This window comes from Coturnix japonica, chromosome 2, assembly GCF_054131305.1.
Source record: "Coturnix japonica strain WE chromosome 2, WE-NBRP24, whole genome shotgun sequence".
Taxonomy (NCBI): Eukaryota; Metazoa; Chordata; class Aves; order Galliformes; family Phasianidae; genus Coturnix; species Coturnix japonica.
This window is the reverse complement of record NC_140664.1, coordinates 53127130-53271308: the sequence shown is the minus strand read 5'-3', so window position 1 is coordinate 53271308 and position 144179 is coordinate 53127130.

Here is a 144179-nt window from a genome sequence, read left to right as displayed (position 1 = left end):
GACATAACTTGATCCATTAACTTTCCCTTCACCTGTTGAACTGCTGAAGGAGAAGGGGCACAGATTTAGGGGGAGCTGGGATTACTTTGGTCTAAATACAGAAAGGTTGAGCCAGTTGCTGGGTTGTATTGCAGATGTACTGCCATGATGCAAATGCTCACACACATTTCTCTCCAAATGTGCTCTAGATACAGGGAGTTTAATTTAAATTATTCCATAGTTCCTGGTTTGTGGATTTAACAAAGGAGGCGACAGTGGTCTTTCCTGTGCTGGTGGTGTGACAGACCATGGACATGAGCACTGTTAACTGCAGATGTATTCCAGAAATGTGCCTGAATCTGAGACAGATTCAACTCACATCCCCCTTGTTTGTGGCTGAATGTGAGCAAATTAGAGAATTGCCATCCACAGGCAAGGAATAAACAGTGGGTTCTTTGGGCTTTTTTCCTTTCCCCACAAAGAGTGACAACAGCAACAGAAGCCTAAAGAGGAGAGACAGTGACATCATCTGCAGAAAGGTTGTGCCTTTTTCTGTCTGAAAGGCTTCTTGATTTCCAGCTGAAGCTCAGGTATATAAGAAACTAAATTTGAATGCATGTAAGTGGAAATATTCACAGATGTGCAGGGGAAAGGACAAGTTATGCTTTTTTCTGTCTATTTGAGCATTTGTAGAGACCAAATATCTTCTGGCCTAGCTTCAAAAAGCTGAGATGTTAGTAAAATAATTTTGGAATTCTCAGTCTCAGTGGGGAATGACAGTGGAAATTAAAACAGTGATGAGGGAGGGAGTTCTGGTGAGTTGGCTTTCAACCAAATGACCTCTGGATAGATCAGCTGGGAGCCAGGAATGCATGAGATTACCAAGAACTGGGTAGATTTATAGTTCTCTGTTTGGTCTCTTTGTAAGTTTTCACATGTAGTCACATGTCCATCATGTGATGGACAATGGCAAGGAGAAATGGTGGGAAAAAAACAAAACCAAAACAAATTCAGAACTCCAAATATTTATTACAACTCCATAAACAAGTATAACAAGAAGGAGTTATATAAAGATTCCCATCATCTGTTTATTTCACTTTAACAATAAACACCCTTACTAAGAAGAAATTTTGCGTAGACCCCAGAATCTAATTCTCTTGGGAGAAGCTATTTGAACACTGGAAATATAACCCCAGTTGAATTCTGCATGTAAAAGTAACACAAGAACCTCTCGGTCATGGCACTGTGTGTTCAGGCTGCACACATTGTTCCCTACACAATCTTCCTCTGAGCTGCATGGAGAAAACATTCCTACATGGGATGCACCAGCTAAACACATCCATAGGTTGTCCCAAAGCTCTCCAGGATATTGTAACTCTTGTAGTTTATCCCCGAACTTTGAATAGGTATTTCTATTTTCACATCATCTGGAGGATGAGGAACATCTGAGCATTCATGGTTTACATTATCCAGATCAAATACTAATATTATGGTGTATTAAATGCCAAGGACATTAAAATGCAAAAGAAAGCATATGACAAAATCTTAATTTATGAAGCTCCCTAAACTTTGCAGCTTCCTCAATTGGTTCATCATGGACTGACTGTTACATCTGAGAGTAACTCAAAATGGTGATGAGTATGGCAAGCTTAGAAAAAAAAGCATGTCCTTAGGAAATGTAAACCTTGGTAAGTAACAGAGCAGTTTTCCTTTGGGTTGCAAAAAATAACACGACCCCAAAATTCCAAAACAGGAAAAGAAGTACAAGGCAGAGGTTCTGATAGCACTTTGGTTTTAAAATAAATGCGACCATTTGCTTCTCATCCATATGCACCATATACATTGTATGGACATTCACTGCCACTACCACTATTGTGCATCATTATTCTATGTTAAGTAGTCGAGCAGGGCTTGCTTCTGTACGAGGTGAAAATAAATAAATAAATAATCTTATAATCCAGGACAGTATCATCTGTAACAGCATAATGATGATGTTTGCAGTGTACAATTTACTATTGTCTTTACATAGTGTCCTATTTTCCTTTATGTTAAACCAATGAATTACATTCTCCTAGTAATTTATTCACTTGTCAATATGGAATGCTAAGGAGCACTGATGTTTGCCTTAAACCTATAGTAGAACTTAAAGGGCAAGTATTCAAAATTCACCCGCGGGATTTAGATCTTGTACAACCTTACAAGTGCTTTGTAAGTGCTATCATTTTGTTGGTCTGATTCTAACTTTACATTCCTCACATTTCTCTCTTCAGCAGGTTTGAGCGTGTGCACCACCTAAGCTATGAGTTTCTGAATGCAACAACTGCTTCAGTGGCACTTTACATGTGCAAGATAAACACATTTGCTGAATTTTCAGAAGGGATTTGTAAACAGAAGTGTTATCATCCATGGCTCAGAAAAAAGTTATCCAAAAGCTGCCACTGATTTTTAACAGTATAGATATCCAAGTGTCCTTTTTGTGGTGTGGAGATGCTGCCTTTTTAAAAGACCTTAAAAGTTCAAAAGGGCAGTGTGCTTTGAAAACACCACTATGTGGGTACCGGGTGGCCTGATGATGTGGGCAATGTGAGATGCTCTTTTCACACATTCCTGAAGAATTCTGGCTAAAGTGAAGGGAACCACTCATTTCTAAGGAATCAGGAAGAAAATAAATGAAAAGGTGAGAGGATAGTGAAGGGCATCCTACGGTAGAATGCAGCCATAAATCTTCTTCGCAAATATAAAGATCATCTTAGAACTCATTAAATAATCCAGAGCCATAGAGAAAATTAACTTCTGTATTTTCAGTCTGATAAGCAGTGTACAACAACACACTATATTTTTATCTAGCAAGAAGGAGTCCGTCAAATACAAATGTAACGTGTACAGCGATCCTTCATTCCAGCTCCACACAGATGGTTATCCCTATAACAAATAAATAGGCAGGCTCAGAATCAAGAAAGGATAAGAAAAATGATAAGCAAAAGAAAAAAAGAAAAAAGGCCCAGCACAGATGATCTTGTGAGACACTACTTGATCCAACTCTCCTTAAGACCTCATATCTCAAAATCACAGTGGGATAGCAGAGCCTGGGAGCACTTACTGGGGAATACAAAAATGGATAAGCGCAACTCAAACTACCTGTTAAACGCACAGTCATACAGAATTCTGTCAGGCAGGCTCAGGGCAGCTTGGCGCTGTTAGCTCTGCAATATGCTCTGTTTCCTCTGGAGCCTTCCAGCTCAGTCTCTTCCCTTGCAAACTTGGGCACTCTTGAGCACTTTTTACCAAACTAAGTAAAAAAAGACATAAAGATGTCTTTACTTATTATGGTAATGGCCGTGCTCAAGAATTAAACTAACTGAAGAAGAACGGCTCTCCCAGTTCCATAAAACTGGAGATCTGAGTCTTTATCTTCATTGCCCATGAAACATGTCTGTGAAGTAGCTTCATGCTCTGCTCTGCTCAAATCTGTCAGTGTTGACTCATCTGGACTGCAGATATAGCACAGAGAGCTCCAAGATTAAAGCCTACATCCTGTACATACATGCATCTCCATTTTTCCTCCTGTGCTTTTACATACCTCTATATTTTTCCTCTGTTATCACAGGAGTTCTTATGGTGCTTATCACCACAGTCTTCAGCATTTCCTAAAGCTAGTGCATGAATGCTGTAAGGGAGGAAAAATGAGATGAAGACATTAACATCTTTTGAGATTGTGTTGAGGGAATCAGACAGATGTAAAGGAGTGCAGCATGAGATCTCTGTTCTTGTACCTCAGGTCCATAAGCTCACAGATCAAATCAATTTTCTCCTTGAGTATAGGATGCATACTCAGATGGGTAACAGCAGGGAGAGGGAGGGGATTGTCCCCCTCTACTCTGCTCTCATGAGGCCCCATCTGAAGTACTGTGTCCAGGCTTGGGGGCCCCAGCACAGGAAGGATACCAAGCTGCTGGAATAAGTCAAAAGGAAGGTTGGGGCATCTCTCCATTGAAGATGGATTGAGGAAGCTGGGCTTATTCAGTTTGGAGATGACTCTGGGGAGACCTTCTAATACTTAAAGAGAGCTTACAAATTGGTGGAGGACTGACTTTTTACATGGTCTGATAGTGATAGGTCAAGGAGGAATGGGGGGAGATTTGGTTAGATGATAGGAAGAAAATTTGTACTCAAAAGGCAGTGAGGCCCTGGCACAGCTGTCCAGAGAAGCTGTGGTGCCCCATCCCTGGATGCACCCAAGGCAAAGCTGAATGGGGCTCTAGGCAGCTGAGCTGGTGAAGGGCAACTCTGCCCACAGCAGAGGATTTGATCTGGGTGGACTTCAAGGCTCCCTCCAACCTAAGCCATTCTATGATGCTATGATTCTGTGTTTCTATGTATGAGGCTAATGTTGAAATATTGCTATCCCCCATAGATGATCACTGTAGGGTGTAAGGGAGGTGTATGGTTAAAGCATTTCCCAGGATCCTGGAAAAGCAGGTCCTGTCCTCTGTTGCTAACTTGTGGGGTGCCCTCATTTAACTTATTTAAAGATAGTTTCTAAGGCGTGCCTGGAAATGTGGTAAGTGACAGAGAAAGGTATTCATCCGGGAATGCTTAGAATAAGTCAGCTGGAGTCAGGATTATTAAATTCTGCTGTCAGAGGCTCACAATGCATAACTTGCACTTATTTGAGTAAAGCGCTTCGTTGTGGCCTCTGTTTATATTCTGGTAGTCAGAACCCACAAGACCTTTATCAGGCAAGTTTCATAGCATTTAAAAAGTAAATTAGTGATAAATATATCAACACTTAATAACATTGAGGTAATATCTTCACCCTGCTGCAAAGAATGTGTGGAGAGTTCAATCTATGGATTTACAAATAATTTATTCGGTTATTATTTTAACTAGTTTTGCTGTATGAGTGAATTAAACAGCTGGCAGCTTGCCGGTGTATTCATTGCTCTGCTCCTTTCTCTCCATCACTGATGCAGCAATGTTTGCTCTTGCCCTGGCTGCAAGCATGGCATCCTTTTTTTGCTTCATAAGCTTCCTCTCCCAACCCAACAGGGAAGGGAGATGCTGGAGAGCGAGGTGATCTTTCAGGGCAACTCAAAGACGTGCTTTCTTCTATGATTTACTAAGTGTTCTCAGAAATATTGTTTCATTTCATAACATCTCCAGGTTTTTTGGCAATCATCTTTCCTCATACAGTAGAGCAGGTTTCTGAATGAGGCTGATGAGATTTGTAATATACCCTGTGTTAATTTAGACAGCAGGTTAGTCCCCCCAACAAAACCGTGGCCCATATACAAGTCAAATCTGCTTTTTTCCTTGGGCAATGATTTATTTCCCTCTTAAATTGGCTGGACCAGTTAGTTTTTTATTTTTATTAAGTCACACTATTCTTAAATGAAACTATTGATTTAAAGTCAGCTTAGTGAGGATTTAATTTGTTTTCAGGGGATTAGAGCAGGTAACATGGGATAATTTTACAATAAAGTGGAATAGAAGCATTCCTTCACATTACCCTCACCTTTTTTTCTTGCCAGGCTGTACAGACATTACAAATTTTCAAGTGAATTGTGGAAATACATTCATAAATCAGGCCTAATTCCTCTGCCTGCTTAAGGGCTATTCTAAAGAATATTTTCCTTTGACCTTGTCCATGTTTGTCCTTCCATGGGCAGATGCATCCAGTAATTCCACAGAAACACAGACTTACACCAAGTACTTTTTCTGTCCATGGTAGGAATTGTAAATGGGGGTATTTGTTGAGAAATACAAGACCAGGCATGTCTTTTAATACAGGGGGTACAGAATGCTTTTTGGAGAGTTTTAAAATAGCACTCTATTGCTCACAAACACAGGAACATCTTAAGTTATTTTTGGCATGCCTCTATAGCATATATAGTGACCTATTTTTTATTATTTTTTATTTTTTTTATCATTATTTTTTAATATAGTATGTTCTTTTTAATCTGTGCTCCATGTAGCTCTACAATACCTCTTCCCCTCTTTGTCATTCTATCTTTCAACCAAATCTAACACAACTGCAACCATTTCAGGGCTTTCATTTGATAATCTGCAGCCCACTTATGCAGTTATTGCACGCAGTGACTTGAGTAGGGGCAGTCTCCACAGTCCCAGCTACAGTTAGTCCCAAATCATGCATCCCCCTTCTGATTATTTCCTCTTTCTGATTGGCTCGCTTGTTTTCATTTGCTATCCTGTACTTATGTCATCACATTTTTGCTAGGAAATACAAGAAAGCTGTATTGCAGGATGTGAGATACATTCTTCTCCAGTGCTACCAAGTGGAGTAGGTAAAAAGGCTCAGATTTTGTCCTTGTACACTTACTGAGCAGAAACATTCCTACTCTAACCTGGCTTTTCGGAAGAAATCTAGTTTTGGTTCCCGTAGATTCCTTAAGATGTAGAGACAGATAGATTTAGATGGACTTATCTCAAATGTCTGTTACAGCAAAAAAGCAGGGGAAGAACATGTGAAGACAAGATGGTTAGAGAGGGCAAGAGCCTTCCCTTCTCCAAGGTCAGACAGGTCCAGGATGGAAAACACCTGCCCTACCTGTTTTTTCTAGGTCTCGCAGAGCTTGTTTTAGAAGGGAGATCTCTTCACCTTTCCCATCCTTTTCTACGTGACACCATGTCCTCCTGCAAGTGAAGGCTGCTTTTGCTCCATTCCTTATTACTGCAACTATCCTTAGGACTGCCTGCCTTTAGAGGGTATTTTTCTGTCTGCTACTTAACAGTTGGCTTTTGATTAGACTTGCTGTTGTAGGTGTTGCTGATAAAATTTCAGCAGGCGCACATGGGCCAAGTTCTAGGTATATTTTAAACCAGATGCAGCTCACAAGCTTTTTTTTTTTTTTTTTTTTTTTTTTTCCCTGCTATACAAATGTGAGATCATAAGTAGTAGAGAAAGAAGAAGGAGCTGTTTCTTGGAAGACAGAGAAAAACCCAGCACATATTCTCCAATGCCCTGCTTATAAGTCCTGTGCTTTATTATTATTATTTATTTAATGGGCAAGAAAAAAAATAAAGCTTTGCACACACCATGCTCCACAATTTTATGAGATCCACATCTGGAATCCAGAGCATCTCAGGAATCAATCTATCAGTCCCTAGTCAAATGTAATAGTGCACCTGGGGTGAAATTCTGGCTCCATTAAAGTCAGCTGGAATGCTGCCATTGCAATGCAAAGAGTGATGGCTGATGTAGGCTACTCCATATTAACTCTTGGGCAGAGTGAGATGGTCCATAAGTCGCCAATATTTCCAGTTTTGGCTTAAAAGTCAGGGGAAAAACCTCAATCTCATGTCTCTATACACAGTGAGGAAAAGTAAGAGTTATAATGAGGTCATAGTGATTGTGCTGTTACTAGAATAAATGGTCCAAGTGCTTATGAACTTTCTTCTTTGGTGGAGGCCTTTAGGATTAAACAGAAATATTGTTTGTTTTACCTCAGGATCACCATATACATTTGTGTGCGCGCATGTCTGTGTATGTGAGCCATCTAAAATCCTGATATTTCCCTGTGCTTTTTCAAAATCTTCCAGTAGAAATGCATTTCCCACTGTAAATAGTATATTCACATTACCTACCCATCAGTCAAATTAACTCATTTCTGAAATTCAATTAAAAGGGTCTCATTGCCATAAATCGAAAAGGATATTTTATTGTTACTTTGTAAATTGGAAGAATGAAAATTAAAATAGGGGCTCTGATGGAAAGAAATGGGTACTAAATCATGATGATATTTTGCAGTTTATCTGCTCATTGCCATTTATTCCAGCTATTTTAGAATGGAAAGACAAAGAAGTGACTCGTGCACTCTATGTTAGTTTTATTTATTTTTTTTTGCTACTCCAAGTACTTCTCTAAATCTTTTTTTTATGATTGTTTATCGAAGTTTCTCCCAAATGTTTCATCAAATGCTATTCCTGTTCTTTTATTCCATATGTTAACAGCTTCCTGCATATAAAAGACAGTTTGCTTGAATTCTTTTGGCTCTTGACCTGTTCTTACCCTTGGCTGAGATGCCCTGTAATTTTGGGATTCTTTTATTTTTTTTAATTTTTGCTGAGCATCAATTGAATCATCCTATTGTCAGATAAAATGAATAGAAAGGCCACATATGTGTCATTTAACTTGTGAACTTGGCTAAAGATACAATAGATTTCATGAAATGGGTGTGAGGTGGGGGACAACCAGAGGTTGAAATTAAAGTTTCCATGCTCTGACTACTGATAAAAATTGAAAGAAATAAGCGTGCTAAGAGGCATTTATTTTCCTTCACAGTGACTTCTACTAAAAAATAAAAATATCCATGCTCTGAGGGAAATACAAAACCCAATCTATTACACATCTTTCAGATTTAGCAGGAGTTTTACTAAGGGGGAAAGAAAAAATAAAAGGAAGATCCATTTCAGTTATGTGTGTCACTTCAGTAAAGAGATTATGAAGGGCCAAATCATTCTGTCTGGTTTCAAACCCCATGCAAGCTCCATAATGTTGCAAGTTTTACTTCAACTGAACTGCTATTGTATTTTCCCTAGAAACATCTGAGGAAGAAGAAAAAAGACTCAATGAAAATGCAGAGTAAAAAGAAAGCAATGCATTGGCAGAGTGAAAAATCACATATACCAAGAAAATGTTGTGCAAGGAGAAGAGATGAGGGCAAGATATCCCTAATAAAGATATTAATACAGCATACACGTCATATAGAATGTATATAGAAGAAGGACTTTGGCCTGCTAAGTAGATGTGAACCAAAATACTATATATGATTAACATTTCATTTGAGTTGCGTGCAAATATTTGCAAGCATGCACATAAGCATAATATCTCTATACAGTGAGAATGTGGTTTTAAATTAAACCTGGGAGAAAGAAAGATCCATGTAGCCTGGTTTCTTCAGTAAAATCTAGTGCAGATCCACATAATAACCCCTCCTATAAAATGTGGTTATCTCTAGTTATAATGCCCCTTGCAAGCAGAAGTGCTGGGGAGTCAGGCAGACCCCTCAAGACCTCTTTTCTAGGCTCTATGTATAACATGAATTGCTGTTGACTTCAGTGGAAGCTGTGCCTAATCAAGGGCTCCAGAGGAGTGTGGCTTGGGTTGCGCCAAGTGCTGAGCGCTGCAGCTGGGATCCACATTTCCCTTCCCTTCAGAGGTCCCCCCACCAGGGGAGGATTTTGCTTCCTTTGCTCTGAGGACTAAGCACAACAAAAGGTGTTTTCTGTACAGCGAGGTACACAGCACAATTTTGCCTTCTTTCTAGCTGATGTACTAATGTGTAACTGTAGGGTTTAATTTTGCTTTACATTAATCAAAGAACAATAAAGGCCATAAAAACCCCACTAAGAAGCATTTCAAGTTAAGATCCAAAGCTAAATGCCAGGGGATTTTGCCTATTGTCTTGTTTAGTCCCCGTATAAAGAGAGCGAGATAGCACGAGAGAGAAAGAAAAATTGAGCCCATGTTTTTTTGCATAGAGATGGAGAAAACATGTAATAAATTAGGGGGAGGGAGGAGTGAAATAAAGGCCAGAGGTAAACGACGTTTAATTGTCTGAGCTGCTCTTCCTCTTGTGGTTCCTGCCAGCTGCTGCTGCTATTGCTACCTTCCTGTTTTAAGATGAAAGCAATGATGGTAGACACGTGCAGACACACAAAAGAACCTATTTGGACTGGTGTGTCAGCTCATCTTTATCAAATGTTGCACAGGTATATTTTGTTGCCATGCTTCATTACCCCAGAATGGCGTGCCTGAAATGTTTGTCTCTTCTATAAACCCAATAGCTTTCCCAGCGAGTCACATTTGACAGAGCAATAGACAGGTATTAGCTTGCTGGCATCCGTTTGTAAAGCCCAGGCAATTATATATATATATATATATATAATCCATCCACATATATATATACACGTACAGGGGAATACATACGTGCATATCTACATATACGTGTATATATATACACAAAGAACATGAGAGCTAGATGCATTATTCATATTTAGAGAGCAAATAGATGTGTATATATACATATATATACAATGCAGAAGGAATACACAGCACAAAAACACATGCATACTCAGAAAGAGAGCAAACTAAAATAAAACTTGTATAAAATTAAACAAGAAAAAAACGATTTTTAGTATGTGCCCTAATTAAATAAAGAAACTTCAGTTGGGAGTATGATGCTGAAAAAGATAGGTGGACATTCTGTTACAAATATTTTATTTATAGGGTATTTCACAGGGGAAAAAAACAACAAAATATGAGACACATTGCTTTAGTTGGGAACTGAAATTAACAGTATCCTTGTTCAAGAGAAGGACGGAATGAGAGTTAAAGGAAGAATAAAATGAGGAATTTTGGTTCGGGTTGGGGGAAAAGGTATTTCTTGGAGGAAAAAGCTGTGAGAGGAAGAATCAGCCTGAGAATGATGAGCATTAGGGGCCTTCTGCACATACAGGCAGCCAGGAAGGATTCGCAGGCTTGTCTGCAAAGGGAGAAGAAGCTTTTATAGCAGCTCAGCCGCCAATGATAGTCTGAAACAAGTGCATGTGCAAATGCTTGGTGTATTAATTAAATACATCAGGTTATTCACTTGTAACGCACTGATCGTAGTTCCATCTTTCAGTGGAGGATGAAGCTGAGGTTCTACTTGCTTCCCTGGCTCTGTGTTGACGATGTGCACACAGCAGGATGCTCGTGTCACTAGAGCAGAGGAGAGAGGACGAACTACGCTATCAAACACTCTTTCAGGTGGCAAGCAAGCTGCAGACACGGGAATCGAGAGGCTGGTGTCGCTTCCCTGCCATCCAGAGAGAGGGCTAATGGCAGGGGGTGGAGGAGCCCGGGTGCCTCAGAGCTGTAACCAGCGTGGTAACAGCACTGAAATGACTTGATGGATACTATTTTCATTATTATTGCTTTAATGCACCACTGTAGACACACCGTTCTGTACTGTAAAAAGTAACACAAGCAAAACCTAGGTCTTATATATGCAATTACATCCACTGCAGCTCAAAAAGAAGACAATTAGCGGAGTGCATTCCCCAGAAAGCCATTCAGTGAGGTCAGAGGTCAGGAGTAACATTTCCTTTCCCCTCTCTCCTCCTAGAGAACCAGGCATTAGCAACATCAAATCATCTGCAGAGCACTCTAACTAAAAGGAGAACATTATGGGTAAGTAATAGGCAATGTAATTGCCTAAACAGTTTAGACAGAAAGACTGTGGACCTGGTGATTCTAAAATGTAGCAGCGGTTGGCTATTTTGTGTTGTTGCAAATATTTCAGTAAGTTCTGTTGTTTGCTGGTGTCTAATGCTAAGAAAAATGTTATATGTGGAATGCTGCTTGAGTTTGCTGCCAAAACTAAAATACAAATGTGTATATATATACATATTATATATATTAGTACAGTTATAATGAGTGCTTGCTAACCAAAAGTTGAGGATCTAAAATGATCTCGAGTCCTAGATTTGAAATGAATCTCTCTCTCCCTCCACCCCCAGCCCCCCCCTTTTTTTGAACATTGCAAGCATTTGTGAAGCACACTTCTTGCCTACTTCAGTATGCCCTAGTAACACTCAGCTTGAACTGGAAGCAGCCTAGACAGCACATGAGCTGCTGTCCTTGCTGTAGGAGTGGAAATGAGGCCAGAAATACTAGCACTCCTGTAACACTGCTACATTTCCAAGCCATTAGAGCAGACAGACGTGGTTTAGATGGGGTTTGGCTCGGCATTTTCCAAGCAGTTGGAATCTGTGATTCTTTCCTCTTCTGCAAGTGCTGTGCCTCGATTGTCCTCCAGAAGCACAGTGGATGAGGCAGAACCTGTTACTAATGACTGCTGAATGGATGCTGCCTCTCTGTTCTTCACCTGCTCCCCTGGAACCTACTTGTGTGAGGTGGGAGACCCATCCCTAGCCAGAGTTGGTACAGGAGACTCTTAACAGCTGGCTGTAGATCTTCCCTTTAGGATAGCATCCAGAGAAAGGACATGGTAGCACTCGTGCAGCGTTGGCATCAAACCCATCACTTGCTGTGCTTGGAAGTCCACTCCCTCATTTGTTTCTCTTGTCCATTTTCATGGCAAGCTTTCCAGGATGCATAGCCAAATGCAGCTAGCTTTTTCAAAGCACCAAGGCTTCAGATCTGAGACATCACCACCCTTTTCATAATCACTAATAATCTCATACTGCTGAGAAACTCGATCCCTCTTCATGTGGGGAAATGTTATATCAGGAACCACTTCTCATCAGCCCTACAGGTGTTGCAATTTCCACTGCAGATAGTCTGCAGCCCTTTAAGAATTCTGTAGTGCGTCAATTCATCTTCAAATAACCTACACACAGTCAGAAGTAGAAGGGTTGTTGGAACAGGAGAGAGGAGATTATGGGTAGAGGGGTGGAGGAAGCTGCTGAGAACAGAAAAGAGTGAGGCCATGAGGAGCATTGTGGTGGGTAGGACCTTTGGATTCAGTTGTAGTATCCACTGTGCTTTTAGCCGATATCATGGGGGTTTTCTTCTATGAAAGTCCTCAAGATATGCAAGTGATCAGTTCTTTGTCTGAAGTTTTTAAGAGTGAACAGTAACTAAAGCACTGGAATCAAAGACAAGGGAAAAAGAAATCTGCAGTGCCCAGTGTATAATCCAGAATAAAACTGGTGGGATGAGTTTTATTTTACATTACCTAAATATTTCATTCCCTTTAATAATCCCTCTTGTGGCCAGATTTTCAGAAAGGCTGATGGAAATTTCTTCAAGCCCCTTACTAAGCACAGATAGTGGTACATGCCAACACTCTGTGTTGGGTAACTCTTCAGCCCTGTGTCTGGCCTCCATCCATGTGTGTATGTTGATAAGTAGTATTTTATGAAAGAATTATTTGCTTAAGATATTATTTTGGCTTGGACATCTGCACATGGATTGAAAACTGGCAGAGCAAAACAAAGTAATTCTAAAATGTATATGACCATATAAAGCTGGTGTGAGGGAACCTGTTGGGACAGTCATGGTGAAATCAGATTGGAAGAATAAGAGTTGACCTGCTAGTTGGAAGAAAGAGGCCTATTGATAACATAACTGTGGAATGTTACTGTGTTAAAAATGGTTATTTTTAACTCAGTCTATATATTTAAATTTGAAGGCTTGAAAGTCTTTATAATTATTTAGCAGTCTTTTCGGTCACTCTAGTTTTGCTTCGACATTTTTTCTTGTTTAGTTCTTTTCCTTCCTTTCTTTCCTTTCTTCCTTTCCTTCCTTCTTTTCCCCCCTCTCTTCCTCTCTTTCTTTCTCACTTATTTTCTCTTTTCCTTCCTTTCTTTTTGTAATGCAATGTGAGCGAGCTCCAAGAAGATGAAGTACCAGAGAGAGGGCAGAAAATAGTGTCTGTTATTTCATGTAGCCTAAGAAAGAAGCAACACCTTGGAGGTGAATGATAGATATTATTATAAAAGAGTTGTAGCTCAGGGCAGGTGAGTGGTGTGTTAATGAGGAGCCACCTCCCGCTTTCTGACAGATGACTGTCATTGTTCAAATGCTGCCATCAGATTGATTAATAACTGGGTCGTCCTGCCCTGCAGTTGGATTAGACTGTCTTCATTCTTCTGCTGATTTCTCTAATCTGCTGACCTGAAGATGACCCAATAGAGGTGGAGCTGAGATTAGCATTTCATTTCTTGTGAAACAACAAGAAAAAATTCAGAAGGGAAAGGGAAAAAAAAGCTAACTAAAAATTCAAAGACTGCTTCTGCCCCCTATGCAACCCCCAAACCTGTTCAGAATGTGTGAGAGTAAAAGTCTTGGTCTTATGAATAGGCAGTTTTTGTATTTGAGACATTTATATTTTTAATAAAGATTTAAATCGGTCATGTTCATTCCTGCAGTGTCAGCTTAACCTATATGGAAAGATGTATAGGATCTCTTCAGAACACACAAAGGAATGTAAAGACCTGTATACTGAGGGGCAGGGGAATGAGCTGTTATAACATAAAAATGCTTGCTTTGCCTTAATGTCTCTTAATGTTCACTAAATTCACTATTAAAAGACCAAATAGTAAACAGCATGCTTTGACAAGTGAAATACAGGCATATTATCCCAAATGACTGTTATTATGTGGAAAGAATGGCAATTCTCCTTCAAGATTTGTGTAATTTTCTCTCTTTTTTTGATTTAAACTCTTCTGAAAGCAATGGCATGGTGAGTTTACCTTTCTCCCTGTCATATGTTGGCAAGGTGTGATGGTTCTCATCTGCTTTGGGAGCACGGAGCACAATATAATAGTCAACCTGAGCCAGAGGGATCCTCGTAACTAATTAGGATTCAATTTTCAGACTTTTTGGAACATTGCTTTGGCCACAAGTTACATGAAAATATCCTTCAAATAGCTTGTGAAATTGGCTCAATTCTGGAACTCTTTTAAAATTACTGATCTGTCTATTACATGGACCAGCTCCACAATTTAGGACTTTTTATTATTATTATTATTATTTAAATGCAACATTTATAACATTTTACAAGAGTACTCTTTATTCCCCTCATCTTTCTGGAGGACAAAGTTCCCTCTACTTTCTCATTACTTACAAAAGCAACCAAATCTTTCTGTGCTGGAAATCCAGAATAGAAAAGAAAGCTCTTATGGGATTTAGCTTATCAAGTGCATAGACCTAAAAGAGGTCCCATTTGATCATGCGTACTCCATTCATGTCTGTGTAATTTGTGGAGTACTTCTAGCTTAGTTAAAGCATTAGACCACTTCCAAATTAGTTTTATTGTTTCTACAGAGGACCTTCCTTTTTAAATTGTGGCTTATGTTTTCAGACATAAGCAATGAGAAGCCAAAGCCAATAATAATCAACTGCAAGATCAGCTTCAAATATCCAAACTACAGTTCTGAATCATGATTGGTGTTTTAAACACACTCAGTCTTGAAGCATGCAAGATTGCTTTATGCTCACAAAATGCATAACTAGATGTTAGCACAAAACAAAAGCTGGGAGAAATGGAAATAAGAGGTTTATTGAAAGAAAAAAGTAGCCAGCTGCTCTTTTTTTTTAATACTTAATATTTGTAGCACTGTAGTTCAAGCCATTTATTCATCATGGAGTCATTTTTGAATGGTTATCTCTGTCTGCAGAGTGTTAGTTAAAACAGGAAAAGAAACTTTGATATAGGTCAGTCTATAATAATTGAAGTTTTTTGAACACAGAAGATTCCTAATAGAAATAATAGATCAGTTTACCCAAAGCTGTATGTCTGTAAAGCATTCATTGTGTTCTGTGTAATGTATAGAAAGTTGTGCATTATTCAATGCTGTGAGACCATCTGATGTCTCTACATGCAGACTTGGTAAACTGACATTACTTTTCAAGGAGTTTCAACTTGAAAATGTTAGAACTGCTCATTAAAAATCAAGTGGATGAAGAATGGTGAATTATAGAATACTTAGGGTTGAAAAGACTACTGAGATCATCTAGTCCAACCATCAGCCCATGCCTGTGGCTATGCTAGATCATGCACCACATCTACACATTTCTTGAACATCTCCAGGGATGGGGATTCCACCACCTCCCTTTGCTGCCTGTTCCAATGTCTCACCACTCTTAGTAAAGAGTAGGAGTTTTTCCTAATACCTGAACCACCCCTGGCACAAATTGAGGCCTTTCCCTCTTATCCTATCATTGTTGCATGGAAGAGGCCGACCCTCACCTCACTGCAACCAGAGCTTGGGTAGATGTTGCTGTCTTCTTGTGCAAAACAATGTGCCATGAGTCACTTTCACTTTGAGTCAAAGAGTAATCAGGATGCTGTTTTGTTGTTATGAGAATAATATTTAGCATAGGCCTGCTATGGAAGTGGCTGCCTCTGGACTTCAGGCATTAGCACATTATCAGGAAGAACATTTGAAAGGGTGCCTTGGAGTTCCGTGAGTTATGGTGAGCTACTTCTAAGACCCTTGAAGTAACTGCTATGGAGATTCTCCATTTAGCTAAAGCATACTGTTAAATCAATTCTGCTACATAGACCTAAGTTTGAGTAACATTAAAGGTTTTCTTTAAACCCATAAGAGCCAGGAAATTCAGGGCTAAGGCTGACAATCCTGGCTGCAGCTCTGGTCTCAGCACATGACCAAACGAACAAACAAAAAAATCCCAAAAAACCAAAAACCATGAAAGCTGCAAAAGTATTCTAGATTTCAAACTCCACAACTCCACTGTGGCCTTTTTTCTTTACTACACTCTTCTCTCACTTTTCTTTACTCTCTTTCATTACAGCAAACACTTCTCAAATTCTCTGCTTTAGATACCTGAGATAATGGATATCTTTCTGTATGTAGAAATAGTGATATCACAGTAATGTAATCACTGTGAAATGGCAAATGTTGTCTTTTCAGCAATGCCTACTAACAGATCCTTAAGATTACTATCTCAGGACTTGTGTTGACAGTCAACTGGTGCTCTGCTGTATCTGAGGACTGCTTTTTAATGTTATCTCACTGAACTCCAGCTATGTAAGCTATAGTTCAGAAAGGAGGAGATCATACAGGATTTCCAGAAGACAACAGAAAGAAGTTTTCAGGAATAAAACTGTGTTGCACATGCAGGAGTAGAAAGTTGGTATGAGGTGAACAGCCTTGCCATTGGCTGCAGAGAATTCATGAAGAGGATTCAGAAAAATCCTGGATCCCACTCAAATGAATGGTAGAATCTAGTGGCTCAGGTTTTCACCTGCAGACTCCCAAGTTCATAAACAAGTTGGTTCCTCTCTGTTTATTTTAGTCCTGCTTGATGTAAAGATTTTATTCTTTTTGTTTTCAAAAAAATTTAGAAAATAAACTTAACACTTGATTTAACCTGCCCTCTCTTCCAACACGTCTTGTTAACTTGGCAGTGCAAGCACAAGCTAATATGATGGAAAGGGGGATGGCGTGTTGAACCTGAGCTGAACATTGGACTCTCTTGCAGTAACTAGCTAATTATTTGTTGCAGGTTTCATGAGGAAATTGATTTGGCATATTTAACGTTTTTTCCTTTATTTTATAGGTAATGGACTATTCCCATGGCTCTGTTATAAAATAGTACATGTATATATATATCTATCTTGCAGATTTACAACTCTGCTGTTTCACTAGGGATATACTTAATGTGGTATAAGTCTCTGGATATGACAATTAAATTCACATGACCCACAGACTACCTCACAAGCCAAAATTGCCCTTTACATATTACTAGAGAATAGTGATTACCCTCAAATCACTTATTAAATCTCCTTTTCCACTGAAATTTTGTCTTTTCAGGGCCTAAAAAAAATGTAAGGAAAAATCTTGTATTTGTAAGAGAAAACAGTAATTTCTCTGTGCCCATTATCTGTTCTTCATCTAGGTGTGATCTAAAGGCCTGTCACATTTCTTTTACTTCACAAACTTATCTTATGTTCATAACGATCTTATATGCAATAAGCAATTCTGGAAATGGATCTTTGATATCATGAGTAATATTACATTGAACTAGCAATTAATTATTGTGTTTGCCATGTGCACTGATATCTTTTGCCAGACAAATGTGAATCTTGGTTCCAGTGATGACAAAAATGATCTCCCTTTTTTTTTTGAACTGGTTATAGGGCATGAGTGAGCAAATGTATAGTTTGTAGTAGATGCAGTCTAAGCTCTCAATCTGCCATTGCCTTGTGGTTATGGTGAACTCAACTACTGGAAAAACTCAGTCTTACCTGGTCTCTCGTTTGTTACAACATTTCCTATTGTTTCCATAAGCTGGAAGTACTTTCTGCATTACACTTGAGATGCCCAGAGCCTTTAGAAGGAGAGACTGAGGCTTGGCTGAGTCAACTCAACATTTCATTTTTCTGAAGCAGATACATACACTTTGATCTAATTTACTGTGGGAAAGTCTTCAAAAGAGATGTCCCATGGCACTTTTGGTGGTAGCAAATTTCTGCACCTGGTTTTTGGCCAAGGTTACTATGTACTAGCTGTCCCCTTAACTGCCATTCTTTATTCCAGAACTGACTGAATTTCAGTGATGGGTGAAGTGATTCTGCTTTGACTTAGGATATTTTTGGAAGCAAAGCCTAAAATAAATGAAAGATATAATTAAACACACAGTACAGAATTTTATGTATGAGGGAAGGGGTAGACAACCAGTCTGCTTAAAGCTAACTTAAGAAGGAAATATAGTAAGCCATATTTTGTTTCTTCCTTTATGACTGGAACTACTTTTCAAATGAAAAAGGATATTTTTCTGAGACAGAGTGAAGTCTCTGCTCCTGTAGGTCTTAAAATTAGCAGGAAGATCTCTGTATCTCCTAGCACACAAAAACAATTGTTATCCTTATCTCAGGGCTAACTCTGATGGGCCTCAGCTTCCTAGAACATGCAGTCTGTGACTAAATGGAAGGCATCAGCCATGCTTCAAAGGCCAGCCTGGCACTGGCTAACAAGGTCTGTTAGATAAAGCATTAAATCCCACACAAAACTCCGGACTTTGATCTCATCTTTTACCTGCTGCTGAGATGAGTGTTTTTAGGTGTGTGTTGCAGGCCTCCACAGCCTTCACAAACGTCAATGGGCAAGACACTTTAGTATGAAAAAGAAAAGTTCTAATTGGATGAAACTACTGTCTTCTGTGAGCTTGTTTGGAGATTGAGCTGAATGTGATTTTTGACCCTTCTCATAGCTAATGGGGAGTAGTGGCCTGGTGTACCAGCCCAGCACTCAGGAGAGCTCCCAGCCATTCTCAAAACTACTACCTGTGTTACACACTGGGTAAATCCCCCATGATGTATGCCTCAGCTGCTGCTCAGAGAAAAGGGATGGAAAAGCATTTCCTTCATTTGTAGCAGTGAGTAAAACCACACAAAGTATGCTATGCCTCTAGGATCTGATGATGAGGGACAAACAAAACTGTATATAGAAGTTTTGATGGTAATGTGACTAAGATTAACCTCAGATCTTTTAACCTTAGTTTGTAATTGAGATCAACTACAGCTGCAACACCTGGGGCAGTTTCACTGGACTGCTTTGGCTTGGGGCCCTGCTCTGATGTGGAAACTTTTTCACTAGGCTGACCAGGGTCTCCCAAGCCCCAACATCATCCTGAATTTGTGCCACAGATGACAGGTTGGTGCTGCAGAGCTGGGCAGTGCCAGTAGGTTGCAGAAGAATCACAGAATCATAGAATCATAGTATAATAGAATTCTCTTTCCAGAGAAAGGCAACAAAACTGGTGAGGGGTCTGGAGCACAAGTCTTACAAAAAGTGGCTGAGGGAGCTGGGATTGTTTAGCCCAGAGAAGAGGAGGCTCAGGGGAGACCTCATCGTGGTTTACAAATTCCTGAAGGGAGGTTGTGATGAGGAAGAGTTCGGCCTCTTCTCCCAGGCAATAAAGAGGACCTGAGGAAATGGCCACAAGTTACACAAGGGAAGATTTAGATTTGATATAAGGAAAAACTTTCTCTCTCATGGAGTAGTCAGGCACTGGAATGGCCTGCCCAGGGAGGAGGTGGAGTCACTGTCCCTGGCAGTGTTCAAAGGGTGTTTGGATGAGGTTCTACAAGATAGATATGGTTCAGTAACTTAGTGGGTAGTAATGGTGATAGGAGGATGGTTAAACTAGACGACCTTGTAGATCCTTTCCAACCTTATTCTACGATTCTATGATTCTATGAACCTATTTGTTTTCTAGCATAAAAGGATTTGGGGTTGCCACTTGATTAACAGACTGGATTTGATCTGAAGCAATGCAGAACTGGGACACTGAAGACACCGGTCAGCCAGATGCTCCTAAAGAGAAACACCTGTTTTCAGGAGCTAGGAGGCTGATATTGCATGGACAAGTGGTAACATGGTCTGGTATCACATTGCCAGGCTGGGGACAGAAAAAGGAAAGAGGCTGGAAGGGCCCATGCTTCACATACTTTGCAATCCCTACCCACCATCTGGAAATCCATAAAATGTTCCCCAGCTTTTTTAAATGTTAGTGTACAGATGGCTCTCTTCTCCAGGCTGTCAGAGCTCCTCGGGACAGGACCTCTCTGGCATCAGGAAGTGCTCAGTTCATCCCCCGCATCTAGGCAGGAAGAAAGCAAGGCCAGAAGTCGTGCTGTAGGGCTGCAAGCCTACAGCAGTGTCACCACTAAGCAGGTTGATCCCTGCCTGGCTCTTCTCTGATGGGGTGCAGCACCTGGGCAGGGGACCCTGTCCTTTGGCACCCACAAAAGCCATTGATAACAGGCATCAGCAGCAGGATCTGTGCCTTTTGAGGCACCCAAATATGACATAGGGTTGTTGTGCAAGGATTAAACAGATATTTCAGCATTGGCATCAGCTACCAACAGGCTTTCAAGTAAAGAGATTTTTCCCACCTGCATGTTATAAAACCATAGCAAATGGAAACTGTAATCTCTCAACATTAAACAAATGAGGAAGCTGCATTCTGAAACTCATAAGTCACCACCAGGCTTTACCAAATAATAACAATTGCATTGCTGATGGCCCTGTCTTTTGCTGTTAGCATACTGAATGACAGCGAGCAGTGTGTGCTAGCGAGAGCACCTCATTTGCTCCAAGTACAGTGAGCATTCCTGTAAATCCACAGAGGCTCCTGGTAATCTTTTGCAGGTGGTCAGACTTTAAATATTAGAAAAAAAGTGAAGTAACATTAAAACAGGAAGATAAGCATTTCCTCTGTTTTTTTTCTATTCATTTACTGGAGAAATGTATCTTATTTGTGTCACCTATTAGCTGTTTTTGTGAAATCCTGATGGACTGATGAATCTTTTTTTTTTTAAGTTCTGATTTGCAGCTCCACAAAACCCTATCTCAAGCATAGAGAATAGACTGGAGAATCAAGATAACTACTTTCCCAACAAGGCCTGATAGCTTCTAGAAACAATGATAGTAAGATATAATCTGAATAAGTAGCAAGATTTTAAAATGTTGAATAGAGGTTATACAGATAAATACTATTTTTCCCTGCAAGCATGCACAAAGGAAAAGGCAGCCTATTGATAATTACGAGAAGATTGCAATCCAGTTAATGTGGCTTGTGGATCTCTACCTGATTCACATACAAAAGAAACACACAGGCATTGCATGTTCAGGAGGCCGTATTCAAATCTCACTTTAAGGGCTGTGACTTGGGTACAAAGAAATCTCTTCATCTCTGTCTTAGCTCTGCAGAAAACACTCTGCTTAACTAATCTTCTCAGCCCAGATGATCTGATACAAAAAAATACATGAGTGGAAAATGTGCATGGAAGTGACTGAATTTTTCCCTTCCAAGTGATGAAAATATAACCCTCAAAAACATACGTCTCACCTGCTTGAAATACTTCCACTGGAGAGAATCTTCAGGGTTTCTGTTTAGGTCAAATTTCCTTGTAATCATCAATCAACCATCATGGTAAATACCTTCTCTAACTACTAGTGAGCGTAGACATCCCCAAGAACAGAACTGGGTTGTGGGGAAGTGATCTAGGGTGGATTTTGCACTATCAACTTGCTGTACACTTAACCTTGATCAGATGTAGCTGATATACTCATCTCTTTCACCCAGCGATACACTCAACAGAACTCATTAGCCTAAGTTTATGGCAAGAGTTGGCTAAAAATAATTTCTGGGGTTACTAGACTAGAAAAGGGAAAGAGACAAGGTGGAAATTGATAGTGTATATAAAAAACAGAACAAAAAAATCCCAACACACTGGGGATAGTTTTCTACTGAAATATATATCTTGGAGCATACTTAAAATGGCAATTTCCCCCCCTTTAATTAATGATTTTACATGAAAAGTATATATATATTTTTATTGCAGTCTAATTATTAGAGAAAGGATAGAGAAGTTTATTGCTTGCTCTACTGATTTTTCCAGAGATTTGAATGATATTCTGGCGACATTAGACAGATGATCTCCTCTGAGATTTATCTGGGTCTTTGCATGCTGTTGCCAATCCCGTATATTATATTGTTGATTTCTAACAGTCTGGCAACCTACATATGAGAAGTCATTTCCTGAAAACCGTCAAGCACTAGGGGCCTGTTAAGATCATTCTTGTTTCTTTCTGCTATCGTGTGTCATCATTTGGTGTTATATAGGATGCTCTGAGAAGGCAAACCAGGGCTGAAGGTCAGGCCCTCACTAGTGAAGCAAAATTGTAACTGCCGCTTAGGTGTACACAGGAAATCAATATGGTGCTAAAGTGCTTTTGCTTAAGCAGGCCACTTAAGTTGCTTTCCCAGCCTTCCATGGCAAGTAACCTTCAATTAATTAATCTACTAAGCCATGAATATGACTCTCTGTCACTCTGATTGAGCTATATATTTGACAGTGCTGTTAAAATACATGTTTCATGGCATTCCTTGTCACCTCAAATGACGTAAGCCCAATATGGAAACCCTTGCTGTTGAACTGAGAAAGGAAAACAGGAAGGCGTGTTCCTTTCTTTTTTTTTTTTTACTAATTGTGTGTTTAGGATTGGCTTATTCAAAATGGTTCTTTCTTCACCCTTTGATTTTAGTCCTATTATTTACTTATTGGAAAATATAGGTTGTAAGGCTTTATCTTAAAAGCATGAGGTTGGACCATACATGATGTGAGTTTATTTCTTGGCCTTCCCATAGCCAAGTCCTTTTATCATTCTTTGTCTTTTTTCTCTCTATCACGTGAAGATACTGTCTTTCTCCCAGTTTTAGTCTGTACTGCTTGCCTGGAAATGTAATCCCTATGGGATATGAGTTGGTTTCCACCAGCAAAAAGAGGAGTCTGTTTTAGGGTAGATTTTGTGAGGCATTGTTCATCTGAGGAAGTCTTAAATGGAAAGAATAGAAAATGATTTTTCCAACTTTGTTACTTGGTCTAGGATAAGCACAAGCTCTGTTGCAAGGCAAGAACTGAAAAAAACACTTGAAAAGATATCTATCTACCTATGCATGCCCAAAACACAGATAAGAAAATCCAGCAAGACTGTTAATGCCTCTAAAGGATGCATAGGCTTGTGGTGGGGGGGCAGGGGGAAGGAATGAGTAGGGAAGATTATTTAATACTTTGAGCATATTAAATATAAAACAGTATGTTGAATACATTGAATATATGCCTCTGCTTTTCAGTAGATATAGTGAAAATTCTGAGATCAAGAAGAAGTAGTCACTTCCTGTTTTGATTAGTATATTAGACATAGTGAGGAAGCAAATGCAAATAGGAACGATCAGATGAACAATAAGGCAGCTTTGCTATTCCTTTGTCTTTCAAACCTGGGCCCTCAGCTGGAAGTAGACTTCCTCATTCTGCAGAATGAAGGAGATAACTTTCTTTTGGACATTTTATTTTGTCTCCCAGCCTAGTCTCTTACTGTTGCAGTACGAGCTTTATTGAGGCCAGGTTTTAAAATGTGTTTTTAAAACAATTCTTTTTATGATACCTCATAATTAAAGTTCAGTGAACAAGTCTAGTGATAACAGGGGAGTTCTGGTCTGTTTTATGAGGCAATACTCTAGTTCCTGAATGGATGAACCGGGGGACCTTTCTCTTTTATATGGGAATTGGGTAATTGCTGGAAAAAACAGAGTCATGCTCCTCTTGTTAGTGTACCGTAAGCTTTTCAAAATAAAGTAGCTGGGCTCTCTCTTAATAGTGACTTTCATGGAAATGCTGGTTCCCAATGTTGTGACCTGTGGGCCTCTGGAGTCACAACCTGGGTCCAGCTCCAGCCTCCACAGCTGGTTTATCTGGCTGCGTCTGCCCAGACCTCTGGATCTAAATGCTCAGGAGGTTGGAGGGATTAGAGATCCTTTGCAACTCAGATGCACTTCTAATTAGAAATGACATACCAAAAAATAGTTTCTAGGGAAGGAAATGGAAGCCTAAAAGCAAAATGAAATTAAAGGTCAATCTTCAACTTAGCAGGCTGATGCGGAACATGGATTTAATAATAAAAAAATCCACTCTGAGGAGGAAAGGAAAAAAAAAACAAAATTACTAGATGGGTAAAAGACAGAATGGCTTAATATGTAACAGCATCCTCTGAAATATAAGGCAGGGGGAGAGTGTGAGTGAGTTCAATAACTTTAAAGAAACACACAAATAGAGCTAACAGTTGAGAGGCACTAGAAGAGAGACTAGCTATACTTAGAGGCAACTACTGTGAGGTAAAACAGCAGTGAAAATAAAATATTATAGAGAATCAAATTTTGACAATGCAGTTTTTTAAAAGAACAAAGAAAGAAACCTACCCTACAGAATTTAATTTGAATCATTCTTGCTACCGTGTAGCTTTTAAGCAAACCCAGTACAATTTCATACTGTCAATTCCAGCTTAATCAGATAATTTATTAGTTTTTAAAAATATTTCTTGTTTCTTTCTGACATTTTGATAACACTGTTTTCCATACCTTTACTGCAGTTAGTTTGGAGAGCTTTTAGATACCAAACATTAAGCAGGCTTTAAGTAAGTCTGAAGTGAATGGAACATCTTTATTTTCCTTCCATTTTCCTTTAAGCACAATTCAGTCTTCCTTTAACAGCTGGTGCAGCAGCACTAATGAATTCTGAATTCTCTGCATTCGAGACAAAGCTGCCCAATATTTTGGATATCTCGGAGAGGGGAAATTCCTAGCTCTTGTGTTAAGCCACAGGCTTCAGCCTTGTGAACGTTTTTGCTGCGGCCTGTTAATCTTCCCTCCCCAATTTGCAGGCAGGGCTGATAGCCAGTGAGAAGTGACGAGTGCTTCTCATGGTAAGAAACAATACATGAAGACTTTCCAAATTAATTTAACATTTACCAGAAACGTTGCTGGCCACATCAATTTAAGAAATTCTGGCAAGCAGGAAATTATAGTGGATGTCGATGATGTTTCTTCTCTTTCCTTCTCCTGTTCTTGGCGCCCTCCTCCACAAGACCCCTGTGGTGAGATGGAGGCAGTGTTGTGTTGTTTCACAGTATCTAGTTGCAGTGTGTGATTGGGGAGAGCTGGGGGGAGGCCAGCCACACAAGGCTCCATGGCAAGCCACAAGTCATCTCCTGTTAAAACGCTGATACCAGTGTCACCCTTGGGCCCATGGTCTCATCTTGAGTTGAGAGACCATGGGGAAAAAAGCTATGGGGAAAGAGGCGGGAGATGGAATGGCCAAGAAATATATTATATACATATATATATATATATATATATATATATATATATAGTATATATATATATATATATATATACACACACACACACACACACACACACATATATACATATATGTGTATATATGTGTGTGTGTGTGTGTGTGTGTGTGTGTATATATGTATATATATATATATAAATAGTTCTATAATGCGATTCCGTGTGGATGGAGGCATTGATTCTTGTTTTCTGATCAAGCTAAACTAACTAAAGATTTTATAACTTAGGCAGTTTCATCCCCTTTTTCTCCCTGAAATATCCTCCAGGCTTTTTTAGTCAAATACATATCTTGAACTGTTGCACGCTGTTATGATTTGCCACAGTTTGCCAGATTTGTGCTTCCAAGCAAAGTGAACTTTCACTGAGAAGCAGTCGTGTAAGTGGCTGCCCACTGTGAAACAAAGAGGCTGCTGTACTTCTGGTCGCTAGGTCTAGGGGTGGAGGTAGCATGACGAGGCCCAAAAGTGACATGGGAATTGAGATCAGCTGATGCTTTAAAAGAAGGAGATATCCAAAGAAGAGGAGAGGCATGGGCTGGGCATAGAAGGTCCAAAGTGCAGGAACTGAAGGGATCAAGCTGGAAACACCCTGAGATTTCTGGGGCCAGTTTTCTAATGGATGTTCTCTCTGAACTGTAGTAAAGCAATCCTCCACTACCGTGTTAGGGGTAATAACATAAAAACCTCAGCCAATTGCATCAAATGCATTTAAGGCATTTTGAGGAAATACAGTGTAGAAATAATCAGGAAAATGGATAATAATCAGAAATTCATTTACTGTTTATATGTAGTACCTAACTTGCTGGTGTGCTTTGTCACATAGAAAATACAGCCCTCTAAATACCTGTGCTATTCCTAATCATCAGACCCTGAAAATATCAACAAATACATAGTCAGTCAGAAAAGACCCAATTTCCAGACCTTAACCCTTAATCTTATTTCCTCCCTTCTTCTCACTTTCCCTGCAATTCTTTTTTTCTGGTGATACTGTGGCTGCAGAGCTTTAACTAAACTAAGTCCATACTCTCTCAAGAGCTTTCCATTTAGCTCTTGGCACACTTTGGCCCATGAACGTTTCTTAACTCGGCAGTGGGAGCATTTCAGTAGTAAAAAGAGAAGACCTGAAGGCTTCAAATTTAATAAGAATGCACTTGCACATCTAGTTAAATTAGCCTTCAGTTAAACCACAGGATGTAACTTTCACTCTTATCATGGTCCCTAGCAATTGTTAAGGTTAGGAAAAAAAATCTAGTAAAAATTGAAGTGCTTCAGCATCAAGAATTTCAGTCTCTCTGAGTGACTGCAGTTTAGGGCTCCGAGCTGCAATTGAGTTACTGCAGTTTAACAGGCTACCATGCATCAGCTAAGCTGCAGAAACACTCCGTGTGTGTCCTCTTCGCCTTTGACAAATGTAAGGTGATTTGACTTAGCTTAATCTATTTTCATTGCAGGCTAAATTGAATTACCTCATATTTATGATGGGCTATAAGGGCACTCAAAGAGAGTTATCTAGGTTCAACTGATCTCTGGTAACTTGCTTAGCCATGGTCGCTTGGCTGTGGGTATAAACCCTGAGCCACCTTGTGCTCATAGGAGAAAGCTGACGTGAACTTCAGCAGACACAGATTTATAACTCCCGATGAAGTAGTTTGGGATGTGGTCAGCCATTGACGGAATGGCTAGAATTGGCTTTTAAAGGAATAGAGTTGTTGGCAGGACACCTTCTTAATGTGTTTTTGATCCTGGACCTCAGTTGTCTTCCCTGGTCATCGGAACCTGTATTAGTTTGCACTGCAGAGGCACAGAGGCTCATCTGCCTTCCCTTTCTTCCTCAGATTCTTTAGGCAGACATTTGGGATAGAGCTGGGCTGATAGCTTTAACTCCCTGTAGGTTTTCTGTGAGGCTGCATTGGTAGAGTCAATTAGTTTTAAATTTGGTTGTTCTGCCATAACCTAACTATTCTTAACTGAATTGTAAATTTAAATGTTAAGTGTTGCACTGAATGTTTAAATAATTCTAAAAGCACTTGGAGCATGGGATAAGTGCTGTAAAAATCTAAATAAATGAGTAAATTAGTTAACAGCATATGTGATAATGCAAACTACTACACGTGTGCAAAGAGGCAGAGCTGTGCTTGAAATGGTTGCCAGAGCTTAAATTTCCTTGCTACATGTGAAACCTTTTCACATTAGCAGGGCGCTTTATTTATTTATTTATTTTAAAGCATTTACCTACTGTATAACTGGAGAGGAAGATGAAGTTGGCAGTTTAGACTGTCAAACTGAGGTTTCAGCTCAGCAGCGAGGTTCAAAGAGATTAATCTGAACTCAGCTGTTTACGTTACTGATCTCGTACCAGCTGGGTTTGTGGCATTAAGACGTCAATAGTACAACAGAATTTAACTAACAGTTTCATCACTGACATCATCTTTGAAGGTACAGATGATTGCCTCCTTATGTACTGGGACATATTTCTTCAAGACAAGACTCTGTATGCTTTCATGTGGGAGGGAGAGGAAGGAGAGAGAAGAGGTGAGGGAGTCTTTAAGTGAAGTTAATTAGAAAATGTCCTTATACATATGTGGCTTATTTAAGCAGGCTACAGTGAAAAGGTGCCCACTGCCTCATGGCCAAAATAGATTTATTTTTTTCTTTTCCTCCAAGTCTTTCTCCATTCTTTCTGCTGGCACCAAAACAGATTAAAGTAATAATAAACTGCCCTACATGCAGTAGCAGTGTTATTTTTAATGGTTCAACCTTGAATAGAAGGCTCTTGGAAGGGAGGAAGTTGATACGGAGTTTCTTGAAACCACTCCCCCTCCCCCAACTCTCTACAATAATCATTAATCCAAGGTAGGTGGACTGTCTTTCAATGAGGCTCTTTTGGTAATGCCCTTGGTCCAATGTAGGCTCTATGTGATATTCGGAGTTGTTGAAGATGTCATTGACCTGGCAAGCTGACCACCAGTGTTCTTCTAAAAGGGCAAGAAACAAAAGGATAAGAATACTTGAAAAGAAACAAAAGTGCATCTGGATTAAGGATTTGAGAGACCACTGAAGTGAGGGGAAGATTTTATTAATAAAGCAGAGTTTCAGTCGGTTCTACATACAGAATCAGTCTCTTGTTGAACAGGCTTTGCTACCACACCCTGAAGCTGGAGGGAGTGTCGGGCATGCAGGTAGAGATGTAGATGACTGACTTTCAGGGAAAACAAGGAAGCCAATGTCCAAATGAGAAATGGCTTTTTTTTTTTTTTTTTTTTTTTTTTTTTAGCAGAACACTGATACAGCAAATTTTGACTGAGGCGTCCCCTGAAAGCCTTTCCACCCTCTGCTGTAGCGGCTGCTGTACCCCCATGGAACACTCCGCCTTTGAAGGAATTCACAGCTAATCCTTTGGTTTGGTACGCATTGTCCCTTAATGACAGGCATTAGATTTGCACACAGTACTATAAATCAAAGCTGTTTTAAATAGGCTGCAGATACGTTTGGACACTAGCTCCCTAAGTGGCACTCTGTTGGAGGGAGAGGGGGTGACCCTCCTACTGCTGCCACTCCAGGTAGAGTGGAGCCAGCAGAGGGGGTTCCTGCTTCTACAGCATTTTCACTTCACCTGGGATTTAACTCTACATGAAGACCTGTTTAGCAGAAGGAAATGCTTTCCGACTACGACCTCTGAACGGTTTAATTGGGATTTAACTGTTCCTATTTTTTCCACTCCATGTGGGAGTCTGGAGCTCTGTTTACAAGGTGTGTCATATCCTCTCAACCCCCTTCTCCCTTCTCTCCTTCTCCCCCCTCCTTTCTTTTTATGTTCTGGACAAATAGGCAGAGAGATACTTTAAAAGTGAATGCACATAGAAAAATCCACAATTACTGTCCCCGATTTTGCTGTGAAAACTTTACAATAGCTGTACTGAAAAATCTTCCCCTACCCCTCCTACTCCTTCCAAGAGAACGAAAAAATCCATCAAATTAACACATCAATGAGTTGATTGTAATCTCCAGGGTTCAGTGTAGCACTTTCTAGCCTCTCAGACAGGAGGCCAGCATGATTTATCAATGCAAACCTAATAGCATCAATATGAATCTAACTAAAAATCAATATTTCATTACCAAATTGTTAGTGAGAATGAAGAAAAATTGCCAGAGTCAGAGCATTCTCTAGGGTAGGAGCATCTGGAGTTCAATGTGACAAGATGAGTGATGCATGACTCGGGGCCTGGGGAAGGACACTGGGAGGACAGGCCACTACGTAAGGCCGAAGACTCATGAAGAAAGCACTTACTTTTTTTTTTCTTTTTCTTTTTCTTTTTTTTTTTTTTTAAAAAAAAAAAAAGCAAAAAAAAAAGCTTTCTCTTAGAAGAGAGGCAATGTCTGAGAAGGAAAAATGGAAGGCACACTGTTGTTTACTAAAACTGATGCAAAGTAGTTCAAACAACTGAAACAAACAGACCAATCTCTGCTATGGACACCTACCCAGAACTGGTTTTCACAGGAAACAAATGAGGAAAATTTAGTCAGTGGTCCAGATCTTGATTTCAGCCACAAATGGCAGAAATTTATAACAGCTTACCAAGTGGCAACATTTTGGTTTCCTGTCCCGTGGTGCTGAAAGGGGATTTGGTGACCTTATTCTGGGTTTTATGAAATTTCAGATTTCTGGTTCATTTCTGTAGACTGCAATGTAGAAAATGTACAAATCTGTTCATCCAGGAGGCAGCAGTACTCAAAACACTGTATTTGCTTAAGAGTGTACCTGAGCAATTAATGTACTTCTTATTTAAGGAGCAAGAACTGCATGGAACTGTGCCAAAATTAGATCTAAAGCATAACTTTATATTGCATTATGTCATAGGTCTATTCTGGCAGCACAGGAAGAGCTCGCATGCAGAACTGTGGAAAACGAATGAGAAAAACACTGAAATGTAACTTTGAATTGAGTTTCTATGACCATTTTTTTAAAAACTCAGCTTCAACATGCATTTAGCATGTTGATAACAGATTGAAACTTTTGCATCTTGGTACTCTTTGATCACTTGGGACATCTGAAAGTTATCTAAATATGTAGCAGCTCCTGTACTATTTAGCATCTGTCTTTTTAGGTTGGGAATGTCCATGTCATAGGACTTGTAGAACTTTCAGTTTTCATATTTTTGTACAACTTGTTGTCTTTTAAGGGGGAAAAGTAAGTGGCTTTCTCTGAGCTTAAAATCCATTCACTCTGGAGTCATGTTATGGGTGATCCTCTCAGATCCTGGTTGTCAAAGAAAAGAATATATTACGTATTGAATTGGGAAACAATGGTCAAAAAAAGTGTTCTGAATACTTGAAAACCAGAAAGAAAGCATCATTATTTATTTATTTATTTATTTTGTCCCTTCCCAAACTAATTTGAAGAGGAAAAATATAGCATTAGTCTTCATTCATTTACTTATTTATTTCATTTCATGGGAAATGGCAGCTAACAGTTCTGAGATTTCTGTGGTTCTTCTGTGTCCTCAGTTGACTAAGTCTGCTCCATATGGGTCAGGTAAACTCATTCTTGCTTTCTTTTTTTTCGTTTTCTTTCTTTTTTTTTTTTTTCCCTTCTCATTTTTTGGGAGAATTGGGAGTGGGGAGAGAATTTCCAGGCTTGCTGAACTTATTGTTCTGAACAAAATTTGTTCTAGTCCCCACGTTTGCAATTCTGGCAGCCTGTGATACATCAGTAATCTTTAATTCCCTTACTCCCTAGGAACTGTCATTATTTTATATATTGACTAATACAGTTGTCTCAGGGTAAATTTCTCCTGAAATCGAAGTTTACTTCTTGCATTAGAAGTGAAGCCTACTCCCTTTTATAACTGACAGATTCCTTTTATAACTTTGCATTTATTGGAGGCAGCCAAACTATAAATGTATGGGATTTTTGTTTGTTTAGTTTTATGATTTTGTTTACAGTAAGGTATTAACTGTACTTCAAACAGAGTAAATAGGAAGGTCAAGTACCTATTTGTTGATTTTGAGATTTTTCTGGAAGATGAAACCCGAAGGTATCAGTAAATAGAAAAGTCGGAGTCTTTGTAAACAGGAATGCCTTGAGAGCACTGATGCCAACAAAAGCTTCTGCTTTGCTTCCATGAAGATTTTATGTAGGCCCAACCACTGAATGTACAGAGTTTCATATGAATTTAAAGATTTTTTAATAAGCACTGTAAAAGGCAAAAATAGCAAACATAGGCATACAGGTATTATTGGTGGAAAAATCGAGATAATAACTTGGATTCAGATAGCAAATGGAGACAAATGTAAGATAGATGGTTTGTTTTTATTTATTAAGAATTTTCATTGTTATTAATTTGTATGCCCTACTTTTTTTAGGTTCTGTTCTTCTTATACATGTTGAAATTTTACTTCAAGTGAGTCTGAAACTGAGTGACATCTTTGCTGCTAGTGAACAGGTTGAAAATAGAAGACGAGATCCAATCAGACAGACTAATTAGGGTACCCAGTCAGGATGGAGTCTTGAATATTCACTGCACATTTTTTGGAAACGCGGTACTGTGCAAATCCTTGCAGACTGATTGATACCATCTGCCAGCCAATCATCCTTCATGATCAGTGAAAACAACTAAAACAATTAGAAATCTAACATCTATACCAGTTTCGGGAACTGCTTAATTTAAAAATAAAAAATAAAAATCAACTCTTATAAATGATCTTGCAGCCACAACCATTCAATGTTTTGATTGGAAGAGTGAACATCATAGCAGTATTTTGCATAATCATCTGCTTCAGTATTGCAAGGGGAATATGCCTTTGGAGCTCAGATCTCAGAGGCTGAGCGGTAATGGGGAATGGTAGAGGACAGCCATGAGAACAGAAGAAAAAAGAAAACTTCTCCTGGAATTAAATCTCTTCTGGGTGTTTTAGTCATAAAAAAAATTAAAGCAACACCAATTTCCTAGGTGTGTTGACAGCTAGGAGGCCCTGTTGGTGTGCTGCAGACAGATAGTCGGCTTTTGGGGGAAACGCTTTTATATGTGGCTCTTTGCTGCTCAAATTCTTCATTTCCAGCATCTGGGAAGGCAGAAGAGCATGTGTTATTTCTGAATTCAAATGCTAGTATCAGCAGACGTGGGAACCCATTGAACAGACAGCACCATATTTTCTCATTACATCAGAAATTTATCTTCTGCCTACCTTCAGCCTTTTGTGACACCAGTGTATAGGCCAAGCATGTAAGAAGAATGAACCTCCAAACCTTTCATTGGTTTCTAAACAGTTCAGCTGTAACTGTGGTCACTCTCTCCAGAGACAACTGAACACCTGTTATTTTTGTTTGTGTGGATGTGCATGGAAACTAAATGCTGGGATGTCAAGCTGGAGTGATTGGAAAGATGTGTTGGTTTTTCAGTTACAATTGCTTGAAATTTGGGGGGACAGATGGCTTTGGTTGAGATTTTGCCTTCTGATTGAGCGAACAAAGTTAATATCAGAAAATGTATGGGAGAACCCATTAAAAATAATGGCTGATCACAAGCACTGATTACAGACATGCCGTGCAAGGGATAACTTGTAGTCGTCTTACTGATACAGCACTTGTTATCTGCTGTCATGCTTTTTGGAAACAAAAGCTGGGTTCAGTTCAACCATTCTGTTAGTATTCTTTGCCTTCATTCCTCAATACTTGTTGGAAAGTAAGTGGACCTTCAGGTTTCTAACAGTTCGGTGGATGGTTGGACTGCATGATCTTAGAGGTCTTTTCCAACCTTGGTGATTCTAAGACTCTATGATTCCATATGCTTTCAGCTCTTTGAAATCAGTTCTTGCATTGCTCACTCTTGATTTCTGAATCTTTCTTTCACTTAAATCTTGTTCTTCTCCCCATCTCTTCTTTTATTCCACATTCCTTCCAACCTTTTAAGTTGAGATTTTTGTTTTATACTTGTAGCTCAGGTGTAGTTTTTACCTTCTTGTTGATTTCTTAGCATTTTACCTTGATTTCTGGATCATAGCCAGTAATGACTATGATTCTCTAACTTGACTGCTCAGTGTTGTCTCGGAAGTGGCTAATAGGCCATCTGAGCAGCTTATTACCTATGAGTATACTTCATGGTATACCTGATAGAGAGTCCTCGATATAACACTTTTACAGTAAGAGTAGCTATGTAGTAACTAGAACACTGTATTCTATGCAGTGTAAACACTTTTGCTCACTTCCAGGTTTCAGTTTGATTATAAAGAAATTAGAAAGAGATATTCACCCAGGTCTAAAAAGGCAATTATTCATTTATTTAGGAGGAAAAAAAAAATGGAAAAAAGGAAGTTATTAGAGTAGCTGATACTTTCGATATTTTATGTGTTTATTTACATATCTGCAAGACTTGTGTTTAAAATAGATACCTGCTAAATGCATGGTGTGACTGATAGTAAAAGTGGATTCTTTTCACAGGTTTGTTCTTTACAATCAAGCAGCCTTAAGATTTTTGCCATTTACATAACACAGCATAAATTGTTTCACAGTAAATCTGCTTAGCAACTTTATTTATGGAAGAATGATGTGCATTTTCTATGACACCTAATACTTTGGGTTTTCATTTTGACAAAACTGTGCTTTTATTCCCTTCTCCCTCAATTATTTATATTTAAGATTCATTTAGCAGTTTGTGTAAAAAGTAAGTTCCCATAGAATCGTGTTATAGTACAGAATTTTGTGATTAAAGCATTAATGTGTGGTATTTCCATGCAATGTTTTTTATTTATTCCTTTCCTTTGCGCTTTCAGATGCAAAGTAACATGATAGTTGTCCTTAAAAGTATTTAATTGCTGGTATAGTGTATCTGACATGAAAAATCAGGACACTTACCATTTTGGCTCCAGACACTGTTTTCTTCCCAGCATAGATATCTAATCATGATTCCAGATCCCCTCTCCACTGGTACATAATAGGTTTATTGTCTGTATTACAGCAAGACTCAAAGTTCATATTTAGGGACTAGTTAGGCTTAGCATGGAGAAAAAAAAAATAATGAAAAAACAACAACAACATTATTTCGTAATCTCTCGCTCCTTATCAGGGGAAATCATTTCCCTTTGTATACTTCTTAGTTGCTTCTGAACAAGGTGTTCTGCTTGAAATGCTGCCTTGTGAACTTCCACCTAACATGGACGAACTAACTCTAGTGACAGCTTTTCCAGCACTGTAAAGCTTCTCTTCTTCCTGTCCTCTTTATAGGTAACCGGCTGATAAGTATGTGCACAATGTGAACAGCAGCACATGTTATCCTCATCCTGATGTAGACCAAACATGTCTTCTTCCTGGTTGGATGGTTACTTGTCTTTTCTTTCTGTCTCTGTGCTTTTTAGCAAGTTTCTCTTTGTATTTGGGGTTAGTCACTGAAGATGTCAACAGTAGAGCTGTGGTGATTGTGAGCTCATATTTTTGAGTGTTCTGTTGAACTTGGCTGGGTTCTCTGCTCTTTTGACATCAGATGGCCTTTCCAAGGCCTTTTGAAGGTCTCTAGTCAATTGTCAGCTCATTACTAGTATTTACTTATCAGTAGGGATGCCTTATCTTCTGGAGAACTGAAGGAATTGAGTTCTCTCTAAAAGGAGAATATTCAGGAAGATTTTTCAAGCTGCTTGGAGCTCCAGGTGGAGGTCGTAGTAGAAACGCTGTGTTGAGAAATCCTCTGACCGCTCTGGCAGGGAATTCTTTCCTTCTACCTCATTCAAGTCTTATAGTATTTTTGTTTTCTTTTTGTCTTCCTGTTTTTTTAAGATATTTAAAATATTTACTGAGATAGACGCAATCTGTCTGATATAGACTCACCCATGGAGTTTTTTTTTTAAAAAAACTCTACGAAAAATAAAACAGGACAAGGTGAATTAGCTCAGTACTACATAGCTAGATCATAAATTTAAAAGTGAAACTGGGCCTTCTCACCTACAGCCTACAGTAGGACTGCTTGATTTAGGCAGGTGTGACTGCACAGATGCATGCAATTGAAGGCTGTGCTATTTTGCTGCACTTTCTAGCTGTTTTGTTTTGTGCAACTTCTGTGTAACTGTGTGAATTTTAGTAAGGAACAAGTTTTACTCTGCTGTCTTTGGGTGAAGTCTCTGCTATTGATGAATGTATAAGGATGGATCCTGTATGAAAAATTCTTATTTCTGAATTACATCATTTGGGTAAATGGTTTATCCAATATCAGTGCATAGTGGACTCAAGGGGAAAGCTCAAGATTTCTGTATTAGAAAAACATTTAATATTCTAGTCTTTATGTTCTAGTAATGTGGAGGCTAAGTGTACAGGGTAAGAAGGAATGCTTTTGCTGTTTCTACTTTCTTTTCTACAGTTGAGAAATATTTTAAGGGTAAAGTGTCTTTAAGAGATCCAGCAACTGACAGGAGGTTTGGAAGATTTGTTGCTCTGCAAATAAGGTGTTAGTCTAAATTTCAGAAGAATTCAATATAAGTTACATTTCTGGCCCTTACTGTCTTTGTTAAGTTAGGCATGTCACTTTAACCATACTGTTAACCACCTTGAAGACTCCTTTCTCCATGTCAGCCTTGCATAGCTCGGAGCTGCTTCTTTATCACAATTAGTATTTGCTCCCCTTGTAGGAAGCAGTTCATAGGCAAGATGATAAATATCTTTCTTTTTCTCCTAATTTACTGGGTTATACAAAACCCTGACTGGGAATCCAGTGATACAGAAGCAGGAAGACACGTGCAGTGTTAGCGACACATTTTCTGTAGAGACAGGAGACAATCTGCACAGAATATGAAAAAGACCACGAATGCCATGCTGGCAAGACTCTGCTGCAGGAGGTAATTTTGTGGTGTAAGCATCACATCTGAAGTATTTACTGTTCATATGGACGCAAGTTATAATTTAGGCAGAATTGGCTTAGACCTCTGTTCCTGAGGTGCAGTAAATGGCACATATGTTCTTTGCAGACTTTAAATATAAAGCATTTTTGGAAATAGCATGGTTCTTGTGTTTAAAAGAGAAAGCCTGCAATGGACTGCACAAGATGTGTCAGACTTTCCATCTCCTCTGTTTCTCTTATCAAGTTGAGTTGTCCCTGCCACATTCACGCAGGCCATCTACTGCGTCAGCTTGTGCGCAGCTTTTCACTTTTCTACTTTTCTGGATGCAGAGTGAAGAGTGATTTGAAGTGAAAGCCACTATTTAAATAGAGAAATTTGTAAGCACTGCTTGCATGAAGAATGGTTGGGGGGTATGAGGGGAAAAACCCTTTTCCTGTTCTCTGACATCTACTTCACTCTAAATTCAAAATGTGGGAGAGGCAAAAACCTTCCAATTCATCTTAATAAGATGACCATAAATTGGCAAGTCTCTATTTGTATTACTCTGTCTACTCCAGCATCCTCAGTTAGGAACCAAATTGTTGGCACAAAAATATCCACTTTCCTTGGTCTTGTTCCACTCTGTTTCCAGTATTAGCTTGAGGACTCTGTATAGGATTAATCTAAAGGAACAACAACAACAAAAAACATTAAGCAAAGCAATAAAGATAATTAATCTGAGTTTGAAAGAGCTGCTTTCCCTTTCATCTGCCATTCCTTTGCTACAGCCGTGCAAACATTTTTCCCTACAGTGGGAGGCTGAGAGGTGTTGTTTGCTTTACTGGAATATAGCTTTCCCCTGCACACATCATCTTCTCTCCACTCTATTTGCCACAGTCTTAAGGGCTGTCATCAAGGACTGCCTTATATGTTACTGGTGCTCACTGTTGTTTCAGACTAATCTGGGATATCAGCTAAAGACATCAAATCAACCATGTGCAGCTCTGCAGTAAGTCTGGGAGGATTCCACTCCATACTAAGTTCTTCAGCCTTTTTAATTTTTATCTTTCAGTCTTGTTTTGTTCATGACATATTTATGACCGGCAGAGTCGAGATGAAAAGTCTTTATGTACATGCATGCAAAAATCAGCACTATACTTTTTTCCTCTTTTAATGATATTTCATTTCAACAAGCTCTTTCTATCTAGCTGGGGCTCTGCTTAATTAGATATTTAAATGATTGGAGCAGTGCTATTTCTTTAACTTCTAACTGCGACAAACACATACGAAACATACTGTTGGCGGCATTTAATCAGCAGCAGTCAATTTATCATTTTCACAGTTTTAGTGAGTGGTTATGAATCACTAAAATCACAGGTATTGTAGATGCAGCGTTGTGGCACTATCATTAACAAATATACAGTGCGCAGAGGGATGACTTGGTAATTGAGTGGGACTAATAAGAATACATCATTTAGCTGTGTGTGACAAACTGTGCCTCAAAACACAAGCATGGAAAATTCACGTTTTGCTTAATAAATAAATTACACAGCCAATGTATTATACATAATTTGTGTCCTCATGGGTTTGAATGATATATAATGCATGGTCCAAGTCATTTATTTATTAAGACTAACTATATATATTGTAGGTGGGGAATTTTAAACTCTAGAGTAAGACCTGCATAGGTAACTGTTATAACGGCTGAGTTTGATTGGGCAGCAAATGAGGCTGTGCATTTGGGGAGCTGCAAACACAGGCAAATGTTTCTAACCTTACGAGCTCCAGTGTGTTTATAAACTTCACTTTTCTCCATTAATTTGAGGGAGGAGAGGAGTAAGGCTGATGTTTTTTATACTAGAGATGTTGGTTGTGAGCTGTTTATTCAGTGAATAAAAGCAGCATTTCCTTAATAAAAAGAAAGTGCTTATTGAAGCAACAAACACTGCTGCATTGGGGTAATAATCAATGATTCCCTGTAATGTTTTGGAAGAAGTGGTTTTACACTTATGAACTTCTAGGCCTGCTGACCAACACAAAAAAGATATCAAATAAAATAACTTCCCTCTCTTGAGCAACTTGGAGAAACAGTGGAGGAATATTTGACCTACAGATGTTTTCAAAATCATTTTTATAAAGTGCACTAATGTTTTTCAGCTAATATGCTCTGCAGCTTGTCTATGGGATTTTGTTTAAAGAAGTCCAGATTTACCTGAATTTTTCTGTCTTTAGATTCCATTATCTCTTCAGGACTTGTTTTCTTCTACTTGTCTGACTAAAGTACAATATCTTATAATATCTTTCTTTCAATTTAAACGTGTTCTAAAAATTATTACTTAATTATTATTATTATTTTTTTAAAAATATAATTGCTGCTATGAGTCCCCAGTTAAAAGAGAAAAATAAGCTCTAAATAAATAGCTCTTGCTAACTTGCCCTGAACAGAACTGAACAATCATTTCAGGTTCACATTTGAATGTATTTATAGAGTCAACAATTTCTGCCAAGAGTTTCCTCTCAAACATTATCAACAGAATGCATAAAATCTGTATGCAAACAGGTTTTTTCATGGAGATGAAAATGCTCCTATTTCTGATATAGGAAGAAAAGCTTGCTATGTTAAAAAGGACAAGCTGCATGAAACCAATGAGAGTAACCTCAGCTATATTTTTATTCTCTTACCCTGCACCAAATCAGTGATTTTGTTGCTTTTTTGAATATTTGTAACCTATTTGAAACTTTGCCATGACTTACAGCTGCAGAAACTTTAAGAACAGTTTTTCCTTGGTATTGCAGAGGTGTCCAAGACACCAGCTCTTTTGTGAAACAAAGAAATAAACAGGTAGAATTAACTCTTTATTTGTATCCAGTTTGGACATAAATTTAATCCTTTCCAGAGGAAACCTGTGATTTTTTTTTTGAGTGTGCTAACGCTGACATTCACTCTACAGCCTTGAGCTATTGGATATTTGCAGGCAGCAAATATGCAAAAGTTGACTGTTTCTGGCAAATTCTGTATCTCTAGGACACTTCAATGCTAATACTTTAAAGGGAACTGAAAAAAAAAAAAAAAAAAAAAAAAAAAAGGAAGTTAGGTAAAAGAAAAACAAAACTTTGCAGAACCAAACTGCCTTACTGGTCACGGTATCTTGCAGCCTCTTGCATCTTTAAAACAAATGGTGTCTACATTTGCTCTACAACTGGTAGGCAACCTTCTGCAGAGTGTTTAACATCATCTTGGATGGTTCTTGATCAGCTGTTACTGAGAGACAAAACTGGTTGCATAGTGCCTCATATAAAGAGCCTTGGTAGCTGTCAGCTCTCCATCACTTCTTTCGTCCTTAAATAGTATCCTTGGAAGATGTTCAGCGCAGGTTGTTTCTCCTTTCTGAAAAATTTATTTTTGGCCAGTAAACTGTAATTACTTTAGCTAAAGCTTTTCACAGCTGAGGGGATCACAGAGAGATGATAACATCCTACTGGTCACTCAAAGAGCACCACACAAGGGGAAATACCTTAATATCTATAAGAATTTCAGCCTCACATCAAAAATGAAACCAATGAGAAGCTTAAGTATATTGATCCATCGTCAAGTGTGACTAAATGGATAACATGAATTTCCTAACTTCCCAGAAAATAAGAGCAAAAGGCCTTTGGGAATTTCACAGCCTGGCTGTGTATCGTATCAACCTACAGGTGTCATTGATTTGTTTCCTTGAAGAGGGTTATACTTTATTTTAAAGCCAGCTTTCTGTCTTTCCTATTTGTGTGGTCAAGGTGATCTTACAGTTTGTTCTGTAGATGATTTAACTTAAATTTAAATTGAAGCATGGCTATACTTGTCAATAATTCAGTACAGTCTTTAGCCACTAACTCTTTGATTTGTCATTACTTTACTGTTATTCTTTTAGCTCTTATACATCTTTCTTTCTTTGCTAGAGAACCACTAGAGCTGAAATTTCCAAAGAAATGCTACCAAATAGCAATTATCTTTCAGTATTTCACTTCAGATGGAAGAGCCAAAGTGTTACATTTTTGTAGTTCCAAACCATATCAGCAGGAACACGCTGATCCCTTACTGAAATGAGCCTGGTGGGACTGAATTCTGGGTCATGAAAACCCTGCATGCCTTGGCACTGAATATGGTCTGTGGGCAAATGACTGCAGTGATCCCAATTGTCTGTGAAAGTACTGAGTGACAGGGTAGCATGGCAGTAAACTTACTTCATCTTCTTTCCTGGTAATTTTTGGACAGCTTTCAACAGTGGGGTAGGCTGCATCTGTCTGCTGCCACCCAACTCTACTCAAAGAAAATAGCAAGACTCACGGTAAGACACAAAATTAATTGCAATGTATCATCCCCTCTTTTAATGTTTGCAACAAGCCAATGAGCACTGAAAGGACCCTTGGTATAATAATGTGTAAAAAAAAAAAAAAAAAAAAAAAAAAAAGCTGATTAAGGCTGCTGGGTAATAAAATGTCCTTGGTATAATTTGAGTCATTTCTCTTTGTGGTTCTGTTGTTAACCCTACAAAAGCCAGTGCCTGCCTTTCAGTACACTGCCTTGTTAGTTGAGCCTTCCTGATTCCCCAGAATTAAAGCTATGCTAACAGGACTGCAAGATAAAAATGCAGTCATGGGGATGGTTAGGCCCCTGTGGTCACTGAGATAAATTAAATAATTTAAATTGACCTAGGGGCCTGTGTGTAGAATAATCCTCCACTTAGATGACCCAGTGATTCTTAACACATTTCTAAGTCTGTATCCAGTCAATGTGAAAGTGTTAATGTTCCTGTAACACAGTACACTGATTACACTTATCTTTTTCTTACCCAATACCCAGAGACAATGATTATATTATTCATAAGATATTTTTACCTGAAGTAATAAAGCATGCAGCTTTAGTTATTATTTCCTAATCTTTTTCTTTCTTTTTTTTTTTTTTTTTTTTTTTAACTGTACCTTTTTCTGCAGCTCCAGGGATAACCCTACAATTTATATTAAAACAAAACAAAACAAAACAAAACATTCTTCCCTTGTACACTTTTATTTTTATTTTTAATTCTCTGTTTGTGTTAAGCTGGTATAATTTGTATTAGCAATGCCATGTTTATGTGAATATTCTTGTACTTTTTGGGGAATACTACCCCTGCAGGTATGGCTGAAACATCTTTTTAAGCTGAAAAATAAAATTGGAGAGCATTAATATGTTAATATGGGAGAAAGAGCTTATATCAGCACATCTTCCCTTACCTTAATCAGGTAATACACAAGACAAAAATAGTCTGACATGTCCACAAACAGTTACTGTGCTGCCCCACCATATGCTGCCCTAGTGTTCCAGATGGACTGAGAATCTGTGAAAGTCATGTTTCATGAGCATTCCCTTCAGGCTCCCGGGAACCTCCAGGACACAGCTGGAGATGTGTATGTACACACCAGTGTTGCAGTGTGGGGGTGTGTGTGTGTCAGTGTGTGAGACAGAAAGAGCATACATATTTGGTAAGCAACCAGACCAGTTCTAAATAACTCTTGATACAACCTAAGGGGGTGGGGGGAGATCTTACTTTTGACAATGCAGCAAACAAATATTTCCAAGTGCAATTTCTATAATTGATTTTCCCTCAGATTCCTGAATCTGGGAGTCTTTGTTTCATTTGTAGAGATGATTCCACATGGTATGCCATGAAAAGATGGAACAAACATACAGGCAAGTCATGCATAAGTCTAAGCACTGCCCCAAATAATCAAACAGAAAAATAATTGTTTTCCTGTGCCTTTGTTCTCTTGTGCTACTTGTAATAAAAGCAATTCTGGCCCAAAAGCTGAAGACAAACTGAAAGCTCCCAGCCTTTCTGCAAGACCCTCAGCAAAATTGGGGTTTATTTACACCTAAATAATGACATCCTAGGGTTACTTTCTCCTGGGATTTTCAGTTGTGTTCTAATGTGCTAATTAGAAGATTCTTCTCTGACCGCAGATATTTGAATATATGGCGTGTTTTATGAGGTTGCTAAGAGTTGTTTGTTCTGTTAAAATCTATGCATGATGGGTTAGTTTTTATTAAAAGATGCTTAGAAACCTGACCACTACTCTGTGTCTCCTTCTGAGCTTCTGCCAGCCCTTTGTGCATTCCTACTGTAGATGTGGCTGCCTCCTCTCCCACAGTATGTCCAAGGACATCTGCTCTTCACCCATCCAGACTTTTTAATTTTGCTGGTTTTCTTCACCTTTCTGATGTGTGAGCTCTTGGACTCTGCTTTTGCCTTCCAGCAGGAGGACAGCAAGTCAGAGGGAGGTGTACTCCTCCATTTGCATTCCTGTCCCAGCTCTGCTGCATGGCAAAGGAAGTGAAACCCCAGTCTTCTCATAGATAGTCCTGAATATAGGCATGGCAGTGAGTGCTCAGTTGCTGCTGTATATTATGTATTTTTAAATATAGGTCTGAAGTTATAGGCAGGAGGCTATAGGCGTTGTAGGATGATGTCCAATTCTTTCAGTCTGGAGAACTGAAGGCTCTAAGTAGACTTCATTGTGACCTTCCAATATTTAAAGTGAGAAACAGGAAGGAAATCAATACTTTACACTGGTAGATAGTGATAGGATGAGGGAAAATGGTTTTAAATTACACAAGGGGAGATTTAAATTTGATGTCAGGGGGATGTTTTTCACTGGGGAGGTGGTGAGGTGCTGGCACAGGCTGCCCATAGAGCTTGTGGTTGCCCCATCCCTGGAGGTGTTTAGGGCCAGATTGGATGGGGACCTGGGCAGTCTGACCTAGTACACGATATAGTGGCTGGCAACTCTTCCTGTGGCAGGGAGTTTGGAATTTGAGGTCTCTTCCAACACAACCCATCCTATGATTCTATGGTTCTTTCACTAGAGTTAAATTTATGGTTATTTCCTATGATTTTTTCTTGTGCTGTGTAATTTTTGGGAAAATTTTGAACCTCTCTGATGACCATGAAATTAAATTAAGCTTGAGCTAACTGAAATTTCATGGCCAGAAATAAGCCTTTTGTTGAAAAATTACCAGCCAACTATATTCTTAATCAGTACCATTATATGGAATATAAATGCAGTTGCTGAGTGACTTGGTGCCAGAATTTACCATTCTACCTATAGTCTGGTCCTTTCAAATGACAGTGTTTGAACAGTTGATGCTAAATGAAAGGCAGAATGCAAGAACATGCTTTGTCTGTGTTATGCAGATGATAAGTGATGTTAGCAAGGTTACACTCTACATGGGTGGACAAATTGACCACTGCAAGTTTCTGTACGGCATGCAGAACAAAAACTGTGAAACTCAGTCCTGGAAGACAGTCTTCTGAAAGCAATGTGGTGATTTTCTGAAATAAAAGATAAGTCAGTTAAAACGCATCTCTTGTAACAACCACCTGCAGTTCCTGTCATGCAGAGGTGCTCACAAAGCTCTTTTGCATGAAGGGAAGATAACTGGCCTTTGTAGGTAAAAATGCTTCTGCGCACAGATAATTTATGTATTTTCACTTGGTAATGTGCCCACACATCCAAATTTGCACTGGAGGTAACTGAGTTTTACTTAGGTTTTGGGTGTCACAGCAGTGACAGAGCTGTGTGTCCTGTAGTTACTGCTCCTCCAGGAGGATGGTGCTGGTGTAGGTGGCAGCTGCTGGATGGCTTCTCATCCACCTCAGCAGGAACAGTCCAAATAGAAAAGAAAAATACTCCCAGAAAAGTTCTCCTTCAGATCTGGGAGGAGAAGAAGGGAGAAGTTCTGTGATGGACATAGATGCTGGTGAGAGATCATTGCATGTTGATATTAGGTTTGGCTACCCTGGCCCTGAAGCACTGCCAGCTCTATCTTGACCCTGCCACCCCCAGGACTCCACATGGCCAAGATCCTCATGTCAACCATGACACCTCAGTCCCTGCTCAACCAAAGCTACAGCAGGACAAGGCTTCAGCTCCCCACAGCCCTGCCCCTCCTGGCCATGGGCCCTGTTCAACCCTGCCCACCCATGAGCCCACATCCATGTCTGGCCATGGCTAATCCTTGTCCCAAAGGAGGAGCTGGTGCATAGGGCTGGGACTGCCTGGCTTCTGGCTGGGATGGGGCAGGGACCTGGCTGCCAGGCCCTTCCCTGCTCGACTCCATGGGGACTTTCTTTCCTGCCACCAGCCCCAGTGCTGCCCTGACACTAGTGGACCAGCCCTGAATTAATTTAATTCTGTACAAAGTCAACATGCACTTTCACGCAGATATTTGCCAGCTGACTTAGGGGCTGAAAGGTAACATCCCATCTATTTGTTCCTGTAACTTGATCATATAAACAGGGATATTATTTTTAAACTAACTAAATAAATAACAAATCCTTTTAAAAAAAAAATCAATGCAATCTTCCATTTGTCCTCATTAGAGACGAAAAGGCCTTGGTCTTACCTGCAGCAAGATTCACCCCCTATAAGGCATTGTAGCCTTTGCCTTCCTCCCCTCCTTCCAGGGTTATAAATTAATATCTCATCATTGACCATAATATGCCCTGTAACTGTGTTTATTATTACTGCATATTTTAGACAGGTGGTAAGTATTGGCACTTTTTATTATGCTGATAAACAAGGTTGGACTGCCAGGTAAAATGTGTTGTCAGGAGTGATTTCTCACCTCCCTGTTGCCGCCTGTGGATTTCTCCCTGGGCTCACATAGTCAAAACCAGGCAGGCAGAGGCCCCTTGCCAGGTTCCTCCTGCACCTCCCTCCTCACAACAGACTCTGTGGCAGGAGTGTGTGTGTGAGGGGGGTGGGGATGACAAAAAGGCCTCCATCATCCTTTTTGCATCATGCTTTTGACCAAGGTAAAGCAATGTGCAATGTGTAGAGTGGCAAACACAAATATACTTGCCTTTCTTTCCTCCCATCCTTGTTATCCTCATGGACTCTGCTTCCCTGTAGCACTCTTTTTGTATGTTCTGCTCTCAGAAAGGCTTTTGGTGTTGTTAAGGGCTAGAAAGCAGCAATTCTTAGTTGTGTTAATGGGGAAAGTGTTCTGGTTATTTAACCCCTCTAAATGCGAAGGTGTTTTAGTAAAAGGTGATTCAGCTGTTTCTGATCCCACGCCTTTAGCATACCTAAAGTGGAAGCCTGGGATGGAGAGACCAGGTTACATGGATGTATTTTGGCTATTTAAAGTAAATCCTTAGGCACACACACCATTCCTTACATAATGCAGCCTGACATGCATCCGGTTCACACATAGTACTCACACATTAGTGGTACTGCCTCCTTTCTCAAGTGTCTTCTAATTCCTCTTCTTGCAGTGTTGCATATATTTACCAGCTTTTCTCCTTAGACAATTTGTAGCATGCCACAAAAGGTGTGTGAGACTGTACAGTGTGTCTGTGGTGAGTGCTACAGGGAGGCTCTTGAACAGTAGGGAGCAAATTCACATTCATGGTGTTGGTGGCAGTAACATGATTGTATTGTTTCCAGTACCTAAATTAGCTTGGCTATGTTTTCAAAGCATGCATCATATATACAAGTGTACAGTGTCTTGTCTGGCAAGAACTGCAGCCATTTTTTCCTCTACAAACTATGCATCCAACTAAAAGATGAATGTAAATAATTGTATGCTGCTTATAGTCCCCATTTTATCACACTTGAAAATTCTAAGCACTAAGTGAAAAAGTGATATTAAAAAATATTGGTTGACAGCTTTACAGAAACACTCAGAGGTTCGTAAATGCTGAAACTTGTGTTCTCTCTACAGCTTCTTCCATTTCACTGCTTTGTGCATGTGCAATCTGATATGTACCGAGTACAGTCACTGTTCACGTGGGTAAAGAAGGTACAGGAACAACAGCAGGACTTAGAAAGAAGACAGAAAGTCTCTTTTTCCTCTGGGTGCTGCAGTGAAGCATGGAGGGTGTTACTAAACCAGCCTCTCTTTACTTTACATTGCTGTGTGGGAGTCTTTATTCCCAGGTTGTCTTGAAGATTTTTTGCAGAAGATTTATTTTTTGCTCATCCTTACCAACCACTTTTCTTCAGCTACTACTGTTGGGATAGCTATAAAGCTTATGAAAGCCCATACTTTGGGAAAAGAGTTCACAGTTCATGAAGTATAATACTGAGCAAGGGACAGTGTAGTACAGTGGCTTGTGTCCTAGGTGCATCTCTTTTGACAGTGCTGTATAACTCACACTGAATGAAGACAGAAAAAAGGCATGGCAACCAATTTAGGGTAGGTGATCTATGTGTGTATTATATACATAGACTATTCAGTGGAGATTTCCTGGCTCTTCAAGTTTCTATTCCAGAAGCGAGGATACTTACTATTGTGATGGGACAACAGAGTACCATAATAATAACTCTCAACTGATCCCAAAAAAATGGTGAGACCCATATGTCATGTGATGTGCTAATTAAAAACTTAGAAATCAAATCCTGTCCAAACTCTTAGATATTTTCATTACAGTCTTTTCACTGTGAAAAGTCTGGTCATGCTTCCTGTTTTGAGGAGAAAGAGGACTGCTCTGTGCAGTCATTATGTCTCCTCTAGCACATGTCCATTGATGTTATGGGGACATTCTTGTAAGGGATGCAGTCCCTCAATCATCAGAGAATGTGAAATTCTCTGATAACTGAGTGGCTATAAGCTAGATCTGGATTTTGATGCCAGTGGCCATCTTTATTTAAAATGCAAGATAAATTAATCTCTTTCCCCAACACTATCAGAATCCTGCAGATGGTGTTATTATAAATAAGTTCTGTTTATCTGAAAGTATTAGCATTTTACTGTAGGAGAAATGGTTGTTGTCATGTGTGGTTCAGATCTTCATAGATGCTAGGGGGTTCCTTTTTGCCTTCAGCAGGATGAATATACAAAAACAAAAACAAAAAAACAACCAAACCCAACAACCAAACAAACAAAAGCCCAACCAACACTGTTTTATTGATATTTACAATCTCTTCTAGTTCCTTAGTTAGGAATACTTAGCTGAGCAACTGAATTTATTGAAGAAAGAAATGTTTTTTGTAAGCGTACAAATAAAATTCACTAGTATCTTTTAGGCTAAAGCTACTGTGCTCGTTACCATAGTTTTATAATTAAACTGGAAGTAGAGAATGAGCTAGTTGCAGATGAACAGAAGGGTTAAGAAATCATTTTAAGCATGAAGAGTTGGGGTAGATGGTTTGAGGAAGGATGGTGTTGGTAATGAAAAAACCTCCTGAAAGAAACCAAGCTCCAATCAATTTCTAGACATTTCTGTAAAGAAAATGAGGTAATCCAATCAAGGAATGCAAACAGAGCCATTTGGTTAGATGACCAATTACACTGGGGCAACAGTGACTCATTAATATTTGAGCCATATGTTTATGAAGAGTCTAAGGGCTACATTAAGCAAACTTGAAGCAACTGGAACTTAACAGGTAACTCATGGAGAGGAGAAAAAAAAAGGCCTAGAAAAATGATTAACTTTATTCATTGGAAATGGTATGATGGTATGCTTCCCTTTCTGAACAAAGTCATATTCAGTGTCCTTGCTTTTATATTAATGATGGGCTTTGTCTCAGTGTCTACATTTTGCTCTGAATCATTTTGGATAACTCAGGTTGATGAGCTTTCTGTTTTCCCTTGAAATGTAGTGTGTGTTCCCTAAATGAAGGGAAATGTAAAGCTCTTTACATTTATACAGTCATTAATTAACCTGCAACAACCTAGTTGCACCAAGGGACCAAGTGTGTTAAAAATAGACATTGAAGTCAATGACAACTTTGACTAACTTTTCTGGTTTTTGTCACTAAAGCACTTAACTGTATTTAATTGAACTGGCTACCTGAAGTCATAATGATGTAGTATTATATATTGAGACTGTCAAGGTTTTCGTTGATCATATGCTTATTGCTTTCATAGTCCACTTCATATTTAATGCCCTGTAAGGCACTTTCATTCCAGGTCTCAACCCAGTTCTGAGAAGCCATGTGTTTTAGAAAAGGCCTGTGCTGAGCAGTGAATGAGGAATGGGAAAACTAGTTTCATTGTTCCTGGTAGTTTTCTTTCCCTTTGGAGCAGAAACCACTCAACTGGAAAAACTGAAATTCAAAACATCCTTGCTGTTATGGTGTTTGGCATCATCAGATAGTTAGGTGTTCAGAGGGACAGAGGGTCACAGATGTCTCATGTGTGTCAAGAACTTCTTAACAGGAGAAGGTTCCCTACTACAGATAATCCAAAGCCAAACATAGAATTTGAAAGTACCAGCCAGGAATGCAGTACCATTTGAGGGACTTATGCTTGTGCTGGCTACCTTTGTAACGTGAGAAGGATTAGAAACAGTATGACTAAATGTCTCCTTAGATACTTGTGTCTGTCTTGTTTATCCTCAGAGCTCTTGTTTGGTGCTAGTGACACCCTCAGATTTCTTGCACAGATTCTTGGCTATTTTTGTTATGGAATATATACAAAATCAGCTGTTTTGATTATCTGAAGGTACTTGTGGCTCTTCTTGTGCTTAGGCATAATAAGACTAACATGGCTGTATCTGCAGCTAGGATATAATATGGTAGTTGTACTTTGAAAACATTAAACTGTGCAGAAAAATTGCCACATATGGAGGCAATCATTCCCAATTCTTACATCTTAATAGTTTTGTTGTTGTTGTTGTTGTTGTTGTTTGTTGTTGTTTTTTAGGGCAGATGTAGGAGAGTCAAACTCCACCCTTACAAAGGAAGGGTTTTAGTTTGGATATCCTACTGTTTGTTTTTTTTTTTTGGACACCCATGCTCCAGGGAAAGCTACATAGGTGCAGATCCTGAGGGGAATAAAATGTGAAGCTTCAGCCTTGTTGGAAGAGCAGGTCTTGTACTGCGTCTTTTGCTTATGAGCAAAATTCCCCTGAGCTCTCTTAGGCTTTTTGGCTGATCATGCTTCTTTGAATTCCATCTGTAGGCAGCTGCTGGCACCTGACCTGTAGTTGGCATTTCCATTAGTTGCCAAGATGTCTAAAAGCTAAAGTTTACAACAGCGCTGATTCTAACCCTTTTTGTAAATCCAGTTCAGTTTGCTTTTTGCCCAGAATTAATAAATGCCACAGAAGTCTTCAGTGGGCTTCATGTTTCTTTGGACTACTTCTCTATTTTTTATTATTATTTTTTTTTTTACTACAGACTCTCTCTGTTCTAAAACTATTTCACAGTATAACAGACTTTACTCCTAGGAAAACTTTTTAGAGAATCAGTCTACATTTTTATTTCATCTTGAAGTGAAATAATACATCACCATACCTAGAGTTTTGTATCCTCATTCCAGCCTCATTACTGTAATTTTTTTCCTACGCCAAAGAATAATGCCTTAGTGTTGACACACTTCAATCCACCAGATGTCAGCTGTTAAGGCCTTCTGCGACGTGAGATCACGCTCTTCCAGGCCTGCTGTGTGAGTCAGCTGAAAGGATTCCGCTGTGCTGGTAGGGAGGGGAAGGACTCATTTTCATTCTGCGACAAAGTTGCTTTCTTCCTAATTAAGACAGTGGAAAATTTTACTTTCTATTCATTATTGAAAAGTAGAGGACGCTAAAATAACTGGTTGTTTAGAACTTTCTATGTGCAGAGTTTTGGCCCTGAGTAGTCTTCCAAGAAAGAACCAAAAGGTAAATTTTGTCATTTAAATACATCTTAATTTCCTTCATTTCCTGTAAAACAGTGGAAGCTGAAGTGAAAAGATGAGCTGCTCACAACTAATGTGATTTGATCATTGTTCATAAGGAACAATATATTGATTGATAATTTTGGGTTTATATAAAGACAGTCGTCTGAAACTTCAGGCACAACTGCAATCATTATAAAATACAGCTCAGCATCTGAAAAAGTACTCCAGCAGAAAGTTCCACACTACTTCAGTCTGCCTCCATAGCCTCCTAAGGAAAAGCCAAGAACAACAGCAAGGTTTTGCAGCACGACTTGAAGGTCAATAAATCTTGGCTCTGCTGTACCAAGGAGGGAAATAAAAAGACTGGAATCAGGAACCCCTCACTTAGCGTCCTGTGGCCATGCTTCCTCCAAGGTAATTCGAGGTCTGTCATTCAAGGCCGTTCCACTGAACAGATCCCTAGGAACAGGTGATTGCTAAAGCTGCCCAGATACAAATCTTTTAGGATTTCAAAGCCCAAAGTCAATATTTAGCACAGATCATTGGGAGGCGTCACAAAAAGACAAGCAGGAGTATGACTGTGGCTGAACAAAGAGGTAACAGTGACCACAGAGGCACATGTACTATGCACTGGCAGCACTGGGTCTTGGTAGGGCTCTGCTGAGTTAGAGGCTGATTGCAATCAGCAGAGCAGATCAGGTCAGCAACTGTTTGGGTCTCAAAGGCTTTCTGAACAGCAAAGTGGGCTCTTCTGTTCAAAGGCCCTCCCTGGGGCCACCAAACAGGCTAAAAATAGCTCTATAAAATTCAAGCGTTCTACTGCTGCCAGCTAGGCTGCGTGCTCCCTGTATGTGCAGAGCCTAAATCATCCCTCCTATAGCATCCTCATTTACACAGCATGTATGTGTGGAGATGGCAAAAAATCTTTTTAGGACAGAACAATATGAGACATCTCCAGGTAGGAGAACAGTCATCAGTGGCTAATGGCACTGGCACTATTAGAGCAGAGGCAGGCAAAACTGCTTGAGCATTTCTGTCTGCTTCCCGGATGGCCCTCAGAGTCCACTTCAGAGCTCCAGGTTGGTGGCAAAGTCTGTTCTGCTGTGTTTACAAGAAGCAATTTTTTGCACACATGGTATTCCTCCCCCACAAAAAAACCAACATATTAACTCAGATGGGATCAGTTTTTGTCTGAACTTCTGGGGAAAAGCACACATTTAGAACAGCTGCAAATGAACTAAATGTTAGCTGGAAATGGTCAGGCAACAGTCCAAGCTAACATTAGAACAACAGAGAGGGTGAAGCAAAGTGCTTACTTTTTCTGCTGAATCAATATCTCTGTCCAGGTTAACTTCAAGGTGTTGCTTACTTCATTGCTGTGCATCACATAATTAATTTTTTCTGCATTTGGAAATCCAATTTGTGCAGCAGGCTTCCCACTGAGGCTTCACCTAGGTTTTAGTTTAATTTAGCTAGAGACTTGGTGTTTTTGTATATGTTTGCTTCCCCTCCCTATGCTTCTTAATCTACCTCCTCATTGACAAAACAAGGAAGCATTGCGGTTAAAAGCCTAATGGAGAAGCTGGCTCTGATACGCAGTATTTTCACCCCCCGAGAAATCTTGGAAATGGTGCATGTCTATGGTAACTAATGCAGCCTCTGCAATGATAAATTTATTCCTTCATTTGCCAGAGAAATTGATGCACATTTCTGAGTCTTGATGACCTCTGCTTTTTTTTTTCTTTTTTTTCTTTTTCCTGACAGTTTTTCCCCCGTTTGCATAACATTGTGTAAGTTTGGAAAGCACTTAGGTCTTTTCAAGACTAAAGGATTCAGGCAGTCACATCTTCAGCTTTTCTGTGTTTTGAGCATTACTTGACTCAAACAAACAAACAAAAAAAGAGAACTATTATACGCTGCCCTGTATGGGAATGATTTGACATGCTCAGCAGTCTTGCTTCAAATTTTTTCCTTAAAAAGGTAAGTTACTACTGCTCTACTCAGACTCAGCTTTCCAGTATAAAGGCTGGATTAAAAAGCCAAAGCACTGGAAAAAAAAAGACAGATAGATGTGGGCAATACATTGAGCTGGAAAAACTTTGCTAGCTATCATGCCCTACACTGTTATGTTTTATTATTAGTTGCAAAATAGCATAGCTTGAGTGTTATTACTGCACATTAAAGAACATTTCACTTATAGTTATGAAATAAAAAGAAGTGCTTACAACTTACCTACCAAACATTCACTTTGCACACACAGGGATTTCTTTTTTAAGCCTTCATTAAAAAAACACAAAAAACCAAACAAAAAAACCCCCTGCAAAACAGGCTACTTTGTTTTTCAGCTTTGTGGTACCTTTTAATTTCAAGGTGCTAGTGAAGAAGGAAAAAAAATACATCTTAAAGCCTACTTTTAATTAAAATGCCTTACGCTATTTTGAGTACGAATACTGAAACTGAGCAAAGGGTCAAAATGTTTTTCAGCTTAATTAGAGACTTGGTGATTGAGGAACTGAAAAGAGCTCTGTCATTTTTAAGAGCACTTAGGACACTCCTGAAAGAGTACGTAGAGGAAGTTCCATAAGCTGGCAGAACTACCCTCATTCTGTTGTAGACAACTGCACCAATAATAAATTGAACTACTCTCACATGAACGCACATCTTGATTTTGCCCACAATACTCCTATTAGAAGGCTTTTCAAGCTCTTATTCTTCCTTTTTAACCTCAAGAGAGCAATTAATGGCAGATTCTGCAAATTGAATGACTTCCATCTTTGGCACAGAGATGCTGCATAAGGTGCATGAGTTATTAATGGTAGTATGTGGCTGCTACCTAAGACATCTTCGCCAGCAGGTCCTCAAGTTCTTTATAAATGAAGTAACTGTCAGGATCTCCATTTTGTATACAGGGAGTAAGAGCTTAGAGGAGTGAGGTGATGTACTCAAAGTCAGCTCAGCCAACTAACAGCAGAGCTGGGATCAGAGGGAAGTCTGCACAATTCCAGGCCACCACAGTACCCAGTACGTGACACTGGCTTCCCCTAAGGGTAGAAAGGGATCCCCCAGCAGGCAGTAAAACAGAGGTAACTGCTGAGGCCAGGATTTTTGAAAGAACTTTGAGGCTTAAAATGCACATCACCCAGATGCAGCAAAACAAGGGTGTCGTGAGCTTGCTCAGAAAATCTCAAAATATTCTATTGTGTAATAGTTTTAGTGTAATAGTACACAATATTATTGTGTAATAATTTTTATTTTTATTTATTTATTTATTTTTTCCTGAAAGCTGCAAACTGGAACAGCTCTGTCTTCCAATTGCATTTTTATTAAATGGATATACATAGAAGATGGTGCTCTCTCCCCTTCATGAGGCCATTCAGTTAAGTTCATAATTAGAGATTTGCTGTTGCAGCAGATAAACAGATAGTTGCAATTCCTCCTTAGCTGAGCTCCACTGAACTAAAAGCAACGCGGATACAGTCAGACATGATTTCTTCTGGAAATTCTGTACTGACTGAAGAGAGGAATCCAATGGTAGCAGTGAGGCACAAAAAAATGATACATCTGTAATGGACTTGGAACAGATTCGAGCAGATTTTGCTCCATGACTCGTCTGTGAGGCTTCCTCAAAGAGGATGTTTTTGTGTGGTTTTATACTTGCATTTTTAGAAGAATTCAAGGTCATATATTTAAAATCTTGTGTGTTTACAGTTTTAAGATAAAAAAGCAATCCAGGTTTGATTTTACCTCCTCAGGTCTCCATAGGTAGGGTCTCTGGGGCATTTGGATCTTTAAATAAACATTCAGATTGAATGGTTGGATGCCAAAACTACTCAGGCAACAACTTCACACCAGGACAGAGCTCTTGTCTGTGTTGGACAGGGACATAGTGGCCTCCCAGCTGAGTGGAATGGGATCTGGATGGAAACTGCATGAGGCAGGTGGGAGCTGCTCAACTGTTGTGGTGGTTCTAGGCAAATTCCCTTCCAAAAGTCTCCTCTAAGTTCCCTATTGCTTTGCTTTGACTTTTTTTCTAAGAGAGCATCCATGCTTTAGCTGAAAGAGCAGATTGTATGGTGGACAGCCCAGACAATATAACCATTCAACTTCATTTTTTCTGTTTGACTTTTGCTTCATTCATTTGATAACTTTTTCACTATTTTTTTTTATTCATGTTTTTTTAACTTTGATGCTCAACACTCCAGTGGAAATGGAAGTACTAGTTTGATGGTAGCTGCACTACATAGCTTGAAAACAGCAAGGGGCCAAAGTTTCAAAATAGGACAGTTTCATTGTCCTTTGTATTTCAGCTTCTAGCAACAACAGCTTCCAGTAGTATGCAGTTTATTCACTATTTTTTTTTGTTCTGTTGTGTATAATAATAGTGATATCACAGCCCATGAACTTTGGTTATGACATGAACATAGAAACAAAGGCATGCTTGTACACACAGATGTACACACACATGTGTAGGCACACACATGTATTCCTTACAACTTCAAAGCTCTGAAATTTTTCTGTTTAAAATAGAGATCATTTGCCTATAGCTTTGAAAATTCTGTGTAAGCAGGTGAACCTGCTCCTAGCTTGTTTCTTTCTTAGAGTAACGTCAAAGCACAAAAAGAAAGATGTAAAAATACTGTTTTGTACTAGAGTTTTAAAAAGAGCAATTGTCTTTAGAAAACAAATGTTCTAGAAGAGTTTCCAAATCTTTATGTTCTGGGAAACTACCTATGATTAATAGAGAAATAAATTATTTTTGCATTTAAATCTGAACCTTATTTTTAATATGTTTGCATCTGATTCAAAGTCTTTAAACTGGTGTTTCAGAATCTTGAGACTGGACTGAAATCTTCCAGTTTTTAATTAAATATATTGCCCTACATATGATGTCGTACTTATAATTGTGATTTGTCTCCAAATTTTAATTTCCTCTCACATTACTAGATCTGAGCCTTTCTAAATAGCTCAATATAACATTCAGTAATTGATAAGATATGGTTAGAATTAAGAAGAAACTTGTGAATTACAGTTAAGCCATTTTTCTGCTCAAGAAGTATCCATGACCGGACAGTGATATGCTCAAATCTATTGATTATTTCAGGGAACTCTAGCACAGTGACTGTAGTGCTTTGAAGTCTGATGTCCATTACCATTTTTACCAGTAACATTCATCCAGTTGTGCAGACAGCTAAAAGGAAAGGACAACTGAAAGGACTGGAGCCAAACATCTTCAAAGGCAAATCATATTTTTAGGTTTTTTTTAATTCAATATTCAACCAGTCACAGGTCTCACAAGTGCATTCATCAATAAGCCACTGAATGACAGAACTGCTGTAATTAATATATGATATCTAAAATTAAAAATAAATTTAGCTTATCCATGTGACAGTGAATTACTCCTAATGTCATTTTCCAAGAAATATGTTAAAGGAGAATTAATGCTATACAATCCACCCTTTTTTTTGTAAGGAAAACAGATGTTCATTAATAAACAGGCTGACCACGGAGCACTGGAACTACCATCTGGATGGGGTGTTGTACAGGTTTGGGTTTTTTTCTTCCCCCTTTTACCAATTTAGACAGGGAAGTTCTGGTAGGGATCAGGTGATTTTTTAATATATATTTTTTTAATAGCGTAGTTGGATATCTGTTAATCCTCTTTTCTTTCCTTCACATAATTCCTTTCTCTTTGTGACTTTAAAGAACTTAATAGAAAGAGTGAGCCACGAAGTATTCCAGAAAGTTTTGAAAAGAGAAAAAAGTCAGCTGTATTGGTATCTTGTTTTTCAATACAATGCTGTTGGTGGCCGTCTATGTTCTTATGCCTCCGCCATCATGCATAGCGAATGCTATGTGTGTGCTCATGCTATTTTTGTCTGGGCTGTAGCAACATCAAGAAATACCAGGAAAAATCAGCCCCCACCTATGCTCTGTTCTGCACCTGCATTTAGGGGAAAATTGTCATCACCCGTGAAGAATCTGTCACCTGAAACTGCTTGCCTGTAGACACTGATGTTCACAGCTTACAATCCAACTGTGATACCAGTGACATGGGAGTGCCTTTTAGGTGGATGATGTTAATCATTGCTGCATAGGATTTCATATGATGAGATGTGCTACAGTCCTTATTTTACATATGGAAAAAGGAAGGTCCAGATAAAGCAAAGGAAAAACAAAAGCAAGAACAAGAACAAAACCAGATACCTTTATTCCTATATGAGAGCACTGGTGAAAGATGATTCTTTCCAATTTTCACTTCTCTGTGAAGACCTTTTGGAGGTCCCTACTTCTCCTTTCCCACTGGTAAAATAGTTATAGAAAGGTATACCTGAATTCTGGGGTTCATGAAGGCTCTTTGAGATTCTGGGGTGAAAGAATGGAATATTTTATTACTCAGCACCTTTGTTTCCATGATGTTTCTTGCAACTGGTGCAAGGGAGTGAAGCTACACATTAGATCATGCAGGGAGCTCTAGATGTCAGGTAATTACCAGCATTTACTAAGCAATTAATGCTGTTGGACTTCACTTAATATTTGTATGCCTTCCCAGGTCTTTTTTACTGCATACTATCAAGACTCCTAAATACAGTCTTAGAAACCAAAACAAGAAACGACTTGATATTAGGTGTTTTACCCCTTCTGTAGTCACTACTGGCTGCCAACAATTCATCAGTATACTGCTTATTAATTTTCTGCAATGCACTGTTTATTGATATTGCTTTTACTGTGGTACCTCACCTCAGCCATGAAGGGAGGACATGCACCTTCATCTCAAGCTAATGGCATTGCTGCCAATGCTGCAGGGAGGCTGAAGAGCAATGTGACTAATAAAACATGACCAATAAAAATATGAAGGTAAAAATGTCCCTACTAGTATGAAATGCATATTCCAAGTGCTTGCAGAGCGCCTGGAGCTGTTAATCATCACTCCATAGGCACCCCTAAACAACTCTAAACAACAGTTAGGAAAGGATCAGATGGCTGTTTAGGGGACTCGGCAGAGTGGTATTTGTTTGACTGGCAGGTAGCCATGCTTGTAAGGTGCGCTGTGAATAACAACAGTTGCTGGTACACAAAAAGGAAGGTTTTTACTCATGCGCTGACTGCAGGACTCTGTTCCTCTTTGTAAGGGGAGATGAAGGAGAAGCTGGGTTTATAGAGCGCTGGCTCATTGCAGGCTGCAGAGGGGCCCATTGGGCAGCTCTCTGAAAGGGCAAGCTGGAAACAACAGCTCCAAGTTGTTTACCCAGTCCAGCTTTCCCCCAAGGGAAAAAGAAATATCTGTTTGTACCACTGATTAATAGTTCTTTCCTCCCTGTTTCTTGGCTGCATTTGTCACAGAGGAAGCTAGTGAACATCCTTTCCTCTCTCCAAGTGCATATGTAAACTTTCCTCTCATCTACCAACCATTAATCATAAGCACTTTTGTTACATGGGTTCCTCCTCCTCCCCTATCCCTTTGAATCAGTCCTCCTGAATCAGTTATCCTGCCATTCCTTTCTCCTGACTGTTCCTGCCAAGGGACCATGGCACCAGGAGCTGCAGTGCACAGAGTGCCTTGCAGATGCCCGGACAGCTCCTCTCTGCAGCTGGACATGCCACCATTCTCCTGTTGAGGAGGCCAAGGTCTGCTGGATGGCACACTCTCCAGCCTGGCTCCATGGTGCTCTGGCACTGTGGGACCGACTTGGCCAGCATCTATCATTTTTCAGAAAGTAAAAAAGTGCATGTAATCATCATCAGTCATTCATTATCAGCCCCTCTCAGCCTGCTGCTCGGCAAAGCCTTCTCCTCTGCTTGCTTTCCTTGTTCTGTTTGCTTCCCTTGTTTATTCATATATTTGTGTTTTTGCCTTAACTTTGCCACTGTTGGAAGTGAAGCTGGCCTGTGATACTACAGCACAGCTGGCACAGTCCTCCTTACCTTTCACAAAAAAAATGGTTTACTACTGGTGATCCACTTGTACTGAGTTACCTAGACAGAAAACTATGGACTGGCCTGTGATGCCAGAGTTTTAGCAAGAAGTATGAACATGAACTTGCATTAACACAAGCTTCAGCAGGTACTGGTGATAGATGAGAACACACACTTGAAATTCTTGATGGGATCCCACAACTTGAATTGAGGTCCATACCAACAGGTTTGCCATCACCCATGCTATAGCCATACTTTAGATGGTATTAATTTTGTCAGATTTCACCTAAGCTCAAATGAGCAGCAAGACTGGAGTGCTTCATATGCTTCTGAAGGAGGAATGAATTTTTAAAAAGATCAGTGATTCTGATTCACATAAGCATCCAGAGGCTTGGAGACTTGGCCAAACTTCTGTGAATTGCAAATACTAGGGGATTAGGCTTTCCTGAGACATTTTTCCTAATGCTTCCTGGTTTGAGAGATATTTTGGCAGATATTTTTTAGTGTTTCTTCACAGGTCCAAAACCATCGGTAGCTCTCATATAGGAAGATAAATTGTTTTTTAAATATTGTGTTTAATAGCTCTGTTCCAAATGGGAATAAGTAACATAGTATTTAAAATGACAGCAGAAAAGATTAATGCCTTTGTATTAGGTTTCTCAGTGTTGCTAGTAGATGCAAGGCTCTAGACCTAGGCCTTTAGAAACTTCTTGGTGCCCTTGTCTAACTAATGAAGCCTCACCCAGCCTCCCCAGAATTACAGCAGCTTTGTTTCCAGGCCATGGAAGCATGGAATCATAAAGTTGGAAAAGACTTCCAAGATCATCCAGTCCAACCATCCATCTACATCCCATTTTTTGCCACTAAATCATGTCCCTTAGTACAACATCTAAACATTTCTTGAACACTTCCAGGAACAGCGATTCCAACACTTCCCTGGGCAGCCCATTCCCATGCCTCACCAGCATTTACCAGCAAAGGTACCCAGTCACACATTTCTGACAGACACATTCCCTGCCTTGGAGTGCCAAGTTTCCATCAGTGGATGCAAAGCTGTTCAATATGTGGTACCTACTATATTCCACTAGCAGTCTATGCATGAACTGCAATATCTAAAGGGAAGGATTAGCTGTTTTGGCACTCCTACCCAGGTCTGGAGGAACTACTGAGGTCTACATAGTCAGAACCAATAGTGCTTCTTTATGTGGTGTCCTTAAAGGACACTAGCAAGTGAAGGAGCCCATGTGTATCTCAGCCGAAATGCAACTGTACAACATTACAATGGGGAAAAAAAAAAAAAAAAAAAAAAAAAAAAGAAAAAGAAAAGAAAAGAAAAGAAAAGAAAAGAAAAGGAAAGAAAAGAAAATGAAAGAGAAGAAAAAGAAAAAGAAAAAACGTTTAGCTTTTATGTGGATCTGGTTCTATGTGCATAACTTTCATTTATTTAATGCAGATAAAAGCCATTAACAGTGAGATTTTCAAAACTGTTTATATTTACCTGCATCCTAATGCTACAAATTCCCATTGAAAATTGGTCCATTTCTGGATATGGATGTTTCCACAACTTCGTAAGTCGAACTGTAGCTGTTTTGTAGTTTCTGATTTGAGGCAACATGAAATAGGCTTGTTGGAACCCAACACTGGACCAAATCTTAACACTGAATACACTGAAGTTTAAGACTGGCTTCCCTTTTTGTCACTCAGAATAACATGTAATAATGATGATTACAAGAGAACAGATGCTGACTTGTATCTGCAGTATGCCTGGCCAGAAATAATGATGGAACATCTGTATGGGTGACAGAAAAAAGATGACCTCACAAGGCAGGCATTTGACAAAAGTGAGATAGACTTTTCCCCTTGTTTTTTCAGGGGTGAAACTGGAATGGCAAATGGGCAGTAAATACTTTATCCCATCCCTCCCCTGCCAAATCACTTTTTTTCAAAGTGAAATAGCCCCTTTCAGCCACCGTGACTACCCTCATAAAAATATTCCCATTTAAATGAAAATAAATTTATTACATTTGTAATGGAGTTTGTTTACTTTCCTTTTAGTGAAGATATGTAAACAAACTACTCAATATGATATTAGAATAATGATTCTTTCCTGACTTTTGTCAGAAAATACTTTTTTGCTATTAGGAAGTTAATGCAGAGTTAAAAATGGTTACCTGTCTTTATCATACCTGAGGGATTTACCTGAATGTGCATTCGAGCCTGGGATTTGTATGTTTTGTTTAAATATTCTGGTATAAACACAAGCCTTACAGTTTCAGTAGTCTAACTGATTTCCTGTGTTACATGGTGTGGGTTTTATTTGATTTAGCATTTACTCCTACAAGAGAAAATAAAAGTGAAAAACCTCAGAAGCCTCAAATGAAGAATGCTTTGAGGAAGAATATTCTCCAAATTGTTTACCAGTATGAGCTTCCACTTTTTGGATTCACTCACAAATTTCCAACAAGTAAATCGACTGCACTTTTATCTGTGTGCACAAGTGCTGTGGATGAACAGCAATTTGTGCCTGACGGATTTTTGCTACAAATGGGAAAGTCAGCCTATTGTTCCTAAGCTGCAAATGTAAATCCATTTATGGCTTTGTAATTTTGCAATTTTGCATGCTATTAATGTGAGATCAGTTTGCAGTTTTGTAGCTCACATGGCCTTAAACCTCAAAGCAAAACCCAGAGATTTATGAATCCAGGTGAATCAAAGCTTCAGAAAAAGCTCTCACAGAAGAGAGATTTGCACAATTCTTATCTTCTGCCAAATTATTCAAGCAGAGGACAGAGAGAATCTTTTATATAATGTTTGGGAAGTGAAGTAAAAGTGAAGAGGAATATAAGCACAATTGTAGTATGCTCCTTCACTTCTCTGTAAGAATTTTGATAGATAGATTCCTCTGCAGTGTCCGTTAGGCTAATTTATAGTCACCTGCATGTTGCATGTGTAACTTGCTAAGCTTTTCAAATTACTCCCTTAAGAAGGAAATGTTCTATGCTGTGGCTTATTAAGTCCACTTCTTCAGTATGTCCCAGAGCCACAAACATACCTTAAAATGAAATCTGAGAACATATTGGATGGTGGGGACTTTGGAGGTTTAAAAGCAGTTTCTTCTTTTGTCTTTTTTTTTTTTTTTCTTTTTTTTTTTCTTTTTTTTTTTTCTTTTTTTTTTCTTTTACTTTTTTTTCCCTTAAAGTGGTTAGTCTTTATAGATTGTAAAGCCAGAAGGGACTCCTGCGATCATCAAATCTGACCTCCTGTGTAACACAGGCCATAGGCTCTGCTGAATTAATTCTTGTCTGAACTAGAGCATATCTTTTCGAAAGTCAACTTCTCACTTCCCAGCATATGAAAAGGTCTCCCATGACACCTATAGACCTTTCATAATGGACAGATTCTTCCCATGATACAGACAAATTGAGTTTTTCCTGGGAGATACTGCCCCACTCTGAGCTGATAAAGGAAGACCCAGGAACTATAGGTATGCTGTGATTACTTCTTTTGCACTCTCTGATGTTCCAGGAGCTTGTGCATCTTCTGCTTTATGAGATATACTTGGCCTAGGGGAGCTAAGTGGAAGGATGAGGGAGAAGAGGAGGTGCATAATGGTATGGCCTCCAGCACTGTTATTTATGACAGTATCCTTCCAGCAATCTGTGCCTGCATAGGGTGAAGGCATGGTTTCAATTCTGCCCTTGAAACATGGATTAAGCAATGTTGCTAATACATATTTGTCCCTGCGGCTGTCAAACATTTCACTGATACTAGACTCTGTAGACAGCTTAATAGCTAGGTCTTCTGTCAATGTTACTGCAGCAGTGTCTCCTTTGCTTTAAGATGCTGTTCAGATTTATTCAAGCAATAGGTGTAGCATGATGCTTGGTAAATAGCATCACCCGACTGTATACTTGTATCATCACTGCTTGCTGACATCCCAAGTGACCAGATGAAATGGATAGACTATGGAAACCAAGTGCTGAGAAGGATCCAGTGAGTGAAAGTTGGAAAGATCATCTGTCTCTTCTCTATTTATTCCTCCTAACAGAGTTACATGCAGAATGTGTTATTATTCTAGAAGTCTCTGAACAATAACTACCATCCAGAGGAGCAGAAAATATGTGTATCCAACAATATTGAACAAATGGTTTTATTACTGCTGTTAGCATGATGTTTTTCTAGCATTAATGCAATCGAAGTGTGGCTGGCTTTCACATAACACTTAGTATTTTGCCTCTGACCTCATTTGATTTCTCTGGATGCTGGAGATTAAAATTATCTCTGCAAAGATACGTTCCACACCATGATGGTATATGCCCACACATGATGGCAATATTTTGCAATTGATTGATGACATTTTTCCAAGCTGCAAAATGGCAGTACACCTGTATGGTGGGAGGTGATGAATATTTGGCTTCTCAATGCTATTGCCACTTACTGACGGAAAAGTAGTGATTGGTATTACCTCTACTTTACACTTGCTTCAATTCTCAACTTTGGCTTTCCAGGCTATCAAGCTTTTTCGTGATAATTTTCTGCTGGATATGATTTCTTCTCTTCACGAATGGTGATTGGAAAACTGTCATGATTTCTTCCAAATCTCATCCCATCAGGTAAAAATATTTCCACGTGTTATTTTTATTCTTCCACATCTATTTCCACTCCCTAGCATTTACAGATAACAGACTGTCCATGACGAGCAGGGTACAATGCATTCAGCACGTCTGAGGGGAGATCAGATTCTGGGTGGGAGGCAATTCAGCAAATGGAGCACTTCCTTCTCTGAGGAACTCTGGGCTGCTGCTGTGTTTGAAGCAATGACCATCCTGGGCAGGTACAGATGCCATGGCAAAATGCAAGCACACCCAGTCTCAAAAGTAACCTACCCATCTCAAGTGATACAAATGCATAGATCTTATTTATTTATTTTCTGCTTGGATTTTCTCTTTTCTTTCTATGGTGATTGCAGGGCTGAAATGACATGCCTCAGGATCCTGCTTATCATTTTCTGTGCTGAACTGAAAGTGCCAGAAGGTTTTAGAATTTAACTCCTGTGGTGCCCCCTACACAAACTACAGCTACATTATACTGTAATTTCAAGTTCCTTCAGCACAAACAGTCTCGTGCATGATCACACCTTGAAAAACCCTTCCTCTGTATGACTTTACTGTGGTTTCAAACTTTCTTTTGCTGGCCTCCAGGGACACAAAGACCTTAGTGCTGACCTACATTTCAGCTAATTCTCCTACTGAGTCCCTCTTTGCTTATTCTGCTTTACCAATAATACCTTTATGTCCTTTTCCTGCCTTTCTGCATACCTCCGTGATCTATTGATGTCTGCTTAGTCCTCTCTAAAATTTTTGTTTTGCCTTGAGGCAAATGGAATAAAAATGCACTGTGATTAAGCTTACACATAATATAGAGAAATAACATTTTTATTTTCTCTCTCGATTTTAAGGTAACTGCTGGGGAGTAGTAGTTGATATTCCACACATGATATTTCTGTTATATAGAAAACAGATTCTGAAACAGGGGATGCTATCAACACATCTTATAGATTGAAGAAAACTTTCAGATTGTTTTGTTTTGTTAAGAAGTGTCAAAAGGTCAGTGCCCATAATCTGCCGCAAACCTTTCTGCATACTGGTGTTTTTGAGCTGATGGTTGAAATAAATAACCTGAGAAGAACATAGCCCTTTTGTATGTCAAGTAGTGAAAAATGCGCCTTTAAAAATTTGATGAAATTAAATGATTTTATTTATCACTGAAACCTTGGTAATTTTAGCCAGATCAAATGTGAATTTCCTTTTAGTCTGGGCTCACCTGCCAAATAGAGAATACAGAGAATGGATGTACTCATTCCTCCTAACTAGGAGCTACTGTTAGTTTTCTTGTACCTCTAACATCCAAGCTGACACTGTTTTCTAACATTTTCTAGTCTCTCCTTGCTAACCATCAAATCTTTGCCAGTCCCTTTGGGTATTAAATCTACTGTGTCCTGGTTTATTATCTAGTCAGCCTCCCACTGACTCCTCTGATTGTAGTTTGGTAAGATTAGTTCAATGTTCAGAAAAGAAAAACAAGCCATGGGATTGGCCTGGCCAATCCCAAAGGCTGAGTACTGAATTAGAAGTATCAAATACTGGAAGTACTACTCACAGTGAGCAGTTTACGAGCAATTTGTAGCCTGAAATTGGTTTGCACAAAACATTTTTTGGACAGCTTCAATTAGAAAAAAGCTGCAGTTTGTTCATGAACTGCATTCACAAGTATGATAAATTATGCGGTACAAACCCTTTGCCCACTGCTAACTTCTCCAAGGGAGACATAAGATTCTGCTGATGCCACTGGAGAGAGCTTAGGACCCATCACCCCTACTGCACAAGGATATTGTTTAAATGAAAGAACTCATGTGAAATGAAGCAAATGATGGAATAAACATTGCCGATGCAATTGAAGGTGCATGCCAACTTATATGAATTAGAAATGAATGTTAATGTTTCTTAGAACAAGAAATTACCAACTTGTACCCAGTCCCCTATAAGTTCTTAATTCTAAAAATATGATCTGTAAGTTGTTGAAAATGGAAAATGCGGCTGTATTATGTCATCCAAAATATCTAAACTGTCTTTCTTCCCCTCATTCTTCCCCTTCCGTGGACTGCCTCTGGTACAAACCTAACGAAGAAGGAAGCGCAGTCCAATTGACGTGACATCTTTGTGACAGTCATGGTCCGCAGCTCTTTCATTTATGCAAATGCAGCTGCTCAAGGCAGGTATTCTGATGTGTCAGCTGTATGTAATGCGAGCATTTTGAAGCTCAAATGACATTCTTCCTTTGCTCTGATAATTGTCCTGCACTCTCTAATGCCTGTGAAGCAGGTGGGTCATGAGCTGCTGTTTCAGGCATCCTGGGTGAGGAGAATAAATGCTGAGCAGCATTTTATTTAGCTGAGAGTTTGCTAGTGATGAGTCATAACATAGTCTGTTGGTCTGAATTTCATAATTATGAAAGAAGGTGAGATGGGACTTTTGGTCAACACTTTAAAAATATAAATTAAATGCTATCTAAAATGGAGCTGCAACTCTCAGTAATGCCAAAATCAGTTCCTCTTTGCCTCTGATGACAACATTTTGTTTGCAGATTGTAACTTGAACTTATTTTTATCTGAAGTACTATGTTGCAAAGACTGGGAAGAGATTTATTGTGATGTATTAAACCATCTGTTCCCAAGGACTGCGCTTCGCATTCCAGTGCTAGCCAATGCTTGTGATGCTCTGTTTTTTCTTCTCAAAGCTCCTTTGCTATTTGAACTTGCTTGAAGGGAACAGAGAGTTTTCTCTGACTTGAAAAGCAGATGTACTAGTGAAGACTTGAGTAGACTGCAGGGGAGCTCAGCTGCAGGGATACTTGCAACTTTTCCACTAATATTTTTCCTCTCCTGTCCAGATTCTTAATAAAAAGTATTATCATTAAAAAGAAAATGAAAGGTAGCAGATTTTCCAAGATGCAGAAATAAACGGAGCAAAGACTTTGATAAGAGGAAATTATAAGAGATTTACTTATTTTGAGACAGCTAGCTTTAAGGTAGACTGTATTTTAGTTTATTTCAATAAATTGAGAGAGGAAGAATGATGTAGATCTGCAGATGATCAAAGCTCAAATGAGAAAACTCTTTTGCCAGTCACAGAGAAAATGGCACGTCTTGGGAAGATTTTCTTTCTCTGAAAATATTGCAGAGAACTTTCAGAGGCTGTTCAACACTGACACTGTTTTTTTATGATTGGAAGGAAATAAAATTCGGAGAGATAAAAGTGTATTTGCCAAAAAAAGGGTAGGTTTGGCTCTACCTAATCTATTCACAAAATTTGCTCATTATATTTTAAGTTCGAGCTGCCGATGCCTTGAAAATCACTACAGACATGTCAGAAATACAGATGTTAGTTTCCTGTGGGTTTCTTATGGTCCCCATTTTTTTGTTTTTATTCTGAATTCAGTGTTTTTTTTTTTTGTGTGTGTGTGTTGTTTTGTTTCATAAATAGGGTGATTTGTTTAATAAACTTAAACTACACTGTCTCTAAGGGGACTGAGTTTGATCCTAGCTCTCTCAGTATGCCTACCTGCAGACATCATGATGACGTCTGTATACCCTGTGTACCTAGCACAAAAAAAATTGCCCTGACCATTGGTGCACTGCAGTCTCTTCTATCCTCGCATTTCCTGAATCCTGTACTGTGTTGTTCAGCATCCCATGAATGCTTGTGAAAAGTAAGAGAAAGTCCCTTCTGTCTCATCATACTTGTTCCTCTCTGTTGCAGGCCTATATACATATAATTGCTTTTGCATTCAGAGGCTTGTGAATTATTGTATCATTATAATGCAGAGTGTCTTATCTACCCTTCTGGGGAGTTGGAGTCTTCTTTTTCCAAGAGGAGACCAGCAGCACCTGTACAAATAGGAAGTCAAGCAAAACTTTCAAATCTCTAGGCATCACAGATCATAGTAGGTATAGCTCAGCAGATCACTCTGATATGTAATTGCTAAGGTGGACCATGTGCCTGCTGGTTAAGGAGCTGTAGGGACCTGCATCTTATTTTGTTCAGTTTCCTGTTTGCACGATGTCATACACAACCATGGCTCAAGAGGCATCTGTCAGAGAGAGAGAAAACTGGCTTATATATTGGTGTGTGGAACTACGTGATCTTTAGGGTTCCTTCCAGCCTAAGCTATTCTGTGTTTGTATGGTTGTATGATCAGCCTTTCTGTCCTTCAGTGCTTGCCATATCAGTCTCTCTGTCCCTGACTTTATGGATATATCTGGACTGCTGGTTACACAGATGTTGAGTATAACTCCAGATCCATTTTCTGACATCTGCACTTTTAAAAAGATGTGAATTATTTGAGATGTAGCTTATGTGAAAAAAAATAAATACTTATTACAGTTCTACAGGAGTAAAAAATTCAGGTACTTAGTATGTGCCGTTAACATAAATAGACCAGTCATTCTTCAAGGCTTATTTTTGTGAGAGGACAGGCTATATCACATTGAAAGCAGGACTCTAAGAGGTTTCTCTTTTTTTTTTTTGGAGCTCTATCTTTGATTTCACAGGAAAGAAACATGAACTGGGGATGTCCTAGAAGTGAGTGAGAGATCCTAAGAACATCTAGAATTTCCAAGGTACGACCTGACAGCTATATTTTCCACGTAGCTTAATTAGATCTGATTATGTGACTTCATAATTAATGTCCTCATATATTTTTTGTTATTTTGCTGTTGCCAACCTGAAGAAGTTAGGAAGCCCACAAAAATATTGCATGTTTTGGGTACTACGAACTAAGAGATAGCAGAGAAAATAGATTGTTTACCTTCATTTCCCTAGTTGAATGCAAAACAAATATCACACAGGCAATTATTATAGAATACTAGTAAAGTGGAGTTCAAGCATACAACTTAAGAAAAATTGGAGCTATTCATAAGCACACATTTAATGCAACTTGAGCTTTCTGTGTTTTTCATTTTGACTTGCTTGATGCTTTGCTAATCTTGCTACAAGCACAAAATTATTATTTAAGTGCCTGCCTAGGTGCTTTGTAAAATCAGGACTGATATTTTTCATTAGTGCAAGTTAAGCTTTCTACCTTCAGTTGTACTGGAGACAGCAGTGAATCCGGGTTATGTTATACCAGACCTAAGGATAGCTTTGTGCTGTGAAGTATTTCATGCTGTAGTTTAAAATGTGCTGTAGTTTAAAAGGCAGCCCTTCTGAGTGATGGAAACCTCTACTGCACGGCCTTAGTATAATATCAGGAATATGGTACTGTGGGGAATGAACCGGAAGTCGTGAGTGCTGACACAACAGTCGAACACATGACCTTGTATTTACAATATAGTCTCTCTTTTTTAATAGAGCTTATCCAGTAAAGTATTATGAGCAAAGTGCAGATACCTTTTCCTTCTGAGGGCAGGATTTTGGAGCCAGTCTCGCAGTTCAGCTTCCTGCTTCATCAGGCATCTCACTCAGTGTTCCTTGCTAACTTATCGTCCTACATTTTTTTTCTTTCCCCTGTTCTTCTTCTCCTTAAAAGAAAAACAACACATCTGATCTCTTGAATGATTATTATTCAAAACATATTATATTATAATTCTAGAGAGAGAGATTATATAACAGCTGCTTTGGCAATCCTGTTTAACTACTTTGATAGGAATTCACATCAGTTTTGTACTTCCACAGAAACCTCAGTTGCTTTGCTGTCTTCTGTCTTTTGTGACCACTAGATTTATAAGGGCTGCTTCTTCATGTCCTTCTCTTCCCAAAGTACAGCCCCCTCCAGAAGAATCATAGAATTGTTTGGGTTGGAAGGGACCTCAAGGATCATCAAGCTTCAACCCCTTGCCACATGCAAGGCCACCAACCTCCATACTAGACCAGGCTGCCCAGGGACCCATCTACTGCTGCTTCTTGTAGACTAAGCTAAATATGAATGTTTGGCCATATCTGGAATATCAGAAGGGGCACTTCATCTTGTTTTCAAGGAAGATTTTGGTGGTGAAGCTCCCACAGAAATTAAAATCACCTTGTGTGAGAAGAATTGAGGTGGCACATGTATAATCTAAACTATGCCTTTCTACTGTGTACCTGAAGGGATTCAAGTGAAAGAAAGAAAATGCGACAGATGCAAGCTTTACATTTCTCTGCAATAAAAAACTTCTGATCTTGTCTTCCCCTTGGATGAAGATATTGATGATCAGTCAAAGTATGTCACTCTGAAAAAAACAATATCCTTTTATTAATTTTTTTTCTTCTGATATTTCTGTACTTAAAGCCACAAGCTTGCATCACAAAAAAAAAAAAATAATAAAAAAAAAAAATCTGAAATACTTCATTTGGAAGATATCCAGGCAGTACATTTTTCTTCATCGCTGGAACTTTTGTCTTCATTTTTTTGCTGAAACAAAATTTTGGCAAAACCCCTTGCAAGTTTCCAGAGCTACTTAATTCTGATCGTTTTGAATTCTCCTTAGAAAAATGATTTTTCTAGAAGTATTTCCAGCCAGCTGTAACAGCAGCAGCCTCAACATTTTTGACCATTCGGTCTTCACTCTGACCTTCAAGGAAATGGGCATTTATTTATTTATTTGTGAATTTATGAGTGTTTGTAATAGCCATCTTGAAAATAGTTGTCAATACAGATGATGTACAGAAGTTACTGCTGTAAAAGTGTAATGGTACATGTGTATTTTTTCAGATGGAAAAAAAACATGGAACGCAAGGTTAAAGTGACTCTCCAGAGAGTGCTTCAACTCATATCAGGGCATCACAGCCTTATTCCAGTTCATACACAGTTGAGTTGTGTTCTCTTCTGTGTCTGCCTTTGTATGATAGAAAACCATCCTAGTTTTCTTTGACAGCAGCAGTATGAAGAAGAGGAGAACACAGAGAAAAATAAACTTGAACCTGGTGACCCGAGAGGATGCAAGCAGAATTGTATTTCATTACAGCAACTCCATATGCTAATTTAAAGAAAAATCAAAATATTTTAGTGAATGTGTCCTAGACTTACTCAAGTTTGAGAAACATAAGGTTAATTTTTAGGAAACCTAAATAGAATTTTGAGATGAAAATAGACTGACAAATACTGGTAATTAAAACAAAAACTTCCAGGTATTACATCTATTTAGAACATTGTCTTAGCTTTCTGAAATAACTGATTTACAAGCTGTAGCATGAAAGAAATATTCTTTTAAAATACATTTTATGGCTATATTATATTTATTTAGATACTAATGCTTCTTCAGAGTATGTTCACCTAGAAGATCCCAAAATGTGCCTTTTACCTTTTTTAGTATAGAGCATACTAGTTGGCTCTTTCTATACTTTTTCTCTATTATTTTTTCCTTCTTGACTATTCTTCACATGGAGAAAAAAAGGATGAGCTGCATATTCAAGCTGACAGTGATAAAACATTTATTTCTTAACTTTCATGACACCATAAAATAGACAGGTAAAAGATGGATTTTATGTTTTATGAAGTTTAATTTGTTCTGAAAAAATGAAACAATATAAAATTATGTCTGTTCCTTTTTCATATAAGGAAGCTTTGAAATATCCTTTGTGATTTCTGGATATTTTCTTAAGAAGTATATGAAATTTTCTGTAAGAGTCTTAGTTGAACTTCTAACACCTTTTCTACAAATACCTATGCTTGCATTAATTATATTTATTAGAGCCTAAAACTGTATTTATAGTTGAAAAGATAAGGCATATTGGTTATTTTGTTCTTAGGTTATTTTCAATATATATTGCTAGTTTTGCTCAAGATGATTTTCTTCTTTCCAATTTCTTTAAAAGACACTTTAAAGAAAGACGTATGTGTGCATCAAAAAGATTGTGGAGTTGTGTAGCTTTGGCTGAAGATCAAGGTGTTTTGATTGTAAATTAACCTTTGTGAGAGTTGCAGGGCTATTTTTTTCTTGTCTTTTAGGGACAGGCTCTCTAGAGAAAGCACATTTCCTACTGGTGCACTGTAGCCAGGGACGTATGCTGTGCGATGCTTTCTGGCATACTGCCTTTGCATTATCCTAAAGGGAAGGTTGTAATGACTTTCTGAGGGTGAAAGCTGTCTGCAAAGTGGATCAACAGAAATGAGAGAAGACAATGTTTGTAGTATTTATATAACACATATATTTGTGGCATCACAGGAGTATCTCCACATCAATGTGTTCTCAGTTTTGATAGAAAACCATCACTGTTTGAATTGTTGCTAAAAAGCAACTAATCTTCCCAAAAAATGATGATTGGAGAAGCACTTTTTAATGAGCTGTATTCATGACTTTATAACTTAAGCTAGAGGGTTACCTTCAGGAAAGGTCTCTAAATAAAACTTTACTCCGTAAAACCGAATCAGGCTATCTGGATAGATCAGAATTTTGATGTCCTGAGGTTCTAACTGAACTAACTTGACATAATATGCCTACCTTCCACATTCAGCCAGAAAACCTCAGGTTTCTGGAAAAGCCTTAGGCATGGATGGCATCTCCCACATTTACTGTACTGCAGAGAGTATTTTGTCCAGAAGCTGAAACTGCTTGAGAAACTGCTGCTTGGCCTTTCTGTCCAAAGATCATTGGTCTTTTGATAACTGATTCATACCTGATGAAAGTTAAAATTACCTTACCCAAATTACTGTTTGTTTGTTTGTTTTTCTTATAACTGGTATTCAGTTTTAAAACGATTATACACAGATATAAATTTTCTATTACTTTCATACATTAAGATATGGATAGGATCACAATAGTTCAGAGATCTTTTCATTTGTACCCTCTTGATCTTCTGAGGATGGAGACAGAAATAAAATGATCACTTGAGGATAGAAGATGAGAACAAAAAAGAAAGGTATTTACATGGAAAATCAGGGATGTCTGGTTGGGATCACGGAACACAGAAGCCTAGCCTGCAACAGGGCTAGCCAACAACCAAACAATGCTTTGGCTTGGAAGGGACCTTTAAGATTATCATAGGTAGGAACACCTCCTATTAGACCAGGTTGTTCAAACCCATCCTGGCCTTGAAATTCAAGGGGGTGGGGGGGGGGGGGGGGGCAACCTCAAACTATCTGGGCAATTTTGCATTTTGAATTCTGAATACAAATTCAGAATGACCATGTCATAACATGGGTACAATTTATATCCCTATTATTCCTTCATCTTGTTTTAGAACCAAATGTTAGTCAGTCATTAAGTGTATCATTGTATTACACTGTTTTGTTCCTCTTACCTGATATTAGCAGTTTTGTCTATTTTACTTACAGCCTATTTTGCTTTATTGACAGTTTTAGGTGGTTGAATAGCTGTGTGTTTGTTGGAGGTTTATAATAGTCACATACTGCATATCCAGTAAAGAGAGGTTTACAAAATCATGTTCAATTTCCATTGTGTTTTAGGCAAGGGTCAGGAAGATATTTCTACCTCTCTTAATAAATTGATTTTTGCATAAAATACATAAAATTTTTTTATACCTCACATATGTTTCTGGGCAGTCCCCTCACTATGCAGACAGAATTCATACTGTGTTTGCTTCTCTTGTTTCCTTTTAGGCTGTGGTTCGTGACTGGACTTTTCTTCTGCCTAAGCAGCAAAATTTGCAAAGATCATATTCTTCCCAAGTGCATCTGTTTTAAATGTCCAAGTACAATCAAATTATGCCTGATTGTTCAGCACTAGTAAGCTTCAGAAACCTTCAGCTCATGTTATGGGTTGTGTGACACCTGTCAGAGGACAGATCTCAAACAACTTCCATGATTGTCACTAGAATTTTGTCTTAGCTTGCATAGCACAATTTGATGCTTCCTAGATTATAGGTGAAAACTCTACAAACAACCTCCTCTCTTATCCTCAATCTATTTCTCGTTAAACTTGTCAGGAAAGGATCTCAAATGTCTTTCTTGCCCCAAAGTAATTAAAAAATCCTAGACAAAGCCATAGTTAACAGTTTAACATGGCACCCTAAGTGTATGTAGATGAAGACTAGGATGGATGCTTTTAGTAGCAAATATGCAGATCATTCTACTTTATATCTTCTCTTTCATCAAGAGGATGTGAAAAGATCAGTGTGAATGTGAATGTTCAGATTCTTAAATACTTCAATAGATAGACTGATCCAAAGAAACTAGGGCCAGAAGACAAGTTCATTCCATTGCCTGTTTATACACCCCCGCCCCCAAATCTAAGTTCTTTTGATCCTTCAGAATGCTGCTTTAATATAAGACAAATGCAAATTCATGCATTTTGAATTCTGAATACAAATTCAGAATTAGATTTTGCATGGATTCTGGATTCTTTTAGAGTGACAATCAAAAGAAAAATAAAGTATTGAATCACTTGAACATGGGAAAATAAATTTAATGAAGAGATCTGATAATTTAGGAAGATGATGAAATCTTTGACCTGAAGATAGCATCTCACTTTCAGTAGAATGTGCTATCATGTACATCATGTCCTGGACATCTAAGGCTGCTTTTATTTATTTATTTATTTATTTATCCTTTTTTAGATACAGTTTGTGCTTTTTTGACATAGTTTGTTTTTGAACAAACAAGTTGGTGGTCACTTCCTGCCTGTCTTTTGCTTACTGCACTGTGAATACGCCTGACTGAACAAGTCACTGCGATTTCCAAATGTAAATGTTTGTAATTATTTCTTTTTTAAATGATCAAACAGTATTGTACCTTGAATTAAGAAGTCCCTTCTTTATACAGATGATTTTAAAGTCTTTTTTTTTTTCTATAAATATCCACTACCAGAGAAAAAAATGACCTCTCACTGTTGTTCTCTTCACCCTGTGTGAGATTGCCTTTGGAATCAAAACAAAAATGCATGCTGTGGAAAACAATATAGTTCTTAACCCTGATACAATTTACATCAACTCTTACCTGAAGTTATTTGCGGTATTTTGTTCTGACATTCCTGCTGCAAAATATTTTCAAAATGAAGATATTGTTCCCCCTGATGTTTATATTCAATTATTTTGAAACAATACCTTAAAAAAAATGCTTTGACAAAATACAAACTTGACTGAATTTTCATGTTTGATTACTGACCACTGCTAGGAAGGCAAGTTTTCTCCATTTGCAATAAATAAATAAAAGCATGACACCTGGGACTTTAGTTCTTTTTCTCGACAAATAATTCATATTCATTCTAAGATAAAATGTTCCCTTTAGTTCTTATCTAATTACTAAATAGATTCAGTAGCCTGAAATCTTCAATCAAATCCTAACCTTATGCCTTCATATAATTTTTCCCTCAGTTAATATCCTGCCCAAAGAAAAGCTATATATTAGAATGATCTCTCTGGCTTAATCCGTTACATTTACGTTAATAAAAGTAGGGCATAGACCCTGTGCTGTGTAAGCAGAATATCCAGCATGTTCTCATGGTTAATATTTGTAAACAGCATATCAGTACCTCAATAACGACTGCATCTGCAGCTATATGCGAAGCTTTGGCATGACAGAAATAAACTGGAGTCACTGTCCACGGAGATATTTAAAAGGCATGTGGATGTGGCCCTTAGAGACATGTTTTAGTGGTAGACTCGGTAGTATTAGGTGTTTGTTGGACTTGATGATCCTTAGGTCTTCTCCAATCAAAGTGATTATGATTTTATGATTCTGTGATCTTACCAATTCCTCACATAATTCAATGGGCAGAACCTCTTTCTAGTTAATGAATTTACCTGCTTGTTGTAGTAGAATGTTGTAGTGCAAGATATATATATATTTTTTATAAGATCTTTTGATAATTCCTATGATACTGTGAAATCACCACCAAATGTGTCACCATGCTGGCAAACAATGCATCACTATTTCCTTCTATTCGCATTAAATGATTATGTACAATAAAGCTGCTACCCTACTTTCCTTTCTTTTATAACTTTCTGAAAAATATTCTCTATGTGAGTCCACTATAAATATATATTTTTTTATTTTTATAAAAACTATACATTTTTTCTTTTTTTTCTTTTTTCTCTCTCTGTTTCTTGCAAAGGACCAAGAACCTTGTATTTAAGAAAGGATCATAAAAAGATCAAGAAGTCCAACAGGAAGATTGTATTTTAATACAACAATCCACAAAGAAATTAAATCTCCGGGGAGAAAGAAAAGCCTTCAATTTTAAAGTTAAATTTCTAACAGAAGGTTCAATGTTTGAAATAACATATTTTTACTTTAAAGCTAAGCTGAGAAATAAAGCTTCTTATACCTCTCTCTGCCATCTATCTTCACTTCAACAAGTTTTGAAACAGGAATACTTCAGATATCTAAACTCTCATGTCTAAGGAAACTGGTGAGGAACTGTGTAGGAGAATTCCAGCTGTCAAATCCAACTCTTTTTATGATCAGGCATCAGTCTGGAATAGAGCATGATATACAACTGCAGTGATCTTGGTGAGTGACCTTGTTATGGCCACTAAGAGGTAAGTCTTGTGTGTTTCTGTTACTTGATCTGTCAACAGCCTTCGTCAACACCAGTCCCTTGGGTGCAGCTCATTTACTTACAGGACCTGATAGGGCTGAGTGTGCAGCTCTGGGAAGGTTCAAGCAGAAGACCCTCCCTTGTGGGATAAGTAGTTTTCAATTCCATCTTTTAGCTTTTTCAACATCTTTGGGGATCTATCATCAATAGCACTCACACACAGCTGCCTTTCTGCTTTAGCAGACAGTCAGTGTTATTGTCCAGATCTCCCAGGGTGGTGAGAAAGAAATATATGGATTAAAAAAAGATGGATCCAGTTTGCTGGTTGTGGTTTGTGGGGAAAAGAAGACCTGATCCAGGTCTATAAATGTGTAAGGTGTGGGGGGCAAAGTGGTGAGGCCAGACTCTTTTCAGCAGTGTATGGAGACAGGACAAGGGGAAATGGCCAGAAACTGGAGCATAGGAAGTTGCGTATCAATGTGCGCAAGAACTTCTTTATGGTGAGGTGATGGAGCACTGGAACAGGCTGCCCAGGGGGGTTGTGGAGTCTCCTTCTCTGGTGATATTCAAGAACTGCCTGGACGCCTACCTGTGTGACCTGGTGTAGGGAACCTGCTTTGGCAGGGGGGTTGGACTCGATGATCTCTGGAGGTCCCTTCCAATACCTATGATTCTGTGATTCTGTGAATTAGTTGGAAGATCTCACTTTTTTTGGAAGGCATATCCCACTAGCTTGATGCAGAGATCCAAGCTTAATTTTGGGGGTGCTGTCATTCATGGGTACATCAGTGGCAATGATGAGAAAAATCTTCCTCCTTTTGGATCTAGAAAGAAGTGTATATTCATCTGCCTTGACTGATGGACTAACTTCAGTGATCTGCCAATCAATTGTCTCTGCCTTAGAACACTTCACCTCATTTTGTCTTGGGTTGCCAATGAACTTTATACGGGAGTTGTACCTGTATGCTGTTATCTGTCTTTTAGAAAAAGGAAGCCAAAGCAAAATTGTCATACAAGTGTTACACCCGTATTTTTGACTTCTCTTTTGATATTCCACTCTTCAAAACCTTCCTGGAGTTTGCAGCAATTGAGAGATATTCCTGTGCCCGCCATGGTGGAGATTCTGCAAACACTAGACCTTAAGAGAATCTATGAATGAATGTAGGATTTTCTCTACAGGAAATCTTCACCACCAATGGCCCAAAGAAATCTTCAGTTTTCCCACTGTAGAAGTGGCAGAAAATTTATCGTTTACAATTGTCATGAGCAAGAAACTGCAAGAACAAATAAAATGCTTCTTGAAAAAGAAAAGGAGTGCTTTTCATCTGAACAAAATATTAATTTGAAACTTGATTCTGTGATGGTAATAATATGCTATAAAATCTAAGACAGGAATCATTAAAAGCCACAATTAACAATGGTGCAGACCTCAAAAAAGAAAAGATACAACAATAGTAATTTTGAATAATAGTTTTAAAATGACAAAAATCAATGCATGCTAATATGTGTCGTAAAAAAACCCCTCAACTGAATTAGCTGACAAAAAGTGAACAAACTACAACACGCCATGGCTGTAGAAAAGCTTTCATATAAAGTAAACCAGTGAGAATACAAATGAGCAACTGCTGGCACATGTTCTGTGTAAAGAATAAGATGAAGTACACCAAGCTGCGTCAATTATTAAAACTAAAGGCTCAAACTTTGACATATGATCTAGAAATCATAAATAACACTTTCAAAGAGCAGTGTCAGACACTCTAATCTTCCAAGTTGCTTTAAACAGGAGATAAAGTTTGTAAACAAAAGCACTTTATTGAAACTTTCACCAGATCAAAGTGTAACCTTAGACTTAATATGAAATAATAAGTGCTGCTAAAGTATAACGCAGGGGAAAGTAACATGCTTAGATGAGCTGCCAGTAAACATTCAGTGAGAAATCATAAACACACATCTGAACTATGATTGGAAGTGTTTAACTGAACATTAGAATCAGAAAGCATGCTATTGCACAACTTGGCAAACAAATGAACTGCTTTTCCTATGTATCTGCAGCAATCGGATATGTATTTTTAACTCTGGGCTAGATTTATGCTGATAAAATGCACTTCTGCACCCAAAGTGCACATACAGGAGCTCATATCTCTAGCAGCCCTTAAGTAAAGGTTTCAAGGGGAGCAGAGGGCTGTTGAGGCACTTCTTCACCTCATCACGGAGGATTTCCATGAGCAAACCTTGCCCACATAATTCAATCTGTATTATTTCCATTGTGCTTCAGTAAGGATGATTCAGAGTTGCATGTTATTGATGATGAGAATTTGATAATGTGGGTTTGTCGACACAGTTGTCTGGGAAACTCCACTGATTCGTTGCAATGGAAGTAACCATTGATTGGTTTTAAAACAGACAAACAGAAACAAACATCAAACCAACCACTGTCACCAAAAAAGCTAAAAACCAAAAGAATGAAATCCCCCCACAAACTGAACTCTCAAACTCTTCGCTTTTAAAAGACCTTCATAAAAATTGGATTAAAAATCTTGTGTAATATCCTGACCAGGTCTGTACATATAGCAATTTAAACTCGCCCTTTTAAAAATGACACCAGGGAACTAGACAAGGCTGCCCATTATCTTCCTTTCTTTTTACAAATGCACTCGACCCTTGAGCCTTATATTTCAGCAACCAATTATTTAATCAAGGAATGAAAATCAGAAACTCTACAAATATGTGTTCATTGTATGTAGATAACATACTGATTTAATCCTGTAATCCCAGTCATGATCTACCTGTAATCTTACAATGGATTGGTTTTATGTCATGTCAGAGTTCCATGTGGTTACAATAATAAAATTCATTTTCTTAAAATGACCACACAGTTGCAGAGCCTACCTGACCAAAGGACGATCAGATAAGATAGTCCTTGTAGGTATTTGTTAAATACCTACAGAGAAATACCTTAATTAGAGCAGAGAATTATTTCATGCTTGTCTTCCTTTTCCATCAAACTTTTTTAGAACTATAGAACTCTGTCTTCTTTTTTTTTTTTTTTTTTTTTCTCCCTGTTTTAGGATCTTTATTTGATGGTGATATATATGTTCTCTATATATTATTTTAAACTTTTAAACCTGTTTTTACAAAAAAAAATATTTAAGTTCTATTTCTGCACCTTGTAATCACTGTTTGGAAAAGATGGGTGAACTTCAAAGCATATTTTATGATTTATTGTTAAAATACCAATTCATTTTACTTTGATTGACTGTAGATGCAGAACCGAGATAGTAATCCTGTGGCACGTATAACATTGTAAAAACCAACAATGACAAAACACATGCTGAAATTACTGATAGCTATTTGAGGCAAAAAATCCTACTTCTGGAAAGGACAGGAAAAAAAAAAAAAAAAAAAAGCATTTTTCTTTATTTATGTGAAAAATTCCAAGAGAAAATTCTTAGATCTTTGTCTATTTGTTTGAAAGAGATTGAAAGATTGGAACAGATACCCAAAATTTGGTGATGTCTTTCATAGCCCAAATATTACGCGTGTCAAAGTGTTCAGCAATTAGACCAGTCTGGCCCATTGTTTTGCTGTCAAGCAGCATTTAATGTGAAATATTCAACTGAACATCATGCAATCAGATTACATAATGTTACTTTACAAAAGGATTATTGCACATATATATTGACAAATTATTCCTTTTTTAAGATCAATTAACTCACAAATTATATTATATTAGCAGAAGCTGAGATAAAAATGGAGCTTCCATTTTTAGAATAAGTTTCCTTTGTTTGGAATAATATTCAATAGTGACTCATTCCAGACCTATATTGATTTTCTTTAATATGTTACAGAAGTTACAATTAAGTCTTCAAAGAACAGCTTCATTTCAGACAAATTTGTCACTTAGTTGTCAGAAAATATACATTCCATAAAACACTACGCTGTGAAAGAATGTCGTAAATTAACTACATGAGAAGGAGAGAAACAAAAAGCAAAACTGACACAAATGGCTTCTGCTCCCAAGTTTCTCTCTTAATATCAGCTGGACTACCCATCTGCTAATTGTGCTCTCACGTGGAAACAATACTACTTTCTTCTGTAGGTTTCATACAGAAACTGAGCAATAAAGTTTTCTACCAGAGAAGCTAGAATCAGCATCAGATAAAAAAGCTGGATTGCTAGAATATTCATTTTCAGCTTTTATGATTTCTATAACATAGGTGATTATTTCCTGAAACAAGACTCTTGTTATTTTAATCCTTTATGCTTTATTCTATTTATCTGTCCATATATATCTTGTGAAGAGTAGACTGTAAGGTCATAATGATATAAAATTAACAAAAGCTGAAATTAGCTATTGAATATCCAGCATGATACTGAGGACAGATAAAACCAGCATTTAGTGCAAATTCCCAACAGTCAGGCAGAGGAACTCTTTATAATGCATTTAACTTTTTCTTGAAAGACAGTATGATGAAGAGCAGATGACTTGGAGTACCACTGGCATAAAACGTATTACATAGATAATGGCGAATAGTAGAAATTTGAAAACTATGGAAAACTAGATGGCTTCCTATGACAGCTATTGGGCAATATATACATCTTAACTGCATAATTAAATTTGCATAACTGGCATAAATTTCAGCCACATCTAAACTGTCAGTACTTGCTCTATTAATAAGCTTGAGGATGTTTGGGACCTACTTCCAGTGAACAGTCACAATGCCTAAATTGAAACAATGCAAGATTTTCCAAAGATTCTTTGGTTTTCAGGAGAGATGAGTCTGGAAGCAACTGAACTACCCAAGGTCAAATGGGCTTTTGGTTTGAATCATCTCTCATCACTAACATCTACAGTCTTAACGTCCACATTTTGGTCATTTCTGTGTATCTTTTACATAGACAGAAGGCTCTGGGGCTGTCACTGTATCCCTTTCATGAACAGATTTATTTTTACGTATGCATAAATGCAAAAAGGAAAAGCTTTTTCCTAGTCTAAGCTGTTAATGTGCCAGACTATTTTAGAAGAATTTGGGGAAAATATCAAAAGTGCAGGTGAACTAGTTATGATTAACTTCTCCGCTTGGTGGAAGAAACCCACAAACATGAGACCTAGTTAATTTACCACTTTGCACTGCTAAGTTTTAGAGTTTGTTGTATTTTAAACAAGCTGGAACTTGTGCATTTTTGAGGGTTTTTTTTGGTGTGTTTTTTTCTTTTTTCTTTTTTTTTCCAACCTTCAAGGATATTTCCAGAATACTTATGTTCCGCATACGTAGTTTGTTTTGTGAATCTTGAGCCCAAGTACACTGAGCACACTAACAGATGAAAAATTAACATTTTTTTTACCACTGTGGAGGTTTGGATGTCCAAACACAATCCCACAGTTCTGTTTACTGCAAAATCACTGTTAAAATCATGAACAACTATGCAGTTTCACCTAGTGTGACATCTAGTCTGCATCCAAGTTGATGATGCAATGGTTAAACAGCCCCTTGTGATTTATTATGTGTACGAAACTCCTGGAGAATTCTGAGAAAAAGGCTCATTGGTAAACCATGCCACCTCAATCTGTTTTGTTCATTACGTCTATTCCTGCCTCAATGGGTTAAATTAACTTGCTGTATAATCACAACCATGCTGTAGTTTGGAATTAAGTTTGAGTGAGATCTTTTCAACAGTTGAAATAATTTTGTAGGCTCCATTATCAAAATTTTCCTCTGCAAGGGTAGTGTTTTATGTGTCTCCTGAGTGTCCTATAAACTCCCAGTATTAATAGTGTGTTAGTGGTGATATTGATGCATGATAGCATGGATACAGCATGCACTGTTACAGTGCTTTAAGACTGTAAACCATTTTTAGCATTGTTCTTTGCAAGGCTAAGTCTTGGTAGTGTAATATAGCACTGCTAATTATATTGATCTAATTAATCTAATTAAATTGCAGCTAGATACGTTGTACATGCCATTTGTCTATATTAACATTATGTAAACCTATTCTGCTTGTCTGTGCATTTTATATACAATGCCTCTTTAGCATTTGACCGGGAAAGTGATTGTATGCCTACTGCATCTTGTTGTGGAGTGAGAGAGATGTGGTGATCTGGTTTTTTATGAGATGAAGGAAACCGGTCTCATTTTTAAACCCGGCTGTGTTTGAGAAGACAAAGTATTTTCTCTTCCTGAAGCTTAGAAAATATTTCCTCAGCTTCCTCCCTTGTTTACACCACTTTTGAAAAAGCACAGCTTCATTTTTCAGAATTTCTGTACATCACTTTCGAAATGTCAATAGGCCAGTAGGTCCCAAATCACTTACTCTGAAATGAGGGAAGCATTATTGAGCTGCTTTGGTATTTCTGTGGTATATGGAAGAGAATGTGTACAGGGAAAATTCACTCCTAAGGGAACAAGGAGCTTCCTGCTGTTGCTTGCCATTGCTCTGCCTTCTACCAGCAGTTCCAGAGGAGATGCCTCAGTGGAGAGGCCGTCATCCAATGAAACTGCAAATCTTTAACTACCGGCTGCGGCCTCTACTTGTGTAGCAAATGCTCTTTTCATAGTTGTACCTATCCATTGTGCTTCTAGCAACAAAGACAAGCAGATGGTATCTCTACCCTCCTCCTAACACAGGACACAGACTTGAATGTCATCCAAACTCACCCTTCTTCTGGGTTTTCTTTTATCATCAATTAAATCAAAGCAACTATTCCTTTGGCATGAGCTGGCTTTACCAACTTCACATAGCTTTTGCTTCTTGTCTTAAATAGGGACGTGCTCCACCATTTTCTATGATCTGGCTTTGGGAAGACTCACTTGGTTTGATTACTGTTCTGAGTTTGCTGTGTCACTCTGCAGATTCATGGCAGACTAGGACACATTAAAGGAAGAACACAACTACTTTCTTCCACATCAGCCTCCTGCAGCAATTAGTGCTGTCCCTGCTTAGTTAGCCAAATCAGCTGAATGCTAAAAATATATTGTGCCAGGCAGATTGTCAGCCTGAGGAATGGTTGAATACTGTATGCAACTGTCTTAAAATTAGATTTATTTTGTATGTATATATATATATATATATATATTTAAGATTTAAACTAAGAAGATCAAAATTCTTTTTTTGTCTTTAAATATGATGTAGATTTTTTTTTTTATTATTATTTTTTTTCCCCTCCAAACTCTGCAGTGGATATTTTAAGCCAGGTTTCATTTTTGCTTATTTGGAAAAGTGAATTTTTTAGCTTTCAGCTACTGACCACTGTCTTATTGTTGATGAAATTGCCTTCACATTTCTAACACCAGAAAAATGGTGTGGCTGAAGGAAAGGGAATAAGGAAGATATTTTTAAAACCTCATTTTACTTTGTGCTGCATAAGAAGATCTGAAACTCTGGTTTCATCACCATACTTATGGCCTTAGTTAAAGTAAAACATTTTAAACCAATTTTCAATTTCCATGTCATTCTAATTAATATAACTAGATGGTTACAGTTACAATTATTTTCTAGGTAAAGCAGTTTTCAGTTTCCTAAGAAATAAAGTGTGGAAATCCACCAGGGATCTAAAAAGATCCTAGAAAAATGTCTTGTTTACTGCATTTGGTCAAGGCAGAGCTAGTATGAGCCCTCCCTTATATTCTGTGTTGCTTCCCTTTCGTGCTCCCAGGTCTTTTAGACCATGTAGAAACCACATGAGCAGCAGAGAAGAAAGCTGTAACCCCACAGTTTATCTGTATATGGTGTGTACATGTTGAATATATAATAGTAGGACTGGAGTTTGTTGTTTGTGGCTTTTGCTCAGGCTGCCACGTGTCAGAAAGATCAGAAATAGTGTAAGAGAGAATAACATCTGCACACGACCTGTTGAAGTCAACAGAAATACCCTCAGTGGTGTTAGTAGCAGGCAAGTCAGTCCCTTTAAAGAGAGGAATAGCACTAATACTTCTGAGAAAGTGAAATGCTAGGGGTCTGCAAGAGAGAAAAACAACAACTAGCCTGAAGGGACTTTGGAGCAGAGCCAGCAGAAGCTGCTGTCATTTCTATCCTGCTGTCCTTTCTTGAACTTGGCACAATCAGCTGATCTGCATGAATGTGATGTTTTTATGGCACTGGATATAATTGGTAGTGATAGCAGCACAGCTGAACGAGACAGCACATTGTATGAAAACAGGTTGAAGGGAGGATGGGATACAGTTATAAAATCTTAAAACTCATTTAATCAGGGCATATTTTTTACTAATCAGAATATTTTCTGTGAATCTTGAAAATTGGAGACTCTGATCACAAACCAGAGAGTATGAGAGGGTCTCATTCACAAGTGCTTTATCTTCTCAGGAACAAGTCGATAAGCCTTTATTGTTTAATTTTTCTTTCTTGGGAACTGGGCAGCTGACATTTTTTCAAAGTCCCTTAATTTGTAGGGGACTTTGTGGGAGTCACAAAACCCCATTAACCGTATTTTTCATCTGGCTTTAGGAGGAATATATTTTAAAATGGTAAAAGAAAAAGACTTTGAACAGCTTCTGATAACTCACAGTTTAAGCATGGCTATAAAAAGAAAATGAAAAGGCAATTAAAAATGGAATATTTCTTTCTTCACTCTTCCCCCCCAACTGTAATTTGTCACTATTTCTTGTAGGCAGGCAGAAGGATGAGGCTACAGAAGACCATTTAATACTGCAAAGCTGGCTGCAATAAAGCACCAGCACTTGGCATTAGCGTGGGGGCCAAACTGTTTAAAAATCCTTCCTCTATCCCACATAGTCACAAATTGTGGGGTTTTGTTGTTTGTTTGTTAGTTTGGTTTGGTTTGGTTTCATTTGGTTTGCACTGAAAATTAGAAGGGAAAAAGAATAGAAAGAAATTAGTTGATGTCTCAGCAGCAGCAAGGGTAAGAAGAGGACATAATTCTTCAAAATTCCATTCTTTTCTATCCCTGAGTACCCAGAAACCCCTTCATTTAGTGTGAGAAACCTATACAGATATCTATATCCCCGAAAGACACCAAAAGCAGGTTTGAAACACTTGTGGCATCCTTATTTGTGTATACAAAACGGAGTTTTACTCTTCCACAAAGCCACTGGTAAAGATGATGACAGGAGTTTCTCCAGGCCTTACCCTGTGGAGGTCGGGGTTGCTCACATGATTTTGCTGTAGCACAGGGCTAGTTCTGGGTTGCATGTGTTGGTAGGTCCAGCACACTCCACCATCCTTTAGTAACCACCTGTTCAGCAGAGATGCACACACACCCACTATGTAGTCTTGTCCAGATATATGCATAAATGACTGCTCATGACCCATAAATTCACACTTCTACTTTCACTGGTCCTGTCTTCCTCATGGATGCAGTAGATTATCTTTTAGAGGTCTTTTCCAAAGTTAATGGTTCTATGATTCTATTATAACTTATCCATGTGCCTATCCTTGCATGGGAGAACCTTCACATCATTATCAAAACTTTGATAGTCAGTGTGAATCTTCTTTTCTAGAAGAAGCATCTGTAAGGTGTCAAGGGTATATTGCAGGTCCATATTTATGCGTACTCCATGATGGGACCCAAGCAGCATTCCATGCTCTGATACCAGCAATACCCAGCTTTGATGTGCAAGCAAAAAGCCAGTGGTACTACTCAACAAAGCTTATGTCTTACAGGTGCAGTGCTTGCTAAAGATATTTACTGAGAATTTGCTTTCAATATTGAGTACTGTATTTTACAGCAGTCCTGCTGAAAAGAATGATTCAGCGCTATGAAAATTGTGTTCTTGTTATCATCTCTAAATACTGCGTAGAATTATAGAATATCCCATGCTGGACCCACAAGGATTAACAAATCCACCTCCTAGCTCCACACAGAACCACCCAAAATCCAGATCTTCTGTCTGAGAGCACTGTCCAAACACTCCTTGAAATCCAGCAGCTTGGAGTTGTGCCCACTACCTTGGGGAGGCTGTACAATGCCCATTGCCCTCTACTGAAGAGCCTTTTCCTAACCCTCAACCTGACTTTCCCACTTGGTGTCTCAACCTTCATTTGAAACAGACTCCTACCCTCCTGACTGGTAAGTCACATATTTAGAGAAGGCTGCAAATCAAGGAGAGGAGGGGAAGGCATTTTTATTCTGACTGTATTCATTCTTACAGAAATTACCTCTGTGCAACAGGAGGACAGGTTGAGGAGAACCTGTGTCAGGACCACCTGGCTAGGTACAGTAGAAAGAGGGACTTGTTTCCATGCCAGTGCAAGACATCCAGAAAGTCCTAGATTTTCTTGATTGGCTTTTCCAGACATACCAAGAACACTGTGTGAATATTTTGGGTGAAGTGAATACTGATACATGACTAAACAAATATAAAATAGTATAGTTGTTCAAGAGGGGGCTAAAAAACATTGACACTCTTGTGTGTATACATACAAAGTCATACTTATTTATCACGTGTTTATAAAACAGCTGCCGCTATATCATCTGAGCCCAAGTTTTGTGAAAAGTTCACAAATCCATATTTCACGTGAGCCATATGCCGAGCTGAAGGCACATAATTTACAAACCTTTTAAGAGATTGTTTTACCAACAATTCACATTTCTGCTCCCAAGATAAAGCCCCAGCCCATTCCATCTGATCAGCTTCTTATTCTTCAAGCAGGTGTCATGGTTTCTGAATTTTGTCCAGATGGCAGCTGATGTGGAATGAGAGATTGAGTGAATAAAAACAAATGCTGTGAGAAGAGTCAGTGAGCCTTTGCTCTTCGTGTTACTGCTGGTGACAATAGATTTAATGCAGCCATTGTTCATGATCTGTGAGTTTATGAGAGTTAAATGGTTAGGATTAACTCGTCAAATTATAATAATCAGAGCAAGTGATTGAAAATATCACCCTGAAATATACTGCATTTGGTTCTAGTTCATCAACATTTTGCTAAGCGTGTCTTTCAGTGGTATGCATGCCTGTGTGTATATATGTGTATATATATATACACATATGTTCATGTGTTGAGCTGTTTAGCATTCATTCTCCCCAGCACACCTCTGATCCATTGCAAAGCAACTGCAAGGCTTGTAGCCGTGACATGAACTGCAATGAAAGTTTCAAAATGTGTGTGTGCAGAAAAGTATTGGACCCATGGGCTGTCTCAGGGAGCTTGTAAGAGATAATGAGGCCTGTGAGGGTCAGCAATTACCTCTGAGCAATTCAGACTCCCTGACTGAGCCGCCTTTATCCATAACCCACTCCTCCCGGAGCAGTACATGAGCATGGAGTAGAGGAGAGCAATGCTGCCAGCACCCCCAGAGCAACCCCATCCACCCATCTGCTGGACAGGACCCTGCTCAGTGCACTCCTTCAGATAATTAGGAAATCATGCCTAACTGCCAGTGATAGGTTAGATCTGCCCACTGTTGGTACGAAGATCCCGAGTGTCAGTGCAGTGTGAGCTGCTTCACCCAGGGCTCAGGAGCTGAGGAGGCACAGCGGCTTTGCTCACCCCATCTCCACTGTCACCTGAGCCTTTGCCTCAAGAAAAATCTGTATCTCTAAGTTGCCTCTCAAAGAGGCTCTTATTATGACACTGGTGGGCAGAGCCTTTCACAATTTGTGAAATAACCTGCTGCCATGTCAGATTAGGTTATGTGCCATCAAATTATTTAAATCTTCACAGTTACATTTGTTCTACAGACATGCACTCTCTCTCTGGAGACTAACAGTTCCGCACTTCCACGAATACTTTCCTTTCAGGTCATCCTGTTTTTTTTTTCCTTTCTTTTTTTTCTTTCTTCTTTTCTTTTTAGTGGCAAAATCAGCTCCCAGAGCTGTTTCTGAGACCACAAAAAAGAGAGGAGACGCTTCATGTACGTTTTATGGTTTTTCTGTCCAATGACTCTAATGTCAAAATTGCTACAGCCTTCCAAGAGAAATGCTAAATCATAATGTAGTAAGAAAGGCACCCTCGACAGGTCTGCGAATGACAGCTCTATAATTTCAGCATTATTTGAATACAATGTAGAAGTGCCTTATATGTTTAAGCAGCTTCATTTTACATCTGCTTTTTGGAATAATTGATTCATACTTGTCTGTACAGGCTTTCAATAGTTCTTCCTTTCTTTCTCGGTGTCTTTGTCTATCCTTTTCTTTCTTTCTTTCTGATTTCTTTTTTTTATTATTCCTTTGATATTTTTCTTTTCTATAATATTTATTTTACCATTGAGAAAATGAGTGGGTCAGGCTGAGAATGTGTGAACTGAGCTGCAGTGGAACTACTCATCTTTACCTCTGCGCTCATTAAAGACAGGGTGCAGAATGACTCGAATTACAGGTGCATTTTTTTTCTGCCTACTTTCATACATATGCTAACATTTATTGCTTTATTTGTCACTCCAAAATTACCATTATTATTTCCCAGTATCGATGCATATTCAATTTGTTTTAACATTTCTATATTTCTTTCTAGTTGTTACTCAACCCTTAGTAGGTTGGTTGAAGTCCTTGAAAAACCTCCCAGTGGTTCCCAATGACGATTTTTCACCAAGGGATGGTGGCTTCAAATCCTGCTAAAATGAAAAAATAAAAGTTTATAGTCCTACGGGTTTTTTGGTGGCAGCGTTTCTGCACCACTGAACTGACAGCTGAAATCCTACCCCCTTCCCCCAGTGCCCGACGTCTGCCTTGGCAGCCAGAGGGAGGGCAAAGGGAGCAGTACAGATGGGGAAAACCAAAACATTTTGCAGTGCGACCACCCTGGCCAACGCTGTGTGTCATGTCAACAATCTGCAAGAGCTGGCAGATCTCTGTGGAGGTGGCTTTACTTCTTGTGACACATCCAAGGAACCTGCACTGTGCTGGTCTGACGCCAAGCCACAGTTGTAAGTACTCCTCCATCAGAGCTCATGAAAATTAGAAGGCTGTGCTTCAGGTCAGAGCTGTGTGGGCTTCAGATGGGTTTCTCCCCATGTCCCTACCATGGAGAGCAGGAGACAAAGGCACATTCCAAACACAGATCCCAGGGAGATCATGAGGCAGGTACCCCCTATTTGATTCTACCTGGAAACCATTGCAGATCAATAGCTCCACAAATAGTATTGCTTTTAAAATGCATGAACCTGTGAAAAGTGAGAGAAAAACTAGTTTCTATCCTGTGTGGGGTATTTTTTTTTTGTCTGTTTGGGTTTCTTTTCTTTTTTCTTTTTTTCTTTTTTTCTTCTTTACTTTTTTTTTCTTTTTATTTATTTCTTTTTTTTCACTTTGAAAGCATGATGCTTTCCTCAGTGGATACTGAACCAGATGGGAAGAAATGGGATTGGAAAGAAGAAAAATTAGAACTATAGAGAAAAAAATAATAGTCTTTCTGAAAAGAAATGGGAAACGTAGTTTAATAAGGCTCTAGCTGAAAAGCTCTATCCTCCTAATGAAAAATATTGTAGTGATTTGGCAATATCATCTCTTATTGGAGGTGCTATTAGAAAGCAAAATAAAGACTTGTCGGAGCCTCAGTCTCTCCAATCAATAAAAATCAGTCAAATTAAAAAACAATAAATAAAACTATGCTGTAAAAATAATTCATACATTCTGGGCTGAAAATAGCAACTGTCTGATGGCTGGCTGTAGTGTATCCCATCCTTGCTCCACCCCTGGGGAGTCAGTTTGCCATCCAAGTATTCAAATTGCCCTTCGCTTTTGGACTGCACTCACTGTCCATCAGAAGGAGACAGGCTTCACCAGGCTGCACCAGGCATGCATGCAGATGCATGACTGCATCTTCTTTCTTCCTTTAGTAGATCCAAAGAGAGAAATCCCATTTCCGAAACAGTAAGTTTGCATAGAATCCAAAACTGACATTGGTCAATCCTTGCAACACCTTTCCTCTCCTGGTGAGGAAAGTGATGAAGGGCATTACTGAAGTACTGGGAATGCCTCCTGGGGGGTGGGCACATGTGCATATATAGGTTTCATAAAGTATGAAATCATACATGAAATTCCCATTTGGATTATCTGCAAGCAGAATTGTGAGAAGATGAAGTCAGTTTGTATTCCAGGTCCTGAAGGGTGGGCAGTTAATGTTCTGAGATCAGCCTAGTTACTGGTTTTTGGTTTTGTGTGAAAAAAAAAGAGCTCTCTAGATAGTGTCATAGCATGCAAGGCTTATAGATAAATAGAACTGAAGGGAATAGGTAATAACCATAAAACAGTATTATGAAAATATAAACTATAATTAGTGATAATGGGTTACTCTCTTAATTAAATACAGTAAAATATGGATGCAGAGTTTTGATGCATGGATGCTTTTGCCCAGGAACATATGTGTGTTTATATACTGAGCTAACACTGATGTATAACTGACACATTAAATACTCATCAAAGGATGAGTGCACTGCCCTAATATTTAACGGGCCTGTTTTGTGCTGCTTGGTTGTACAAACACATGGAAGAAGGTAGTCTCTGTCACCAAATTTCCTACCTAAAAGCAAAGGAAAAGTACTTAACTGTATAGATGCTCAGAGTGGCTTGGGGCTGCGGGTGGGGGATGCCAGGTTAAGTCAGCTCTGTTGACTCTACTGAAGGACCTGAATACTGGTGGTGCTCCTTATTTGTCTGGGAAATTAATCTTCTCTACAAATTCATGTAAACTCTTTTGATTCGATTTCCAGCAAGTTGGGGTTTCTGTGGAAGGAACAACACTCTTCCTCTTTGTACTCTCTCTCTACATTATACAAAGACTTCATAGCTCTCCAGTTGCTCTCCTATTTTCTAGAGATGGAAGAAACTGCATTTCATTGACCTCCAGCACTCTGAGTTTCAGATGCATCATTAAATAATTGGAGTCCTCTGAGTAGTTAGATAATTATGAGGGGATTAGATTATGATTAGTACCAGGGAGGAGGAAATATTGAAACTCATCTCTAAGTTACAAGCTTAGCCTTTTAAATGCCTATGCGGTCACCTTTCCCCTTGGCTCTGAGGGACTGTCATGTGTGATGTGTGCCATGAGTGCTGCTGTGCAAAGGCAGTGGCCACTGACACAGGGCAGAGAGCACCTAGCTGGCTGAGAACCACCCCGTTGTGCCCTGGGAAGAAGGTCTTTTCTCACCCATGGCCAAAAATAACTGTAGTCTCCCAGCTTTCTCCCAGGTTTTGTGTTCCTACTGCTTTTGAGAAAATTTATACTGGTCAGCCTGACAGCATTGCTCGGGGAGGTGGTGGAGTCACCATCTCTGGAGGTGTCCGAGAACTGTATGGATGTGGCACTGATCAGTGGGCATGGTGGGGATGGGTCAGTGGTTGGACTAGATGATCTCAGTGGTCTTTTCCAACCTTAATGATTCTCTGATTGCATGAACACTGCTGGTTTTGTTTGGAGATAAGCTACCCTAACAGTAGAAGCACCGATCCCTTTCTTCCCAAGATGGTATTTTCAGAATCCAGACTGAGGAGAGTCACATTCCCCGTAGTTGTTCTTGCTTAAACCATGACTACCAGCCACTCCTGTCTTAAACATTCAGCTTGATATTTTCTCTGCCTGGTCTCAAGGCTACTGTGATATTAAAAAAGAAGAGTGTGAGTAAAATGAATTGTCCCTTATTGAGGTAGAATATACAGGGAGAAAAGAAATTATGCCTTTCCTGTGGAATTTTAGCATAAGCATACAGTAAGTCAAAGTGGCAGGGTCTATAAATGTCAGGGAGAATTTTATTGGCAGAAAGAGTTAAACATAAAGATATTCAGGTGCAAATGTCCTGCTGGTGCCTGAGCCTATGATTATTTCAGACACATGGGCAGTCTGACAATATCTGTGGGATCATGCACTGGTCTGCCTGTGATTTAATCTGAACTTTGAATAGATGGGATGCACTCCACATAAAGAGAGCTTCTGGATATCTTTCTTTTTGAATACTTTGTATTTTAATATGGTGCTTTTTAAATCAAAAGAAAGATTTCCATCAACTTAAATGGGTTCAAAAGTGAGTTCCAACATGAGATTACTTTTTTCATTAAGGGCATTACATTGCATCATTGAACTTGATGTTTTTTTTTCCATTGACTTCATTAGATGCAAAATTGGCCCCTTAAAGCATATGCCTTGATAACATACTTTGTCTTCTGTGACTGAAGTAAAAAAGGCAAAAAGAAAAAAAGAAAAAAATCAGGACATCATTATGCTTGCTGTTCCTTATTTCTGTGACATGTTGCCTCTTATGTTCCTGCATTTTGAATCATAAGGGCTCTATTCTCACTGGGCTCTTGTCCCATGTTAATCTGATATTCATATAATTTTGCTAGAAAAAAGCCTGTGAATGATCTCTTCCTTCTAATTTATTCAAGACTAACATTCTGCTACTGGCAAACTTGCTTCCATGGTTCCCTTGTCTGTACAGTATAACCAGATGTTTTGTAGTTTGGGTCCCTCTGTACATCGTTGTACAGACACTGGAAGTACCTCTATCCTGCACAGTTCTCCAGGAATCCTCAAAATGGAATACATGAGGAATGTGTGAAAACAACTCATAAAGCAATTTAATATGAAATTTTAAAACACAGAGAGTACTTCTTAAAAAGCAGGAGAAATATTGTATAGATTTTGTTGAGCAGAAAGGACTGTCATCTGGGCACTATGTATATAATGGTGCAATGTATACAGTGGTTATAAATAGTAATAGATTCATTTAAAACAACCTTTAAATGAAGACATAAAATTATGTGAATAATGTGGAATTGGCTTTCAATCAGTAGTACTTCTGCAGCATCTACTACTAACACATTTGCATGTCTCTCAGCATTGAAGGCATATTCCCAGCATGGTAGGGAAGTAACTTCTAACAAAGCAAGCTGAGGTATAAAATCTATGCAGATTTAAAATGCTGAACTTTGTGTTAGTTTTCAGTACTCAGACAGGTTTTAAGTTCAAAGTTATATGAAGTTTTGGGCTTCTTGTTCTGTCTAGAGTATGAGATACATTTGTGTAAGACCAGTGGTGCCTCAGACAAAGCAACACTGAGGCTGAACACCTTTCCACCTGTGGTGCTTTCAAAGTCCACTTCCATTCAACAAACAGTAAAAAGTTGCATGACCATCAGTGTTTCTGACAGATGAACTTTTGGGGGATAAAAGGGTCCTCTAATTTCTTATAGATAAGTGAGAGAAGGAACAAACTGCATGAAGTCAGTCAAGGGCAACAGGAGACTGAATAGAACTCCAAACAATAATAGAAAAAAAGGAGGTGATAAATAGTATTAAAAATTAGACCTTTGATACTTACGAGTGCAACTGGATTTTTCCTCAAAGTTTGAGAAGGTTTAGTGGGTGGCTCTGAATGGAATCCTTATCTGCTTAAAATGAAGATCAGGAACCAACCATCAATTTGTATACATCCTCTGAGCATAGAATTAATGGTTCTATTAAAATGAGTCATCCCCAAGAAATTCTATAGTAATTGAACTACTTCATAAATTAAGACAAGCAAGCACAGTTGTATAAATATTAGAATGGTTGACCTAGTTATTTTTAATAAAGTTATGTTCATTATAACCTTCTATCCCAACTGGGTGATGACTGAAATTTCTGAATAGACCTGAAAATTGTTTGAAGCATTGGGTGAATATTTTCAGGTGATGGTGTGATGTGGAGGTCTGCTCTATTCTCTACTGCTCTAACTTGGTTTGAATGGCCTGCATCAATCCTTAAATTTAATGACAGAAAACTCAGCTTAACCTTGCTGTAAAGTAAGTATTTATACATATCAATGAGAGAAATAAAACACCTTATTGATTTTACATCTGCTTTCACTGTGGTAATTAAAATGTACCTTTGCAGCTTGCAGAATAGTAGTCTGTTTGTATTAGATCAAAGAAAAGCTTTTTTACAGACCTTATTTTGTATTCTTGTTATCTGTTGAATTTTTTAAATAAATGCAGAAGGTTGAGCCTGGTCTTCATAACCTGCTATCCTTCAACTCTAATGAAAAGACACCTTCCAATCAAAGAAGGCAATTGCAGTGGTGTATTCTCACAATTTCTAGGTAAAATTCAGTGTTGATTACCCCAAAATTCAGTGTTCAGAATAGTTAATGCCTATTCCTAGATATATTCTTTGTCAGGAGTCTTCTCAGGAAACCTTCTTACTGTAAGATGGTCACCACTTCAGCAAATCTCTTCTAGTGGGTTTCAGAAAGAAAGCAAAGTTCTTGAAAAGGGCATTGTAGACCTTCCAACTCTGATCAATCTGACTGTCAATTTGAGCTGTATGCTATTGCTTGCGTAATTTGTGTAGAATCTACTAACTTTCTTGAAGCGTGACAGTGTACCATTTCTGCTGCAGCCCATCTCTTCTAAAGCCTAGTTGGTGCCTTCACAGTTGATTGTGTAGATGAGTCTGAACTGTGGCCCACTGTCACTGCTAGCATTGGCACCAGTGTGAAAGTAGATCCTCTACCTCTGCTTTTTCTTTTTTTTTTGGTAGAAAGTGAGTTTTAACTTAATCTCTGACAAATCTGCTCTTTGTTAGACCCCACCTGGAGTACTGTGTCCAGTTCTTGAGCCCCCAGTACAAGAAGGGCATGGAGCTGTTAGAACAAGTCCAGAGGAGGGCCATGGTGATGATCAGAGGGCTAGAGCAACTCAGCTATGAGGATAGCCTGAGTGAGCTGGGGCTCTTCAGCCTGGAGAAGAGAAGACTCCAAGGGACCTTACAGTGGCCTTCCAGTACCTGAAGGGGGCACAAAGGAAAGGAGGGGAGGGACTTTTTATAAAGGCATGTAGTGACAGGAAAAGGGGAAAGAGTTTTAAACTGGAAGAGGGTAGATTTAGACTAGATATTAGAAAGAAATTCTTTACTGTGAGGGTGGTGAGACACAGGAACAGGTTGCCCAGTGAGGTTGTGGATGCCCCCTCCCTGGAAGCACTGAAGACCAGGCTGGATGGGGCTCTGAGCAACCTGGTCAAGAGGGAGGTGTCCCTGCCTATAGCAGGGGGCTTGGAACTAAATAATCTTAAAGGTCCCTTCCAACCCAAACAGTTCTGTGATTCTATGGGATTAACACAGAAGAATCCTCTGGAGCTGACCTTTGCCAAGACGTTTGCTCTAAAACTCACACTTTTGATCCAGGTAGATGAGAGGGTTTCCTAGGCATTTCCTTGCACAGTTTTTGAATATTTTGAACAATACTGAAATATTCTTCGCCAACATTTACTTTTAATTCACATGTATGTACATATTTGTGTGTATGTTTGAGTAGAGTTAAGTTTCTGGTAGCATAGACAATTGTCCTACATACAAATGCCCAATAATTTGAATTCCTTGCAGACTGAATACTGATTTAATAGAAATAGTTGATGTAGTCCAAATAAGTCCTAAAAGAATAATTTCAGTTTGATTCTCAAGATCCAGAACTCTTGAGAAACTTCAGCTTTGTAGGAAGTAGATTCACATTGGTACCTTTCTGTTTCTTTCTCTCATCCCCAGTGTGGGCTGATGGAGAGCTATTAAAACGTTTAGCCTGTGATTAATTTAGCTCCCTCTGTACCTCTGTGTCCTTCTTGTGCCTGATTAGTTCAAGGCTTGGGATTTGAAGCAAAGCCAAGTTTTTAAATCTGGAGCCCTCTTAATTACTTCCTCTCGGTATTTTTTTTTTTAATCATGTAGTAAAAATCTGATTATAGATATGTCTACATAGTAGCTCAGTGTAGAGATATTTAAGCTAGGTCTAAAAGATCTGGTTTGCTATTGGAAGCAGTCTAGCCATAGCAATACAGGATATAAACATACACTTACTACACAGAAGTATGAGCAGTTCATAACATGCCATGTAAATATTTATGTATATATGTATGTAGTGACAACACACAATGTCTATTTATGCACACACATCTAAAAACCTTGCTAGTGCAATTTGGCAAGTAACACATTTCATATGTAGAAAGAGAAAGGAAAAACAGAAACAGAATTGTGATTAATCACACTCATTATCAAGTCAGACTTATGACCTGTGTAAATTTTAGGGCATTTTTTTTTAAGCATGTGTGTGGTGGTGGATGGGAGCAGGAGTGCATATGTGTGGAATGAGAGATGAAAAATACACTGCTTTCTCTGCCATTAAAATGACTCCTTCCTCTCGACCCAGTTTTCAGCCTTCCCGCAAAAAGTTAGGTAGATGTCAAAAGCTGGCTAAAGTCTTATTATTTGGTTAACTCTAGGTGGTTTCCATTAGCCTTACAGTACATGCCACTGAGTAGACATACAGTAACTGAATTGTTTCAACTTACCCAAATAACATTGAAATAGACTTAATTGTTGAACTGCAGGAAAGACCATGTGTCTCCAGAGACTATTAATGTCATTTAAAAGGCTAAATGTATCATAAAACCTGTCTTTAACAGAATAAAATTGTACAGACCAACACAATTTTAGCTAATGTTTTCCACATTTCTTGTAAAAAGAGTCATTGGCTGTAAAGCAAAGTTCATAACATTTCTAGCAGTTATTTCAGTGTAGCCCTTCTCAACAGGTTTGAACCTACTATTGTTTCTACCACTGAGTAGCAACTTACTTTGAGAGTAGTCACAATGAAACCGGTTGCATTTACTTACAGAACATATTTATATTTATTCTGAATAATAAGAGGCTTTTACTCAGAAGTTTCAAGATGACTCCAATTCCAATAGAGAAGTATTTTCCCCTTGGTTTGCTTCAACATTTAAATTTATCTTTGATTAAAGAAGTATGTGGCAGCATTTGAGAAGAAAAGAAAAACCAAAGGAGTTTTTGCTAATAGAGATTGTCATTGCAATTTCCTCAGGAATCAGCATATTTTGTTATACTTAGTCTGGGATTTACCCCCTGGTTTTAATTCCAATGTTACATATGCTCTTTTGTTGTCTGTGTTAAAAATTTTATTTGGGCAGAGAAAATGATAAAGGGAATAGAAAACAGAAAAGAGGAATGCAGAAGTGGATGGGGGAGGGAGAATGAGACCAAGAAAAGAGTGGGAGAAAAAAAAAAAAAAAAAAAAAAAGAGAGAAAGAGAGAGAGAGAGAGAGAGAGAATGGCTTTTATGCCATCAAAGAGACAAAGGGGTAGTTCTTTGTTCCAAAAAAGTTCAAGGTATAATGGGGAAAAATATCAAGAAGAAAGACAAATAGTGGATCAAACCTCAACAGAGGGAGCAAATTTTTCTATTTATCTGTCTCATCTTTTCACTAGAGTTGTATATCAACTATCAAGGAAGCGATTTCAAATAACTTCTACTAACATTATTGTTATTTTACAAGTTTAGTTGCTATGGAAATGAATGATGTAATCTACTCTTTCAATCACAGTCATTTACTTTTGAAAAAAATCTTTTTATCCTGGAGAGATTTTTTTTTTTTCCTGGTAGTTTTCTCCAATCTTGGGGACAAAGTTATTGTCTCATTTATTTATTTATGTATTTATTTTTTCTGGAATATCTTAGAATCAGGATGCAATTACCCATATAGGAACACCAGTGCCTTTTCTGAAAAAGTTAAGGATTTCTTTCAGCAGCAGTTACTGTCAAGCTTTTCCCATTAGAACTGTGTGTGAATGGAAACAACTGTAATTTCTTCATTGCTTGCTATTAAAATGGACTCGAATCACGTAACTCTTTTGAAAAAGAGACATTATGATCACAAAAAATATTGGTTAAGTCTAGCCAGAGTCTGATTTATTTTGTTTTACTCTTGTGATAAGAAGGGGGTATGTGCTAATGAAGCAATTCCCGTTTAGAGGGAAATTCATCCAGTAACAATTCATTGTGCCACTAATTCTTTTTTCATCCCCATTTTCGGAATTTACGTAGTGTCTTGTCTCCTGGTGCTGACCCTCAGAGTGGCCCTGAATTCACCTGTAGCGAAGGAAATCCCTGGATGCATAAACCAAGAGTATCTTACTTTGAACTAAAAGGACTCTTAAACTCCTAGATTATTGATCAGACTCTATTGCACAGACCAGCCTACAGATGTTTTACTCATATACCATGCAATTAAGTGCCATGGAGAGATCTGCCCTCACCTCTGATGCAGCAAAAGTTGACTTTGCTAAGTTGAAATTTTAAATCTGAGTAGTTGCATTAATACTGTGCTAGACACAAACTAAAAAGCCCAATACATGTTCATGCAATAATTCTACCTCTCATTTGTTAATAAGTTCAATGTCTAATTTAGAATTTTTTCTAGCAGGCCCCAAATGAATTCATTTAATTGCATCTCATATAAAAGCTGTATGACTTGGTATGATCAGAGGTAAGATACACAGAGTTCAAGTCATTGTCCTAATATTCATCCAGGTGAGTTCAGGAAATCCTTGCAATCCCACTATGGCATATTGAGTTTAAGTCACTGGCGGCCTCTCCTTGACAAACCTCTCTTAGGAAGAAGGCATGGAAAGATAGAGTGGAGCTGTGCTTTCCTAAATATTAAGTAACTTCTACTGGATTGGTTTGTTTTCAATCCAGTTAGACTTTGAAAAATACATATTTCCAAAGCCTGAAATATCATTATTTTTCAAGTTATTGCAGCATTACTGAGAGCTAAGTAACACACTTTTCTTGCCCTCTAATTTAACCTCTCTGTTAGAAACTGCAAATCCTGCAAGCATTGATCACAGCTATTTAAATAGTAAGAGAGAAAAATAGATTTCTTTTTTTACCCATAGTTTACAAACCATTTGTACAGTGAAGTTTACTTTTCCACAAATAGGATCTTAGACCCTGATAAGCTTGAAATTATTTTTACTACTCAACTTCCAGCATTTTGATAAGGATGTTCACGCAGGTAGCTCCTTGCTTTTAAGTGTTACATAGATCATGTATATTTCCCTGTCCCTTTTTATTAATAATAAGCATAAATATTGTCATAGTGGCAAGAAAGTTGACAATCTAAAAACTTTCTAGAAAATATACCATAGGAATATGAATTTATAAAAAGCATATTGATTTCAAGGCAGTCACCTTTGAATCACAGATGTGAATCTCACTGAAGTCAATGAATATGGCCCTGAGGTAGTGGGACATGTAAATATATTGAAATTATGACATAAGAAGTATACAAATACTGTTAATAAATAATTATTTCTTAGGTATATTTAGGAGTATTGGGTATATATACAGTCTACATACTGAGTTTAGCTAAGATTCTAAAGGCATTTCATTTCTCAGTGAAATAAAACTTACAGTATATATCATACATGCTTGTTGCCATTTAACAGCTGAAAAAGATGTTTCTATGATTTGTCTAAGCTTGTATGGGAAGAAAAACAAAGAATAGAATATTTCTCCTTAGGCTTTCTTTCCTATATTCTCCATTGGTGATCTGATCTAAGACTTATTTTAATACAAACATGACAAATACAATGTGAAAATGAATGAAACTGAAATTAAGAAAGGACTGACTTAGCTGTCCTCTGACTTCTCATATCTAAATGGAATTCCATCCTAATATACGATGCTAATTGTTCAGAGTTGGTCTTAATACTTCATTCCTGATGGTTTTCAAAACTCATAACCTCAAGATGCAACTAATCATTCTGGTTTCTGAATTCTGTAAAATTAGGATGCACGAGGTACAGGGTTGACTGTAGTAAGTTGTAAGTAGCTAAAAAGTGCTGTTGTCAGACTACAAAATCACCTTTCCTCTGTGTCCATTTCAGAAGTCCTATTTAATCTTTTGAGACTGCTCAGTTACACAAAAAGTTACATAAAAAGTTACATAAAAAGTTGCAGAACTGGGTTAAATACTTCTGCATTGTTCATTGGGCATATAATTTATGTGAGAATTACTGCAAGAAAATCAAATAAGAGATTTCTATGTTTTCAGCACAAGTCTTGAGCTGATTAGCACATAATCTAATTTGCTCTAACCAGCCCAAGGTGGACAGAATATGAAACAAATTATCTTGGTGTTTAAGAACAGGTAATTCTGTTTATTTGTGGTAAATAATGGCATTTTCCTACTGATTGGTGTTCACCTTGCCCCTTAAAATTGCATCAGGTCAGTGCTGAGAGTAACTGTTGCAGCAGGTTTGCATTCCGCTGTGTACTATGTAATAGGTAACTTTTCTGTCACAATCAATTAGACCCAATCCAAAATATGAAAAACAAAACTTAGGTTCTTAGTAAATGTAACATTTTTTTAAACATTCCCAACTGGAGAGAAAGCTTTGACTCATATAGCAGAAGGGAGTATGTGAATCTGTATAGTAATCTCAGAAAGAAAATTTCAGGAAGAGGAAAACTCTTCCTTTCATTTAGATTTACTAAATGTACACTTCCCAGAAATGTAACCCATGGTGTAACCAATGTGCCAATTGAATGTAAGGCAAAACAAACAAACAAACAAAAAAAAAACTAGTAGTAACGGTAGTAACGGAGATCTGGTATGTGCAAGGTCTACATAGGCTGCTCATTCCACTCATACTTCCATACAAGGTTCAATAAGTAAGAACTTGAGCCAAGCACTTGAAATGTGGACATCTGAGAATACTGTCTAGTTAGAGAACCCTCATCCTCCCACGTTAATCTACAAATATATAAACAGTACTCAGGTGCTGAGAAGGAGTAGTTTGTCCTTTCTCCTGTGAAGGCTGGAAACCAAATTGATGGAAACATACTATTTCATAATCACCTCTACTCACACAGAGTCTTGTTCATCTTTTAATGACCTCCAAGTCATAACCTCTATCCCAAACAGTTTTTTTGGTTGACTTCTGGCTGTTCTCTGTCTACAACGCTCTTGTAATCATATCCATTATTAAAGAGGCAGCCCTGTTGAGGCCTACCTAGAAAGAGAGTTAATTTGCTGTAATGGACAGATGTTAATCCACAAGCTTTGATCCCAGGACCAGCCATATAGGCAAGGCCTCAAATAGACAAAAATGACTTAAGAGTCAAGATTTTCTTTAGAGAAGAAAGTTCCCTCTTCTGGGCTTTTTACTTTTGATTAAGCAAGGTTTATCAGTTGTTAGTGCAGGGAAGATATTTACTTTTTCCTTAAGACATACTTGCAAGAGGAAAAATGAAGCAGTTTTTTCCCTTTCAAATAAACAGAGCAATGCATTCTTATTATCAAAGGTATTCTGTTCCTATAACTCAGAAAAATGCCACATTATTTTGTCTTTAACAAGAGTAACTACATTCTGGTACTTGGGACTCATTGCTGCTAGCTGGTGCTTGCCCTCCTCAGAGGGTTTTCAGCAATGTTTTTGTAAAACTCTTTTCCCAAGTCTGAGCTGCAATTAGGATGGACTTCAGTCAGTTCTGCAGAGATGTCACTCCACATAGCACTGTGGGCTTCATGCTGCAACATGAAGATGTCACTTCAGATAGCAGTGTGGGTTTGAAGTGGCAATACAGAGATGTCACTTGTCTATTAGGAACTGCTGTCCTTTTTGATGGAGCTGGCTACTACTTTGCTAATACCCTCTTGATGTCCCTCTCAATGGGCTTGACTTCACTGGAACAGTATGACAAGTAAAAACATGTCCTTGAGAAGTCATGTTAACTAATGCAATGATGACCGTAACTGTACAGTGTGTCTAGGCAGGGACAAAGTGCAGTTTCAATTGTGGAAAAAACTGTACCCTAGTAAGAACTGACTCACAATCTGTAAGGTAGTTGTTGGACACAACTTATCTCTGTCTACAATGACACAAGCCCATGGTCATCACTGTGTCAGTTAACATGACTACTCAAGGTCATGTTCCACTCCGCTGTAAATTTTAAGTGGAGATAAAGGAGCATCAGGAATTTATTTTCTTTCTAGATGCCTCTTTGGCTCAGTTAACCTTTAACAATGGTCTCTTCTTCGGTGGCTAAAACAATAAAGAACAGTGCCACAGAACTAAGAGCATGAATCGTAAGTTTCACCCAGTCTAAATAGTTGAGCCTATTACACTTCAATATTCCAAGCAAAATAAAGGTCTGTGGATAAAAATGCCCAAACATCTTACCATATGAATTCTGCATTTCAGGCATTCCTACATTTGTTTTTTTGGGCAGATTAAGTTTTCTAACAGAAAAGATTATCTAGTGTGCATTTCCTGGTCAAACTCTGTATGTGATCCTACAAGTACAAATGACGTTTGGTAGTGCCCCCTTTTGTAATTGCTTTAAATTAAAAAGCAATTAGAAGCCCACTAATTTCAGACTAGACCCACTGGGTCAAGACTGAGATCACTGATAGAGCAGTCACAGACTATGCATTACACATCTCTCATTCCATGAAGGCCAAGTTTATATTGGAGGTAGGTCAGTAATTCCTACTACTGTCAGTGGCAGCCTTTTAGGGCGTCCCAAGGACATCTGCAACATTCATTCGTCCTTTGGCAGGTGCTGGTACCATGAACAAATTTACCTCTTATCTTTTTGCTTTCCGTGTGTATTAGGAATCTCAGACCTGCATGAGGTGGTGTGCATGAGGTGTGCTGGGTTTTTGGAGAACAGAGATCTCAGAGATTTGCTACCGCATGTGAGGCAAATGGATAGGCAGAAGGCTCTCCACTGTGCTTCCTCGTGTGCCTTCAGTAACTCTCTAGAAGCCCCCTCGCCCTATCTAGCTTTCTGCAGCTGATCCACCTTTCTTTCTGTGTTGCTGATTACAGGAACTTTGTTTACCGGAGAAGACAGAAATGATAATGAGATTCCTGCACACTGCTGATTGCCTGCCCTAGCTGAAGGGCACTGTGGGTGGACTGGCTCATTTTGTCCATGCGCTTGAGTGGCCCCTGCTCCTAACCTCCTGCAAGGCTCTCCCCAGAAAGCCCCATCAGTAATCCTGGGGGTGAACTTCTTCACAGAAAGGCTCTTTCTGTCTTTTCCCAGCACCCAGTTTTTTCTTGGCATGACTTCCATTTTTTTTTCTTCACAGAAGCTGTGAAAACTTTTCCTGAAATGATCCCACTCTGCCTTCTGGCTGAAGAATATGACTGATATCTTTTCTTCCCCAGTGAAGAAGTACATCTGTGGAGTAGAGAGACTAGGTAACCAGCTGTCATGTCAGCTTTCTTAAACTTACTTGCATGTCATTTCTCACTTGTTGGTCTGTATCAAAGCAGAGACCCTCTGCTGCTAGCTCCATTCCATAGAAAATCATTTCATTAAGGCAGAAAAAAAGTGTTTTAGTTAAGTCAAAATCAGTCTATTCTTGCTTCTGTTATTTCCTCTTCTCCCTTAGACAGGCTGATGATAACACTTATCCCCCTCTTCTCTCTTGCCTTCTTTTCTACATCAAAGCTACTAACTACTGTGTTCTTTAATTTAACAGCTTCTATGGCACATGGGAGAATAACTTCATTTTATGAATAGTGAATCCCTGTATAATGTCATCTTCACATAATCTCTATTTTGCTGCTCCGAAACAGATTTTATTTCAGTAAATGTGCAGACCACTGCCACGGTGAGACTGTACTGACAAAAAGAAATGGTGTTAAGTGTAATCATTGTGTTTTGAAGCTTACTTTTGAGGTGTAGTAATTATTCTGTTCTTCTTGCTATCTGAATAATATCTCCTACTGCTTATTTCTTCCACAGAGAATGGTTTTATCTCAGGTCACCACAACAACTGGCAACTGTGGGCTTTGTACCCAAAACAGATGCCTGTGACACCTATGAATTATTGTCAAAGTTAGACTTAGAACGCACATTATAGTATAGTCATAGTTAGGATACAATTCATATTTGCTTGCTTTGAACCCAAATAGGAGCTTACTACAATACAGTATCCAATAACATATAAAGTTGTATGTAGGCATAACAATAAACAACCCGTAAGTATTAAATACATGAACAATATGTAGTTGCAAGTAGGAAGCATGGGGAAACAACTGCAATCCAAGTAACAGAACTTGCAAGATAAAGAACAAAGACCAAGATAGTCAAAAGGGACAGTGAATAGGCAGGGTATCTTCCTGACTACACAAGTATCCCATAAGGGCATCTAGCAAAGCCAAAAGCAAGCCGAGCAACACTGGGAGCAGATGGAATCTGTTTCTGGAAGGGAAGAAAGCTGCATAACACATCACACATCCAGAGGAACCTTTCTCATCAAAGGGCTCTCAAGCTGGAGAGCCTTGATCTTCTCAATAGTCAACTACCACATACTGTATCCATCAGCACATCAGCTCCCAGGTATTGCACTTTCACAGCCATGTCAGGATATGGTGGTCAGTTTTCACAGAATCATAGAATCATAGAATTGCAGGTTTGGAAAGGTCAAGAAATCATCAAGTCTGACCTCTCTACAAAAGAAGGTACCGTACAAAAGGTCACACAGGTAGGCATCCAGATAGGTCTTGAATATGTCCATAGAAGGAGATCCTATAACCTCTCTGGGATACTGGTTCCAGTGCTCCATCACTCTTACTATAAAGAAATTCTTCCACATGTTTGTATGGAACTACCTATGTTCAAGTTTTAGGCCACTGCTCCTTTCCTTTTCCTTTCACTATGCAAGGCCAAGAAGAGCCTGGCCTCAGTTCTGTATGTGTAAAGATATGTTGTGTCAATATGTGAGAGCTATCCACAGGCACAGTGTCAGTAATGAATGACAGTCTGCTGAAGATTTATTTTCATTTATCAGTCCTCTAAATACTAAATATTATAAATACTCTAAATACTGAATATTTTAAGTTCCAGTAGTCACTGGTAAGTGTAGATTTAAATGTACATGCATGCATTTACTCAATTGCAACCATACTGAAAACAAAACAAAGCAAACAATACAATACAATACAAAAACCAACACATCGACAACAAGAAAAATCCCAACATGTTATCATGTTGAACAGCATGGGTAGTTTGTACTTCACATCAGAAGAGGACAGAAAGTATAAATCTTCTTCCTTCAGAAGATCAGTTCCTTGTGATAGAGATAGAAGGTGGTCACTGCCAGCATCTCTGATTGTGTCTGAAATGGGATATATAGATACATACATTACATTGCTGACCAATAAAATGCATTACCTTGTGGAGGTAGCACGAGATGCTCTCCTGTTTCTATGGCTTTGAAACACTCAAGGGAAATATGCCACAGCTACAGAGATGACTGATGAAGCAGATGGGTTCAGTTTATGTGAAGTTTTGATTTTTTAATATCTCTCTTTATTTTATTTTATTTTTTTTTTTACTTCTTGAAAGCATGTGGAAATGTGCACAAAATAACTTCAGACTGTAACATATCTAGAAGCATCTGAAGTATTTGTTTAAATTTTAAATGCTACATTTGCATCTGCACTGCAGTTTCAGATATTAAACCCCGATGTATGTTTTGAATCCCTACAAATTATACATTTTTTTTCTTTTTCCTGCTGCTTTTCCTTTCATACTGCTACTATCAGCGAGTTTCTTCATTGCATACCAGGAGTAATACTGATTTCATCTGCAAGTGTCGGACTACTTAAAAGTTATATCATCATCAATAATAGCATTTTCTACATTTATTAAAAGAGTAGTGTTAAGAATTCATGTAAGCAGAGCTACTATTTTTCAGTTTCTCTTTCTTATTTTATACCATTCATTTAAATTATTAGTCAAGTTCCTCGCTTGATATAGAAGTGATATCACCCCCACTGAACTCTTGACTAAAACCATGGTCAGAGAGCCTCGTCCTGCAGGAAGAGGCCTTGTCTAGAACTGTATCTATGTTAAATGATTTTCAGTGCTCAGTGTGAAAATGTGTAAGATGAAATGAAAACATCAGAATCTTCAGAAAACATGAACATGAGGGTTTTTTTTTTGCACAACCCATTTGAAGAGTGTTGATCTATATGTCAGAGTTTTAGATTTGCTATAGTAGTGCCAAATGAATTCTGTAGAGAAACAAACAGTATTAACATTTTCATGTCAATCAAAATTTTTAAATTATTTTTTAATTTTTAATTTGTTTTGATAAAACAACTTGTTGCAGGAATCTATATCTGCGAAACTTTATGGAATTGGAATGTACCCACAGGAATTGCAGTACTCTGGAAGCACGTATAGAATGTGTTGAATGCTGTGAGTAGTTTGTGTCTTTGAGCTGCAGTAGGATGCTTTGGTCCTACTGTGTAACTGAAGTCTTAGGTTGTGCTAAGTGCAAAATCCAAAATTAGTTTGAAGGCAAAAGTGTGAAAGAGCTACAGTTGTCATGGCAGTTTTTCTTCCAGCTCTCTGGAAAGAGACATACATGAGCTATGTGCTCTTACCATGTCATACATCATAGGCATGATTTGCATCTGACTGTGTATGCAAGTTATGAAAAGTTGGTCTTGTGTGCATATATGCAAAACTGCTAGAGTTTGTGTCAACATTAATAATACTACTGAAACAACAATATTTTCTGGTGTGGAGTAAGTAAATTATTTCTGATTTGGTAAATTGGAAATGTTTGAGAATATTCTGTGGCATGGAGGCCAATTCCATTAGCCTAAGTGACTGTTAGTGAACTGCCTACTAGTGAGTCTCCAAAATTGGGTTCCTGCATGTGAACTGTTACAGTCTTTGGAGAACAAACTGTGCTAGAAAAGGTAATGGGAGACTGTAATTACCTGTGAGAGGCCAAACCTAGAACCCAGAAACCAAGAAATGTTCTAACCACTTCACCAGGATGGATATATGAATGCTTTGTTGCCAGACAGAATCACCAACCAAGCTTGAATTGGAAGCCACAAAACCAAGCCTGATAGACATGATTCCTTTAGAAGTTGGAAATCTAAATATTATTTTGATCTTGAGACTGTTTCTGAAGAAAAAATAGAAAAAAAAATAGAAAGAAAAAAGGAAGGGAAGGGAAGGGAAGGGAAGGGAAGGGAAGGGAAGGGAAGGGAAGGGAAGGGAAGGGAAGGGAAGGGAAGGGAAGGGAAGGGAAGGGAAGGGAAGGGAAGGGAAGGGAAGGGAAGGGAAGGGAAGGGAAGGGAAGGGAAGGGAAGGGAAGGGAAGGGAAGGGAAGGGAAGGGAAGGGAAGGGAAGGGAAGGGAAGGGAAGGGAAGGGAAGGGAAGGGAAGGGAAGGGAAGGGAAGGGAAGGGAAGGGAAGGGAAGGGAAGGGAAGGGAAGGGAAGGGAAGGGAAGGGAAGGGAAGGGAAGGGAAGGGAAGGGAAGGGAAGGGAAGGGAAGGGAAGGGAAGGGAAGGGAAGGGAAGGAAGAGAAGAGAAGAGAAGAGAAGAGAAGAGAAGAGAAGAGAAGAGAAGAGAAGAGAAGAGAAGAGAAGAGAAGAGAAGAGAAGAGAAGAGAAGAGAAGAGAAGAGAAGAGAAGAGAAGAGAGAAAAGAAAAGAAAAGAAAAGAAAAGAAAAGAAAAGAAAAGAAAAGAAAAGAAAAGAAAAGAAAAGAAAAGAAAAGAAAAGAAAAGAAAAGAAAAGAGGGAGTGGAGTGGAGGGGAGTGGAGGGGAGGGGGGAGAGGGGAGGGGAGGGGAGGGGAAGGGAAGGGGAAGGGGAAGGGGAAGGGGAAGGGGAAGGGGAAGGGGAAGGGGAAGGGGAAGGGGAAGGGGAAGGGGAAGGGGAAGGGGAAGGGGAAGGGGAAGGGAAAGGGGAAGGGGAAGGGGAAGGGGAAGAGGAAAGGGAAAGGAAGGGAAGGGGAAGGGATCCAAACATTTGTGTAATGATCCTGACTGTAGAGAGCAATAAAATTCCATATATTTTTGGATTATGTTATTGCCATGAACAAAAAGATTTTAAAAGTGTAGGAATACTATCTTATCTTGACGATACAGAAACTGCAGAATTGATATAAAACCAGGTTACCTTTTACTGTGTTAAAGGGACATGAAATTTCTGCCTGAAATGCAACTTAATAAAATATTATTTTAATACGGTTTCAGATTTTTCCATACTTGTACACTTATTAAATTATCTCCCATTTTCTGATAACAGATGTTTTTCCTAAAGGTCCAATTGTTTCAACAAAATTATCTGAAAAAAATAAATAAATCTGTTCTGCCAAAAAAGTACATTTCCCCATGATAGTGAATAAGCAAAATGATATGAAACATAAGCTTGGGTTCCTGGCAACAAAGAAAATAAAACAATACATATTGCTTTTAAAATCTTGTGATTTTAAATCAATGTCTTATTTTATAAACTTGTATTTGTCAATATTAGATCCTAAATCTGTCTTGGAATAGCTCTGCTAGTGTTCAGTTTTTAGAATCAAATTTTCCAACTTAGTGACACAGAGAGTTCACTGACTGAAATAGGATCCAAATTTGTGTCTAAGTAATTGTGAAGGATCAAAACCTACTCTACCCACATGCAGCAGTTCACATTTCTTTCTTGTTTCATTTTAACCCACAAACGGACAATGAAATTAAGTCTGTTGGATTTGTTTGCTAGCTTCATGTATTAGTTGCCAGGTAACTCTCATCTTGCGTAGCAAAACTGTTATGCGTCTGTCTCAGTACTGAGTTTTGAGTTTCATTGATATTGTCAGTAGTTCCATGCCAATAAGCCTTGATCAGTAATTTCCATGTTATTTTTTCTTCAAAAAGTGGTTTTGTAGTCATTATTTGAAATTCAGTGGGGTTTTCATATACCTGGTGCATTTAACCAGTTTTATTAAAGAAAAGCAAATTGAATTTTCTTCATTAAAAGACTGTTTTCAGCCTGCTGCCTGAAAACTTTGCCATTACTGTTGTACCCAGATAACAACTAAATTTCCAATATTAGTAATGGCTAAAAGGAAAACAACTGGAAAACACAACACAAATATTAATAATGATTGAACATACAATTTAACAGCTATTTGTGTTTTAAAGACTGACATCTTTCTGTGGAGGAGTGACTATTCTAGTCTAGGAGAGGGTTCAGGTGGTAGTAAGAGCAAGAAAACTGGACCTGAAAATGCAGAAAGCTGTTGTTGCAAAGAAGTGAGATACTGTAAGGGAGACAAAGGCTCTGAATGTAGTATGATCCAGAAAATCACTTAAGCTCACTTGAAAGGCCAACTGTATACTTGGCTGCATCAAAAGAGAGGTGGCCAGCAGAAAGAGAAGTAAAGTGTTTCTCAGAGGGTGATGAGGTGCTGGCACAGCTGCCCATAGAAGCTGTGGTGCCCCATCCCTGGAGGCACTCAAGGCCAGGTTGGATGGGGCCCTGGGCAGCTGAGCTGGTCGGGGACAGCCCTGCCCATGACACGGGGTGGGGCTGGGTGGGCTTTGAGGGCCCTTCCAGCCCAAACCATTCAATGATTCTATGATTCTACTGTGGTCATGATTTGAAATGTCTTCTCCTGATAATCTTGGAAAAACCTGCTCTGTCATCACATCTTTTATTTATTTATTTGTTTGTTTGTTTGGAAATCGTTTCTTGCAATTTTGAAGACAACAAAAGGAAAAAATATATTTATATTGCAACTTAAAAGTTTTTAGCTCTCAAAGTAGCTAGAAAGATTTCCTTAGGACTTGCCTCATATTTTATTTCTTTTGGCCCATGTTACTGTTAAGGTACTCTTCAGAATAAATGGGTTGTCTTGCAAAGCTTCACTCTTGTCTTTTTGATTTACTCTGTGAGTGCCTTTCCCTGCAGATACAAATGTTCTGAAATTTTGAATTGGAATATGGAGCGGGGGTTGTTTAATTGTGAAATTCTGGGAGGACTCTACATGTTGGAAGATTCAGGCCCTGTCAAAAAAGCTGAGGAAGAAGGAGGGAGGTGATGAGGCAAGCACAAGTGTGTGTGCTTTTGCACTGAACCCCTTCTTTCTCTCAGCAGGGTGATGCCACCCCCACCACTCCTCAGCTCTCAGGAAGTTCAGCTTTCTGCCGAATAACATCCTGACACTTTGGGCTGTGTTGGTTGGATTTTTCATTTCTTTACTTGGACAAAGATATACAATGTTTAGGGATTATGTTTTTCCTTTTTCAATTGCAACCTATATACTTCATTGCCTAAGTGCTACTTTAGCATCAATTGCAAGAATATAAATAAAAGCACCACTCTATAGCTGTTCATCTAAGACCTTGAAAAGCAGTAAATCAAAATCCTTTTTTGGTCTACCTTCAGCTCTCATGACAGGACCAATACATTTGGACTGCTGCAACTTATTTAGATGATGTTTGTCAAGATGGTGGCTTTAAAACACAGAGCAGCTTTTTTACAGCAAAGCTGATTGCTATTTTATGCCTTTAACCCCATGGCAAAGTGAACCCTAAACATTTCCCCTTTCCAAGCAGCCTGGTGCAGGAACGGTGTCAGGTGGGGTGTGCTTGCTTTTATTGTCCTTTAGGAGAAGTTTCCTCTCCTTCCTTTTTCCCCAGCACGGTGAACTCCAGTCTCTTCCATCATTTGAGCATCAGAAAAAGAGGGAACAGGGCACTGAAAAGAGCAGCATTTTCCATCCAAGGAAATTAAGCAGCGTGCAGATCTTCCTTGCAGAGGAAAATAATCCAAGCAGTGTGGCTTGGCATCTGCAATCGAGTTACTTGGTCTAAAAGCTCATTTCTGCCTCTCTGTGTAAACTGATGAGCATGGGACTGTTGCTGTCCCAGGTAACGACCCCAAAGGTTTCTAAAAATGAGTCTCTTGGTTCACACGCATCTTTTTTGAGGAAGACAAAGTGAAAAAAGTAGAATTGGGATTTTGTCAAAAGAGATCAAATGCAAAGCACAGTTTCCTTAATGCGCCAGTGAGAAAACTCAGGCTATGTTTCCTTGTCCAAGAGTTAAATGGTGATTGCTCTTTGATCCTTGGGAGTATTGTATTCTGACGGGTTTTTTTAGCTAGAATCTTTTTTAGGGCATGACTTTGAGTGCAGGTTAAATCTTTGAAAATATGTCAATGAATTTTAGCACTCAGATGTGTAATTAATCTTCATATATCTCTGGTTGTAATGCAAACACACCTGTAGGATGTTTTCCATTGAAACCACAAAGAGAGAACCTGTAATAAATCTCAGAGTGATAGCTTTATCATGACTGACAGAGCTGCTGGAGGCCTCATTTTTATGAGTACAATTTGGGACTATATAAAGGAGAGATTGATTTTCACAGACCCTCTCTTTTCTTTGGTGTTTATTCCTAGCCTGTGCAACCCACCCTAGTTTTTATTTTACAAAAAGACCTCACGTGTGTGACTTGATTAGAACAGTGATTCCCATATTGGTTTTCCACGAGTCAGTGCAGGCCAACGTGAACACAATTTAATTCTGTACTTCACAAGTCCTGCAACCAAGTGCTGTGCATGATTTATCAGGGAGTCTCAGCTCTCTTCCTTGTCAAGACTTGTTCTTCTGGATCCTTTGGAAACAGCAGTTTAACCTTTTGAACTGAGTCAGTACCTACTAGCTGCAGACGATGAAGTGCTCGGAAAAAGAGGCGATGGGAGTAATGAGATGTGACTGTGAGATGAGCCTTGCTTGACAACATACAACAAAACTCACATCTCATGCTAAGAAGTGGCTGTCATTTTGATCTGCATGAAGTTTAGTGAGTCATGGATTTGAGCCATCGTCTGTGTGTTGAGCCAAATCTCCTTTTAAAGAGAAGTTCTGCTAGTACCCAGGATGAGGGCATGAAACTGGCCTCGTCACTAACCCTCACAGCATTATTTTGTTATGCATTATTACCATGATTTACTGATACGGAAATTGAAATCTGACATTTTAAATAAGTTGCTTCAGGATTTCTTGCCCTAAGCTGAATCCCTTGCATCAGGCTGCCTGTTGATATTTCTCCTTTTTTTACTTATCAGATGTCCTGGTCAATCTACATTTACGTGTTTTCCTAAACATTCCTCAATTATGAATTGCGGTAGCTTTTTTTGATTTTTCTTTTCTGTGGAATGACCAGGCAGTAATTGTGAATGGGACAGAGAAAATGAGTGTTAAAGGGAGTTTACAGACTATACCAAGTGAAACATTCATGGAAATGGGAGACTCTGTAGAACAAAGAACATCCTTCCACTCGCTTTTGCTGTTTCAGTTTTACTCAAAGCCATAGTAGGACCTTTCTCTGCTGCTTCTTTTATTTAAAATCAAAACAAATATGAGGAGAGCACAGCTTGACCATGACAGACACACATCCTTGTGTTAGTTCATTGCATTTCAGTGCTGTGTCGAAAAATGTTATAGACACGGAAAGAGATTCAGTCTAGCTGAAGATACCACAGACCCAATAACTGTTGTCTCTAATAGTTAGTCCCATTGAAAGTATTAGTGAAACAAGGAGTTTTTTGTTGTTGTTGTTGTTGTTGTTTTGTTTGTTTGTTTGTTTTTTGTTTTTTAATTGTGATGTAATTCAGTGCCAGCTGGCCAACCAACCGTCTGAGTTGGGTTAGATGTGTCACACTCTTGATAGGAAGAACAGATCTTTTATTTTCTTTTGTTAAAACCTTGTATGCTTGGCTGTACCAGAGCAGGCAGATTGCTTGAAGTGACTGACTGCCAATGTAATTTGTGTTGGTAAATAAATATAGAATGTTGGAATCTTTCAAAGATGGAATCGGGAGGCAATGACTGATGCGAGGCAGAGTGCAATCACTTCCTGAGCAATAAAACTGCTCTATCAGCTCACCTTAAGTTTAATTTGCACAAACTCCATTCGTTGTGTCTCTTCATAAGCAAAGCTGTTAAACTGAAAAATCTCCTGTGACTATTGTGTAATGTGAGGCTCACCCGGCTCCTAACCCAGACTAAATAAAAGGCTATCCTCAGTGCTGCCCCATAAGGCTTGCATTTTCTCTTCCTGTCAATGAGCTGGCGAATATGCTGCTAGGAACTGGAACAAGGACATAGTTAGGCGTGCTGATAGAAAAAAGGCACAGATAGCAGAACAGGACTTGGGAAAGGAACAGCTCACACTTTGTTGCAACATTTTACCCAGCTGTGCAATTCTTCCAGAGGAGGGATGGCTATGGTACAGTGTGAAGGAGCCTCCCCTGGGCCTGAGGAAAACAATACTACTTCAGAAGAGGATATCACCTGCTGAAAAGAGAAAAAGAAAAGTTGGTGAAGCCTCAGTTGCAAGGTTTGTTGTGTTGTTTGCTTCCTTTCCACTCTAAGGGAAAAGCTCTAGGAATGGAGAAATAGAGTTCTGCCTGTTGTCTGTAGGAATAAATTAATCCTCTATTGCACCGTACTTCATTGACATGGAGAACTCAGATTGGTGTTTCCGAAATTAGGGGGAAGATTGAAGCTAAATTGAGAGTCATTATTAAGATAGGCATGTGCTAAATGTGGTCAGTGGAGAGAGAAAAAGATTGTTCTTTTGTGGAACAATTCAGAAAAGCAAAAATCCGTTACAGAAAGGAATAAACTCAACTAAAAGCAAACCACTATGCAGTTCAATAAAAGGTTGCCCTCCCCAGTCAAACAGATACAATTTGCCACTGTGTGTATAAAGAGGATCTTTTTCAATTTAGCTATTTCCATTAATGTATGAACCACTGATCAATATTAGACATCGCTTAGCTTCTCAGGTCACAAGAAACAACTCATTGGCAAGCATTATACCTCTAGGAGACAAAGTCTCAGTGTGGTAAATATATGATCATGCAAACAAACAGAATACTTTCCCTGGAAGTTGAGAGCCAAATTAATAATTCTCCCTGGTTGTATTAATGGTGTAAAGGTTCAGGACTATTCCAAAAGCCATGAATTTTGCAAAGTTCATATGAACATTGTTCTTTAAATGCAGAGACATCTTGAGAAGGAAACAGACCTTTGATTGAGTCTCACCTGCCCTGTTAGCCTTGTGGAGTCTACCAGATTTCACATGTAAGTACTGTCTGGGTAAGAAGACTAAAAAGAACATATTCAAAAATCTTCATGCCAAGAACATCATTTATTTATTTTTTAACAGCTGCTTTCTGAGGCCTCAGCTATCAACACATATCCATCATATCCAACACAGAACATATTTGTAATTGGACATGGTTCTTGTTTTAGCAGTAAGGGCAACTAATATATTAGCTGTTGTACAGATGGAGGACTGGGATATTAAATATCTTGTCCGAGGTCATGAAGAAAATGTGTGACAGGTCTGGAACTTGTGAACCTGGAAATGTTAAGTTGAAGGCCTCAGCTGTGGTTGTATATTTACTCTTAAGCGTTAGCTGACTGCACATTTAACAAAACACTCCAAAAGACACCAATACATTACTGTTCCTACTGGAAAATGACTAGACAACCACACTTCCTTTGATAAGTAGCCAAATCTTGCCTGGGCAAATTATTCAGTTTTGATAAATTGTACAAAGTAATCTGAAGAATAGATTGTTTTGTCTTCTGAGTGTGTTTATATAGACTCTTTGCAGAAGAAACTGTCTCCTTCTTGTAAATTTTAATAAATAATGTTTTTTAGATTTCACTTAGGAGCAATCAAACAGGTAAGAAATATCCACAATTGTAAAAGCTAAGGTACTAACTCAGTTCAGTGTGTTCAGAAGAGCTTTAGCTCTTAGAGTTCAGACTGTTAAAAAAGACGGACTAAGTACAGCATGGATTTTGCCTCGTTTGAACCACAGAGCTTCTTGATTGGCTTATGAAAAGAACAAATGCTTTGGGAATCAATGACCCAGGTTATGGCTCCATTAGTAGTTAGGCCCAACTTTAATTAGTTGATGATGTGAGCACTATCGTTTTCTAATCAGGGGTGAAATGATTTTAGATGCATGTTGTTATAATGCCTGCCCCTCCCCAGAATGCTATGCATGCACTGCCCAACATTAAACCCTCTGGGCTCTTCTGGGTCATCTCCTTTTTAAGTGGGAAGCCCGTAAAGATGTCTAGGTTTGAGTGCAGCAGAAATCCTGAGCGAGGCGACTTTCTGATGGGTGCTGTGTTACAGTGGCTTCTGACAGCTGGATACCCAAATTCTCCCTATAATTAACTGTGTACTGAGGGTCCATTAGAAAGGCATGCAATGGCCCTAGGCCACATATTTCTGGCTTCACCGTGGCCCTGGAAATATCAGGTTAGCAGTGAAAGAAGTAAAAAGTGTGACTAAAACTGAAGCAAGCCTTTTAATACTACATGTGGAGGATAAGAGGTCATGGAAGATAGCATAGGTGATGCATTTTCAGAGCACGATTTCTTCTTTTTCATGCAGTAGCAACAACAAAAAAAAAGGAGTAAACATTAATCAAGACACTTATAATGGCTAACTTCTTGTTCTCTGTTTCATAGGTATGCTGTCTTTAGTGGAGATATTTTGTGTTCTTCTGAGGGGGTTTATAATTTGATATAAAGGGGGGTTTATGGCATCCAGTGAGGTATTGTGCTTTTTAACAGAGAGAGATATAACATAGAGCTACCTATACCAAGAAAAGACACAAACTCCTACTGAAAGGCAAATCAGGGCACACCTCAGACTCTTGAGTTCAAAACATGGGTCTCCCACTAATTCTGTATTTTGAAAATAGCATTCATGTGTGCATGTTTGTGAAATAAGAAGGTGTTATTTCATCACTTTGCTGTATCAAGAGTGCAATCAAATGCATTTTAAAATCCCTGTTTACCAATAATGCCTCTGATCAAAAGAAGAAAAGTGAAATGCCTTGTGAGATATTCTGGATCTGATTAAGTATAATGAACCCCATACTAAGCAACAGAGGAGGCTTGGGGTAACGTATTATCTGTGCCAGAGGATCTTACCTTCCTTGAATTCTGTAATAATTCAGAGGAGTCTGAAAGTCCTTTCCCATTTCCTCTCTCCACTCTTTAGTTTCTATTTTTGCTTTTTTTACAGGCATTTCTGTCTCTGAGAAAGGCAAAGTGGGTTCCTTGTTCCCCTATAATAAGGTTGCACATAGAGCTTAACTAGGTGGTTTACCAAGTCCTAGGGGATTGTTCATCATGGAGGAAAGCCAAATTCAGAGTTAATGCTGTTGGGACTGGCGGCTTTACACAGCTTGTTGTCAGGCTGATCTTTTCCTAAAATCCCTGAATGGGTGTGGGAAGCCCCTCTGGGTGTCTAATGATAATGTAGTTTTCCTCTTTCATTAACTTTTGTATACAAGCAGCTATCATGCTGACTGGATGCTAAGTACTTTACTGCCCATCTACATCCAAGTCAATGCTACTTAAGGCTAATCACATACTAACTACATAGCCCAGTGACAAAGCTGCATCCCCACTCTGTCTGTATTGATCTCCCATCAGTCATTTGTAAGTGACCGTGCTAGACATGGCCCTTGGGCATTTTTCCAATACAAAAGCCACTTAACATTAAAATTGCAGGATCTCTTTTGGCTGTTTTACAAGCCTTTATCAAAAGCATTTAAAATCCTACCTTTAATCATAACTACTCTATGAATTTTTTTCACCTTTGACCATTGACCCCTTTAAGATAACAAGAACATTTGTGCACCAGACTGCCCTTCTTCAGGTTTTATTCATTGCCTGGGAGGACCACGAGAACAAGTGGGAAAAATAATGAATAGAAAACCCTTTTACAGCAGCGTTTGCTTCATTTTAACAATAGCAAAATTAAAAAGGGAAACCAGATCATTATTTCACATTTCTATACCTTCTGGGTCAGGTGCCCATCCCTTTATTTCAGTCAAATGAGTAGGCACTAGGGCTGCCTGTGTTTTTCTAGCCCTCTGCTATATACTCTTGCTCCTCTTGGCACGGAGACTATGTTTGTTTTGTATGTCTACGTGAAAAGCCAAACTAGTACAAATTCTTTTACTCTATCACTGCCACATATGAACACTGAATACATAATTTTAGGCACTCTGTGGTTGTTGGATCTTGTTCAGTAGGTTAGATGAGAATTTTAATTGCACAATTCTGCCATCCTTTCTTTTCTGCACTGTTTCAAGTTTCTCTAATTTGAGGATACATCTATGGCTTCAGAACAAGAGTAATAACAGCCTTTTTCAAGTTTAGCACTCATCCAGCCAGATCAGCTTGTAACACAGTTTGGCTGTGTTCAATCAGTAACTAATTTAATAATCACCCTGGTCTTCTGCAGGGCTGTTCACACTGGCCTGCTGGAGTTATTATGCAATAGCTGTGTTGGAAAATGGTACTGTTTGCATACAAGTCTCATCCTTACAAGAGCTACAACTTACTTTATATGTTGGACTGCTTTGAAACTTAAAATATATCACAGACAAGTCTTACTTTATTCCCATAAGAGGATTCATCAGTGCATTTGAAGGGCCATATGTTGAGTTGACACTATCAACTATAGGCAATATGCCAACGAAGTACTCAGGCAGGCAGCTCTTCCTGAGTTCCATGCTATCTATTTTTGACTATCTATTTTGATTTGTGTCTCATAAAATGCATCAATTACATATATAAGGAGAATTTCTCCACAGGATGTTAATGGAGTAGTGTACAGTAAAAGGTCAAAAGCACTGTGACTGATCCTCTTAGAATAACATCCAGGAAAAGCTTTCCCTAAAAAAGACAAAGTATTTATAGCAATGATAGCAAAATACAAATGTCACATTGGAGTCTATTTGTCTAAATCAATGGTTCTCAACATTTTTCACTCTATGTACTACTTCTTAGGACTAAGACCAACTTATCTGCTCCAGATTTCGCATGTTTTCTATACACAGACAGAATGCTCAACTGTATACAAACAGATTTCATAAGATACTGTGATAATATAAAGGAAACAGAATTAAAATGAACTCACTGTGATATGTTCAGCCACTTGCTACATCTCTTTGTGCCTGGCAGTATCCTTCTATACAGTGGCAATGTGTTTGTAAATGTCAAGGTGAGGGCACTGTCTGTTGTGTTTGACCAAAGACCCAGATAAAACTAGATGTTTCCAACATCCCTTGCCAAACACCAATGGATAGAAATATGTGACAGACTCAAATCTTTAGTTTCTCTGTTCTCTAAGCATGTTCAGGGAAACCTGGGCTGAACAGTGACTATGTTTGGAACCACTTTGTAGACTGTCAGATATTTGTCACCTGGTGACAAAAGCATGAAAGCCTTTTGGAGCAGTAGCAGCCCTGGATCACACTTCTTAGAGTGTTGGTCTAAAATGTGCAGATTACACTCCATCCTACGCTAACCTTAGTTACTTTGGACAACAGATTTAAAATTTCAAAATTGGCAATAAGAAGATATTTTTAAGCTATCAGACTTGCAATATATATATACGAGCCTAACCCCGCTTATATACAAACAACATCTTCCAGGCTTGAATTAATCATAAAAACAATGAAATTAAAACTCAGAATCAGTCATAATCACATTCTGTATATTCCCCTTGAATTCTTCCAGGTGCAAGCTTAACTGACAGGTTCAGACTATGTGCATTTCTTTAATACTAACCTGTTCAGTTTTCTTTGTTTTTAATGCAAGATTGTTATTTTCAGGCAATAAAAAGTCTATTGCATTGTATAAAATACTAATAGCACTGAAAACATAAAAGAGAGAAGGCAATCCAGACACAGAAAATATCCTTGGTAATTGAAAACAAACGAACAAAAATGCTTAGCCAACAAGTCTGTACATATGCACAGAATGCAACAGTGCTCACAGCAAACCATCAAACTGGAATTGCTTTACCCACCTTTCTCCAGTAAATTTTTCACAGGAAAATGAATTGTAAAAGGCAGCCAGGCATACCAAAAGCATGGAAGGCTGAAGTCTTCTAATACAATTCATAGGTTTAGTAAGGCTTTTCCACACCTGTGGAAAAGAATACGCACACACACAGAATACCCACACGCACGGAAGAATAACTTTACTCATGCTGGTCCAAACTTTAATCTGATTAAATATACACTAGTGCTATATTTAATGGATATAATACGAGCATTTGTCTCAAAGACTAGAGTGAGACCACAAACTGACTTACTAACTCATGCCATCAAACAGCTGGCAACTGCTGGACAGTTTTCTATGAACTTCAACTGATCCAGAGACTGGCAATAGCCAGTTCCATCTCTCCTCTCTTTTAAACCAATTATCTGTACTTCTTAACATTTTTTATGAACTGCAGAAGTCGAGTGACTATGGATGGAAATATAACTTATCTGTGACTTTCATGACAAGTTCAGCAGTCTTCCCTGCGATATAGTTAAAAACTCATACAGCACTGACTGATTCTAAAAAGAGTTCACCAGATTGCACTGATTTCAGTGGTCTTCTCAGAACTCATATTAGTTCTCAAAAGCTACAAAACTGGCTTTAGGGTGATATACTGGAATCTGAACTCACAGCATTTTATAAAGAAGCACAGAAATACTTAAGTTTTCTTATGAGAAGCAGTGCAGAAAAAAACATCTGATATTGAAGTTGTCCTGGAGAATTTTGAGGGAGACAAATGCCAAGAAATGATGAATAGGGAAATATAAACAACATTTGTTTGTTAGTAACATACATGGAAAGGAACTGGAATGCAGAATGTTGCAAAGAAAAATGGAAAACTTTTCATACCAAGAGAAAAAGTAGAAACTGAGACAGGCACTTAGAAGAGAAAAAAAGAATATCCTCATTAAATTGAGATATATACTTGTTAACTTTCCTCATTTGTTGCACATTCAGAGGAAATATATTCTAGTTCATGCCAAACCAGAGAAAGTTTTCTTCTTTTCTTCACTTAAGATGCTGAGAGAAATCTGCTATCACCAACTGCAGGAAAGAAGGCTTTTCTCAGTGATGGAAATACCCACTGGGATGGGTGATTATGGGGCTGGAGCCTACCTGGGTAAGAATAAGCATCTGGTCTGCTAAGCCTTCATCCAGATGGAAAACTCTGAACATATCAGTTAAGTCATTCTAACATTCAGTTAAATGAACTTTTACATATATAGGAGTTTATCCTGCCAGAACACTTGATTCCTTTGAATAACCAAGCAATGCCAGTTATGACAAGTAAGCTTCCAACGTTATTGCTCTATTGATATATTTTGTTGTAGTCTTACTTCTCACCTTATAACCTTTATGAAATAATTAGATACTGTTCTAATTTTTCTGTTACAGATTCCTTCTCTGACACATGAATCATTTATTGCAGTCTTTCTTCCAGTTTTAAACAAAGTTTGGTTTTCAGTTGTCACATCCATAGAATCTTAATGCCTAGCCTCAAAAATCTGAATGCTAAATAAAAAGTCTCTCCCTCCACAGCTCCAACCATATCCATTTCTCTGTTTTATTTCTAGGTTTTTTTTTTGTTTTTTTTTTTTTGTTGTTTGTTTTTTGTTTTTTTTTTTTTCATTCCTCAACAAAAGAATAAGTAAATCGTCATTATCCAGAATCAGTTGAAACTTGTCTATATAAAGAATATACTGGGTTTCTTCTGAGTTGTGTGCATGTGTGTGTGTGTAGAACTGCACTGCATTAGCATTTCTGAATACAGGCTTTTTAATGTGCTAATCTTAGGAAGGTAAAATCAACATTCAAATGGTAATTATTTAGGAAGTAAATTGATCAATTTGTCCTAAGCTCCATGAAGATGAACTGAGGTCAATCCACTTTGCCTATTAAGATTTTGAAGATATCTAGTTGGATTACTTTCACAGTAAAAGCCTGTTTTCCACTGGGGCTGAAAGGAAAAGAGGAAAAAAGAATAGAAAAAAAAAAGAAAAAAAGAAAGAACTGAGCTTTAATGCTATACCTTAGGAAAACCAAACTGTTCTTCTAAGTGCAATTCTCCTGATCCCAACAAGCTGTCCATGTAAGTAACCTCTGTGTTACTAGCTTTTAGTACCTTAGCTCTCCCCGTGGTGAAGGCAAATTGGTTGTTAACTAAACAGACTGATCTGCCTTAGCTCTACGACCCTATACATATTTTCTGAAGTATTTTTAAAGCTTGGAAAGGTGTAGATGAGTAACTATAATCCACATAGGAAAGAGACTACGAAAGAGGAAGAATAAAGGGCAAACTATTCAAATACCTATGTCATATCAAAACTGAGAACAGGGTTGTTTTCTTTTTAGCTAAAGTGAAACAGTGCACAATTGTTATTGCAAAAATAACAGTTTATGAGATCCAGAATTAACATATTAATATTTAGGATAAAGATTCATATTTCATGATGGTAAAAAAACCACATCAGTTCAAATACCATAAAGTTAAAAACTTTTCATTTTATGAAAAGAAAGAAAAACCACGTATCTATAGAAACTTGTAGAATCCAACTACTGACTCTTTCTAAATCCTAAGAAATGACCTCAGGACAGAATCATTTCTGCTACTGTCTTATCCCTTTGCTAGGTGTCTAAGTGCAGTGTCCAGGTGGCTAAAGAATGCCTAAACCTTCAGCATTTCTTTTTGGATTATCATGAGTATGGCTACTTAATACAGATTTTCCTAATAGTTTTATGCTGCAAACTGCATCACAAATAAGAAAATGAGCAAGACTAGTGAAATACATCATTTCACATAATATTTTTCAGACCATTATTTGCAACAAGAATTGAACTGATGACTTGGAGACAATAAACCCAAATCATTTGCTGGACTCCTTCATTCTTTCTTCTCATAATCTTGAGCTGAATTTCAATATCAGCACTGTGGAAAACGAAGAAGACTGATAGTCACTTAAGAAATTTTTCTAGACTAGTTTTACCACTTAGGTAACCAGCTTTTTATAAAGCCACTGAAACAGTGTCCTACTGGTTTATGGTCTCTTTATCACAAGAATGAAGAACAAGTGCCATGTTAGATACTTGCATCTTGAAACATTATGCAAGTGTAAGGAAGTGAGGAGCTGCACAAGCAAGTAGCTTCAGGCATTGCCAGAGTGTTTCATTCAAATGTCAACATTTTTTTGGGTTTCTCTGTATGACTTCTTGGCTAAATGTAACGTATGGGACAACTGCATTCAGCACTGGCCCAGCATACTGGAGCCAGGTATGCAGTTCCCATCCTACTTTGGGAAGAAAACAGAGATGCATGAGCAAAGTAAGAGCAGAGTAGAGGTTGTTTTTGGGGTGTTGAGGAAAACTAGACTGTGAACTACCTGTACTTCTGTATCTGTGCTACATGAAAATTCAGAATTCCTTTGAGATAATACAGTGTAAAATCACAAAGCCAGATGTACTTCTAACTTCCCTTCTGAGACCAACTCAGAGGTACTCCCTGGCCTCTGGTAAAATGCAGGAAACTGCAACTTAGTGCCAACATCCATGCTGTTCCTTCAGGTTTTGTTGCTGACACCAGAGAGGAAAGAAAAGCAAAGAGATTTTACCTAATCAGAGTGAGCTCTGCTTGGTGGCAAGGGATAAATTCCAAATAACCTTTGACTATGCAATAAAAGACTTTGGTGAGTAGAGCAGTACATCAAACATTTCTGTGAGAATGTTCAGCTGATTAATCACTGGAGTAATGTTTGGAGATTGTCTTTAGATAGTACAGTCTAGGAGTTGAATGTCAGCATTATCATATTCCTCCACATTTTCCCCTGTCCTGTGAAGTGACAGACTTAAGGAAAGCAACAGAACTAATGACAAAATGGGTTTTGTACCTTTGATTTGTAAAACAGGGTTATTAGTGTAGTGAGAAGTCGAAGCTTCTCAATGTATTAAAAAATTCCCCACTACAGTGATAAGGAAAAATAGTCCAGAGAGAGAGAAGAATGGAATAAGGTCAGAGACCAAATAAGAAGTGTATGCACATGGAGGAGGCCTTGGGGTCTCTTTTCCCTCACTAATGGAAAGACGGGTACAGCAGATGTGACATCCACACCTAAAAGAGGAACGCTCCCTGCAATATCAGCAGCTGCTGCCTTCTGCTCTCCTTAGTGCTAAGAAGCTATGGTATGGCTGTCTTAAGGAGTTTTGGCATAGAGTGAACTCTGCGTTTCACAGAAAATCCAGTAACGTGCCCAGTAGTATGGGTTATGATGTGTGCAGAGCTGGCCTTATCTCAGCCTTTCTGCTTCCTGGAGTGAGCTGAAAACCTAACTCAGGCATGCAAGTAAAGCAGTGCAATATGTTAGTGGTGTGGCTGGCATCATGCTAAAGTCCATAAGACATTTAAACAGTACTATGGATGTAAGTCTCTGGTTAAATAAAGAGACAAGTCTACAATGGCAACTTCTAGCCATTGTAAAAATACTTAGATAGATGAAATACAAGCAAGCTAAAGATAGCCTGCATACGTATGAACTCAAACAAGATACAGAATCATAGAATGACAATGTGTGTATGTTTGGTGGCCCTGCTAGGCAGGGGGGTTGGAACTACAAGATCCTTGAGGTCCCTTCCAACCCAGGTGATTCTGTGATTCTGTGATTCTGTAATGTTGGAAAGGACCTACAAGACCATCTAGTCCAACTGTACTCCCATATGCATTGGGAATGGTTATTTCTACTTCTGAGTTCATCTTCCTGACTGGGGAGTATGTTCCCTAGTATACTTCTACCCAGCAGGAGGGCCAGAAGAGGGAGTAGAAGGACAAGAACAGCTATGCCATTCCCGGTTATCATCCATAAAATAACACTAACTTAGCATTAAAATTTAAGAAATGTAGCTTAAGAGAATAGATTATGTAAAGCTTGAATGAGCTGAACTCTTTTTCCTGTAACTGCCCATGTGGCAGTTGAATGTCAAGGGTGTACTGGGGCATGAGAAGATTTCCAATGTGAAAATTCTCACTATTATCAACAGTGGAGATCTTCCAGGTTGTGAGGATGAACCTGAAGCACCATGTCAATAATTGTGTCATAATTATGTTCTTTAGAAATAATTACTTTTAATGGGAAATGTGACTACCTACTACTAAAAGGATTAGTGACATCTCCCCTTACAAATAAAGAAAATGATTCACAAAACAATTTACAAATTGGAAAAACAAGCCAGATTTGAGAAGATTCTTTATTGAGAGAACTCTCCCTTACAAGAAACGGACATGTAAAATGCTGTAAATAGGCATGTAAAAGCCAGACATCTGTGCTCAGGAGTAGAAAGATAATCTCTCTCTCTCTTTTTTTCCTTCTGTTCATGAGATATTATCCTTTGTAAAAGACTATTTATAAAAGTCAGAGGGGGAGTCCCTCTGGATTCTGCCTTTCTCTATTTTTTCTTCTCACTTACAAACTACTGAGTTTGGGGAAGGACACTTTGTAGGCTCTGGAAATTGTGAGGATTATCAGGTGATATATGGGCAAATGTAGAAAACATTTATTTTCAGTGTGGGAGGAGAAGGATGAAGTTCAGTTTCTTACTCCTTTTGAAACATCTCCTCCATATTCTAAATAAGAGACTTCAACATTTAGGAACTGAACTAAGTTCTTTCTTACATACACCATCTTTTCAGACTGTGAATATATCTGGTAAAGATTTTATTTCTATTATTCTGAATATCAGAAAGAAAAGGAATTTTCTTGAATTTTAAAGTATACTTATAAAGGACCACTTTTTAATATATATGTATATTTCATGTATGTGCACGTTATCAATAACAAAGCTGCAAAGTTTTGTCTTGTTGCTGAGCCTCTGGTAGAGCAACTTCCTGTTCATAGAAACACTGAAAAGGGATATGATACGCAATTTCTGAATTTACCCAAACAAGGATAGGTGAAATAAAGTGTTCATTTGCCCACATAACTGAACTACCTTACTGTTCAGTATTGTTGGCAGACTGTGTCAGAGGAATTCAGGACTGAAACTACAAAAGTTTTCCAGATAAGGTCTGAAGTACTCTGGCAGAGCTATGCTGCACAACTTGTCTTTCATACTTAAGGGGCTAATGCTGAGATGCACCAAGCCACAAAAGCCACAACTGCTGGTATCTTGTTTTCATGAATATACATTCTCTTCCAAATTTGTACATTTAAAAAAAAAAAAGAGGAGTGGGCCGCTATTTTTGCACCCTTGATTACTTTTGTTGCTGTCTTCTATTCTTGTTGACATTTCATGACTTTGCAAGAAAGAGAGTTTTAATGCCCTTTGTCTAATTTATTTTAGTTTATTTTATTTTAAGTGAAGGAAAGATATTTTATATTGGGTGGTGATGCACTGGAACAGGTTGCCCAAGCAGATTGTGGATGCCCCATCCCTCAAGGCATTCAAGGCCTAGCTGGATGTGGCTCTGGGCAGCCTGGTCTGGTGTTTGGCAACCCTGCATACAGCAGGGGCGTTGAAACTAGATGATCATTGTGGTCCTTTTCAACCCTGACCATTCCTTGATTCTATGATTCTATTATTCTATGTTGCTGCAATAATACAGCTCAGCAGAATTTTATCAAGGTTTTTCTTTTAAATGAGAAATATGTAACACAAAGAAGTCTTTCCTTTAATAGTATTGATATTCATCTTGGGCAGCCCCAAGACCATTTCTATAATGGCAGTTTTGTATTAACTTGCTTGTTGCTTTTTATCCGCAGAATACAAATTAACCTTTTGTGTTGTGTTAAGACTTGGCAACCATAATTGAGACTGAGACAATGAGGTGTGGAAAGAAAGTCTCCCTGCCCTGAATAACTTTGTCTAAACAGATAAAGGGAAAAGGAGGGAAGGAGCTCAGGGATGAAAAAAAAAGTTATTCAAAGTCATGTTGCAGAAGTAGGTCTAGATTTCATGGTTCCCAATGCTTAGGATTCTGTTTGGATGCTAAAGTCATAAGCACAATGTTAAAAGAGTAAATTCAGCTGCAGCATTTTTATTTATTTATTTATTTATTTATTTGCAATAGAAAGTCCTGCAAGCATGGAAAGAGCTTTTAAAAGAGAACAGGAAACAAAGATAGTAATTTCTGCCATGAACACCTTACGTACTCAATATTTCAATTCTTTTTTTCGTGAGAGAGAGAAGCAAGAGAAATATACTAGTTTAACTCCTCAGTGCACAGCAGTACTGCTACAAATAGTTTATCTTAGTTTTGTTCTAAAGGCCATTTTTGTTTCTAAACTAAATGATTTTGAGGAGCAACAGGGAAAATGATTTCTCATCACATGAAAGTACTTTTCAAAGCTGAGGGAGCCATGCTACATTGGCTGTTGCTGGCATCAGAGTGCCAAGAAAAACCCGTTCTGAGCAGCAGATCCCAGGCACAGAACTTTGCCCAGGTGCTGTTGGGTATATATGGTCATACAGCACATGAGAGTGTGGCACTTGTCAGAGCTTCCCAAATGTTCCTCTCACATACAGCCTCAGACTTATGTTTTTTTCTGCTCACAGCTGTTGATTCAGATGAGTCCCTCCAACTGCAAAAGGCCAGCTCTGCTCTCCATTGGGCCAACAGACATGTTCTGAATCACTTTTCTGATGAGAAATTAAGTTTCTAAAGGCTGAAAACTAACCTCAGTGGGAAGCATCTTGCTTCATTTCCACAAGGTTCCTTACACTGTATTTTATATGCTAATGCATTCTGTCTGAGCTGAGTACACTTTTTGTACACCGCCTCTACAGTTATCTGAAATGCTCTTACATATATGGCATGGAGCTGTGTCAGTGGATGGTCAGCTGGGGGTTAGGGAAAAGTTCTGCACCAGAGGGTGGTGGGCATGGAACAGGCTGCACCGGGCAGTGGGCATGGCCCTGAGTGCTGGATTTCAACGAATTAAGGACACTGCTGTCAGACATGGGGCTTGATTTTGGGTAGTGCTGTGCGGAGCCAGGAGCTGGACTCCATGATCCTTCTGGGTCCCTTCCAACATCAGATGTTTTGTGGTCCTATGATTCTACGATATTTTTATGCTCATTCGTTTATGTGTGTGTTCATGTGTTTTTAGCAATTGTGTAAACTAAAAGGATTTTCCTTCAAAAACCTTACTTGTAAGCTTTCACTTAATTTCTCTCGATACTATATTACTGTGACTTTTTTCTTACAAGAAGTCTTAGCTTATAAATTACAATAAGATTAAACCAGATATTTCTAATGTATTTTAAACAGTTGTTAAATTACCAAAGTTGGTTGATCCCTTCCTTGAAATTTGCTGATCCTAACTTTAAATGACTCCAAGGTTATTATTTATATCTTTTAAATCTTTTATAGCTGTACACGGGTGCTTTTATGAAACCTGGTGTAACATTCTAAGAACAAAAGCATATTTATGTAAGTAGCACTGGGAGCTGACTTGGCAGGTGCTTGCCACAAAGTCTTAACCCCTGAGCATTAGTTGTAGGCATCATGCACATCCTTGAAGGGTTCCAAGAGTCTCTTCCTCTGTGGAGAAACTGTTCAGGATGAAAATGTATTAAACTGGAAAGCGTTAGTGCTATCGTCAAGTCTGTGGGCTGGAGAAATGAATGAGGATTTAGTAATAACATTTTCGACAAGTACCATAAACAGAAAACAAAAATAGTTACAGTGGCCAGGCATTCTCAGAGCAACTGCAGACTTGTTTATGTGAGAACCAGGCAGAACTGTTCCTGGGAAGAAAGCAATCTCAAATGGGGAGAGGAGCACACGAGGCCATAGTCTATCCTCTTGCATATACCAGACAGGAAAACTGGCCAGCTGAAGTAGAGCCAGGGCTGTTGCACATGAGGAGGGCCAGGAGAGGGACCCAACCTTTAAAATCAACAGGGCTTTGTCTAGAGAAGGGTCCGCCAGCTTAACATAGTGAAATCTGGCACGGAGAATAGTGAGAGTTTCCCTGCCTTCTGCTAAAGCCAATGATTTTAGTGGATCTGCTCATGGAGGCCAGCAAGGAATGAAAGAGTTCCCAAGAGCAGACTAATATGTGGCTGGAAGCTTACTTTCAGTTCGTACAAATGAAATGTGCTGATCCTCTGCCTTCCTCTCTGCAGAAGGCAACCTTGATGACGCAACTTGCTCATCAAAGATGATAAGGAGCTTTGCAATAAAAATGCTTTCATTGAAAAATGTTTTGTTTTGTTTTGGTTTGGTTTTGCTGAGAATGCACTTCAGAGGCAGAAAGTATAGCCATTTCAAGAAAACAGTGTTAGGAAATGTTTCCCAGATTCACAACTTCATGTTAGAGTGTTAGAGGCCCCCAAAGAGCACCATAGTCTCTTGGTCTTATGCTACACCAGTGTAGCAAAAGACTTTAATTTAGCCACTTCTCTGGCTGCAGGAGATGAGGGTTAACTTCCCTCCCCTGACTCAAGTGACTTCCTCAGGCTGCAGTTATCAGTTCTGGAGGGGTGTAGTTGCTCTGAAGGTGCTGTGTGGCCTCTGTGGAGAAGACTGGCAGTAGCTCTTCCTTACCACAGTATGTTAAGTGTGTAAGCTAGAAACAGCTCAGCCAGTGCTCCAACTGAATGGTGAGAAGGGGTGGGTAGAGAGGGTAAGTGAGAGCTTTTCCCTTTTTTTAATGCTGGACTTCAGAGTCCCTTGGTGTTGTTCTAGCAGTGAGGTTGAAGCAGTTTGTAAATGTATTTTTTTGTAAGAAGGAATGATGGTTAAGGGGCTGAACAATGTGTCCAGGCATCTAGACTATCTAATAGTGTTTTCTAAAAAAATAAAAGACATTTATTCTTAGATGTGTCATTTTGTCACTCAGGCCCCTCAAAGGCTCTATTAGGCTTTGATTGCATGGAATTGGCACCAAGATTTTGTTCTCCACAAGCCATTTATCTTATAGCTTTCCTGGGAGTCTCCTCTCTGATGAATTACCAAATTCCCAAGAATCCTGCTCAGTTCTATGACTAACATGTTCTCAGTGGAAAGCTCTATTTTAAGCTTATTCAAAACATAATTTTTCTCTGAGGAAGTATAGCTGTTAGTTAATATCCACTGCAATTATACCAAGCAAAATACTCATTAAAAACCTTCCTTCTAGTTCCAGGTTTCAGTCATCTACTTTTTTTTTACTTTTTTTTTTTTTCTCATGTATCTGCCATCATTCACATACAAAAAGAAGAGATGCAAAAGAATTACTGCTTTTTAATGCTTTTCTTTTTCTTTTTCCACAATTACAGTGGTAAAATCCCTGCAAGCATTATTTGAAAAGCTGTCATAGGATTATGGAGATAGGTAGATAGATAACTTTCATGGTGCTGGTGAGAATTCTTCCAGAGACTTCCATGCAGCTCTGGTCTCCTATGTTTAAGAGTGAGTGAAGTGAAATATAAGTGGGAGAAAAGCTGTTTAGGTTGAAGGATGATTTTAGTGTACAAATAAAAGTAAAGGAATAAGGACAGATTCAGTGTGTAAACTGGCAGAGAGGTCACATTCTTCTGGAAGAACATTCCAGTCTGAATATTGGGAAACATACTGAATGACAGGATACCACTGGCCTTCTAGGCCACAAGGGCACTGCTGACTCACTGCCAACCTGTTCCCCACCAGGGCACCCAGGTCCTTCTCTGCAGAGCTCCTCTCCAGCAGGTCATCACCTAACCTGTACTGATTTGTGAGGTTATTCCTCCTCAGGTGTAGGATTCTGCACTTCTTGAACCTCATCAGGTACCTCTCTCCATTTCTCCAGCCTGCCCAGGTATTGCTGAATTGCAGCACAACCTTCTGATGTGTCAATCTGAATTATAATCACTGAGATGGTCAGTATGGCATCTGCAGAGCTATCAGCACCTACATTCAATATTTTATAGAGCTTGATGCTGTGTCAAATCATTTCTATAATGGCAGTAGATGTCCAGTTCCAAACACTCATCAGTACCTACCTTAATGCTTCAGGCTGTATTGAGCAAAGACAATATTGTGACACTGATTTTAAAACAAAACTCCCCACTGGGATCAATGGGAAACTGTGATTAGAACTGATGGCACAATATGGCTCCAGATTAAAATAATATCTTAGTGAAAACCCTTGCACCAGCAGATGTTCAAAGAGGGGAAAATCCACTTCATGCCTATAAAACCTGAATAATTTCACTCTATGAGGTGAAGCATGGTGGTGCATGAAAGTGGCATGGAAATGCAGTATTCTCCTTTTTTCCAGAATCAATGAATGGGACTGACCTCCAGATGCAGACTTCCTCTAGTACTCTGCTACATTGTAGACCTAGTTTCCGTCAACTGACTTTGGCCTGAAGCTGTATCTTGTAGCATGCTCTACAGGCATACAAAAATCTACGTTCACTAGACCTGGAGAATAGCCCCAAAAGAATTCTGATGAACTTTTCTTTCTCGTCATAGTAGTGGTTTACACTCACTAGATTAATAGTGATTAGTAGTAGATTAATAAATATTAACATGTATAAATAAACTTTGAAATAATTCCTCTCACCACTCAGATTTATTGTGCTAAAAACAGCAATTGTCATAGTTTGAGAATCACAACTTTTAACCTAAGCTTGAAAACAGAAGAACAAAGATCACTAAAAAAGAAAATCAAAAGGATTAACTTTTTTCCAAAGCCGGATTAGCAGTTTATCCCAAGACTTCAGATGAAATGCCAAAAGGAGACTTTCTTTGGGTCAGGCTTGTCCCAGTCTTTCCACCTGGAGAACTCATGATCGCATGGCAAAATGTCTGACTAAAATTAGAAAAGTAGTTATCTTCTCATAAGCTAGACTTCAAAAGCTGGTGGATCTCTTGTCTCTTTACCAAAAAAATCCAACCAAACAGATTTGACATCTGAATGTTTCATTGTTCTCTTCTTAAGTACCCCTCCTATGGGCAGCTCTCTCTAAAGCTGAGTGAGGAGACTGAGTTTTCCCACTCCTGAAATCTGAATGTGGTGTTTGATATCCCAGACAGAATCATGTGGAAGAGCTGCTACCAATTCATATACCAATTTTATTATGACAGGGAGAAAGAAAAAACATGAAACACGCTCCATTGCCAGGCTAGAGTTGACTACTGGTGAAGCCAGCACAATAGTGCCAAGCAGGCCCCACATTTACAAGAGTGCTTTACCCTCTGTTTATACATCTAGTTGTTCTCCTCTTCAAATCACAGCCTTTTCACACCTTCCACCCCCAGAAATTAAGCAAAAAGCATTTATTCTCTCAGGAATATTTCAGATATTTAGCAGATAATTTAATTCTCTGAGAAAGGCATTGACTGCTGCAGAGTGGAGGCCAGACCCTCATTGCAGGCAGACAGGCTCCACTTATTTTCCTGGCTCTTCAGATTTACTACTAACACACTGGCAGGCAGCAGTAGTGCGTATGATGATGTAGTGTTGGAAATAATCCTGGGTTTTAGTAATACCTACACACTGCCAGACAATTATGTCCAAAGAGCCCAGATTTTCTAGAAGTATTGTCCCACCCTCCCTTCTGTTGGAAGCCCTAATTTCCTCCTTGCCCCTTTTTCCTTGCTGTCAGCCTTATCACGTCTCTTGTGGCCAGATCAAGGATGTTTAAATATAGATTCAAAAATTTCAGAGGGAGGAGTGACTCTGGCAAGGCTTTGTGGGCTGACTGATCTCACTAAACTCGTACTGACTATTCAGGATCTCTTCCAATACTATCTGGCCCTTCTTTAAATCTGCCAATGTTTTAGACATTCAGGAATAAAGCAGTAAACAGATGCAATGAAGCTTCTGAGGTTTTTCCATGCTGGAAAAAAACCTATCCCTCCCCCTTCTTTTTCTACCTTTTCAACTTAACTCTGCCAGGACTTACTCACTGAGTATAAAAGTACTATACTAAGCAAGCAGGCTTGGTCCTAACCAGTCATAGTACATTCCAGTATGGGGGGATATTTGGGAGATCCAATTTCCAGAAAAGGCAAAAAGCAGAGTAGTTTTTAAAGTCTAAGTAGAAGTGGATTATGTGAAGCTAGCCCTTGTGTCCTTTCTCTAATATTGCCTTGAGGGTTTGTTTCCTTTTGAACAGTCATGGCCCTAAAATTATTAGGAGGTATTTTTGATAACTTGAGCCTCTGCTGTAACCTACTCCTCTGTGATCACTTAAAAAGTAAAACAGCCCTAAGTGCTAGCATGACTGCAAGGGCTCAGTCAAATTATTAACACAGTTGGTGAAAGTTGGGTGAAAATAAAAATCCTGTGTTATTTCCTGAAGTGATCACACATGGTCAACTTTTCTCCAGCACAAGCTACTAGCACCAGTCCCATACAACTGCTTCAGTCGCAATTACATCCTCAAAATGAACTTTAGCACTTCTTAGGCATTGTGCTTGCCCAGTGTTCAAGAGTGGATTTCACCCTGTGGCATTTTCAAGTGACCAAAGTAATTTTTCACAAAACAATAAATTATATGTTTTTCCTTTTTTTCCCCCCCTTTTTCCCCAGAAAATGGATCACAGTAGGTGGACACCATTGTATAGATGCAGACTGATTACACCATGCAATGGTTAAAAACAAATCTGTTTTGGTTAGGTTATGGAAAAAAAAATCAGCTAGAGTGCTATAAGTACCAGAATATATCTATAAAGCACAAAGAACATAAAAAGAAGTACTAAGAGCTGACTCAGAAGACATTTAACTTCTGAAAAAGGAAAGGCTAAAACCGTTGTCACTACCGCAGGGCACTTTTGTCCATGAAAGCAGAAGGTAGAATGCATATGTAATTGTGTAATATTCTAAGATGCATATAGCTCTGCAATATGAAGAAATAAAGAAATAACTTTAAAAGACTGATTGCCTTTGAAGTGTATGAAAATAATGTTAGGAATGATTTAAAATCCTTTATGGGGCCAGTTATCTTCGAGAATAACTAAAAGTCCATTAGTACCTACATGCTATACATTGTATTAAATCAGCTCTCTTCTCCTCTCAAGTCTGCCTCATTGTTTTTTTTTTAGTGTAAAATTCATCCCTAGGCAAAGTACACATACACAGTGTTGAGTCTGCCATCTATTATAACATCCATAACTCAGAACATAAAGCTGTGCATCTGGCCTTGATAGTTGTCTGCAGCAGGGTGAATTTTCCTTTCTCATGCCGTTATACTGAAGCAAGGTGAATGACTGTGTCTCATCAACACTTTCTTCTTCAGTGTTTTATTAATAACAAATGAGGGACCCATGAATCCATTCAATTAATTTCTTCTTGGTCTCCTTTTCTTACCTAACAGGTTGTTCTGTCTCCAAAATGTACATTTTCTACATTCCCATTGGACTGATGACATTTATATCTTTATTTATTTATTTATTTATTTATTTATTTTGGAATATAGCTGTTTGACTTAAAAGTAGAAAGAGATATTGCACACGTGAAGACAGTGTTAGTGCCATTCCCTGCCAGTAAATCCCAGTGCAATGAAAATGAGCAAGGATGGGATCTGCCTTCCTTTGGGGTTATTACTGAATGTATCACTGACATACAGGGAGACACTTCCCTTCAGCTACCTTGGCTAATATGGATTTTTATTTAAGTTTTAATTCAAGTCACCTTTTTTCTCCCCCTACCAATTTAGGGGTTATAATATCTGCTGTTGACCTTTTATTACAACCTGTGAACCATCATGTTTAATGTGAAATTACATCATGTAAGAAATTCCCTTTTGTCCATTATCTTGGTCACTGCCTTGACAGGGCTCTCAAAGAGTCATGGGAGTGTAAATCAGAGATGGGACTAAAAAGTGAGGAACTCAGAAGTAATAGGTGTGAGACTTACATGGTGATTCCTCCTGTTCCTAAGGCCATGGCAGGAATGCAATGAAGAATGGACATTAGGTGTTTCTTCCTGGCACTGTGTCAAGTGCAGAATATTTTATGCAAATTGAAATACCTTGTTCCGAGAAATAATAGATCTGTAGTGATTTCATTCTCATGTTAGAGCGGGAAGGTTTACACTGAAAAGATGGGTTGGCTACAAGTATAACCACTTGTTGAACACAAAAGAAATATCAAGAAGAAATTAATTGCGCGGCATTAGCTAATAGGAAGAAACGCATATGCTAAAAGGAGGTCACAGACCAAAAAAATGATAGACTGTAATTGATTATTGTGTTTTGCTTATCTGGACTTGGAAATTATGGGAGAGAGTGAATGTCATAGTGAGGAAGGTAGAAGTCAAGGCTGAAGGATATAACATACTGTGTGCATATATAACATACATGTGTTGCCATGCCTTCCACTGCATAGCCTCAGGTCAGCAGCAGTGTATCTGCCTTTTGTATGAAAGCTAGGCATGTCATTATGAAATTAAGGTAAAGATACAATAGGTACCAGTGAACAGGACACTGAATACTAGGGGAAGAGAAGGAAAATAGTACACCTTTGGAAAAGTGGGAGCCTTTATGTAGTGGAATGGAGTTCAGCCTTTGGATAGTTCTGTGAGAGCCAAGAGGCAATTTCATTCTGTTTCAGGTGTTTCAGAGTACACTGACTCCAATATTTATTTTTGGGCTATAATCCTAAGCTTTATCCTCTCTTGTTTTGAGGCTCAGCTGCTGGTTGAATGCTCAACTGGGATGCAAGTACTAATTTCACCCATTCCCTCCAGTGACCTTGACAACACAGTCCTTAGGACAAACAGTAAATTAGGAAGTTCAAGTGAAGCACTGAAGAGGAGAGGATTTTGCAACAAACTACATGGGCTGTCTCATCCATTCCTCAGCTTTGGAACAGGATAGATCATCTGGGATTTTCTCCTTAAGTAACAGAAGAGAATCAAATCACAGTTGTGTAATGACCAAACACCTTTTCATGATCCTTCCCTTCCACTGAAGTTTTGCTTACACTCTCCTCACATATGTATGTGTCACAAATGAGGTGCTGTGCTCAAAGGTTGATCTACATTGTCTGTTTTCATCATCATAGCTAAGTGGCACTCAAGTGTTAAGGAGTCACCACTTTATTGGGTGGTATAGCAATGACATGAGTGTTTTCTGTTGTCTGCCACAGTGGTAGCACAGGGTGTTTTTAAAAGAATAAATATCACTGCAGAAAGCCTTGGTGTAACTGGACTACAGACTTTCTGACAGACTACTTTGTGCCCCCCCTAGGGACCATATATAAACTAGTACATGAGTACCAGCAGACAGCTATACTGTTGGCATATCCTGCTCTGAATAGAATGGAAAACCTGTACTTCTAAAAGGACACCTCTGACCTTGAACTTAAAAGGAGCCTGGGGCTTGAGGGCTGCTTAATTGTTTTCTAATCCCACTCAGGACCCTGTTGTGAACTGTTCTTATACCTCTTCCCTTAGCTTGGTAAATAATTAGATTGAATTTTTCAAAGGCAGTATCATTTTGCCTTCCCTCCTCCACTGCTGACTTGGCTGACTCCCATTGCTCTTCCAGGACTTCCCTCTCTGCTGACAGCTTTGTCCACATTGTGGAACAGTGATTCAGCTGCCTGAGTGAACGTAATTCCTTCAGTCTCCTTTGTTAGTTTAACACGTAGTCTTAAAAATCAAGGGCATAAATCACATTTTGGTTACAAATCAAAGCATGTGATTCATACGTAGACATTTATGGCCACATAACATTGCAGCATGGTTAACAAGTAATATTTGGCTACGGGAATTGTGCACCTGCTAAGCAGTAATATGCTACTAATGTTTTAACAAAAGATCCCAGGGAAAAAAGTGCCTCTCTCTAGGACAGTGGTAAGGCCCGTGTTCCTGGAATGCACATAAGCAGATAGCAGAGTTGACTGAGTGGGAACAAAACCATTTGTCTTCCCGTATTATGGATAATAATTAATAAATAAATTGTTTTCTCATAGCTGTGAGCACAGAGTTGGGAGAATCACTTGGCAAACAAACTGATATTTAAGCTATGATTTCTGAGAATATTTGCACATTACTCTAGAACAGCGGTCGTAGAAGGAATAATGCTGAGCAACTTGCATGTTGTGGACAGGTTTGCTATCTCTGTTGGCCTTGGTTTTAACCTGTTAATCCACAATCAATATCAGAAAGTCATGTGAGCAACATGATTTGCATCAAACAAAATTTGGGAATTGCTTTCCAGTTATGTACTGTTTTTTTGGCATTACAGCACACAGCTTTGTATTTGCTGACTTAAAGTGAGAAAGAAGCAGAGATTGTGTACAAAGGCTCTGGGAAGCTAAAAAAATAAAAGGGGAGTCTCCATTTTGATTTGTTGCAATCTAGACTAAAATATGTTCTTTAGTTTTATGATGGTCAACTCCAGGATGTTATTTGACATGGATGCAATGATTCTCAATGACGGGGACAACTCCTTCCTTCATTTTTGTGAAGAAACTTAATTTACTCCTCAGAGCTTCCACAAGGATCTGTCCAGTAACCTCTACCTCCAAATATAGGTTTGAAAAGCATCTCTGCCTCATAGAGGCATTCATCTAGCCATGAGTTGGTTGCTAACAGGGGTTAGTGGTAAATCTTTTCACAGAAGGTACCTGCTGCCATTATCTCACTTTGTGCCATTTTTTTTGTGGACACAAGTTGTCTCCATTAGTTAATTAATGCATTTGTTTGATATTAGGAAAATGTTTTACTCTCACAGTGTCATAGAGAAGTGTAGTGAAAGAGATATAAAAACTGCTTCCAGATCAACTTACACAATTGTGTTGTTATACTTCACTGTGCTTTTCTCAGGACTGTATGGTAGGTATCTCCACTGACCCTGAGCTGGCAGGCAAATAAGAATGTTCAGATATTTTTCCTGACCTGACTGCAGCTAAATAAAATAAGATAAAAGCTTGAAAATATTTTAAAATGATGAACAATAATTATTTTCCCCCCACAATTTCAGTTTTAATCTATCAACACTTTACAAAGGGATAAAGTGATGAAAGATTAATTTGAATATATATATATAATATACATATATATATATATACATATATATATGTGTGTGTGTGTGTGTGTGTGTGTGTGTGTGTATATATTTTTTCCATGAGATTTTCCTTGAAAGTATCCTGTACATTTACTTTTCAGTTCCCATGACTGACTATAGTTCATTCTATTTTCTATGAAAGCTGTTCATATTGGTTTCAAAATGACCAAAGTGTATGTTGTGAGGTTGCCTCTAGATGCTCAGCTGTTGCTAGGCTGGAATTGGATGGGGCTTCCTAACTCAGTATCTTAAAAACCAAATTTTCCTTTCAGCTCCTTGTTCAAGCAGCAGAAAATTAATCCAAGGAACTTTTAATGAAAAGCAATTTTAAATTTAAAATATGAGTAAGTATGATTGAGAAAATGTTCGTTGGCTTTTAGTGCAAGTATGATTAAACAAATGGCAGAAATAAGAGAAAGGATTTGGGGATGCATCTGTATGGCAGAGTTAATTTCAAGCTCTAACTCAAGTGCTGCCTCCAGTTGCCTCTCTGATCATATACAAAGCATTTACTTTCGAAGTGCTGTGCTTCTGGCTGAGCAAGCTGCATCAAATTGCACTAAAGGCTAGGGATCAGATGCTGCCTTCATCTGCGGTGTCACAGACTGCCCCACTTTACCAAAGCATGTCATGGCCAATGAAGCCAAAGAATGCAACTATGCAGATCCTTTAGCACTTTCTCAACTGTTCTCGCATGTATTGAGGAGGATGTAAGATTCTTCTGCAGTTTATTACTGGAGGAAGACCTTGAAGCTTTGGTTCTGCTACACTGAAAGCAATGGAGATATCAGAAGTCCTAGAGAACTGGAGGCCATGAGATCAATGATAAGGCAATGAGTTCATTGGTCTGACCTCCTAAAAAGATCACTGGATTTTACTCATCCACTGCTATATTGAGCTGAACAATGTGCAATTCCTGCCAATAAAAGCAACATGAATTTAGAAAAGGGAATGGAAATGATACTTCTCAGTGTTCTGCTGAGCTGTGGCTGCCATTTCTGCTCTGTGGATCATTTGGTTCCCTGAAATTGACATTCACCATAATTAGGTGGGTCACAAATGTGCCTCAGGAGCAGCTCAGCAGTGCTCAGTTTCCCTCCACAGCTATGCACTGAAGGCTATGACTGTAGGCGAGGACCAGAGCCTTCGTATGCAGGTGTAAATGACTGGATGAAACAGAAGACATTGGAGAACTGAGTCTCCTGTTTTATCTGAGAACTTGAAAATTCTCTGCAACTGGAAAACAAACAAGCAAACAAATAAACAAAAAATAACTACACCAAAAATCCTCACCAGACTTACCTGTCTTTTTTGAAGGGATCATGCTTGAGCAGCGATTCATCCAATACTTTCAAGAAGGCACCAAACAGAAGACCACAGGCAAAAATACTGTGTGCGAGGAAAAGAGATGTAGAGCACTGTTGTACAAAGATTCATAGATAATAACTTATGATTATCTGGAGAACACTAATTTAATTTTACTATGTCTAATGAGTTTTGTAGAATTTCTGCTTTAGGCAGCTGTTCCATATCCTTCTCACTTAAAAGAGAAAAAAAAAAAAAAGAAAAGCTTAAAAAAGAAGTCTTTATCCAGATAAAACAGTTTCCTAGAGTGGGTAGTTCCTTCTAGAGTCTCTTCTGCCCCCCAGGGCTTAAATTCTCCTAAATCAGTAAGCAAATTAAGCACAATGCTATTGGAAGTACACAGCACTTTCTTGTACTAGTATGTCAATATATGTACTGTCCTCATGTCGTATGTTCAAAAACCGGGGACTAAGTTGTGTAATTTCATATGGCTCATGATGTCTCTTCAGAACTTTAACTGTTCACTATCACTGCCTTACATACTGAAGAAAATTTCAAATTCATCAGTGCCATTATAGCATTGCAACAGATGAAAACTCTTGTTGTGTACCAGTTCCTGCTCTCAGTTTTTTTTCTTTAATTGTATGAATTCAGTTTCATTTCACTTAAGCAAATGGCTTTCTCTAGTTTCATGTGGGTGCAACAGACAGCGAATGCAGCTTTGTTCACTATCCTCGCTCTGAAAAACACGAAAAAAGCAGTCTGAGATAAATAGAAGCACTATGCCAAAGAGTTAGGGCTCTCTTCTGGCTGACAGAAATGAGACCATGGGTGAGTATAGCTGAGAAGCATGTTCTAAGAAAATGTGAGATCTTGTGCACTTTCCTTAGCATATATTCATAAAAACCTATTTATCTGAAGAAGACATGAAAACCTCTGCAATGTTGGTAACATAAGCAACAGTCTGGTGGTGAAAATCGTATTCCAAAGCATCGCCCTAACTCAAAGGTATGTTTGAGTTACATGGGGCTTCCTTTACACTGAGTGAAATATGATTGCTATTTAAATAATGGTATGGTCAACTACCAAACATGTAGCATCTGATTATTATTATTATTATTTTAATTTATTTATTGGGGAGAATAAATTTAAAGGCAATTTCCTCTTCTCTCTTAAATTATCTCAAGTGATCTAATTGGAGGGCTGAGTATTCAGCAGTAATATCTAAATGGTAACATGATGACCCCCTCATGAGATTTACCCGAGTCCCTCCAGCAGCTGGCAAGTCATTCTGATTTGCCAAAGATTAATTTTCACATTCAAAAATCTCTATAATGGGTGTAGCTCAGTAGAACTGCTGTATGCTGTGGGGAACCTGTATTATGTTGGTAATATCAGCATGGAGAAACATACCAAGTCATGATCAATCTGAGTAAAAACTAGGACCCTGCACCCACATGTTGGTCCTCAGCCCAGCAGTTGGCATAGCAAATCTTGGAAGGAAAGTGAGCAGGTGGATACCAGTGAGGTGATTGAACACAGTGCAGAGAGGACAGCAGTAGAAATCCATTTTTCCTCAATTTTCACCCATTGTCTTCCCAAATACTACTTTTCAAAAGAATTTTTAACTTCTGCTAATGCTTAACTCAGCGGAGTGTGGTGCTCATATTCATTCTGCCTTTGGAATAAGTTGCATGACTTCTCAGTACATTACAACATGGTGATGATAACTTTAGCTAAGACAATGCCATCAGTGTCAACAGCTTCAAAAAATCCAAAATCTCGTTAGCCAACCTTGTCTGAAAGACTCAAACAATTAAATTACAAATCATGTGACTAAAAAAAGAAATAAAGCAAAGCAGCAATAACATTTTCATCTTTGTGGCTTTGTTTGCATGTCTGCTGAATTCTCACTTAAAACATTTACTCACAATTCCAGTAGGCATAGAGACTCTCTCTTGTTGTATTCTGAATTCTGAGGGAAAATATCATAAGCGAGACGTTTATGAAAAAATATCAGCAACTGATATAATTGTAACTGAGACTTTTTGAATATGAGGCCTTTTAAATGGCCATGCACATTTTACAATGCCATAATGTTAAAGTGGATAGGTGCAGCATGGACTGTATTTGTAATGCATTAATGAAAGGTTGTAGAGCTAGTTTATATATTCAGAGAGAGAAAATTTTACAGTTAGGCTTCATTACTATTTCTCTGGTATATAGCTACTTTTAAAGAATGGGTAGATTTCACCCAAGTACAAGAAAAAAGACTGAAAATTAGGGGAAAAAAACAACCATATTTGCTTCAAGATTACCAAGCAATTGTAAATAGCTCTACAAAGTTTTGAAGGCTACCAGGTATAGAAATCAGTGATTTCCAAATAAATAAAAAACCAGATTGATTATGAATTCTACTGTGCTTAAAGAAGCACAAAGGAGAGGATCACTGAGTTTTTCATGAAATCCTGAACTGTGGCTTCAACCTACCATAATTTCACTCTTTTATCCGGAGTGGCCATAATCTTATTTTACAGTTAGTGAAACCAAAGCTTCTTTTTAGGTTCTACGACTGCCATTTATAAGTACAGCTTTTAGCCCAAAAGCTGCAAAGCCTGCCTGTATAGTAGGTGCCAGCCATCTAATATTGAATCTGTGAAGCTGGAACAGGGCTGGACAAACAGCTATTCAGTCCATCTGTATAATGGGTACGAGAGAAGTTGGAGGATTCAGGGGACAGTCATGTGAGCACAATGACACAGTACAGTCAACTAAAAAGCTAGAGGTAATGTGATTTTAAAGGATTCCAGGGAAGAAAGAATGGTATGGGAACAAAGGGTAAGATCTTTAACATAGATCTTGGGAGTCTGGTGGAGTGTTTGTTTCAGGAGACTGCGGAGCACAAGAGTGGCAGCTTCCCTGACTTTGAGGCTTCAAAGAAACTGCTCTCAGCATGCTGTCACATCTGTACTGTGCAGGTCTGCGTAAGGATACTGCTGCTACTTCTAAATAATCCAGCTGAAGCATCCAAGGCAAGCTAGCTGTGGCAGCAGAGAGTTTCATACAGTTTCTTAGTTGTGATACATTACTACTCTATGACAAATGCTATTATTTTTAATTGCCATGGCATTTGTGTTTTTACTGCTGTTTATATTACCAAAAAAATATTATATGAAAAGAAAGAGAAGTCAAAAGTGCAGGAATAGGTAGTTTTTAATCAGAAATTGTCATGAAGAAAATACGTCCTCTGAAAGAAATCAAAATCGTTAAAGAAGCCAGACACAATTTTAAAGGACACTATATATATTATACTATTTCTGAATTTGGGTTTTGATTACAAATTAGGAGTGGAGAGTGGAGAGTAGTTGAATAACATTTTTACAACACCCAGTCAGCACAAACTTGCCAAAAATCCTTCTTTCTTAGTGCAGACAAGAGCCGCATTTGTCTACTGTAAGAACTATCAGCTCTGAGCTATCAATGTTTGAATACTGCCTCCTATTCTACAATTTGTGGGAATTATATTCACTGATCTATACTGAGCCTTACCCGAGAAAAATCATTCTCATTTAAATCCACAGAATTAGCTCCTGACTGAGCAGAACTAAAGAAGGCATAGTCGCTTTTATAAAAGTAGGAGGACACAGCAGAGGGGACTTAAACAGAGAGTGAAAGCAGTAAAGGAGTTTCAGGAAGAGGGAGACCCTGTAGAGGGAAGGATAAGTGATGGAGAGCCTAAGGAACAGTGACAAAACACCTGCAGAGAGCAGGGCCAGGGAGGAGGGAAGGGAAGACATTAAGCACTCTGGAAAGAAAGCCAGCATCATTAGAATGAGGCATTTTCTCTCTTTTGAGCCGAATAACAGAAGCAAGACAATCTGCTGTTTGTGTAGTAAAAGTGTTTGCAGTGGGATGTACAGGGTATACACACAGAAAGAACATCTGCTCTAAGAAGACTCTCGCAAATATAAAGCTTCAATAATGTGGTAGAAACATCTGCACAGCTTCCAGCAGGGCCACCAGTAGTGCTTTTTGGTGGGGGAGGGTAAGAGATGTACCACATACAGAAGGTCACAGGGAAGCTTCTTTAAGAAGGAGATAAATTTTGAATGCATCCATGCAAAGGTAAGGTGCCTGTAGAGAAACTGCAACAGACTACTACTGTGGAACATTATAAACCCAGCAACACACATTATTGCCTTTTCACTCAATCATTAAAATGACAGCTTGCCCATGTTCTTTTGTAGTCACAGAATGACTCGAGGATTTTAAGCAAAGTCAAAGCATTAATGCTTCCTCCCATCCAGTTTCAACAACCGCAAGATTTTATAGCATAGTGTTGTTAGCATAAGACCAAGAAATTCAGAAGCAGTGAGGAACAAGTGGGACAAAGTCAAGTTATGACTGTATTGCTGCAGTCTAGCCACAAGAAAATGTGCTGAGACTTAGTTCTCTGCTATGGTTACATGGCTGCTGGTACCTGAAACACTCATTTCTGCTTATTCAGGGTGAGTTCCCTACAGTTGCAGGATAAGTATAACATTTTGGTAACCTTTGTTTCAGTTCCTTTTTATTTCAAATACAGCTTTTCAACATGCATTTGAACAGAGCAACTTTGCCTGTGCTTTTTAGTTAGAAAAAGGGAGGAAATCTACAGCTCTTTCGTGGCCTGCAGTCTTCAAAGAAAGGTGTTTGGCAGTATCAGGGTAGCTTTTTACCAAGGCACTCTTAAATGTTTCCCACAGCAGCCTGTTCTTTTGCTGTATTTCAACTCTCCTCCTTCAGACTTCTTGACTTTAAAGCTGGTTCAGAAAGCTTTACAACAATATTGCTGTTTTTTATTCTTCCAGAGTTTGACTAAAGTATAGTAATTCAGAGCTCAGACAGACATACATGCACAGTTTTGTTGACCTCTCTACACTGATCGCTTTGATAGTGTCTAGGGCTCGAAGTTCAAGTCTTGGTAATTTCAACTTCAATTTAAATAAATGAGAAGAACTTAGCATAGAAAATATGTATAAGCAGCAGTGCCATTCTAAAGTGTGCTTCCACTTTTCTCAGCTTTTCTCTGTACCTGGTGGACCTCATTTCCATGTGACATGTCAGGGGTGGGGATGCATCTCATTCCTCATAACTGAGGAAGCACATGTGTAGCAAATTGTTGATGGTGATGAGAACGTATTTACTGAGTTCAGCAGGTGACAGCTGAAGACTTTGGCCCACGTTATAGAATCACAGAATCATAGAATCCTTAGAATTGGAAGGGACCTCTGACGGCCATCTAGCCCAACTCCCCTGCAATTAAATGAGGACATGACAGATAGATAGATCAGGTTGCCCAGGGCCTTATCCATCCTCACCTTGAGGGATGAGGCATCAACTGCTTCACTGGGCAACCTGTGCCTCACCACCCTCATTGTAAGAGATTTTTCCTTATATCTAACCTAAATCTACCCTCTTTGAGCTTGAAATCATTTCCCCTTGTTCTATCCTCACAAACCCTGCTAAAGAGTTTGTCCCCTTCATCGCTGTAGCTTCTCTTCAGATACTGAAACACCACTCTCAGGTGCATGTGGAGCCTTCTCTTCTCCAGGCTGAACATCCCCAGTTCTTTAAGCCTGTGCTCATAGGAGAGGTGCCCCATCCCTTGGATTATGTTTGTGGCCCTCCTCAGGACACACTCTACCAAGTCAACATCTCTTCTGTACTGAGGACTGCACATCTGGATGCAGTACTCCAGATGAGGTTTCACCAGCACAGAGCAGAGGGTCAGGATCACCTCCCTCATCTTGCTGGCCACACTTCTTTTGATGCAGCCCAGGATACGGTTGGCCTTCTGGGCTTATGCCTAAAAGAAGAATTTTAGAACATGCAGACTGTTGGACAGGATGTTGAATATCTAAGACCTTATGGAAAAACAATGTTTTGCAAACAGAAGTTAACAAGGATTAGTCCCAGAAATGTGAGACAGTTGCATAATCAGATACAAAAGGTGAGTATATTCTGTTTTATCACAATTAGCAGAAATAAGAGAAACGGCATTTGTAAGACAAGACGAAGTACATCATATATAACACAACGCTATAAGAGCAATGCAGAAACAAAAACTAGGAATTAGTTTCCCAGGACTGCCAGTACGGAATTTCCCATGACTCCCAGCATGGAGTTTATTCCATAAATAGATGCCTCCAGTACAGAAGCTGTGAGAGAGCCCGTCTTTCTCCCCAGGCTGCATATGGCACCTCAGGGAAGAACCTGGCAACATCACCACTTGACTGCTATGAAGCCTTTCCCTTTCCCAAAGTGATAAACCTTATTTCAGGAAAGTGCTTTGGCACTTCTATCTTTTGGCACATTCATCTTCAAGCATCTGAATAATCCAGGGCAGTTTGAAAGACACTACATGTATTTAAAAACTACATGTATTTAAAAACTCTGTTTGATGGTGTGTGGCAGAAAAAAAAAACCAACCCCAAATAATATATATCTTTAAAAAAATAAATTGGGAAAGCTCTTCCATCTTATAAACTTAAACACAATTATTTTTTTCTTTTTTTTTACTAGACATTAAGCAGTTAGAAGAAACATGTCACATTTAGTAATATTCCTCATTGTTACTTTAAATAAAACTTGCCCTTTCCCTTTTGAGACATGTGCTTAGCTCCACTGGTTCTGGAGAGAGGGTAAATTATGCTTACCTTGGGAGAAAATAACTTGGCCTTGAAATCAGATACCTTTTCCAGAACAACCATGTGCTCTCTGGCTCTAGAGAGCTACGTTGCATCATACTCCACAGAAAAATTCTTATAAAAGTGATGGTTAGTCAAATCTAAAATGCTTTGTGAAAAATGCATCTTGGTAGGGGTGGAGAGGGAGGTAGCCTCTTTGTCAACATTGGGCTGACCACACACACGGTCAAAATCCAGATGGAAAAGAGAAGGAAAGGCACTGTTATGTGGATAATATGCCTTTAACAGGAGCTGTAAGAGGGTTCGGTGAGGTCCCTGCTGTCCACATTGCTGTATGTTAGACAGATGCCAAGTCTCCACATCATTGACTCTTCTGGAGCAAATATCACCCTGTTTTTTATTATGAGGTTTGTAGAAACGTTTGGGGTTTGTTGTGCGGCAGAACGGAGAAAAATTTGTAAATCATGTCACCAGACAGGAAAACAATTTCCTTCCTAATTCCAGTGACTTATCATTTCTCATGGAAAATAATGCCAATAGCATGTTAGTGTTTTCAAATAAGATGGAAAAGAGTAGTTTCATCACTGATGTTATGATGTAGGTAGAAGAGAACATTAAAGCTGAAAAATACCAGCCCTCAGGTCAGAAAGGGCTTTTTCCCTGATCTTCCTTTTCATTCATTTTTACATTGCATTTATCTCCAGCCATAGAAAAGGTTATTACTGGGCTCCTAGATGCTGGTCATATAAAAATGACAGTATTAAGCAGTGTCAGGTGAGACAGGGAGGAGCGATGGCCGTGGTATTTTTCTTGCTGATTTTGGCTGCAGTGATGTCACTCTATTGTGTGCAGGAAGAAGTGGAGCAATAATGTACTCTTTGAAAGGAATGGTATGAACACACTCGATGTAGCCAGGCCAATTGACGCTGATTATCACAGAGGCGATTAACTTCTGATAAAGAAATATTGATGTTGCTGACCTAGTATTGCCAGCAGTGTCCTGAGGAGGGAGGGTGGGGGGCAACGTGCAGCTACTGGGGATCTTGTGGCAAATATAAAGATCTGCCAGTGGCCAAATAATGTGCTCCTAGAAAAAGGCATGGTCCATTATCCCTGCTGAAAACAGAGTGACAAATTACTGTAAAAGTACTGTACTCCAGCTGAAAGAAGCCAATAATTTCATGAATTTTACAGGTACAGCGAACCATAACAGTATGTTCTAGTACTATCCTCTGCATGCTACACTGCTTTACACTATAGTTCTTCCTACAGCTCT